The sequence below is a fragment of the Dama dama genome, chromosome 27 (assembly GCF_033118175.1).
Source record: "Dama dama isolate Ldn47 chromosome 27, ASM3311817v1, whole genome shotgun sequence".
NCBI classification, from domain to species: Eukaryota; Metazoa; Chordata; class Mammalia; order Artiodactyla; family Cervidae; genus Dama; species Dama dama.
In genome coordinates, this window is record NC_083707.1 from 16,464,131 (window position 1) to 16,608,309 (window position 144,179).

The following is a 144,179-nucleotide window of genomic DNA, read 5'->3' on the forward strand; positions in this document are numbered from 1 at the left end:
TGAAGTTGGGTGTTAGTGGGGTCAAGAGAGAAAGGTAGACAAGGGGGAAATGCTGGGCTAGATTGTGAAATTTTTCTATCTTCTTCCAACCTTTTTTCCTTACCTAAAGAGCAAACTATTTTCTCCAAAGAAAGTCAGTCCCTAGCAGACTCACTCCCTTTAGAGTTTTCATCAGCTGCCTGTGACCCAGTTAACCACCGATTTCCAACTGAGGCAACTTGAGAGCAAGTCCTGCAGGCCCTCTCAGAGGGAAGCTCGCGTTGGGTTTGTGGTGTCTGAAGAGATGCCGGCAGGTGCCGGGTTCTGGCGTCTGGCTCAGCATGGCTAATTTATGAGGCCCCAGCAAGTCAGCGGGAGGAGGAGAGATCCGGGCAGGGGACCCTGCTAATTGGCCCTTCAGTTCCTGGCAGGCACTACTGGTGAGAAGCTCCCTGGGCTCAGACTTCTTATGTCCTTTTCAAAAGGCAGAAGAGACAGCTTAGGTGTCGACAATTTAAAAAAGAAAACAAGCGGGAAAAGCCCCCAGCTCAGGGGAGGGGCTGTCCCTGACTTCACCCAGCTGTGTGGCCATCTCCTGACTCTGAGAAGCCGTGCCCCTTGCTAGAGGCTTTTGTTCCCTGCAAGCAGAAAGGGCGCAGGTTTCTGGCTGTAGGTAGAGTCAGCCAATTGATTGAGACCCACATGTATCTGATTCCTGACTTCAAGAGCTGTTTGAACCTCAAGCACAGCCTGGAGAAGCCCAGAGTGTAGTCACCAGGCCACAACTCAAGTCTGGTCTACAGTTTGGGGGTCACCAGGAAGAGCTAGATCCAAGAATGCTCAGGTCACCACAGGAAACTTCACAAGGAGTTGGCCAGAACTGAAAGAGGATTGATAAGACGTTGTGGTTCTACCTCCTGCCCACACCAGCCTCTTGGAGTAAAATAATGGGAATAGCCTTAACCCTCCTTGCACTGTTAATTTCTTCTTTCTTTCCCGTCTTCTTAACATACCCCAGTACCTACTTATTATTATTTTTTTAACCTAGTTTTACCAGTATAAAAATGATGTCAGATGGGGCTGGTGGAGTGTGAGTGAATGTGCTATGGAGTGATTCAAGCTGCTTGCTCCTGGAAAAGGCCTTTGGCTTAAGGGACTATCAAAGGAGTGGTTAGTTTTGGTGGAAATCAAAGATTTATTGGACTAATACTCTCTTTCAGCATTTGAATTAGAGAGTTTAGAAGGAAATGTCAAGAGATCAAGATGCTTGAATTTCCTTTAAAGCTTCTACACCTACATTGGCTGGTAAGGATAAGGAAAGATATTGAATATTTGTATTACCAATTGATTGGAGTTATGAGACATACACAGATTAACCACTGGGCTGGTCCAGAAAGTAAGTCTCTTTACAGAAAAGGTCAGTTGTTTCTTTCTAATAGCATTATGATCAATTGTTGGTTAAGTGTTGGTGAAGAGAGCAATTACATCTGAATATAATTCTGAATATAAAGTCTTAACTTTGCCTGAAATTATTATCATGTATTAGTTTTAAAAATTCTTTTTGTATTTCTCATTTAATGCCTTCTTCACAACAAAGCTGAGAAAAAAGTAACATTACTGACTATAATGTGTGTGTGTGCTTAGTTGCTAAGTGGTGTCTGACTCTTTGTGACCCCATGGATTATAGCCTGCCAGGCTCCTCTGTCCATGGAATTTTCCAGTCAAGAATACTGGAGTGGGTTGACATTTCATCTCCCAGCAGATCTTTTCAAATCCTAATCTCCTGTGTGTTCTGCATGGGCAGGTGGACTCATTACCACTGAATCAGCTGGGAAGCCACACTAACTATATTATCTAGTATTTATTAGGTACCACAGTGTGCCAAGAACAGTGCTAACAAATTACCAGTAAAAGCCCTGAGACTATTAATTCAATTTAAAGTTGACATGCCTTTTGAAGAAAAGTTTACAAATGTGTTTGAAGAGACTTGAATTATCTGTTCAAACCTTTCATAACTTATCCAGCTATGTGACTGGCCTAGCCACTTACTATTTCTCAACCTCACTTTCTTCCTTATAGACAAAAACTCATATTCCCATGACTCATCAGAGTATATGATAAACTTTCACATATTCTATTTCACTTTCTCACCCCAACTGTGTGAGGAAAATAAGTCCTAGAGAGGATTTAAAAAAAAACAACTGTTTAAGATCACAGTAAGTCTGTATGCCTGGACCTGAACTCCAGATTTCTGATGCCAGAAGCTATGGAATTTCCCCATTATTATCATCTCAAATGCTAATGTGTTAGGATTTCACCTACATGGTACTTAATGTCCTGAGGAATAATTTACCATTTTGGCAGGACCAGAAATAGTGAGGCAGTTTGCTTTTGAGAGCATCGGCTTTGGAGTACTCCACTGGGTGAAGAACTCCAGCTCCTGTGTTGGCAAAGTCCACTCTCCTGGACTCTCCAAGTATCTTCATCTGTAGTGATAGTTGTAGCAGTCTTGACTCAATGTCTAGCATTTTAGAGCAGCTGGTCAATATTAGCTATGAGTTTTGTGATACAGAGAAGGATCCTAGCTGCTTATCCAAGTGGAATCTGCCTATTTTGGGGATGTGACCTAACACTTCTGGTCAGGGAAAAGAGCTAAATGAACTACAAGGACCACCCATAGATAGAAAAGTTCATCCTTTTCCTCTGGATTCTATTTTGTTTTTACCCTTAACTTGAATGCCCTTGCTTTGGAACACTTACTCCATGAACCAGCTGATGGGCTGTGAGCAGAAGATTGAGATCTTGGCCATGCTAAATTAAATTATGCTAGTGTAGTATCAAAAAGAAGAAAAAAAGAAAAAAAAAAAAGAAATCTCTCCAAAGACATCAATTTTATAAGGTACTCTGACTGTGGGCTTATGAAATATCTACATATTGATAATTTTCTCCTAAATTATTGCCTGCATGTCTCTGGCACATTGTAAAATGTCTATTGATGTGCAGTAGCACAGTGGGGGTCATTCTTTAAATCTGCTTAAGCACTAAGCACATTCCTGTCTTTATGTATCCAGAGATATAACTTTAACAACAGTAAAAAGGGAAAAAAAACAAAAAAACAGACAGTCCTAGATCAAGATTCTCTTCTATTGCAATCTCTTTTGGAATTTCTCAAAGTCCAAACTGCAATTAATCACTCCTGTGAAGAAATTTGGAATCGACCAACATATTTCATCATTGCTTTAATTATCCTTGATGCTGTTTGAGGACCAAAGTTTCCTGCTTTTGGAAAATAAATGAATAAACAAAGTCTTCATTATGATCCCACTCACTCTCCCTTTCATCCAAGATACAGCTATGGGCAAGTTTCTTCCATCTCCCCCCTCACTCTCTCTTCTTCTTTACTCTTTTCTTCTTTCCTTCTTCTTTATGTTCTTTCTTTTCTTCCATCCTTCCACTCATCCTCTCTCTCTGTCTGTCTCTCATTCTTTTCCTAATAAGAAAATTGGAAGATGGTTTCATTAAGACTCCCTAACTAGCAAGTGAAGGAGCTGACAGGGCACTGATCACATAGGTTAATTCTTGATTTCAATGAATGAGTACAAAATGAAGGATAGAGGAAGATGGTGTTGGTGATGAAGAATTTGATTAAGCCCCAGAATTCACCAAACTTATCATTCAGTGCATTCATGGGGTGGGGGGTGGCGTTTCAAGACAAAGACATCAAGCAGACCACACTGGGCAGGTGACATAATAGTGTACACTGAAATTTTAAAGTGTTGACCTGCTACTTATAGACGAAGACTTTTGCTTCCATCTTTTATTGTAAAGTAGAATAAATTCATCAACCTACATTCAAACAAAATGCATGACTTATTTATTGTAAGGCAATACTCCCGACCCCCCAAAGGGTCAAGAAATGGAGCTTTTCCATGTAGCCCAGAAGATCCTCTATGGACTCAATCACAATTCACCCCCTCCCCACCTCCAAAAGTGACAGTTTTTATGACTTACTTAGTTATCACTTTTATTCATTGCTTTATGACTTTATTACCTAGGTGTTCATCTCTAGATTAGTTTAGTTCAGTTAGTTTTGCTTGCCTTTGATTTGGAAAAACAAAAGCAATATAACCCTTTTGGTATACAAATTCTCCCTTCATCTCTTTTTTGTCTTTATAATTTATTAATTAAAAGTCTGGTATATTTAACTTGTAGCATTCCCCACTGTCTTCATGCTGCTGAGGGCACACTCATGGTGCAGTTCAACATGTTCTTCTGTCCTTAGAATTCCCTACAAATTGATAACTAGATCCAGAGAATGGATCTAACTTGAATTTGAGCCCCCTGAGCCAAGCTCCTGCATATACTAACAATTGAAGTAAGCACATATAAACTACATGACTTGACTTTACAGTTTTTATTTATTTTAAGTTACGTTGGTACGGAAAGTGATGTTTTCTGTGTTCTCCCTCGATTCACGTCCCATTAAAATTAAAAACAAAACAAAACTAAACTAAATAACTCACTCCTTTACTAACTAACAGATATTTATTTATTAAACCCCTATTAGACGCTGTTCATATCCCCCAAATAATACTAATACAAATAATACTAATCCCATGTTCTCATGGGATTTAGTCTCATGGGTTTTATTCTCAGTTGGGAGAAACAGACAACAAACAAATAAATGTATGAGTCAAAGTCAGATGAAGATAAACAGATTAAAAAACAAAAAACAAATCAGAGTCAGGGAGATTCTTGAAGATTTGAGAAACAGCCTAGAGGGCTGCAGCAACTAGAAATGAATATGGGAGTGACTAGAAAGAGATAAGATCAGAAACTAGTAAATGGACAGATCATGGAACATTTGTCTTCTGTTCATTTAACAAAACTTCCTTTACTGTATACATGTCTGGAGCCTAATTCTCTGCATAGTTAAAGAGAGAGGGTTAGAGTGAAAAAAGTATGATTTGGGCTAAGAAGAAAGTATTCAGCATTCAAGGGTGTTTGAAGACACACAAGCGTTGTATATTCCTAACTTACATACAAGTAACCGCAATTCAAGGCAGCATACAATCGATGTCACGTCATTAAAGGTCCTTTAGAATTCACCAGAATTTTTTCTGATTGTGACAATAAAAGAAAAGCTTCCAAAAGGAGATAGCACTTCAGTGAGGTACTGAGAAGAGGTAGGATTTAGAAGTTGAGAGGACTTAAGTAGAGGAAATGCCATAAGCAAAAATTCAAAAGCAGGAACACAGGACATGTTTTGAGAATGGCCAGTGGACTCATTTGACAGTACATGTCAAAGGAGTTGTGTACTAAAAAGGCAAGTGGAAGTTAGATTGTGGATAAGCTTGAATGCTATGAAAAACAGGTTTATGCTTTAGAAAGCAGAAACTTAAGAAAAACATTTGAATTAGCAAATGGATATAATTAAAATGGATGCATGAGACAAGTGCTCGGGGCTGGTGCACCGGGAAGATCCAGAGGGATGGGGTGGGGAGGGAGGTGGGAAGGGGGGTTGGGATGGAGAATACATGTAAATCCATGGCTGATTCATGTATGGCACAATGATTCAATGTATGGCAAAAATCACTACAATATTGTAAAGTAATTAGCCTCCAACTAATAAAAATAAATGGGAAAAAAATAAAATGAAGTATAAGGGATTGAAGAAAACAAAATAAAGTCAGTGTTTGAAAGAGGAATTCATCAGTCTATCTAATAGATCAATCCAGAGCTGAGGGACAGAAGAGAAGAGCCACTAAGTTTCAACTGGGACTTCAGTTAATGAAGAATAAGAGGACTGAACATGTACTATAACCACATTTCTGAGAGTTAAGCTACTGCACATGAAAGCATAAATCACAATGTAGACTGTATATGCATATACATCATGAAGCATATTATTTACATATGTAATATACAGTTGACCCTCCATTTCTGCAGATTCCACATCTGCAGATTCAACCAACCACAAATTAAAAATACTCAAAAAAAAAAAAAAAATGTAGAAAGTTCCAGAAAGCAAGACTTGAATTTGCCGTGAACAAGCAACTATTTAAATAGCATTTACATTATATTAAATATTGTAAGAAATCTAAAAATGGTTATTAAAGTGTCTAGGAGAATGCATAGTTTATATGCATATATTAAGTTTGTGCAAAAGTAATAACGGTTTTGAACTCTGAATTTTAAATCATTATAACTAGGCTCACACACATCTTCATTAATCAAAATAAGAGTCATTAAAATCAACACATTTTTGCCAATGAGAAGTAAGTTTGCTTATTCCTATACCATAAAAATCCATGTGTTGGGATTCAATGAACTCTTGGAAAAAATTTTTCTGTGTCCTACTGGTTGTGGAAGCATGTTCCCTGCAAAGAATTATTGAGATGCTTGAAGAAGTGGTAGTTGGTTAGTGAGAGGTCAGATGATAATGGCAGATGATGTAAAACTTTCTAGCCCAATTCATTAAACTTTTGAAGTGTTGATTGTGTGATGTACAGTCAGGCATTGTGGAGAAGAATTAGTCCCTTCCTGCTGACCCATGCTGGCTTCAGTCATTTCAGTTTTCAGTGCATCTCATCGATTTGTTTAGCATACTTCTCAGAGGTAATAGTTTCACCAGGATTCAGAAAGCTGTAGTGGATCAGATGGGCAGCAGACCACCAAACAGTGACAATGACCACCCCCCCCCCTTTTTTTGGTGCAATTTTTGCTTTGGGAAGTGCTTTGGAACTCCTTCTCAGTCCAGCCACTGAGCTAGTCATTGCTGGTTGTCATATAAAATCCACTTTCAATATCACATCACAATCTGATTGAGAAATGGTTCACTGTTGTTGCATAGAATAAGAGAAGACAATACTTCAAAATGACGATTTTTTTATTTGTAGTCAGCTCATGAGGCACCCACTTATCAAGCTTTTTCACTTTTCTAATTTGCTTCAAATGCCAAATGAACATAGAATGGTCAGCGGTGAGTTCTTGGGCAACTTCTCATGTGATTGTAAGAGGATCAGCTTCAGTGATACTTTCAGTTCGTCATTGTCAACTTCCAGTGACTGCCCGCTATGCTCCTCATCTTTAAGGCTCTCGTCTCCTTTGCAAAACTTCTGAGAGAGCCACCACTGCACTGTATGTTCATTAGCAGTTCCTGGGCCAAATGAGTTGTTGATGTTGAGAGTTATCTCTGCTGCTTTATGACCCATTTTGAATTTGAATAAAAAAAAAAAACCTCAAATTTACTTTATGTCTTGCATCATTCCCATAGTCTAATATACATATAAAATAAACATCAAGTAACAATTCATTAGCAAAAACATAAAACAAGAACTGTACAGTAAAATGATAATATAGCCACATTTATTTAAGAACGTATTCCAATATCAAATGGCTAAATGCAGCAATACAAAACTGCAATTACTTTTGCACCAACCTAATACTATGCCATTTTGGTGTCCAGAGGGGTTCCTGGGGCCAATTCATGGGGATACTGTGGGACAAATGTGCCTATATATGTGTGTGTTTATATATTGCATGTGTTTGCCAATCACTTACTCTTTCTTTTACTTTTCTTGTTTTCTTTCTCTTCTGAATCCCAGTGCCTTCTTTTTGTCCCAAGAGTCCTGAAGCTTCTTACCAGTATAATTTCACCTCAATCTGGCCTTCCAGATGAGACCTTATAGGGTCTGGATTTTTGTAGCATGCTGTGAAAGTGCTGCACTCAATATGCCATCAAATTTGGAAAACTCAGCAGTGACCACAGGACTGGAAAAGGTTAGCTTTCATTCCAATCCCTAAGAAAGGCAATCGCAAAGAATGCTCAAACTACTGCACAATTTCACTCATCTCACACGCTAGTAAGGTAATGCTCAAAATTCTCCAAGCCAGGCTTCAGCAATACGTGAACTGAGAACTTTCAGATGTTGAAGATGGTTTTAGAAAAGGCAGAGGAATCAGAGACCAAATTGCCAACATCCCCTGGATCATCAAGAAAGCAAGAGACTTCCAGAAAAACATCTATTTCTGCTTTATTGACTATGCCAAAGCCTTCGACTGTGTGGATCACAAGAAACTGTGGAAAGTTCTGAAAGAGATGGGAATACCAGACCACCTGACCTGCCTCTAGAGAAACCTGTATGCAGATCAGGAAGCAACAGTTAGAGCTGGATATGGAACAACAGACTGGTTCCAAATAGGAAAAGAAGTACGTCAAGGCTGTATATTGTCACCCTGCTTATTTGACTTATATGCAGAGTACATCATGAGAAACGCTGGGCTGGAAGAAGCACAAGCTGGAATCAAGATTGATGGGAGAAATATCAATAACCTCAGATATGCCGATGACACCATCCTTATGGCAGAAAGTGAAGAGGAACTAAAGAGCCTCTTGATGAAAGTGAAAAAGGAGAGTGAAAAAGTTGGGTTAAAGCTTAACATTCAGAAAACTAAGATCATGGCATCTGGTCCCATCACCTCATGGGAAATAGATGGGGAGACAGTGGAAACAGTGTCAGACTTCATTTTTTTGGGCTCCAAAATCACTGCAGATGGTGACTACAGCCATGAAATTAAAAGACACTTATTCCTTAGAAGGAAAGTTACGACCAACCTAGATAGCATATTAAAAAGCAGAGACATTATTTTGCCAACAAAGGCCCGTCTAGTGAAGGCTATGATTTTTCCAGTGGTCATGTATGGATGTGAGAGTTGGAATGTGAAGAAAGCTGAGCTCTGAAGAATTGATGCTTTTGAACTATGGTGTTTGAGAAGACTCTTGAGAGTCCCTTGGACTGCAAGGAGATCCAACGAGTACATCCTAAAGGAGATCAGTCCTGGGTGTTCATTGGAAGGACTGATGCTGAAGCTGAAACTCCAAAGCTTTGGCCACCTCATGCGAAGAGTTGACTCATTGGAAAAGACCCTGATGCTGGGAGGGATTGGGGGCAGAGGAGAAGGGGATGACAGAGGATGAGATGGCTGGATGGCATCACCGACTCGATGGGCATGAGTTTTAGTAAACTCCGGGAGTTGGTGAGGGACAGGGAGGCCTGGCATGGTGTGATTCATGGGGTCGCAATGAGTCGGACATGACTGAGCAACTGAACTGAACCAAACTGCACATAATCATATCCCAATCCCACTTAAAATCAATCTAATTTTTTAAACACATTTCAAAAGTTAACCTGTCCTGAGTGCATTTCCTATAGAGCTCTGCTTTCCAAAGTGACAATTATTTGTAATGAACTGTGTAGTGGTGATAAGTTTAAATGGTACTTCTTTAAGTAACACATTTTCCCTTTACATATGTAAAGTCCATGGTACACTAATTTTCAGGCAACAAAATGAATTGGTGGTTAAGAAAGCAGGCCCTGGAACCATATTGTTCAGACTGCAATTGTACTTCTGTCCTTGCTGTGATATTGGACAGAAATCTGAGTATCAGTTTTCTCATTCTGTAAGGAGAAACAATTATGTAATTATATCACTTTTGTATGAAGGATTACATACAGTTAAAATTTAAAAGCACTTAGAACTGATACTGGCAGATACAAGCATTCCATAAATGTTAGCAGCTTTTGTTCAACAAGTAATCCTTTCATGAAGTCTCAACATCATCAGAAACGAGTGTTTTATACCCAACGCAAGCTAGGATGCTTGTGACTAGCAACTTTCTAGGTGTGGCCCTTGGTATCCTAAAGCAAATAATTCACTATAGTAAATATACAAAATTAACTTCCACCAATCTACTCCAGTCACTGGAAATCCATCAGTGTTTCACCTAAGGGCTGTTGTGGAAGCAAGATGAACATATTTCTCCCAAGTTCTGGTTCCACCATCAAAAAACAACACAATTGTGGACAAAACATTTCACACCCCTGGGCTTCAGGCTTCTTATCAGTAAAATGAGAGAGTTGGATGAGATACTCTCTAGGATTCCTTTCAGATCAGCCTCTCTGTGTTTTAACTGTCTTTGTCTTTAGACAAATTTTAGGGAATGTAGGGAAAGTTGTAGCAAATACTTGCAAATGCTTTCTTCAACAAAAGTATACATACACAAACACACACACCCGCATATCATGGACCTTATTCTCTTTGTTTATTTTTGTTTCCGAAAGCTGAAGTTGTTCCTGTTCTTTCTGTTGTCAGTGTCAGATGGCACTGATTGTATTAATACACGTTTTGGTACATAGGCTTTATGATCTCTTTGGCTTTTCATTTTTAATAAATGCAGGTTGACATGAGAGCAGGTTGCATTCATCATATTTCTTTGTTTATACATTCCTGATCTGGAGGAACAATGGTAGGGCATGAAAAATGCAGAATATATTTCTCTCCCTCAGAAACAATGCTAACAGAGTCCTGAGCTAGGACATGCACATTATTTTCTCGATAGTATAAGCAGGCATGAAACCTAAAAGCAATACTAGGTACAAGCAAACTGAGAATGTATGCCAGATATTATCTAAATAACTGCAGAGGGGGAACAAATGTCACCCCTTCTGACCCTGATATAACAGAGACACATATGCTACAGGTAACTGAGTCCTCCTAGCATTTATTAACAGCTCCACAGTTGAGACTCATTCAGACCTAAAGTTTGGCAAATACCATCTTTACCTAACAGTGTGATAAGTCACATCAGTGGGGGTGTCTTCCTTTGGAGCTATGTGTTTAAGAATCTTGACATTAAACTAAAACTATAGAAGAGTCATTCACCTTCAGATAAAGAGGGAGTGATTGCCCCAGGTAATTTTATGAACCACTCCCGTCCTTATGTATGAGTATACTATGTCCCTCCTGGTCTTTCAAACTTTACTTCTGACTCCCAGTATTCTCAAGCATCTCATACCACCCATAAATTCAGAACTACTCTTTAAAGGGTGTTTCTTCATTTTTGGCTGAACTACATCACCATGTCACAATCATGGATCATGATTTCACATACTAGAGCTCCAAAAAACAAGTAAAATGTCTCACCCATATAATAAGATCTCATATATTTGACATAGACTGACTTGGGACTCTTGACTTTTCTTGACTTTAACTTTGAAAAGACTCAGCAGGTAGGTTAAAGACAGCCTCTGTTATGTGGAGGCAGGTTAGGAATTAGAGAGGGAACCATCTCCAAACCAGGCTGGACACAAACATTAATAGACCATATCTTGTAAAAGAAACAACTTAATTCATGAAAATATCTCTGTGTGTTTGCTATTTGTTATTATAGATCCTTTGCACTTATCAAATAATTTACCCTTTTATCAGTTTTGGTATAGAATACTGAAGGAAAGCCATGTAACATTTTAGGGGATAGAACATCACAAAGAGAAGAGCAAACACTAGAAGACAATGATTTTGCCGTAACTCACTGATGCCCCTGGAAAAAAAAGGAAGATTGCAAGGTAGGTTGCAGGAGGGGCAGACCATGCATCTTGTCACTACAAGCTGACTTCCTGTACAAGCGTCTTAGTTTATAACTTTTTATAACATTTATAACTTTTTCTCTGCACACTTAGAAAGCATTTTCTTCAAAAAGTAGTCTGATGGAAGAATGCAGTCTTTGGAGCTAAAAATCTTCACATACCCAAAAAGAATAAGAATACTTCATTTTTAAAACTTCTAAGAAGTCACTATGACACGATTATCAGGTAGGGATGTCCAAAATGTACCCACACACACAAACACACATACATGCACACACACACACACAAAGAGAGAATGGAGAAATGAGAGAATTTTTGACATCATTTAGGGTCCAGTCTGCCCATTAGAAGGCTAAGTTCATATACATTATCACTCTCCTCTAAGTGAAAAAATCTCCTTTACATTTTCTTGCCTAGTATTATTCCATCATCAGGGGTAGCCCAATAAGCTTGAGCAGACAAATTTGAGGGGGCTTGGCAAGATGAATGCTGAATGATATTTACAAATATTGCCTTTGGAAGGGTCAAGAGCCAGTCTTGCATATTACAAAGAATTTGTCTCCCATGCTTTATATTAGCAAATCTGTCCCCATTTTTCTCTCTCATTGTATTATATTCTTCACTTCCCAATTAAAACTTGATTCATAATAACAAGGTCATATTTACAAGGGTATATAACTCTGAGAAATGTAAATTGGTCTAAATTGTTTGTTTTTCTTCTAGCATCTCATTGAAAGAAGAAGAATAGATGGTAAAAGAGAAAAATCAGATATTCCTGCAAGAAAAGCTAGAGTGCACAGTAAGGGTATCAGGGTGAGTGATGGCAGATCCTAGGAATGTGGTCAAGAGGGTATCTCAGTATGCTCAGGTGAAGGTGCTTGCTCTGACTCACACGGAGTGTGTGAATCATGGAATGAGAAATGAATGCATTTTCAATAGGTTTCCCATATTTTTCTACATTTGCTTCTTTTTGTCCCCCTTCTCTACAAGAACGGTGTTTAAAAAAAAATTAACATGCATTTAAATTTCTTATAAGTTTGGGAAGCGAGAAATGTAAATTGGTATAAATGATTTGTTTTTCTTCGAGCATCTCATTGAAAGAAGAAAAATAAATGGTAAAAGAGAAAAATCAGATATTCTTGAAAGAAAAGCTACAGTGCCACAGTAAGGGTATCAGGGTAGGTGATGGCAGATCCCAGGAATGTGCTCATCCCAAGGAAAAGGGCAGAATGAAATCCCTGCCATAGTTCCCTGTTTACTGCCTTCTACCAGCCAGAGAGCACAAAGCATCCAGGACTCCTGCAGGTTACTGAAAAGAAGAGCTGATCTTCAAGCATTTTACTTAAGAACATACATTTCCCTCTGTTTACATCTACATTTATCTTCTGCCTGATGTGGCAGCTTAAATGCTTTATTTACTTTTTAAAGCTCTACAATTGGCTTTTAAGTTGTGGTTACAGCTCCTGTCCTTTTCCAGATGCCATCCAATTGTACACAAACACATAAACAATTAAAATGGCCAGATGAGGTGGGGAAAGGGACAATAAAAATGGTCATAGTCAATTAAGCCAGTTAAATAAAAAAAAAATTAAACTGTGAAATGGTGTACACAATAACCCATATTTTATTATTTCCCCCTTACAACATTGTAAAAAATACATAAGCCCTTGATGTATGTATGTTTCCTTGAGAAAGGTGCTCTATGGCTCAGAGGCGGATTGGCGGCATGTGATGTGGGCAGCTGTAAGGTAACAACATGTTTTTCCATAAAAAGCAGAGGAAATAGGCACATAAATTCCATATAAACTGTCAGTATGTCAGCTATGCTAACACTGGGGGAGCCAGTGCCCTGGAGCTACGCTAACTTATGCACCTTCATTTTTCAAACACACACACTTCTTGAATTCACAAAGCTAAGCTGCAGTCAGGCTACTTTTTTCCTTTTCTTCTTTTCCTATCTTGGAGTTGACTCCACCCCCACTCTTTCAGATCTGTTACTTTAAGGAAGCAAATGCAGAGGACACCAACAAGAGGGGGAAGAGGATATCAAGAAGTGATTCTTACATTCAGTCACCATTTTGGGCAACCATATAACTTTCTGGGGCTTCCCTTGCAGCTCAGCTGGGAAAGAACCTGCCTGTAATGTGGAAGAGCTGGGTTCAATTCCTGGATTGGGAAAATCCCCTGGAGAAGGTAAAGGCTACCCACTCCAGTATTCTGGCCTGGAGAATTCCATGGGCTGTATAGTCCTTGGGGTCTCAAACAGTCAGACTGACTGAGCAAGAGTTTCACATTCACTTTCATAGCACTTTCTTGGTCCTTTTTATTAATAGCCACACCCCATTGAAATGAATCTAAAGAGCATCCTGGTGCTAAGTCTGTGGCTATAAGGACAGGAGTACAGAGAGGGGGCTGGGAGAAGTTGTTTTCACTCCCTCTTCTTCCTCTCCCTCCCCCTGTTTTCTTTCCCTCATTCTTCTTTTTTGTTTTGCATTTCTTGATCATTTGGGGATGGCTTCTAGGATAAAAACTAACACTTATTGGAAAATGATGCTAAAAATCCAATAAAAACATTTTTTTGCTTGCTAGTAATTCTATGTATAAGGTTTCAATTCAGTTGCTCTATTGTGTCCAACTCTTTGCAACACCATGGACTGCAGCATGCCAGGCTTCCCTGTCCATCACCAACTCCCGGAGCTTGCTCAAACTCATGTCCAACGAGTTGGTGATGCCATCCAACTACCTCATCCTCTGTCGTCCCCTTCTCCTCCTGCCTTAAATCTTTCCCAGCATCAGGGTCTTTTCAAATGAGTTGGTTCTTCACATCAGATGGCCAAAGTATTGGAGCTTCAGCATCAGTCCTTCCAATAAGTATTCAGGACTGATTTCCTTTAGGATGGACTGGTTGGATCTCCTTGCAGTCCAAGGGACTCTCAAGAGTCTTCTCCAACACCACATTAAAAGGCATCAATTTCTCAGTGCTCAGCCTTCTTTATAGCCCAACTCTTGCATCCATACATGACTACGGCAAAAACCATAGCTTTGACTAGACGGACCTTTGTTAGCAAAGTAATTTCTGCTTTTTAACATGCTGTCTGGGTTTGTCATAGCTTTTCTTCCAAGGAGCAAGTGTCTTTTAATTTCATGGCTGAAGTCACCATCTGCCGTGATTTTGGAGCCCAAGAAAATAAAGTCTGTCACTGTTTCCATTGTTTTCCCTTCTACTTGCCATGAAGTGATGGGACCAGATGTCATGATTTTAGTTTTTTTAATGTTGAGTTTTAAGCCAGCATTTTTACTCTCCTTTTTCACTTTCATCAAGAGGCTCTTTAGTTCCTCTTCATTTTCTGCCATATGTGTGGTGCTATTTGCATATTTGAGGTTATTGTTATTTATCCCAGCAACCTTGATTCCAGCTTGTGCTTCATCCAACCAGGCATTTCACATGATGTACTCTGCATATAAGTTAAACAAGCAGGGTAACAATATACAGCCTTGATGTACTCCTTTCTCAATTTTCAACCAGTCCATTGTTTCATGTCCAGTTCTAACTATTGTTTCTTGACCTGGATACAGTTTTCTCAGGAGACAGGTAAGATGATCTGGTATTCTTATCTCTTTAAGAATTTTTCACACTTTGCTGTGATCCACACGGTTGAAGAATTTATTGTAGTCAATGAAGCAGAAGTAAATGTCTTTCTGGAATTTTCTTGCTTTTTCTATGATCCAGTGGATGTTGACAATTTGATCTCTTGTTCCTCTACCTTTTCTAAATCCAGCTTAAACACCTGGAAGTTATTGGTTCACAAGCTGTTGAAGCCTAGCTTGGAGAATTTTCAGCATTTCTCTGCTGGCATGTGAGATGAGTGCAACTGTGAGTTAGTTTGAACATTCTTTGGCAATGCCTTTCTTTGGGATTCAAATGAAAACCACCTTTCCAGTCCTGTGGCCACTGATGTGATTTCCACGTTTGCCAGCCTATGAGTGCAGCACTTAAACAGTATCATCTTTTAGGATTTGAAATATCTCAGCTATATGTATAAACTTACTGAAAGTTAACATCACAGATCTGAATTCAGGATCATTTGTTAAAGTGGGCTTCCCTGGTGGCACCGACAGTAAAGACTCTGCCTTCAATGCAGAAGACCTGGGTCAGGAAGATCTCCTGGAGAAGAGAATGGCTACCCACTCCAGTCTTCTTGCCTGGAAAATTCCATGGACAGAGGAGCCTGTTGGGCTACAGTCCACGGAGTGGCAAGAGTCAGACATGACTGAGCGCCTAAGCACACATGCATGGTTAAAGTGAAACAGAGTTTCTTCCTGTCTCCTTCCTGGTATGGTCCAGGTTTGCTGATGTGCATGTGCTGGGGGAGGGGGTTGTTTATTTGTTCAGTCTCTCAGTCCTGTCTGACTCTTTGTGACCCCATGGACTGCAGCATGCCAGGCCTCCCTGTCCCCTGTTATCTCCGAGAATTTGCCCAAGTTCATATCCTTGGAGCCACGATGCTATCAAACCATCTCACCCTCTGCCACCCTCTTCTCCTTTTGCCTTTAATCTTTCCCAGCATCAGGGTCTTTTCCAATGAGTTGTCTGTTTGCACTGGGGGATGGGCTCAGGGGAGTACTAAATCTGGGGTCCAAATTTTTGATGCCTGTTTTTAAATTTCTCCATTTGAACATTTTGGTAGGTATTTCTGTGAAACTATAACTGTACTCAAACTGCAAATTTCCCTTGTATAATGACAGCTATGTATTTAATTCAACTATACAGGGGTTCATTGTCCAAGACCCTGATTTTCTTTGTGAAAAAGTTTCTGAAGAACCTGAGCTTGTTCCAGGGGCTCAGCATGTTTATGCTACAGAATCATAAGGCTGCTGTGATTACTAAGTGCAATATTAAATGTGAATAATATATAAGAAAAAAGTGGGTTTTTTTTTTTTGTGTGTGTGATCTTTAGGCATGAGTAAGTATTGAGTCTTTGACAGATTTTGAACTCAGGAATTAGAAAGTGTACTTAAACTAATTTCAATCTAAATATACTTGTTGCTTTCTCCTTAAATACAGAATTCTAGGATCCTACAATTTCAAATGTGTCTGACACAGCAGCCTGTCTCTCACTCAGGATTTTGACAAGGTTAAAATGAAAGAGAGAAAAAAAAAAAAAAAAAAAACCAAACTATGAATAAAACTCACTTTAAAAGACTAACTAGAATAAAACAAATTGGATGATCCCATGGTCATTATTCTTGCACATCAGCAATGCAATAAGTTTTAATTGTGTTTTTCTACATTTAAATGTAAACATCCACAATCATATTCTGTGTACTGTCTCTGCCCCGGTTCATTTCTGCTATGGTGTGGCCATTAATGAAATCCTATAATTCTTTATATATATACTTATATATATATAATGTCATATATATGCATACATCTTCTGCAGAACACATATCTAAGACTGCCAACAAAATCATTTATATGAAATAAGACCTAATCACTTGCTAATTGATCACTCTGCATCACAAGATCATGATTAACATTTGTATCACTATCATGCATATTGAGAAACTGAGACACAAAGATGGTGTTGGACTCTTCATGAATGTCTGGAAGAAGTAACTGCATCAGGGTTTAAACTTTCATTTCAAAATATGGGTAATTCTATCTACACATCATCTTGGCATGAACCTCCAGGGTCTTTTATATGTTTAAGTTGTTTGTTCATATATTTAAAACAGATTAAGAAGAAGATGTGATGTGTACCACCATAAATAATTAAAATGATGATTATAACCTTTGAAGTTGAAGAAAAAGCAGGGAAGAGGATGATTAATGAATCCCAGTGATTTGCCTTTCTTCTTAGCACTGCTCCACTCTCTGTCTCAACCTACTTGTGTAACTGAGAAGCTAACTTCTTACTCTCAGAGTCAGCTTTGCATATGGGCCTCTCATGTTCCCAGCAGGCATAGCTTGCCCTCCTGTCGGACCAAAATGGTTTAAGTTTAATTATCTAGATACATTGCTCTCTGCAGTAACCTCACTATTGTTCTCACTGTACTCTACCACATTATTAATGCCAGATTTTTCCTATTAGCTTTTAAACTGTTCTTTTACACTGAATAGTTTGCCACCAAATTGTTGCCAATAAAAATCCCCAAATGCCTAAAGGTTATTTTAAACACAGTGTGCGCAATGCAGGTTTCATTTCACCATTTATTTTGTTGAGTCATTATCGGTATGCATTGTGTGAACTTATTGTATGCATTTTTTATACAGCTGTAATGGCAGTATATTTTTAACGAGCCTATTTTAATACAACTGTCCTTAAAAAAAAAAAATCATTAAACCCAGGGTCTAACAAGGACTGTGCAAACTTCACCTATCATCTCTTTTTGTGTCAAACACTGTTGAGTGATAACTTTGGGAACCTAATATATTTGGAAATCTTGGCTTACATTTCTTTTAGAGCTATAATGAGTACTAAAGGATGCTATAAAAGAACATTTCCCTTGTGGTAAGTGTTCTCTGCATCATATTCTCTAGCAGTCTGATAATCAAAGAGCTAAGGCATTGAATAACCTTCTTTATAAATATCAAAAAAATTTAGGTACATAGTACACATTTTATTTATTTTTTTTTTCTTTTTTTTTTTATTATTATTATTTTTTTTTTCCAGTGGGTTTTGTCATACATTGATATGAATCAGCCATGGATTTACATGTATTCCCAATCCCGATCCCCCCTCCCACCTCCCTCTCCACCCGATTCCTCTGGGTCTTCCCAGTGCACCAGGCCGGAGCACTTGTCTCGTGCATCCCACCTGGGCTGGTGATCTGTTTCACCATAGATAGTATACATGCTGTTCTTTTGAAATATCCCACCCTCACATTCTCCCACAAAGTTCAAAAGTCTGTTCTGTATTTCTGTGTCTCTTTTTCTGTTCTGCATATAGGGTTATCGTTATCACCTTTCTAAATTCCATATACATGTGTCAGTATGCTGTAATGTTCTTTATCTTTCTGGCTTACTTCACTCTGTATAATGGGCTCCAGCTTCATCCATCTCATTAGGACTGGTTCAAATGAATTCTTTTTAATGGCTGAGTAATATTCCATGGTGTATATGTACCACAGCTTCCTTATCCATTCATCTGCTGATGGGCATCTAGGTTGCTTCCATGTCCTGGCTATTATAAACAGTGTCCTGGCGATGAACATTGGGGTGCACGTGTCTCTTTCAGATCTGGTTTCTTCAGTGTGTATGCCCAGAAGTGGGATTGCTGGGTCATATGGCAGTTCTATTTCCAGTTTTTTAAGGAATCTCCACACTGTTTTCCATAGCGGCTGTACTAGTTTGCATTCCCACCAACAGTGTAAGAGGGTTCCCTTTTCTCCACACCCTCTCCAGCATTTATTGCTTGTAGACTTTTGGATAGCAGCCATCCTGACTGGCGTGTAATGGTACCTCATTGTGGTTTTGATTTGCATTTCTCTAATAATGAGTGATGTTGAGCATCTTTTCATGTGTTTGTTAGCCATCTGTATATCTTCTCTGGAGAAATGTCTGTTTATATCTTTGGCCCATTTTTTGATTGGGTCATTTATTTTTCTGGAATTGAGCTGCAGGAGTTGCTTGTATATTTTTGAGATTAATCCTTTGTCTGTTTCTTCATTTGCTATTATTTTCTCCCAATCTGAGGGCTGTCTTTTCACCTTACTTATAGTTTCCTTTGTAGTGCAAAAGCTTTTAAGTTTCATTAGGTCCCATTTGTTTAGTTTTGCTTTTATTTCCAATATTCTGGGAGGTGGGTCATAGAGGATCTTGCTTTGATTTATGTCGGAGAGTGTTTTGCCTATGTTCTCCTCTAGGAGTTTTATAGTTTCTGGTCTTACATTTAGATCTTTAATCCATTTTGAGTTTATTTTTGTGTATGGTGTTAGAAAGTGTTCTAGTTTCATTCTTTTACAAGTGGTTGACCAGTTTTCCCAGCACCACTTGTTAAAGAGGTTGTCTTTTTTCCATTGTATATCCTTGCCTCCTTTGTCAAAGATAAGGTGTCCATAGGTTCGTGGATTTATCTCTGGGCTTTCTATTCTGTTCCATTGATCTATATTTCTGTCTTTGTGCCAGTACCATACTGTCTTGATGACTGTGGCTTTGTAGTAGAGTCTGAAGTCAGGCAGGTTGATTCCTCCAGCTCCATTCTTCTTTCTCAAGATTACTTTGGCTATTCGAGGTTTTTTGTATTTCCATACAAATTGTGAAATTCTTTGGTCTAGTTCTGTGAAAAATACCGTTGGTAGCTTGATAGGGATTGCATTGAATCTTTAGACTGCTTTGGGTAGAATAGCCATTTTGACAATATTAATTCTCCCAATCCATGAACACGGTATGTTTCTCCATCTGTTTGTGTCCTCTTTGATTTCTTTCATCAGTGTTTTATAGTTTTCTATGTATAGGTCCTTTGTTTCTTTAGGTAGATACACTCCTAAGTATTTTATTCTTTTTGTTGCAATGGTGAATGGTATTGTTTCCTTAATTTCTCTTTCTGTTTTTTCATTGTTAGTATATAGGAATGCAAGGGATTTCTGTGTGTTAATTTTATATCCTGCAACTTTACTATATTCATTGATTAGCTCTAGTAATTTTCTGGTAGAGTCAAAAATCTTCCAGCAAACAAAAGCCCAGGACCAGATGGCTTCACAGCTGAATTCTACCAAAAATTTAGAAAAGAGCTAACACCTATCTTACTCAAACTCTTCCAGAAAATTGCAGAAGAAGGTAAGCTTCCAAACTCATTCTATGAGGCCACCATCACCCTAATTCCAAAACCAGACAAAGATGCCATAAAAAAAGAAAACTACAGGCCAATATCACTGATGAACATAGATGCAAAAATCCTTAACAAAATTCTAGCAAACAGAATCCAACAACATATTAAAAAAATCATACACCATGACCAAGTGGGCTTTATCCCAGGAATGCAAGGATTCTTTAATATCCGCAAATCAATCAATGTAACACACCACATTAACAAATTGAAAGATAAAAACCATATGATTATCTCAATAGATGCAGAGAAAGCCTTTGACAAAATTCAACACTCATTTATGATTAAAACTCTCCAAAAAGCAGGAATAGAAGGAACATACCTCAACATAATAAAAGCTATATATGACAAACCCGCAGCAAGCATCACCCTCAATGGTGAAAAATTGAAGGCATTTCCCCTGAAATCAGGAACAAGACAAGGGTGCCCACTCTCACCACTACTATTCAACATAGTGTTGGAAGTTCTGGCCACAGCAATCAGAGCAGAAAAAGAAGTAAAAGGAATCCAGATAGGAAAAGAAGAAGTAAAACTCTCACTGTTTGCAGATGACATGATCCTCTACATAGAAAACCATAGTACACATTTTAAGAAAACTTTTGAGTCATTGAAAATTTGATTTGAAACATATCTTAAAGACCAATCATATTCTTACTAATATTGTTTCCTATGGATACACTGTCTGGCCTATGGCCATACCACTTCTAGCTAAAAACTCATCAGATTTTGTAAACTAAACACAATTGAACAGGGTCAGTGTGTATGAGGACGTCTACTGGAAACAAAATGAGGCAATTAGAACTGGTATAAGAGGGGACTTCCACGGAGGTCCAGTGGTTAAGACACCATACTTCCAATGCAGGGGGTGTGAGCTCAATTCCTGGTCTGATAAGCATCTTGTGTCTCATATGCTTCAAGGCAAGGCTAAAAGAAAATCTGGAATAGGAAAATGTGTGGTTTAATGTCACCTAGGTAAATCATAGTGTTACACATAAATTCAATTTCTTAGAAGATAAAGGTGAGTTATAGAAGACTTTGATACTTAACCTAGGTTGACTAAAACAATTTATAAATATTTTATCCAGGGATTCTAGAAAACAGACTAGCTTGATGTGGTGTAACAGACCCTATGTCTAAGAAGCCATGTAAAATTATTATTATCTTCAGAACAAGGCATGTGCAATGGGTAGAAAAGAACAGGATAGTCCAGTCAACAGGCATATCACTCACCCATTCCTTCATCCTTTCAACATCCCACCATTGATTCAAATTAATAAAATATTTATTGAACACTTACTATATGCCATGTTGTATAAGTAGTTTCCAATTATAGCAATAAACAATGGAGATGGACTCTAACCACAAGAAAGGTAGTTTTGTAAAATAAAATTTCTTCACTTCATGAGTAGTGTGTTCTCAGTCGCTTCGGTCGTGTCTGACTCTTTGTGACCTATGGACTATAGCCTGCCAGGATACTCTGTCCATGGGATTCTCCACATAAGAATGTTAGAGTGGTTGGCCATGCCCTCCTCCAGGGGATCTTCCCTACGCAGAGACTGAACCTGTGTCTCATCTCCTGCACCAGCATGTGGATTATTTACCACTAGCGCTATCTGGGAAGCCCCATGAGTAGTATCAGTGAAAGTCACTCAGTCACGTCCAACTCTTTGCGACCCCATGGACTGTATGGAATTCTCCAGGCCAGAATACTGGAGTGGTAGCCTTTTCCTTTTCCAGGGGATTTTCACAACCCAGGAGTAGAAACCAGGTCTCCCACATTGCAGGTGGATTCTTTACCAGCTGAGCCACAAGGGAAGCCCAAGAATACTGGAGTTGATAGCCTATCCCTTCTCCAGAGGATCTTCCTGACCCAGGAATCGAACTGGGGTCTCCTGCATTGCAGGCAGATTCTTTACCAACTGAGCTATCAGGGAAGCCTGATATGAGTAGTATAATCAGGTATAAATGTGTTGAGGTTATGAGAGTTCTTCCAGTTATGATGTGATCACACTCTACAGCTAGAGCTGTGAGAATTAGTATCTCTTAGAATTTGATTCTCAAATTCTGATATGTCATAGGAAAACTGCAACCCAATTCAGGCCTTGAGTCAGAATCAGAAGGATTAGGGATGGGCAGTAGAGCAGAAAGAAGCAATTTTCCCTGGTGATTCTGGTGAATGTGATGAGGCCTGCTCTATTTGAAGCTAGTGATAGCTGGTCAGAAATGTTTATCCTAGCTACAAAAGCTAAATTTCCTTGAGTGGCTTCAACAGGAGAGGAAGAGAAGTAAATTGGGATTCAAGGAAGACATGCCATAGGTGCTTGCGTAACCAGGGAATAGAGGAGAAAAGAATATAGCTGTAAATTCTTCCAAAAAAGCTATGCTTAAATGTAGGAAGAAGTTATTGAGCTTCACCTTCTGACAGAACTTGCTGATAGGTCCTCTTTCCTGACAATGGATTAGAAACAGAAGTGATTTGGGTCTATCTAAAGTGCTTCATTTCGACATAGTTCATGTGAAAAACAAAAATTGGAAGAATGAGGTTTCAGCAGACCACTCAAGACTTCTGCATGTTCACCATTTCAGAGATGACTCTCAAGTCTGTCTAGAGAGTCTGAAACAATGCAATGGTAAGAAAGTTGTTTATTTATTTATTATTTTTTCCCAGTGTTTTATGTTTTATTTATTTATTTTTTTCATTAATTTTAGAGGGGAGTTATAGCCCGATGCCAAGTGCTGGCTTTAAGGTCACAGATTTGGTTTGAATTCCTGTTCAAACACTGTGTAGCCATGTGGCTTTGGTGAAAGTTACTTAATCTTGTTATGTCCTGGTCTGTTCATTAAAAGCAAAAACAAAAACAAAAAACCTAGGAACTGGGAAAATAAAATATTTTTCCTAAAGTGCTTGGAACAAAGTAAATGATAACTATCCTTAAGCCTCTCTCCCTTCCATTAACAATAAATTGTATTCTTTAGGTCACTGTTATGCAAAAATTAGTTCAGTAAATTACTGGTGAATTGAATGATTACACTAACCCCTTTGTTTTTACATAATTTTACCAGTGTATACAAATATAGTCACACTTCTTGTTGGCTGACAGGTAATAGAGACATATAATTCAAGCACCTTGAAAGTGGCTGTATTTTGATGATAGCTGAGCAGTGTCCTTTGGCAGAGTAGGTACCATAGTTTGTAAATCATCAAAGAAAGGAGCAGGGTGAAATATTTGATGAGATTTCCATGGCATTATCATATAGATTACAACATAAAGAAGAGTTTGAATATATCTGAAGAAGTGTTTCAGGATTTACATAATGAATTAAAATAAAAAGGCAGACTTAGGTCTGAATACTTTAACCAACATTCATCCATCACAAAGTCAATGGTGTTCAGTGAATTCCATTTGCACTAAAGGGACCTGATATGTTTTGTTAATAGTGTTAATGGTGGAAGAATATCTGAAATTGAAAAATAACAGAATGTTCTTAACTTTTAGAAGGATAGATAAATGGAATGGGCTCAGTTACCCAACTGTCTTTAAATGCCATCTCAGGTATCTTAGGTAAATTGTGTAGACAAGCCATTGGCCAGATTGTGGAAAATAATAAATTGAGTCATTATAGTACAGGCTTCCCTGGTGGCTCAGATTGTAAAGAATCTGCCTGCAATGCAGAAGACCCAGGTTCGATCCTTGTGTTGGGAAGATCCCGTGGAGAAGGGAATGGCTACCCATTTCCAGTATTCTTGCCTGGAGAATCCCCTGGACAGAAGAGCCTGTGGGGCTATAGTCCATGGGGTTGCAAAGAGATGGACAAGACTGAGTGACTAACATTTTCACTTTCACAGTAGTATTACACACTCTTTTTTAAATTTGCCTCCTTTCCCAAATATTCATAGGTGTATTTTATGAACCTCTCCTGAAACTCATTGTAGATCTCGCAAGCTATTTTTATCCCAGCTACCTCTATTTTAATTCTCCAGTTTTGCTAAAATTTATCTAGTTTATAGGATAAATCTAACCATGGGTTTTACGTCAACCAAAAACTGAGGTTGTAGATATATGTGGATGTCCATACTATAGTATGGACATAATATTTGCCTTATGCAGGGCTGACAGGTGTAGAAACATCTAACTGCAGGGAGTTATACTTTTACAGATCAACTGGGGATGTGGGTATGTTTCAAATGCCCCTGATAATATACAACCGCATTCTCATCTGATGTGTAGAGTTAGACCTAGATTTGAGATAAGACATGAATAGAATAACCTTTCTGTTATTGTTATTTTTTAATGGAATAGGTAGCCATGTTCTTCCTTTGGTAAACAAATTGCTCTATCATGAGAATAGGGATGGTCTTCTTACCTGGATGGAGGACAAGCTGGCTTATAGGGCCACACATAACACTTGAGATTGAGATCCAGGAAGGGGTGATATCAATCAAAATGGTTTCACTGAACCTGAAGGGAAAAACAGAGGCATAAATTAACATTATTCAAAGTCCATTTATGACTATCTAATAGGCCCAAATACAAGTAGAAGGTCTGTCAATAAATGAAAAAGAAAAAATATTGGCTTTGAAAAAATTTGGAGATTGGGAGAGAAGACAACAGTTGGGAGCTTTCTTAGAAGAGGTCATGGAGTTGGTTTCATTGAGTAAGTTTGTTCTTGATTTAGGGTGTGATTATCAAGTCACAGGGTAGAATTAGGCCATCTCTTTTACTCTTCTGTGAGTCATTTTCTTTGTGATCTGAAGGTTTCAGTCAGTGCCTAAAAAGAGGCATGCTCTTTACTTGGAGTTCACCCAGCAGGTATATAATTTATTTTCAGATTGGGTTTCATGCAATTGTAATATTTTGATAAGAAATAGTAATAGTCTAAGCATTCAGTTCACAAATAAACTCACTCAGCATATATGTTTAACATTTTCACATTTAAAACAGGTGTAGATACATTTTTCTTTAATTTGGAAAATAATTTGCTATAGGGATTGAATTATTTAATATTATAAGTGATTAATTGCTATATACACATGTATTTTCTTTTTTTTAAACTAGTGAACTATTTCTCTACTTTTTTAAATTAATTGTTGTTGTTAAGTACCTCAGTTGTGTTTGACTCTTTGTGACAGAAAGGACTGAAGCCCAGCAGGCTTCCCTGTCCTTCACAATCCACGAGAGTCCACTCAAACTCATGTCCATTGAGTTGGTGATACCATCCAACCATCTCATCCTCCGTCCTCCCCTTCTCCTTCTGCCTTCAATCTTTCCCAGTTTTAGGATCTTTTCTAATAAGTCAGTTCTTTACATCAGGTAGCCAAAGTATTGGAGCATCAGCTTCACCATCAACCCGTCCAACGAATATTCAGGTTTGATTTCCTTTAGGATTGACTGGTTTGATCTCCTTGCAGTCCAAGGGACTCTTAAGAATGTTCTCCAGCTCCACAGTTCAAAGACATCAATTCTTCAGTGCTCAGCCTTTTCTTTTTTTTTTTATTGCCCAGCTCTATTTTTAACTAATAGAGCTTCCAAATTATTAAGTCTAATTCTGTAGGAAGATATTTATTATTTTGAAAGGGAGGTGTTATTTGTAAACTCCTTGGGACCTACAAAGCATCAAAATTAGTTCTTTTTATTCAGAGTCTTTTGTGTTTCCATACAAATTGTGAAATTTTTGCTCTAGTTCTGTGAAAAATATCATTAGTAGTTTGACAGGGGTTTGATAGGGATTGCATTGAATCCATAGATTGTTTTGGGTAGTACAGTCATTTTCACAATATTGATTCTTCCAATCCAGGAGCATGTAATAGCTCTCCATCTGTTTGTGTTGTCTTTGATTTATTTCATCAGTGTCTTATAGTTTTCTGCATATAGGTCTTTTGTCTCTTTAGGTAGGTTTATTCCTCGGTATTTTATTCTTTTTGTGGCAATGGTGAATGGGATTATTTCCTTAATATTCTTTCTGGTTTTTCATTGTTAGTGTATAAGAATATAAGGGATTTCTGTGTATTAATTTTATATCCCGTGACTATGCTATAGTCATTGATTAGCTCTAATACTCTTCTGGTGGCATCTTTAGGGTTTTCTATGTTAAGTATCATTTCATCTCCAAACAGTGAGAGTTTAGTTTCTAAATGTCCATCAACAGATGAATGGGTAAAGTAGTTGTGGTGCATATACACAATGGAATATTATTCAGCCATAAAAGGTATTTATTTGAGACAGTTCTAATCAGGTAGATGAACACAAGCCTATTATACAGAGTGAAGTAAGTCAGAAAGAGAAAGACAAATATCATATATTAATACATATATATGGTATCTAGAAAGATGGTACTAGTGAACCTATCTATCTGCAGGGCAGCAGTGGACACCCAGACATAGAGACCAGCCTTTGGTCACAATGAGGGAAGGAGCAGGAGGGGTGAATTGAGAGAGTACGATTAAAACATATATATAACCATATGTAAAATTAGCCAGTGGAAATTTACTATATGACACATGGAGTTCTGTGTGCTTAAATCTGGTGCTCTGTGACAACATAAAGGGGTGGGATGTGGTGGGAGGTGAGAGAGAGGTTCAAGAGGACAGAACATATATACACCTATGGCTGATTCATGTTGATATATGGCAGAAACCAACATGATGCTGTAAAACAATTGTCCTCCAAATAAAAATAAATAAATTTAAAAACTGGTTCTTTTTATACCATGTATGCATGTATATATTTGCCCTGAATAGCAGTTGTTCAATTGATATGTTTCAAGTAGCCACTACTTAACCTGTTCAATGAGTGTCCAGAAATGACAGAAACTTGGGTTCAAATCTTGCCTTTTGCATTTTAATTAATCAATTAAGTCTTCTCCATGAATAGAAATGATGTAGCCCCTGATATAATTTTATTAGTTCAATAAATAGATTCATAACTAAATTCTATTTGCTTTTTCATAAAAAAAAAAACAAGCAATACCTATTATATTCTTGCTTTATAGAGGACCCTACCTACCAAAAATGAAGATTATAATGAAAATACTTTTTATGATGTCAGTAGCAAAGAGTCAGACACAACTTTGTGATTAAATAGCACCTGCAGCTCTTCATACTCCGTCCCTTCTTGAATGATTCTTTGTAGCTTCTGGAATACAATTTATTCCTCACCTCTTATATTTGAGGATCACCCTTAACTGATGAAAAACAGTATCTTCATATACTCTACAAAGTGTATGTTTAATCTAGTCTTCACTGAGTCCTTAGCTCTCTTTAAACATCCATGTTTACTTCCACTGCCATATCATTGATCACATAGAAGTATTAACAGTATGGTGCACTAAAACAGACTTTAAAGCAAGATGAATCAGTTCCAAGGTGTGTCACATGTTTTATAAACTAGGTTGATGAATATTGACTTTCAGGGCTGTGGAGAAGATCAGAGATAAAATACAATGTGTCTAGCATAAGATGTAGACAAAACAACCTGATAAATGCAAATCTATTTATGAGAATAGAAGGTAGGAAATAAGGTCACATGCAGATGATTTAGGTGTGTGGCTACCTAAACTAAAAAACATTGCACTCACAGCCACCCCTTCCTTTTTTTTAATCACACAAACTTCTTCCCAACTCAGCTCAAACCTCAAATCTTCTGGACCCAAAGGTTTACCCAAAATTGTGGTGCTGGAGAAGACTCTTGAGAATCCCTTGGGCTGCAAGGAGATAAAACCAGTCAGTCCTAAAGGAAATCAACCCTGAATATTCATTGGAAGGACTGCTGATAAAGCTAAAGCTCTAATACTTGGCCACTTGATGCAGAGTCACCTTTCCTGATTCTGGGAAAGACTGAAGGCAGAAGGAGAAGGTGGAGACAGAGGATGAGAGTCTTAGATAGCATCACAGACTCAGAGGATGCAAATTTGAGCAAACTCTGGAAGATAGAGCAGGACAAGGGAGTTTGGCATTCTGCAGTCCATGGGGTTGCTGAGTTGGACACAACTTAGCAACTGAACAACTACTACTAAAGTTAAATAAGAGCTCAAAAATGCTGATAGGTTCAGTGTAAAGTTGTTTTAAAGTATTTACAAGAACAATGATCCAAAAGGAACACTTGATTATCCCAAGAATCTAATTAACATACTTTTTATAAAAATGAAAAAAAAAAAATCATAAACTTGTATAAACCAGAAAAACAAAAAGAAAAAAGGGAAAAGAAAAGTTTCATTTTGAGACCTTGATAAACTTCATTCCATTTATCTAGTGTTTGTCAGATTTTCATTTCCTGTTGCTTAGTTTCAGACCTTCACTTTCTTGAATAAAATAAGATCGTGGTCTGATCGTAGCAGAGCAGAAAGGAGTCCTGAGGTAATTTTCAGGCAAGCTGAAGCAAGAAACACAAAGCAAAACTCTCTAAAGTATATAACTCTCTAAATAAAGCATTTTTAGGGTCTAAAGCCTCTAGGTGATGCCCCCAATTCCCAACTAGACTGTAAGTAGAGACCTGTCCTGAGCACAGGAATTCTAAAGAAGAAAATGAGACTGCCTATCTCCTGACCTCTGCCTCACCCTCTTCCCTTTTATAGGTGGGGCTGAGGCTCCTCAAATAGCCTGTGGCCCAGATGAGAGAGAACAATCGATGTCCCAATGACAAGAGGTTTTTCTGGGGTTAATCTTACTAGCTATTGAAAGCCACCCAGGACAATTGTATTCATTCTTTTCTTAAAGGAGAGAGGACTCCAAATTTTACCATCACCTTGGAAAAAAATTGGTCACTCACAAGTACCTTTTCATTTCCATCTAACTACAGGGAGGTGGTGGGCTACAGAGAGAAGCAAGCAGACAAACAAACAAAGATGTGAGGGGATCAAGGCTCATACTTGGAGCACTCTGTGGCAAAATGATGATAGGTCTTGCCATCTAGATCTCTTTCCTGCCTTACTGTTACCACCCTTTCCCCCCCCTTTTTTATTTATAGTTTTTCAATGTTTAATAAGTAACTGAAAATCTATAAGTTCATCAATTGCTTTAATTTTTCATCTGCAATCCAGATTTTGTATGAATAAACTCTAATTAACAGCCACAACAGGACAACAAATGTTGATGCTTTGCACACTATAGATTTTATTATTTTTTGTTTTAATAGTTCCTTGCATTTGGTGAATCTTGGAACAGATTTTGTAAAGGGAAAGAGAGAGAACCCAAGCAGACATGTCTGTTCAGAGGCATTTAAACTGAGCATAATTCCAGTCCCATCCTTGAGGAGTGGAGAATATTGTGCTACTCATCAACCAGAGCATTTGGCTGTAAAGTTGAAGACAGGAATATTTAATTACTATCTGCAAACGGAAACCCGGTGAAGAGTATTTGTGTCAGTTAGATGCCAATGAAACTAAGCCTTTCTGAGATGGAGAGGATTGATTTAATTTTTTTCCCCTTCTCCAGATTTTTGCTATGACAGAATGACATGCTCTTCATTCAGCCACTCAAGCAAAAGAATGACTGACGAGCCAATGAAGGTCAAATAGTTTTCCAGCCAGCTGACTCTGTTTCAAACCAACTTAACACTTCTCACAAAATGGCTGCACCAAAAGTTTATCTCTGAAGACCGTTAAGGGCTACCTTTCCAGAGACAACCTGCCCTCACTTCCTCTGTCCCCAAAATACACACTTAAAGAGAACTTTGCAGTGGGTGGTTTTACTTCCTCAGAAGGTCCCGCCCTTTCCTTTGTGTGCGGCTGAAACAACTTATGACTTTCATTCTACTTTGCCGGCGCTTTCCTGATCTTGCACCATTGTTGGCTCTGGCTTTATTTCTCATCAATGTCAGTGCACCCCAGGGAATTAGTTTTTCTCTTTCCCTGAATGAACAAATGCTTTCCCTAAATGAAATCTGGAAATATATGGCCTTTCTAACAAAGTCATAAGGGAGGACTCTCCAGGAGGTGGGAACATTTACATAAAACAAAATCTCAAAGAGACTAGCGAGCACTTCAGTTCAGAGCTCTGTTAGCAGGCCAGAAGAGATTCTTGCCTCTGACCTCTGCTTCTTTTAAACTGTACATATTTCAATATAGCTTCACATTCTTAAGAGGTACACTGAAGGGAGAAAGTCAGGGAGGATTTTGCCACATATCATCTGGTGTGCAAAAATCTGACAAAGGCCAGTAGAACTGAGTGTAGAGGATCTTCTCATTTTGGGGTATATAATCCTAGACATTAGCTGAAGTTGGTGGGTTCTTGAAGTTTTATTTTTGTTGTTTTGAAAAGTTTCCTGCCAGCCAGCCTGCCTCAGAACAAATCCCACTTGGCTATTTGGCCCCTAGAATCCTCTCCAGACTCTAATTCCTCTACCAGCCTTTTGAAAGATGTGTCTTCTATTTTTAACTTTTTGTTTCAGAGTTTTTTTCTCTTCCAAAATGTGAAGAATTAATGGATTCTTTTAAAGTGTCTGTCAAGGTAAAGAACAGCAATGTATAACAATGTGTTCTGCATTTAGCTAAAGCACTTTTAAACACATTAACTCATTCACGTCTTTATTCCTTCTTTTATAGATTAGAACATATATTGATATATACTTGGTACATAATTTTTAGAACACCTGAGTAGTTGCATTATTTGTTCAGCTTCACCTTATAAGTCGCTGAATAACCAAAAACGTGGTGGAGTTTATTAACTCCTGGGATGGGATTTATTCTATTATGTGTATATGGTGCCTCTCTGTTTTCAAGTCTAGTTAGGTATTACTGATTGAGGAAGTCACTCTTCAAGCGAGCTGTTATTAACTCAGCTGTTATTATGCCCAACACTAACAGGAGGAATATGGCCCCACTGAAAGGGAAAGAGATTGAAGAAAACAACAGGTGTGCTGGACAAAAGCTGCCAATGGCAGAATTTTTGTAATTTAGTAAATAATAGTTCTACCAATTTAAAACAGCAATGTAGCATTTAGTAACTGAGCTTACCAAATAATCTCAGTTTCTCTGCTAATTTGGAATTGCTTGAATATCAGTATTACAATATACCTTTGAAGTGAAGAAAATGTTAAGTTTAAAAGATGATTGTGCTGGCTGATTTGAGATTTGTGAATGTGAGTAAAGCCTACTGCTTCTGGCCACAGCCACAGAGCCTGGTCAGTGACTTTACGGCCCTTCAGGCAGGCCTGGGATGGAGAGCGCAGACACAGATATGGAGCTTAGTTTTGCTTATGCTGTTTTCTATCAGTGTAACTATGAACATTTGACTTAATTACTCTCAGCTTGCTTTCACATTTATAAAATAAGGAAAGGAAAGCCTGTCTGCAGTGGGAGAATTAAGTAAAATAATTCACATGCTGGAGTTAGCATTTAATACTTACATGGTCATGTTATACTACTCTTTTATTTCCTCTGTGATTTCTTCTTTTCTCCCACAAAGAAGGTGAAGCAGCTAAGAAATATTGACACCGTTAGTGTTTGTGAGCAGCCATTTTCTAGACTTGCCGTTGAATACTGTGATCTTGAATCTTCCACCAACTGACTCTAATCATGGGCTACTCAGTTTGTTAGTTATGCACACTACTGCACCATGATGCAAAACAGCTGAGAATGTGAAGATCCGTACAATTCTAGGTAATGTGAGTGAGGTGGAAATAGGCTTGTTTTAATCTAGGTGAACTGAGTCTAAAATAATTTTTACTTTTAAAAATCACAAAAAACGGGGCCTTGTTTGTCAGAAATTCTAAAGTATATAAGATGCAAGCAAGGGCTAAGAAGAGAAACATGGACTGATTTTAGATACTAAAAATACCTGAGACCCATTTATATATGAGAACTCTGAATTTTGTCTCTGCCCCAAAGCCCCAAATTTCTGCAGCATATATCTATTATATCGTTCTGCTTTTTTTCCTTTTCTTTTACAAACTGCCACACTCCACTCTAGCAGTCACTTGACTGCCATTGGAACTGCCAAGTGAGTATAAATACTGTATGGCTCCAGGTGACATCTCTCACGTTGCCTGTGTGTAGTTTACAATGTAAATGGTATGCCATATAAATATGTAAGCAGTGGCCCTGGTACAACATGAACCTGCCCTTTGCCACAATTGTTTGACTCAAGAATTTATGTATGATTCAAGAATTAAAAGCTACCATAAGAAAAGGCCTGTTATCCTCAACTACTAAAACCCATTAATGCAACATAGTTCTTCCTTTCCTAAGGTTTGAATATGCAATACCTGCCTTGGCACTCTGATAAATCCTAATATTTTTCTAGTAGCTTCTCTGTTGTTGCATGAGGTAACAAGATTCAACTTTCCTCAATCTGAGTAAACAATGAAGAACCTTAACTGATAAAACCATTCCATTCTAACCTCACATGAACATCCTCACACAGACACGTGGAGCAGATGCAATGCCTGTCCATTTTTCAAGACACAAATCACTGTGACTGAGGATGTAGGCACTGGCTTCAAAATTTCTTTACCTAAATCCTGATACCATCATTTACACTAATGGAATTGTGCAAAACAATTTAAGTGCCTCAATTTCTTTATCTGTAACAGAGGAATAGTAGTGTTCTTGCCTTGAGAATCTCACGGACAGAAGAACCTGGTGGACTACAGTTCATAGGGTTGCAAAGAGTCAGACACAACAGAAGTGACTTAGCACACATGTACGGTAGTACCTGTTAGGGTTATTGAGAGCGTGAAAAATTTATACATAGCTTAGTTTGCTCTTTATCAACTCAGTTGTTATTACTCAGACCCTAGGAAGTCATCTGAAATTCTCCCATAAATTCTCTAAATCTCCATTGGATATAATTACATGGGGTGTGTGTGTGTGTGTGTGTGTGTGTGTGCTGCCACTTTCTCCTCCGCCAGATGTCTTAATACATTGTTTTACAATTATGATTATTTATTCATCAATCTCCTTTTCCTAGCTGTGGTATCTGTGAGGGGCAAGCCCATGTCTATTTCACTTTTACCCAGAATGCCCAGCTAGAAAAATGTCTGTTAAATACAGTGCTTAATAAATAAATTTGATAAAAATCAATCAGCAAAATTACTGAAAACTGCTATACAAGGCCACATTCTGTTTTTTGTTATTATGTTTTTCTTCTCTCTCATTGTCGATGCAAAAATTTCTTTTCATTCTCCCACTTATTCATGCATTTATTTGGAAGAGACGCAGGACAAAATCTACAGTGTGGGCTGTTCTGTGGAAATATAAAATGAATAACAATCTCTATCCTCTAAAGCAGTTTGCAGTCCAAGAGGGGATAAAGCAGGTACCCAAATTGCTGTAGTATAAAGTAGAAGGTGATGGGTTTTATAATAGAGGCACTAGGAAATTGCTATAAGATCTAGGAGATGTAGAGATCATTTTAGGCTGCAAAGCTTGAAAAAGACTTCAAGGAGGAAGTGTATATGAGGTTGTTCTTAGAGAAATGAGTATGCTTTCAATAGACTGACAAAATATTTCCTCAAATGGGAAAGGTCTGTAGATTAATGAATATCTGCTAAATATGACTGTTACTGACAATTCCTGTCTGTCAAAGGGACTTTGAAGAATGCAGCCACAGTCTTTGGCTTGAATTTGATAAGGGTAGAGGTCAGGTGGAGAGATCTGTGTTTGCTTTGGCTTCTACTTCCCTAATAAGCCACATTAACACTACCTAAATCTCCCTGCTGATTGGACAAATCCTTGTTTTAGTTTCACTCTGAACAGAAATCAATATTGCAAAGACAATTTTGATATCCATTATGAACAATGATGATGCAACTGACATTTTCTTTGAGTTGTTTCCTCAGCATAGTTCTTTGCAGGAAAAAATATCACTGTCTGTAATTCTTCCTAAGATTATTCCTAGCAAGCAGTTATTATTTTATATATATATATATTACTGAGTGCCTACTATGTATCAGACATGCCCCTCATTTGATTATTCTGGTCAAGAATATTTGATTGATGTATAATCTATATTGAATGAAATGTACATTTTTAAAGAGTATGGTTTCACAGATTTTAACAAATGTCTTCACCTATGTCTCCCATGCCTCTATCAATATATAAGAGATTTTATCACCCTAGAAAGTTTTCCTCCCCTGTAAATCACTATCCTTCCTTGAAAACAACTATTTATCAGTTTTCTCTTATCACAGATTCATTTTTCCTCGTCTGATATTTCTTGGAAACAGAATCATGGTGTACTCTTATGTGTCTTATTCTTTCACTCAGCACTTTTGAGATTCATCTTGTTGCTTCATGTATCAGTAGTTCCTTTTTTTGCTACAGATTAATATTATTCTTTTGTGTGAATAAAAAATATATTTTTAATCTGTTTTTCTACTGTGGGGTATATGAATTGTTTTAGCTTTTAGCTATCATAACTGAAGTTGCTATGCATATTCTTGACAGATTTTTACTGGGCAAGACATTTCTTTTGCATCAATGCCTAAGAATGCAATTGTTAGATCATGGGCTACATGCATATTTAACTTTATGAGAAGTTATCATATCTATTTCCAAAATGTTTCAACAATTTTATACTTCTACTAGCTAAGTTTGAGAGCTCCAGTTGCTCTTATTTTTCCAACTTACATCTGATATTGTCAGTATTTTTTAAAGCTTTATTTTATATTGGAGTTTAGTTGATTAATAATGGAGTGTTAGTTTCAGGTGTATCTAATTAAACTCAAAGCTTTTGCACAGCAAAGGAAACCATGGACAAAATGAAAGCAAAGCACAGAATTGAAGAAATATTTGCAAATGATGCAGCAATCAGTATTTTTAATTTTAGCCATTTTTGTGACTGTATAATAGTGTATGATTGAGATTTCATTTTACGTTTTCCTGATAAGAAGCAATGTTAAGTGCATTTGCATGATCTTGGTATAGATTTCTATATCTTCATTTATGAACTGCCTATTAAAGTTTTTCACACAATTAGAAAAATGTGTTTTTTTCCTTTGATTTTTCTAACTTTTCATTCTGGACAAATCTTTTATCACACACATTTATTACTAATTTTTCTCAATATGCAGTTTGCTTTTTCATTTTCTTAACAGTATTTTTTAATGAATAAACTTTTAAATTTTAATAAAGCAAAATTTCTAATGGTTCAAATTGGGAAAGGAGGACATCAAGACTGTATATTGTCACCCTGCTTATTTAGCTTGTATGCAGATTACATAATGAGAAATGCTGGGCTGGATAAAGCACAAGCTGGGATCAAGATTACCAGGAGAAATACCAATAACCTGAGACATGCAGATGACATCACCCTTATGGCATAAAGCGAAGAAGAACTAAAGATGAAGTGAAAGAGGAGAGTGAAAAAGTTGGCTTAAAACTCAACATTCAGAAAACTAAGATCATGGCATCTGGTCCCATCACTTCATGGGAAATAGATGGGGAAATGATGGAAACTGAGTGACTTTATTTTTTGGGGCTCCAGAATCACTGCAGATGGTGACTGCAGCCTTGAAATTAAAAGACATATGCTTCTTGGAAGAAAATCTGTGACCAACCTAGACGGCATACTAAAAAGCAGAGACATTACTTTGCCAACAAAAGTCCGTCTAGTCAAAGGTATGGTTTTCCCAGTAGTCAGGTATGGATGTGAGAGTTGGGCCATAAAGAAGGCTGAGTGCCAAAGAATTGATGCCTTTGAACTGTGGTGTTGGAAAAGACCCTTGAGAATGCCTTGGACTGCAAGGAAATCAAACCAGTCAATCCTAAAGGAAATCAATCCTGAATATTCATTGGAAGGACTGATGCTGAAGCTGAAGCTCTAGTTCTATGGTCACCTGATGTGAAGAGCCAACTTATTGGAAAAAACCCTGATGCTGGGAAAGATTGAAGGCAGGAGGAAAAGGGCATGACAGAGGGTGAGATGGTTGGATGGCATCACTGACTCAATGCACATGCGTTTGAGCAAGCTCCAGGATTGTTGAATGACAGGGAAGTCTGGCACGCTGCAGTCCATGGGGTCGCAAATATTGGACATGACTGAGTCACTGAACAAAGTTTATCAGTTTTTAATTATAGCTATGCTTGCTGTATTCTAAGAAATTGTTGCCCTCCTCATGATGTTCTATGTTTTCATCTACACAGTAATCTTATGTCTTACAACTTTGCTAAATTCATTTATTAATTCTAATACTGCTTTGATAGATTATTTTCTACATAAATTATTGTCTATGAGTAAAACACTTTCATATTCCTTCAAATTTGTATAGCCTTTATTTGTTCCTTTTTATTGAATATATTTAAATGTCTAGTACAATGGTAAATAGAAGTTGTGAAAAGTAAACTCCTATTTTTGTTCTTGATAATAAATATGAAGTTAGTTATAGGTTTTGCAAGGGCTTCCCAGGTGGCCTCAGAGGTAAAGAAGCCCTTTAACAATGCAGATGTGAGAGACATGAGTTTGATTCCTGGGTTAGGAAGATCCAGGAGGGCATGGAAACCCACTCCACTATTCTTGACTAGCGAATCCCATGGACAGAGGAACCTGGTGGGCTATAGCCCACAGGGTTGCAAGGAGTCAGACACAATGGAAGCAACTTAGTATGTATGTAGGTTTTGCAAAGTTGCCATTTATATCAGGTCCAATAAATTTCCTTCGATTATAGCTTGCTGATAGTTTGTTTGGTTTTTTCCATCATAAAAGGATATCACATTTTTTTTCCGAATGTTTTTCTGCATCTATTGAGATGGCATGTAATTTTTCTCTTATTTCTGTTAATGTAGTATATATCATTGTCATGGTTTTTACCTGCTAATGAAACCATGCAATTCTATTTATTTAATTTGTATGAATGGGTTTTTTAAAGGGAACTGTTAAGAAGCAGGGACAAATAAAATATGTCTTATGTTAACTGGAAATAGGTCATCAAACACAACTGACTTTGTGCTAGCTCATCAAATTTCATACCAATATGTAATACTTTGATTCAATGACACTGTGTATTTTCCTTTTTTTTTAAAGTTGATTTATATATTTTAATTGGGGGATAATTTACAATATTGTCATGTTTTTGTCACAGGTCAACATAAATTGGCCACAGGTATGTGTGTGTCCCCCCATCCTGAGTCCCCATCCCATCTCCCTCCCCACCCTATCTCTCTGGCAAACCATGTTTTTCTAGAATCTACTTCACTTGGTCTGTATACATTATCCCTTACAGGTATTGCTGGGTTTAATTGATAATATATTGTTAATGATTTTTATAGGTTCATGAGTGAATTTGCTTGTAATTTTGTTTTCTATTAACAATCTTGTCCAGAGTTAGTATCAAGGTTGTGTTGATACTAAGTATTAAACATAAAATGAGTTGGGAAGTATTTCCTTTCCTTCTAGTTTCTGAAGTTTGAATCATTTCTATTACCTTGTCTTCAAGTTCACTGACCTTTTTCTTATCTGAGTGCTAATTCACTTCACTCATGTATGACTCTTTGTGACCCTTGGACCATATAGATCACCAGACTCCTTTGTCCATGGGATTCTCCAGGAAAAAATGCTGGAGTGGATTGCCATTTTCTCCTCCAGGGGATCTTTGACCCAGGGATCAAACCTGTGACTCTTATATCTCCTGCATTGGCAGGTGGGTTCTTTACCACTAGCACTGCCTGGGAAGACTTTTCTTCTGCTCTTTTCTGTGCTTAGTCGCTCAATCATGTCTGACTCTTTGCGACCCATGGACTGTAAACAGGATCCTCTGACCATGGGGATTCTCCAGGCAAAAATACTGGAGTGGGTTCCATTAAATTTTTAGTACCTATTTAGGTGTGGTTATAGATATAGATGATGGATACATATATAATTTCAGATATTATATTTTTCAATTCTAGAATTGCACCTGAATTTATATAGATATAGATATTTCATTTTCCCCCAGAATATTCATTTTTTTTTCATTTACATTCTTGAACACAATTGTAATGACTCTTTTTAAAGCCTTAGTCTGCCAATTCCATTATCCCATGATCTATTTCTCCTGGCTTTTAATTTCCTTCACATATCTAATAAGTTTTGTGTGTCATTATGATCTCTATACTGTTGAATATCTATTAAAAAAAAAATCTTTGAATAGTATCAAGTTTCATTCAGGCAGGAATTTATAGATGGATCAGTTTGCTTCTTTAAAGATTTATTTTTATTTTGTTATTGAAGTACAGTGGATTTACAATACTGTTTTAGTTTCAGGTGTGTGTGTGTGTGTGTCTGTTTGTGTGTACTCAGTTGTGGCCAATTCTTTGTGACCCTATGGACTATACCTGCCAGGTTCCTCTGTCCATGGGATTCTCCAGGCAAGAATAGTGGAGTGGCTTGCCATTTCCTACTCCAGGGGGATCTTCCCAACCCAGGGTTTGAACCCATGTCTCCTGCATTAGCAGGCAGGTTCTTTACCACTATGTCACCTGGGAGGCCCTAGTTTCAGGAATATAGCATAATAATTCAGTATTTTTGCAGATTATATTCCATTTTAGGTTATAACAAGATAATGGGTATAATTCCCTCTGCTATACAGCATATCCTTGTTGCTTATCTATTTTATATATGGTAGTTTGTATCTGTTAACCCCATACCCCTAATTTGTCCCTCCCCTCTTCCCACTTCTCTTTGGCAAACTTGAATTTGTTTCCAATATCTGTGAGTCTGAGAATATTATGCTTGTGAAATAAGTCAAACAGATAAGGAAAATTACATGATATCACTTGTCTAGACTGGTCTTTACTCTAGCATCAGATAAGCTCTGTTCTAAAACTTTGGCTTTTCTGGGATCTCTAATGAACATGCTAGCTATTCAACAATCTCTATTTACTCTGACTGTCAAAGCTCAAAATCTCCCAGTCCTATTTAGCCCCAGGAATTGTTTTGGTAACAGTTCCCACATAATTATTCTTTCCATGGCAGTACTTTGTAGAATTTCATCCTGCACATGCTCTAATTAGCATTTATTTAAAGATTCAAAGGGAACTTCTATAAGTTTCTGGAGCTTTTCCTTTCTGAAGCCATGCTCTATAGATTTCAGCCACCTTTACATCCCCAAATTCTGATCTTTGCCTTTTGTTTCATGATGTTTCTCTGTTTTAATTTCTCATGTACTGTGGTCTAGAAAGTATGTCTAGGGAGAAATACTGGGCAATTCTGGAGCTTGTCTCCTTCAGCAATTCTGTAATCTTCTTTTGGGTTTATAGTCATGTACTACTTATTCTCTTTCTGGAGACAGTAAGTTTCATGTCTGTTGTCCAATTGTATAATTGAGAAAGCTAGTCTGATACCAATTATTCCATTATCAGTTCAGTTCAGCTCAGTCACTCAGTTCTGTCCGACTCTGCGACACCATGTACTGCAGCATGCAGTCCATGTCCATCACCAATCCCTTGAGCTTACTCAAACTCATGTCCATTGAGTTGGTGATGCCATAAAACCACTTCATCCTCTGTTGTCCTCTTCTGTCACCTTCAATATTTCCCAGCATCAGGGTCTTTTCAAATGAGTCAGTTCTTCACATTAGGTGGCCAAAGTATTGGAGTTTCAGCTTCAGCATCAGTCCTTCCAATGAATATTCAGGACTGATTTCCTTTAGGATGGACTGGTTGGACCTTCTTGAAGTCCAGGGGACTCTCAACAGTCTTCATCAGCACCACAGTTTGAAAACGTCATGTCTGGGGTGCTCAATCTTCTTTATGATTCAACGTTCACATCCACACATGGCTACTGGAAAAACCATAGCTTTGACTAGATGGACCTTTATTTGGCAAAGTAATGTCTCTGTATTTTAATATGCTGTCTAGGTTGATAATAGATTTTCTTCCAAGGAGCAAGCTTCTTTAAATTTCATGGCTGCAGTCACAATCTGCAGTGATTTTGGAGCCCAAAAATATAAAGTCACTCACTGTTTCCATTGTTTCCCCATCTGTATGCCATGAAGTGATGGAACCAGATGCCATGATCTTAGTTTTCTGAATATTGAGTCTTTTTTTTTTTTTTTTAAATTTTTTTTTATTATTATTATTATTTTTTTTTTCCAGTGGGTTTTGTCATACATTGATATGAATCAGCCATGGATTTACATGTATTCCCAATCCCGATCCCCCCTCCCACCTCCCTCTCCACCCGATTCCTCTGGGTCTTCCCAGTGCACCAGGCCGGAGCACTTGTCTCGTGCATCCCTCCTGGGCTGGTGATCTGTTTCACCATAGATAGTATACATGCTGTTCTTTTGAAATATCCCACCCTCACATTCCCCCACAAAGTTCAAAAGTCTGTTCTGTATTTCTGTGTCTCTTTTTCTGTTCTGCATATAGGGTTATCGTTATCACCTTTCTAAATTCCATATACATGTGTCAGTATGCTGTAATGTTCTTTATCTTTCTGGCTTACTTCACTCTGTATAATGGGCTCCAGCTTCATCCATCTCATTAGGACTGGTTCAAATGAATTCTTTTTAATGGCTGAGTAATATTCCATGGTGTATATGTACCACAGCTTCCTTATCCATTCATCTGCTGATGGGCATCTAGGTTGCTTCCATGTCCTGGCTATTATAAACAGTGCTATTGAGTCTTAAGCCAAGTCTTTTGCTCTCCTCTTTCACTTTCATCAAGAAGCTCTTTAGTTCTTCTTCACTTTCTGCCATAAGGGTGATGCTGCCTGCATATCTGAGGTTATTGATATTTCTCCTGGCAATCTTGATTCCAGCTTGTGCTTCCTCCAGCACAACGTTTCTCATGATGTACTCTGCATATAAGCTAAATAAGCAGGGTGACAATATACAGCCTTGATGTACTCCTTTCCCTATTTGGAACCAGTCTGTTGTTCCATTTCCACTTCCAACTGTTGTTTCTTGACCTGTGTATAGATTTCTCAGGAGGCAAGTCAAGTGGTCTGATATTCCCATCTCTTTAAGAATTTTCCACAATTTGTTTTGATCCACAGAGTCAAGGGTTTGGTATAGTCAATAAAACAGAAATAGATGTTTTTCTGGAATTATCTTGCTTTTTCTATGATCCAACAGATGTTGGCAATTTGATCTCTGGTTCCTTGGGCTTTTCTAAAACCAGCTTGAATGAATTCTTTTTAATGGCTGAGTAATATTCCATGGTGTATATGTACCACAGCTTCCTTATCCATTCATCTGCTGATGGGCATCTAGGTTGCTTCCATGTCCTGGCTATTATAAACAGTGCTGCAATGAACATTGGGGTGCACGTGTCTCTTTCAGATCTGGTTTCCTCAGTGTGTATGCCCAGAAGTGGGATTGCTGGGTCATATGGCAGTTCTATTTCCAGTTTTTTAAGAAATCTCCACACTGTTTTCCATAGCGGCTGTACTAGTTTGCATTCCCACCAACAGTGTAAGAGGGTTCCCTTTTCTCCACACCCTCTCCAGCATTTATTGCTTGTAGACTTTTGGATAGCAGCCATCCTGACTGGTGTGTAATGGTACCTCATTGTGGAAGCTGTGGTACATATACACCATGGAATATTACTCAGCCATTAAAAAGAATTCATTTGAACCAGTCCTAATGAGATGGATGAAGCTGGAGCCCATTATACAGAGTGAAGTAAGCCAGAAAGATAAAGAACATTACAGCATACTGACACATGTATATGGAATTTAGAAAGGTGATAACGATAACCCTATATGCAGAACAGAAAAAGAGACACAGAAGTACAGAACAGACTTTTGAACTTTGTGGGAGAATGTGAGGGTGGGATATTTCAAAAGAACAGCATGTATACTATCTATGGTGAAACAGATCACCAGCCCAGGTGGGATGCATGAGACAAGTGCTCCGGCCTGGTGCACTGGGAAGACCCAGAGGAATCGGGTGGAGAGGGAGGTGGGAGGGGGGATCGGGATTGGGAATACATGTAAATCCATGGCTGATTCATATCAATGTATGACAAAACCCACTGGAAAAAAATAATAATAATAAAAAAAAAAAAAAAAAAAACCAGCTTGAACATCTGGAAGTTCACATTTCACGTACTGTTTAAGCCTGCCTTGGAGACTTTGGAGCATTAGTTTGCTAGTGTGTGAGATGAGTGCAATAGTGTGGTAGTTTCAGCCTTCTTTGGCATTACCTTTCTTTGGGATTGGAATGAAAACTGACCTTTTCCAGTCCTGTGGCCACTGCTGAGTTTTCCAAATTTGCTGACATATTCAGGTGGTTCAGCGCTTTCACAGCATAATCTTTTAGGATTTGAAATAGCTCAACTGGAATTCCATCACCTCTACTAGCTTTATTCGTAGTGATGCTTCCTAAGGCCCACTTGACTTCACATTCCAGGAAGTCTGGCTCTAGGTGAGTGATCACACCATCGAGATCATCTGGATCGTGAAGATCTTTTTTGTATAGGACCTTTGTATATTCTTGCCACCTCTTCTTAATATCTTCTGCTTCTGTTAGGTCCGTACCATTTCTGTCCTTTATTGAACCCATCTTTGCATGAAATGTTCCCTTGATATCTCTAATTCTCTTGAAGAGATCTCTAGTCTTTCACATTCTGTTGTTTTCCTTTATTTCTTTGCACTAATCGCTGAGGAAGGCTTTCCTATCTCTCCTTGCTATTCTTTGGAACTTTGCATTCAAATGGGAATATCTTTCCTTTTCTCCTTTGCTTTTCACTTCTCTTCATTTCACAGCTATTTGTAAGACCTAAGGGATTTGATTTAAGTCATACCTGAATGGTCTAGTGGTTTTCCCTACTTTCTCAATTTAATTGTGGATTTTGCAATAAGGAGTTCATGATATGAGCCATAGTCAGCTCCCAGTCTTGTTTTTGCTCACTGTATAGAGCTTCTCCATCTTTGGAGAAGCTGCAAAGAATATAATCAATGTGATTTTGGTATTGGTCATCTGGTGATGTCTATGTGTAGAGTCTTGTGTTGTTGGAAGAGGGTGTTTGCTTTGACTGTGCATTCTCCTGGCAAAACTCTATTAGCCTTTTCCCTGCTTCATTTTGAACTCCAAGGCCAAATTTTCCTGTTATTCCATTATAGTTATATTCAGAATCTCCATTGGGTTTTATAAAATGTCTTATGAAGAGTAGTGATGTGGTCTAGAGATAGACAATTATGGCAAATACAATAAGAAGAGGTAGAATATTTCCTGCTGCATCAGTAAACAAAAGATGTCATTTGTGTTGTTTTTCAGTAGCTAAATTGTGTCCAGCTCTTTGAAGCCCCGTGGATTATAGCATACCAGGCTCCTCGGGACAGTATGTAAAGCACGTCGTAGTCATCAGCAATTGCAGCCAGGATGGAGAAAAATTGGTGAGACTTGAGGCAACTCAGGAAGGAAAGAATATCTGCCATCTAGCAGCTGTCAAACTAAAATCACTTCCTGCGGTGAACCAGGAGGAAGCTCAGTGAAAAACACAGGGAACCAGCCTCAGATAGCTGAGGTGCATTGTAAGGAAATGATTTCATCTAGACTCTTTCATCTTTCTTTTTTTAAATTTATTTATTTATTTTAATTGGAGGCTAATTACTTTACAATACTGTAGTAGTTTTGTCATACACTGACATGAATCAGCCATGGGTATACATGTGTTCCCCATCTTGAACCCCCCTCCCACCCCCCTCCCCATCCCATCCCTCTGGGTCATCCCAGTGCACCAGCCCTGAGTGCCCTGTCTCATGTATCTAACCTGGACTGGTGAACTGTTTCACTTATGAAAATATACATGTTTCAATGTTATTCTCTCAAATCATTCCACCCTCACCCTCTCCCACAGAGTCCAAAAGACTGTTCTATACATCTGTGTCTCTTCTGCTGTCTCACATGTAGGGTTATTGTTACCATTTTTCTAAATTCCATATATATGCTTTAGTATACTGTATTGATGTTTTTCCTTTTGGCTTACTTCACTCTGAATAATGGGCTTCAGTTTCATCCACCTCATTAGAACTGATCCAAATGCATTCTTTTTAATGGCTGAGTAATATTCCTTTGCGCATATGTACCACAGCTTCCTTATCCATTTGTCTGCTGATGGACATCTAGGTTGCTTCCATATCCTGGCTATTATAAACAGTGCTGTGATGAACATTGGGGTACACATATCTCTTTCAATTCTGGTTTCCTTGGTGTGTATGCCCAGCAGTGGGATTGCTGGGTCATATGGCAGTTCTATTTCCAGTTTTTTAAGGAATCTCCACACTGTTCTCCATAGTGGCTGTACTAGTTTGCATTCCCACCAACAGTGTAAGAGGGTTCCCTTTTTCTCCACACCCTCTCCAGCATTTATCATTGGTAGACTTTTGGATAGCAGCCATTCTGACCAGTGTGAGATGGTACCTCATTGTGGTTTTAATTTTCATTTCTCTGATAATGAGTGATACTGAGCATCTTTTCATGTGTTAGTTAGCCATCTGTATGTCTTCTCTGGAGAAATGTCTGTTTCATTCTTTGGCCCATTTTTTGTTTGGTTCGTTTATTTGTCTGGAATTGAGCTATAGGAGTTGCTTGTGTATTTTTGAGATTAATTTTTTGTCAGTTGCTTCATTTGCTATTATTTTCTCCCATTCTGAAGGCTGTCTTTTCACCTTGCTTATAGTTTCCTTCATTGTGCAAAAACTTTTAATTTTAATTAGGTCCCATTTGTTTATTTCCATTATTCTGGGAGGTGGATCATAGAGGATCCTGTTATTCCTTAACTTTGGATATCTGGTTTTCTTTAATTAAAAGCAAAAAACAGAGAGAACAGCATTGAAACAAGTATACTATCAAGGATGAAACAGATAACCAGCCCAGGTTGGATGCATGAGATGGGTGCTCAGGGCTGGTGCACTGGGAAGACCCAGAGGGATGGAATGGAGAGGGAGGCGGGAGGGGGGATCGGGATGGGGAACACATGTAAATCCATGGCTGATTCATGTCAATGTATGGCAAAAACCACTACAATATTGTAAAGTAATGAGCCTCCAATGAATAAAAATAAATGGAAAAAAAAGAAAAAGCAAAAAACAAAGAAACATAAAAACTCTTTGTGTTCTAACTACCTGCCCTTTGCTGCAAACCTTCTATATAACCTGGCTCCTCCCCTGCCTCCCTGGAGTAGTTCTTTCAGAGTTACTTGAGATGCTGCCTCTTGGGCCTAAGTCCTAAACATTTCTGACAAATAAAATATGACTCTCAACTTTTAGGTAGTGTGTATTTTTCCAACAACAGTAACCAAACAGAAATAATGGTAGTCTCAAAAGTGAACTTGCAATGATTAGTTTGATGGAGAATATGGTCACTGGAAACACTACCACAAAAGGATCATAAAGATCATGTGCTATTGGATTTTTTTTTTTTTTTTTTTTTTTAGCCATGGAAAAGTTATATTAAGGTCTGAAAGAGAGCAAATACTTGTGCATTTCATATGTGCTTTTTAGATGACTCTTCCCTCTGAAATCTGCAAGGCAGCTAAGTCTATTGTATAGTTTGTCATATCAAAATTTAACATCAGATTTTATCATAGCATGTCTGTTTAATTTTGCTTTCCATAACGAGGCCAAAATTAGACCTGACCCAGATGTTGTTTAGATAAATGAAAGCTGAACACTCTGGTATTAGGAATATTTATTTCTTCTAGATAAAATCAGTGGTCCTATTTACATGAGTTTAATTCAGTGTACTGCTTCCAAGCTTTATACCTCAGAAATACCCTCTTCTAATTTATTCCTCTACAAGTGAAAAGGGTTAAATAGTGCTATTTGTAATGATATTTTCTTGCAAACAGATTTGACGGGGGGAAAGCTTATTTCTCAACATAGGACTATTATATATGAATCTTTGGATTCTGCATATAATGTAGATTTTCAGAGTGTCATGATTTTCAAATATGTTGTGCAAAATAGAATAAAGAATGAAGAGGTTTGGTGTTAAATAGATCTGGATTCTAGTCTTGGCATGTGAATTACAAGTTTTGTTGCAGGGGAAATTTATTTTTCCTGTCTCAGACTTGGTGTCTACATCTATAAAACTGAAGTCATGAAAATACCTATCTTGATAGTCTTGAGAAATAATTTAGGTCACATATGTACAACACTTGGTAGAGTGTCAAGTATTGCTAAACATTAAACAGATGTTTACTGTACTTTCAGTGCATTAATAGAAGTAAAGACAATGATAAAACAAGTGATAAAACTAAGAAATTATATTTATATGTGTATGTGTACATATATTTTCAAGAGCATCAATACCATGTGTCTTATTTAATTTTATGCATCAACTAGACTGAACCACAGGGTCAAACATCATTTTGAGTGGTGTATGAAGGCATTTTTCAATGAAATTATCATTTGGATTCGCAGACTGAGTAAAGCAGATTGCCTGCTCTAATGTGGGTGGGCCTCATCTAACCAGCCAAAGACCTAAATAGAAAAAAAAGGATGGAAAATAGGGAACTCCTCTTTTCTGACTTCATACACTGGGATGTCAGTCATTTCTTGCCTTCAGATTTGAATAGGAAAATCTTTTCTTCTTGGGTCTTCAGCTTCCTGGTTTTCAAAATGGTATTACATCATTGGCTATCTTGGGTCTCCAGCTTGCTGACTGCAGATCTTGGGATTTCTCAGCCTCCTAATTGTATAAGCCAATTCCTTTTACTGATTCTCTGTCTCTGTCTGCTTCCTATTGGCTTTGTTTCTGAGAATCCTAACTAATATACTAAGTCTGTAACTTTGGTTGTTCAGCCCAGTTCTCATAGATTATGGGAAAAGAGAGATTTTCTGTATTTCCAGGGACCAATGACCTACAACATTTTAGGGTTATGTCCTATTGTTTGGTGCAATTATTACCTTGCTGCTATTACTCTGAAAATGAGAAGGATAATGACATATTTATTTACATGTACTGAGAAGTCATGATGTAAATAGCTGGAGGAAGGGGAATAAAACTGCACCAAGAAACAGTTATTTTTCTATCCCAGAGACCCACAAGATGAATATATAATATAAACAGTAGGGGGCCAGCCCATCTCTGGCTGGAAATGCTTTTGCCTTGCATACTTACTCATCTCTTTATGATACCAAGCTGTCTTAGTCACCTTTAAAATAAAGCAAAGATCATTTTAAAGGCATTAAGGTGAAAGGCCAGGTACACCTATTCCTCAGATTCATTTAAACTGCCCCATCGACAGGCAGTTAGCAGAGTGGCACAAGTTCCCAGAGAAACAGTGCTACACTAAATCTGATGCTGAGAAATAGGACTTGAGAGCAAGCATGAAATGCCACAATAATAAATGATAGCTTCTTTTTTTAAAAGAAATTTTTTTGAGTTACACTATTTTGATGAAGTAAAAGACAAATGTATGCTGTCTGATATATTTCTCATATCAATTAAGTGACTGGGCTCTGTATCTGAGCCCTGAATATTGAAATTAGGTATTGTCGTTTAGTGTCTAAGTCGTGTCTGACTCTTTTGTGACTTCATGGACTATAGCCCAGCAGACTCCTCTGTCCATGGGATTTACCAGGTAAGAATACTGGAGTGGGTTGCCTATCATTTCCTTATCCAGGAGATCTTCCCAACCCAGAGATCGAACCTGCATCTCCTGCATTGGCAGGCAGGTTCTTTACCACTGGACATCAGGGGAGCCTGAAATTAGGTATACCATGCCCTAACTTAGCCTTCTTTTAAAGGTTATCTCATGTGCTTCCTCCTTACCTTAAAAGCAACAAATAGTAATTGAGGTCCATCTATTTCCAAAGCATTCTTTTAAGCAACTTAAGGATGTAAATGTGACTAAGATATAATTCCCTTTCTCAAGTGTGCTAGTTTTTCAGTAGTGTGACTCTTTGCAACCCCATAGACTGTAGCCCACCAGGTCCCTCTGTCCACTGAATTTTCCAAGCAAGAATACTGGAATGGGCTGACATTCCCTTGTCTAGGGGATCTTCCCAACCAAATCTGGGTCTCCTGCATTACAGGCAGATTCTTTACTGTCTGAGCCACCTTTCTCAAAGCAGCTTAAAATTTACTGGAACATTTTAACAAGCATTTATTATTGATCACTCTTATATGCCAGGTTGTGGCATATCCCCCAGGTAAAGGGGACACACAGAAATATATAACTCATTTCTTGTTCTTATTAAATACCTACTAAAAGAGAGAGAGAGAGACATAAAAGGAATAATTTGTACAAAATAAAAGTGTAAATGAGGAGCCCAGAGTGAGGAGTGAGTGATTTAGTCTGGAAGAGGAGATAAATATGGCTACAAATGAAATATTAAGATCAGAGAGTGAGGAGATGTGTATTCATGAATCCAGTACCTTTCTAGAATTCACATTTTAAAAAAGAAAAGCATATGGTATGCAGGAACAAAAGTTATTTTACTTTAATTTAATCTCAACAAGCAGAATATTGGCAGTCCTCCATGGGCCTAGCATGACACTTTTAATTCCAGATTTGGGAGAGGTTATCCTCTAAGTCCTTAAGTGTGGATGGCCTTTTGCATACAATTTACCTCTTACAAACCACTGTTGCTTAACAGGTGTTAATTTTAAGATTCTATACCCTTGCTCAGAATTTGAGGGCAGAGGCCATGATCAACATTGCTTCTGCAATCACCACAATATTTTGTACAAATGAGCAGGATAGATACCAGTTGATTGATAAAGATGTATTTTCCTCCACAATGTAGACATTCAAAGCCCACCTTCCTCAAAGGTAATGAAAAGACCCCTTGGAGCAGTGCAGGGCCTTCTCTCACATCTGTGCTATGAAAATCCCTCAGAGCATCATCTATTTTCATCCAGGGCTTCTGCTGTCCATTGTGACCAGCTGTGTGACAAATGGAAACATAAAGGTCCTATTTAAGAAATAATTCACCATTTGGTAGCAAAGGAAAGAACATTTTCTCAGAACACAAAAGAAATGTAGGATGACTTCTAATTGGAGAGCACACAATGATTTTTGAGTACCCATTATGCTTCAACAGAATTTTAAAAATGAAATGTAGATGTGCATGATAGGGATAGACTGGATATCTTTGTGGTCTGAATGATTACTGTGAGTTACAAGAGTTCTTGGAGCTAAGTTTGCTTCCAATAAAATAGAGTGGGTATATGAAAAATTATTCACCAAAATAAGACTTTTATTTTCTGGTTTCCACTTACATAAGATTTACATAAATTTAAAATAAATTTTTAAAAAACATATAAATATAGCTGAGAACTGTAAGATAAGAGATAATGTAAAAAGTCTACTTATTTTTGCCATACAGAATGACTAAATATTCAAAAATGGTTTAAAAGTGAAAGTGCCTGCTTTGGGGGCTTCCCAGGTGGCGCTAGTGGTGAAGAACTTGCCTGCCAATGCAGGAGACAATAAGAGACTGTGGTTTGATCCCTGGGTCAGAAGATCCCTTGGAGATGGGCATGGGAATCCACTCCAGTATTCTTGCCTGGAGAATTCCATGGACAGAGGAGCCTGGTGGGCTACAGTCCATAAGGTCACAAAGAGTTGGACACAACTGAAATGACTTGGCACTTGGGATGCGTGTGCATACATGCTTTGCTGCAAATCAGACTTATTCAATTATTGACTCATTACACTATCAAGAAAGACGCCACATAGAACCATGTGGGTGCAAAAATAAACTGGAACACTCATTTTCCTGACAATGCAACCAATCGATAATTTTTAAAAATTCAGCACCTCATACTGAGAAAGCGCTATCCTAATTGTCACAAGGCGATTCAAATAGGCATGAGATGTGCCCTCAGAAATCTTGTAACCCAGCTGAGTAGAAAAAACGAGACACACACATACACACTTTGAGATAGATCGGAATCAGTCCTCCCCTATAAAGTATACACTCTCAGTGAGAACTGACATAGTCAGCACTACAGATTTATAAGAGAATAAAAACTTCAATTAATGGGTTTGTCTGGGGTGCCATCTGTATACAAGGCAGGTGGACTGCAGGTGGATCTTGAGGGAGCATGTCATGGAAAGAAAGCTCAGAGTGGTCTTGGGGGTGAGGCAGTGAATGTCTGCCAAGGTCTGAAAAGGTCTAAATTCAGGGGTTCCCAACCCCGGACCTGAGGACTGCTACTGGTCCATGGTCTATAGGGCCACATAGCAGGAGGCGAGCAGGTGGCCAGTAAGCAAGGCTTCATCTGCTGTACCCCATCGCTCCCCACTGCTCACATTGCTACCTGAACCACCCCCTACCACCCATACATGGGAAAATTATCTTCTACAAAACCAATCCTTGGTGTCAAAAGCTTGGGAATCACTGCCTAAATGGGGTTATTGGGAGAGGGACATAGGAGCAGGCCTTCAAAGACCTTGATAGTAGGGATGAGAAATATGAATTTTAACCTATGATTGATGAGAACTTTAAATGATTTTGAGCAAGAAGTTATTTATTGAAGGAGCACTTTGAATTTTGGGTCTTGGTGAACTATGCAAAGTGATTTTCAGTGACTAGATAGCAAGGAATCAGGACTGTGAGAGCCAACCCACATTTGAAGCTACTAAGGTCAGAATTGAAGGCTCCAAAGCAGAGCGCATGGACTTGCCTAGATCCTGGAGCTAATCTGAAACATGAAAATGTCTCTTCCATGCTACTCACGTTCTATGTACTACAACATTTTTTTCTCATAAGCTCATAAATTTGATTATAAAAATCTACATCTTTGCTGGGCACAGAATTTGGGGCATACATTTTTTCTGATCTTTTCATATTAATACTAACAGTTTCATACCAATTCCCCTAGACAAAGATTTGCTTAGATCTCCAGCTTTGCCAACTGAGCTATGGATTGTCTATTCCCAGGATACATCTGAAACTTGCACATCTAAGGATTGGGGTCTAGTTGACAGTGGAATTTAAGAAGTTTCTTGTGTTCATTCTCCCATCTCTGGTTAGCCAAGGTCCTGTTTCCTGGGAGTAAGGTTGTATTTGTCTGGAAAGAATCCAAGACTGTTGAGCATTCAGAAAGAAATAGTAAGAATCTTGCCACACACTGTATTTAATTCTCACTTTAAAAAGAATGGTCCTTTCCTGGCGACTGAGATGTTAAAGAATCTGCCTGCAATGCAGAAAACCCAGGTTCGATCCCTGGGTCAGGAAGATTCCCTGGAGAAGGAAGTAGCAACTCACTCCAGTATTCTTGCCTGAAAAATTCCAAGGACAGAGGAGCCTGGCAGGCTTGGTGGGCTCCAGTCATCAGGTCTCAAAGAGTTGGACACAACTGTGCAACTAACACTTTCACTCTTTTTAAAAAGAATGGGTTTAACAGAAACCCAAATGGTCCCTTAACTTCACATTTATTAGTCTGGTGCTATAGTTTATAAACAAACAATAGGAAAATGGCAGGAGTGAGGAAGTTTGAAACAGCAATCCTGGGCCCAGGGTGAATCAGAATTTTTCAGGTGTCTACAGTCCAGGCAGGAAGCCCCTAAAGAAGGACAATTGGATGAGCTGCCACATCTTCTTCTGGTCAAAAAAGAACCCTTCCCCTCTTCCTTCCTGTTTCCCTCCTTTTTCTCTTTTCCTCCTTCCTCTATACCTCTCTCTAACATCACTTGTTACTCTCCTGTTCTCCCTCCATCATTCCCTTTTTTCTTTGTGTCTTTCTGATGAGGAAAAAATTTCTTTTTTTTTTTTTTTTGGTTTGACTGAACAAAAGGTTGAGTGCCTATTTCTAGTTACTGCCAGTTTTCATATCCTTTAGCAAAAAAGACCTTTCCCTTTAGAGGCCCAAAGGTGGAGCTGTTGCAAAAGGAGACAGCCAGGCAGGCCAGTAAAGCTGGCGAGGCCAGCAACAAACAATGCATACACATGCAGGCGAGGAGGCGCAGATCAGGGAGGCTTTGCTTCCAAAACATAAACATTGCCTTTTTTTTTTTTCCCAAGGAGAAATAAAAATTCTGATTACAGCAGATGCATTACTGCCAAATTGTACAAAATAGAACAAGTATTAAGTGTCTGCTTAACCCCTTTTAATTGTTAATTTCATGCACTTCAGTAGATGCCAGTATTATCAAAATAACTAGAGGCAGAAAGGATCAAATTCATCTGGGTCATTAATACCACCGTTTATCAGCTATGGGTAATGATGGGAGGGTCATTCTATTTTCTCCATTTCAACTCTTCTCTATATAGTGCACCAAAATGCTATTGGGATGGTTTCATCTCTTTGGTGGGAAGGCCTAAACAAATGCTCAATTTGGAAGCTGAAAAGAGGTTTCCACTTCTGCATTTGGTGACTTCTCACAATAGTTTCAGAAACAGAATTTAGCTGTCAGGGTGCTAACATGATGTTTTGCTTTCATCATCCTGAGAAGAAGCAGAAAAATTTGAAAACCTACTTTATGGAAAGAAACAGGCACAGAGCTTGTTGAATTGTTCTAGTTCCTCCCAGAGATGGGAAGAGTTATTATTGTCTGTTTTCATAGACATTTATCTCTCAGCTTTGTCTAAGAGTTCTGACTGTTTTCCTCTCTTGAATCGTTTACCTCTTTCTTTGTCTCTATCCCTAGAGCAAAGGCCTTCAGATTGTCTCAAAAGCTATTGAAGCAAACAACTAATTTCAGAAATGTCCTTATTTACTCTCAAAATATGGTTTCACCCTCATCAATTGAATGTTTACTTTCAACCCTGAGTTACTGTAATAAACAGGGACAAGGTAACCTGAGATGCTTTATGCCATAGAGACAAAAAGGTATTGACCCTTTTTGTCTCTGGTAAAAGAGGTTTCTGATAATTTCTAGATATGTTGTAGATTGCATTGCTATCTTTAATTAAAATATGACACAGGACAAAAGCCAATTACTTACCCATTTAAGCCATAGGGCCTCCTTTGTTCTAATGGACTCTGATGCCACATTTGCAAATTGGCAAGTTTGTTTTCAGTACCACTGTGATTGTGTGAATGTGTGTGTGTGTATGTGTGGGTGTGCCTGCTTGTGTTACTTGTGCTTGGATGCAAGCATGCTTGTGAATTTATTCTTGGCTTTCTTATCGGTGACATTTAAATGTGCGATTATGTGAGTAGTTAAAAATATATAAAAGGCTGAGTTATACCAACATTGCCTATCTGTATGCTCCCAAGATGACTGAGGAGGGAGTTTCCAAAGTGGTTTTATTCAGGCCGTTTTGGTGCACTCTGAAACAGGAAGTAGGGGCTAAAGCAAAGTGGAGTAGAAAGAAATGCCTTGAAAGAGAACCGATTTCAGAGACAGAAATAAAGCCACCCTATCCAGCTACAAGAATACTTAAACTAGTTCAGTTCCTTCCATATTTCTTATTCTCTCCCAGCTGTTTCCAAAGGCGCATCTCATCACATGTCTCTGGGGCTTTCCCTCTGATCCAGACCTGGCCTGTGATCTGTTCTTTCCTTTCAGACAGTGCAGGTTTCCACGACATCTACTCGGCAGCTTTTGCCATCTGGAGCTGTCTGTCTTCAACTCTGCCGTGCAGACTCAGGTTCCTTGAAAACTGTCACCTCGAAACATATTTATTACTTCCTCATGCCCGGGCTTCTTGGTGCCATGTTCCTTCTGCAATTTGATTAGACTGGGCAGAGTCAGTACTGTTTTAATATCTGAATTAGAGCTAAGAGGTGCTGTTAGTGAGAAGAACACGACCTCCAAAGGAAAAGTAGGCATAGCACGAGGCTGCCTCCAGACAGCTCAGGCGCCTATGCTAGGCAGTATTCCAGACAGCTCTGAGGCTTCAAACAGAACAACCTTCTTCTCACTTTGTTGCTACTGTCTATGTTGCAAAATATAACTGATGTGAAATCAATCTAACGTGACTGCTTCTCCCTCTCACTAGCCTGGTAATGTACCCAGATACTTCAGGTGGCAATGCTTTTTAGGTCATTGCCCTTATGGGCTCCGTCCTATGGAAGAGCAGACACACTCACAAAGCAAATGAATAGCTGTTTTAGAGACCAGAGAACATGGCCATTCTGGAAAGTCTTTACCCAACAAAATGGCAGACTACAGGCAAGATTGATCTAATTCACCATGAACAGAGAAATCCATTTGCACATTTGTATTTGCAAAACCATCCTTGAGGTCCATGCCTTGTGACCTAGTTACAGTTGACCCCGTGGTACTGAAAGGCTGTCTATACTTCTAGTATTAAAATCACATTTCAGGGACCCAGGATAGATACACTGAACCACAAATCAGAGTGCATCCTATAACGCAAGAATCACATCTCACAGGCATGGGGCAGTGATGGAACTGGACTTTATTTTACTTTTTTTTTTTTAAGTTAAATTTAATTTGGCTCAGTATCTTCATTTATACCATCGCTTCTTTGATTATGGTTGCCCCTTAATTGATAACATTAAATGAATGAGGAGGAAAGTGGCTGCCAAATGTGTCCTGCTGCGATTTTTGACAGATGCTCTGATGTGAGCGGCTGTCATAATGTACACGAAGGACAGAGCTCCGGAAGGACTTCAGAGTTTAGCTTTGGTTGAAGAGCTATCATTAGTCACATGTGAGAAATATTAACATTTTCCATTAATTCCAAAGAATTTCCCACATGTATGCAGATTTCCACGGCTAATATTATGGTGGAAATGCAGTGAAGCCTAAGAAAGGCAAAGAATCTAAAGTCTTTGAGAGTCTACTAAATGTGGGGACAATTATACATCTTGATCTATTACACAATCAAATCTCATGAGATCCCCTCAGCAACCACATAAGCGAGTATCGTTATCTTGATTTTACAAGAAACTGAGACTTACAGGCTTTCTGATTGAAAAACAAAAACCAACAAACAACTTATTCCTGGGGTGTTAGTCTATCAGGAAAGCAGCTCTGCAAGTCTATCTTTTCAGAGATCCTGACAAACAAGTCACGACCACAGAATTAAAATCCCACAAGTGCAAAGAATAGCAACAGTGAAGGACAATGAGGCCAGGTATATTTGGTGAATTCTTCTCAGTCCTGGGGCTGCAGGGATGGACTCTGGATGTATTTACTAGCTCATACCTCCCTCCCAAGGACCAAGCTGAGGACCAGGGCAGCCTGGAGGAAAGTTCTCCCAGAGCACTCTCAGGGGCCATTTCTGAAATGGAGTTAAACTCTTTTGCCTGGTTCTTGGTTAATCTCCCCTTAGAAAAGAAAGAATTCATATTGGATGGAGAAATAAAAGGGTAAGTTGCTAACACCCTCCTGGACATGAAAAATATAGAATCAGGTTTCAAATGCTATTACATTTTCCCCTAAGACTAAGATGAACTGAAGGGCCTAATGTTTGAATTATTATTACTTTTTAATCTCTATTCTTATTCTTTATGCTCATAAGAAAGAGGTGGGTCAATATCCTCAAAAGTAAATAGAAAAAAAGTGAAATGAAGCAATCAGACAAATAAATAAAATACAGGGGAAATATAAATGGTGCTTTTCGAGCAATGGGAAATCCAAAGGGCCCTTGTTGTCCTGAGATTTATAAGCCTGTGTATCACAGATACCCTGTTACTTTATTCATACTGTTGAGCGAGAAAGGCAGCCTCTAACCATCAGCCCCTATCATTAAATCATTACAGAAGCACTATTGTTAAAAAGACAAGGCTTTAAAAAAGACACATGCACACACCATTGTACAGTTTTATTTTACCAGAACTCAGTGTTTAGATACTCTATGCCTGGGCAAGACATAGAGCTTTCAAAGCTACTATTTTAGAGGAATAAATACACTCAAATAAAAAACTTTTATTTGTTTCCTTTTCCAATCTGATCATTGTTTGGAAATCTGGAACAAAGGCAGGTTTAAAATGGGTGAAGGGGGATACATGGCATAGAATGAGATGCATTTATTTTATATCAATGCTATATTTAAGAATGCTAAACTGATCACTGTGTATGTGCTTATTGATTAGACCAGTTTTAAGGAGACCGCTATATGTGTGCCTATTGACTACACCATAAAAAGAATTCTGGTCAGGAACGCTCCCATCTTCCTCAAGCCTTAACACCAGGACTGAGATTCTTCTCTGCTAATTGCATTAGCATACCACACGTACTACTTGAAAGTTGCCTGGGAGGGCTATTGTGTTCAGCACCAATTTCCACTAAACTTTCTATCTTGTGTCCTAAGTCAGAGCAAGGAGAAGTGGTAAAAGTATAATCAAATTATGCTGCCCTCAAGTTAAACTTTTCAGAGAATTGCTTCACCTTAAAGAAGTGGTGTCTGTAAGTCAGAATTGTAAAGTAAATACTACACTCCTGTTGATAAATATATGGTGACATATAAAAATCTTGGGTCCCTTGGCTCTTTTATTAATCAACATTCCCTAGTCATTAAGAATTAAGGTCACCTATCTTTACAAATAGTAGCCCATTTGGCGCTAGTGGTAAAGAGCCTGCCTGCCAATGCAGGAGACTTAAGAGGCAGTGGTTCAGTCCCTGGGTTGGGAAGATCCCCTGGAGGAGGAAATGGCAACCCACTCCAGTGTTCTTGCCTGGAGAATTCCATGGACAGAGGAGCCTGGTGGGCAATAGCCCATTGGGTTGCAGAGAGTCAGATACGACTGAGTCAGATACGACTCGGCACACACATCTTTACAAATGGTTGTGTGTAAATTACCACGGCTCAAGGGGACTTTTTATATGTTAAGCAAAGGGTAGCTCAAACTTCACTTCTTGGGAATTCCGGACCCTTCAGTCCCCCCATGACTTCTGCATCTTCACTTGAATTCTTATAGATGTCATTATGTCTACTGTCTGGACCTTGGCATAGGCTTAGACTTAATTTAACTGGACACAGTATTCAAATCTCAGCTAAATGTTAAACTCCTCAATGATGAAGTGTTTGCTCAGTCACTCAGCTGTGTCTGACCCTTTTCTATACCTTGGACTGTAGCCTACCAGGCTCCTCTGTCCATGGAATTTTCCAGGCAAAAGTAATGGAGTGGCTTGCCCTTTCCTACTTCAGGGGATCTTCCTGACCCAGGCATAGAACCTGAGTCTCTTGTGTCTCCAGCGTTGGCATGCATATTCCTTTCCATTGAGCCACATGGGAAGACTTTGTCTTAAATTTTCTTTCAGTTAACTCAGGCTCCCAATGAATCTGTAGCACAGTGTCTCATGATCTCATTTAATCATCATTCTTTCATTTGATTATTTGTTCATCAAATATCATTGAGTAGCTTATCCTCACGCTTATTGAAAGTGGAGTAACAACAACCACATAAATGAGATATTTAAAGCAATATAATCCATATGAAATTAAAAGAGTATATTTAAAATATTGAGTCCAAGTATCCCCTAATCAGGATAGGAAAAAAAAAATCTTTGATAAACAACTTTGTAGCAAAGAGCAAAGTCCTTCAAACACTATAGGAAATTCCACATGAAATTTATAACTGACAAGACAGAAGACAGTCTTGCTTGCATATATATTCCATTTGTCTGAGATTTGCAGAAATCCCAGGTCACTGACATTGTTTACTTAATGCATCTCTTTCATTCATTGATAATTCCACAATTTTACAGAATTAAAAGAAAATTCAAAGTCCTTAAGGATTTCTTTTTTCTATTCAATGTCCTAGAGGGGAGACAGTTTAGTAAACAATTAAAAGTTAAATTAGGTGGCTTTGACCAAAAGAAGAAATGAGTAGAAAAAAAATAAATAAAAATAAAAAAAAAAATGAGTAGAAAGGAGTTATATGAATTTTGTATCATTTCACCTAATTCAGAGCTACCTGTGATGAGGATGGGAGGGTGGTTGAAGGTGGAAGTTCAGTCTAAGAAGCTAGTCATTGTCTGATGAATGACAAGCATATTTCTGAGAAGGGACCTTAGGTGCCAGACGGCCATGCTGCATAACCTGGGGGGCGCACCTCGTATCAGAGTCTATGTGAACAGGGCTGGGTAACACACAGCCTCCATGACCAGTCTCTGATCTTAGGGTGGATATCTGGGTGTCACCACCAGGCCATTTTGAGGTGCCATATGTGAAAGTTTTCATCCAGGTCAGTGCCAAAATTTTAGAGAAAATCTTTCTGTAGAAAAATCTGTTCATCTATCACTGTTCCAGAAAATTATGTTCCTCCCTTGAAAAATGTTACTGTTCATGTGCATATTCTTTGCTTTTCTATCCCTTGGGTGCCACATAGTAGATGTGAGGTTTTTTTTTCCTTGACTTTTTGGCAATTAGAGTGTAAAGGTGCCATGAGAGCTGAGGGCTTGGCAGAATTTTACTAGTGAACACAGGGGTGCCTACTGCTGGCAGACAGAACCACAACTTATTTTGAAAACATTCATTTAGGCTAAAAATGATAAATCTGTATTTATCTTCTTAAAATGCTCCCAAAGGGGGTGGGGGAGGGAGCTTAGATTTGGAAAGCATAGAGACCAGAGAAAAGAAGAAGGCAAATCTGCCTTTTCCAATAATTTATCTTCTTTGATACTTCCCAGTGGGCATTGGATACATTTCCAGCCTGTATTTTGAAAGATAAAATGAATATTTCATTTAACCAGCTGTATTCCAGAATCTGCAACTATCCCAACCTCATTATGAAGAGCCAGAAAAGGTGCTTTACCTCATTGTACATAGGTTTCCCCAGCTATCTAAAAGCAGAGCATGTCTATGAAACCTTTTTTAAATCGAAAGGGCATAAAGCACAAAAGCAGTTACCTTAGGACATATCTGGCTAGTGAATGCACAAAATAAATCAGGGCAAAGCACAGATGCTCACAGACACAGCTCAAAGCTCTGAGGATGCTGAGTGTAGTTCCAGGGGAAGAGCTTTAGCGGTGCCTCTCTCATTGCTTAGGGTGGGCACTGCCTCTATAACAAACTGCAAAACAAATGCTGAATGCTATTTTTGTTTTTCCTTTTTCTTTGTGAAAACAAAAATCTTTGGATTTCTTTTGATTAGCAAAAATCGGTATTAATGTAGGTCTTTCATACAAGTAGGTTGGCATAAAATGAACTTTTGGAAAGTGGAAGATACCGATGTAAGACAGAAAAAAGTGTTTTCCAAATAAGAAATGTTAGACACCTTCCCTCATTGTCCTAGCTGGCACTTTTGACAGCTTCACAGTGCTTTCCAAGTCTTTCTGGTTAAGTTAGTCATGGTTTTTAAGATGCCATATTTATCATGTAGAATCATTTTCCCCCAATGTTTAAATATTTTGTATGAAAGGAGTAATTAAATGTTTTGAAAGATAAATTGAAATGAATGAAGAAGTCTTGCATGTTCATGGTAAGATAATTGACAGTTCAATTTCCCCCCAAGTGGAAAAGTCCAGTATTGAAAATTAGTCCAAATATAATATGATCATATTATAACTGCCCATTAATGAGTATGCAAATAAATATTTTTTCTATATAATATAAATAAAATGCTATGGTATTTTGTTCTTCTTGTTTTTTTTTTCTTAAAGACCAGTAATTTTCTTGTTTTTTCATATGTAGCTTATCCAACTTTAATGTGCATATGAATCAACTAGTGCTGAGTGAGAGCTAAGTCCCTTCAGTCATGTCCGACTCGACTCTTTACGACCCTATGGATTATAGCTCACCAGGCTCCTCGCTCCATGGGATTCTTCAGGCAAGAATAGTGGAGCGGGTTGCCATGCCCTCCTCCCAGGGGATCTTCCCAACCCATGGATTGAACCTGTGTCTCTTAGGTCGGCTGCATTGGCAGGAGGGTTCTTCACCATTCGTGCCACCTGGGAGGCCCAAGTCAACTTGAGATCTTGTCACATATGCACAGTCTGATTTGGGTGGGTTGTCGTTTCTGCATTTCTAATGTTCCCAGGAGGTGCCAATGCTCTTAGTCCACAGCTTGCACTTGTAGCAAGGCTCCCTACCTCACTACCTAGAATATTGTTTGGCACATAATAAGTGTTCAATAATAAACATGTGCTAATAAGTGAATGGATAAATAAATGAATCTCAGACATATCCTCATTTTTAAAATTCCCTTTAACATTGTCTCCTAGTTATTACTGAGTTTAGGTAACAAAAATGTTGTAGGTATTAATACTAGATCCTCGAGTCCTGAAATGTTGTTTTCCAAGTGAAAAATAATACTTTCCTTTTTACAGGGAAAATATGATTACAACATATATTCAATTATAGAACTTTACTCAAAGATTAGGAATGGAGAGTCAGGAAGTATGGTCCAAGAAGCACATTATTCAGTTGAAGATAAAAGTCAGGTGAAGAGAGTGGATATGTCAGACAGACCTGGGGTCAAACCTTCCTTACCTAGTCTGCTCTGCAGGTATCTCACCTCACTAAGCCTTAGGACCCTCCTCCAAAACATGAGGATGCTTCCTATGTAAAATTATGAGGAAAGACTGATTTAAATTATGTAGATGTTAGCTTTCTATTTCTCTTCCCTCATCCTTGCTCAAAATGACATCAAAAGAAAGTGTCGCAGCAAGTGGGCAATTTCGGATCTCTTAGTTGTCAACCCTCTGCTCACAGAAGAAAAAGCAGATTTCTGTGGACATGCTCCTCAAGCTTTGGAGGTCAGATGAAGGCAGGTGGTAAATATTTCTCCAGGATTTACTATCTATTAGTTTTAACATGAGAAATGGTCATTCGCTTTATGTAATCTGAGTCTAACTTCCTCCATTCTTGCTATTTCAGAAGGCTTTTTCCAAGTTGAAAACAGAACTTTACCCTAAAATGCCAGATCTTTTCTTACATTTTCTTTTGTTTATAGAAATTTCTGTAACTTTCCTCACTAGCAAATTATTGGTTTGTTGACCTGATGGCAAGAATGTCTCATGTGCAATTTGGTGATTTAAATCTATTTCCTTTTCTTTTTGGGGGCACTCTCCATCCCTCTTCTGATATCTATGTCAGAAGCTTTCTCTGTCTCTTTTATGCTTTAATACAGCTCTGCTACACACACAAGCCTTCTCTCACATGTCTGATGGGGGCTTCCCTGATAGCTCAGTTGGTAGAGAACCTGCCTGCAATGCAGGAGACCCAGGTTTGATTCCTGGGTAGGGAAGGTCCCCTGGAAAATGGAAAGTCTACCCACTCCAGTATTCTGGCCTAAAGAATTCCATGGACTACAGTCCATTGGGTTGCAAAGAGTAGGACAAGACTGAGTGACTTTCACCTCACTTCACTTTCTCTTTTTAGATGGAAATAGATGCTAGTAAGCCACTCCTTCCTTAAAGAGAAGAGAAAACGATGTGATATTTAATATTCTATTTACCTTGTATTTTTTCATTAAATTCTCTCAACAGTTCTGAGATGAGTGCTCTTAAATTTATCTTATAGATTATGAAACCAGTTTTAAAACAATGAAATATCTTTCCTAAGGGTGTAGCTAGTGAAAGAAAGTGAAGATTTAACTCAAGGTATCACTTGTTTGAAAAGACATAGTATGGTCAGTTTGATGATCTCAACACTGGATATAATGGGGGCAGGATCAAGGAGACTTTTTCTCTCTTGAATATTATAGAATCAAGAAGTGGACCAACAAGCACCCATTTTGGCTCAGCGAGGTAAATATTCTTGTGAGGAACCTCCTTGCCCTGAGCTGTGCAATGAGAGCTCTTGACCAGGAAGCCACAAGCTGTTTTTAACTCAAAGGACCCATTTTCCCCACAGTGCGTCACTTCTAAATGTTGATAGTAAAATGAATTGTTATGATATACTGGAATATATGAATTCAGTCCTATCTACCCCATGGTTCAGGCTTACACAAACAGTAACACAAATACTTTGAATCTTTAGTCAGGCCCTTGAGTCTAGGGCTTTATTTTTTCTGCCCTTTCCCTCAATGAATAAATGTTTTCAATAAATTCAGGAGAAGGGGAGACAGGAAGACCATTACTAGGAGTCAAACATTGTATTTTTTGGTAGATAATGAGTTGAATATCAGTTCTTGACTATGGAATCTCTCTCCAATAAGACACTCAGAGTTGGAGTGCCCCATCAACCCTAGGGGAAATTACTATTTCTGTTTTTAGAAAAAAGTCTGACTTAGTCCATGGTTGTTACAATCTATAGAGCTTTCTCCTGAATTTCAAGGAATTTGCCCTCTGTGCCACGTAATTGTTCAGTCTTTGAGTCTGTTCTCTGATATTTCTCCCACTGTTGAAAGGCCTGGTAGATTTGTCTTCTCAGTAAGTTTATAAATTATGTGAAATTGAATGTTGTGACTTCTTTCTCCTTCTCTTCCTCTTTTTCTCCTCTTCTAGTCTTACTCTTATTTTTGTGAAAATAAATGAAAACGAACATATAAGCAAAGAAAAGTCTATTTGGGCTGCTGTAGCATGGGAGTCAGCCATTTCACCCAAATTTGGGCAGAGACTCGAAGGAGACAGAGGAGTGGGGGAACTGCCTGGTGGAGAAAGTGGGTGACCTCAGGTACCCCAAGCCAGCAGGCTCCAACTGGCTTGGGCAAGCTGTGTTTAGGCAACCTAGAAGTGGAACATCTATGTGATTAGCTAAGAGTGTCCATTTAATTTGTCTAGTTGGTTCTAAGTTGGAAGCAGGTACAAAAATTAAGAAAGCTGTAAGTTAATAGTCAAGTCATGGTCATTTTGGGTCAATTATCCCAGAAGTTAATGTTTAGTTTCCTGAATTGTCAGTAGAGATCAATTTCCTGCAAATTAGACTTAGAGCAGCCCAACTACCTAGCTTGTTTGTTGTAGATAACGGGGTTGCTTTCTTACGCAGATTGCAGATCAAAATTCTATTTTAAAACACAATCTGATCATTGCCCATTTGTACATCCAATCTCTTACCCTCTTCCTCTCCTCTCCTCTACTTTCTTTTCTTCCAACACTGACATATGAGTATAAATATGATTTATTGAATACTTGCTTTTCTTTTAGAGACTTTAAAATTATGAAATATGTGCATATCTGTTAAAAAATGCCAATCAATGAAGAGTGCATAAAGGACAAGGGAAAGGTCACTCCTTCCTCATCATTGCAAAATAGCCATTAATTAGCAGCATGATGTATATTTTAAAATATTTCAGACATATATAATTGTTTATTTAAACACCAAAATTATACTGTATTTTTCAACTTGTTTATTATCACTTATCACAATAAATAGCTGTCTTTTTAAGTCAGTACTCACAAATCTTTGACTCTGAGGTTATTAGAATATAAACTTCATGAAAGTAGTGATTGTAATTCTATTGTTAACTGCTGCCTTCACAGCCTTTAAAAGTACCTAGCAGACTGCAGTTAATCAATGATGTATGCTGGATAAATGATTTTAGGTTGCATCCTGTTTTTTATTACCATTATTATTTCAAATAATAAAGAAACATATAGTCTTGATTGTCAGTGTCTGCACATGTACTTCTGTAGGGTAGATTGCTAGAAGTAGAATTGTGTCAAAATGCATAAACATTCTAAATCTTGATATAGGTATCAAATTTTGCTCCAAAATAAATTACTATTTTTTTTTTATTTTGTTACTATTTGCATTAACAAAAATATGTATAAAGTTAGGTATCATTGGCTAGCTCCCCAGAATCTATTCCTTCCCCTAAGTCTCACCAATCACCTCTCTTGAAAACAGAGCAGATTTCACTTTGGGATGCCTACTCCTACTCTTGCAACCCTGTTCTTTAAAGAACTGTTGCCTCCAACTTGGCCCCTGTTCAGAGACCTGGTTAGCATAAACCAATCGGCACATTCTATTCTCCTGGCCACATTCATTAAGCCTCTGCTTTAAGCAACCTAATCAGAATTAATTTCAGGAATCGTACTAGGAATACTGAGGGGAAAAAGGAAAAGTCCTTTCCACTTCTTTGAGAATGGTGGTAAGTATGAAGAGGCGAAGCCTGAACCTAGAGCAGTAAATTTGTCCTCGCTGGGGAGTCTAGTCATAGCACGAGGCTGGCACTATGAAAGCGAGTAGTAAGGTAGAAATGAGCCAGGTCCGAACCAATCTAACCCTGAGGGCTGGTCCTCTGCAGAGCTTCCACTCACTGAGCCCACCGAATGATGCTTTCTGACATGCAGCTCTACAATTCTTAATTATTTTATTCTGATGTTTTAACAATTTATCTTGGACACAAAGATTCTCAGGAAGAAATTATCTTCTAATAAATTCACCTTCCCAAATAGCTTTATGAGAATCTGGTCAGCCTGAAGAGCTTCTCCTTTGCCTTACATCTTATCTTCCATTATACGCAGTTTTCTATTAAAGTGCTTATTAGTTGCTCAGGTGTGGGGGACACTGTGCCAAATCCCATTTTAGTTCTCTTTTCCTTGATCCCCTTGGAGGAGAGCCATTCCCTCTCTTGCTGTTGGCCTCTACACGCTATGATCTTGGTCACAGCCTCATTCAAGACCCAATTCTAAGCCTAAGCCATGTGAAAAACTCCGGTGTACCCAGGTAACTCAGAAGTTGTTGATATTAAAATTGTGTCTGAAAATAGTGCTTAGTTTCTCAGGCATCAGCATCACAGAGCCTGACTCTTCTCTTACGAGATTTGTCCAGTCAGTATTAACAGATTAATTATTAAGATCCAGGCTACAGAGAGATGCTTCAGATGCAGAGGGACTGAAAAAAACTCTGAGAAAGTGGCGTCTCAGTTTCTTGACGTGGGTGTGGCTCCGGCTGGCTTCTGCTGGGGCAGAACCGGCACATCTCACAAGCGCTAGTGAGGGCGCAGCACAGGCAAGATGGAGCTGGATGGACTCGGCCTGGGAAGCACCGGTGGTCTGGCAGGGGCTGCCCTGAACGCTCACCTTGGTGTAGGCCTGAAGTGGGTGTGCCTACCATTGCTCTCCTCCTCCTCCTGCCACTTTCCCTATGCAAGGTGTATTCAGACACGACCCATGGGCACCATTCAACTAAAGGAACTTTTAGATGGATATGGGATCATAATGCGGTGCAGTCTTGTAATACCAAACATTTCCACTTGTTTGAAAACCAGACATAGTATTTTTCGTCTCTGCAAAGAATATCCCCAAATATTTCTTGAATCTATTGGTCCCCCTCAGTGCGTGTGTGTGTAACCCTTTACCTTTTAGTTATAGCAGCCAAACTCCATAATGTCCCCAATAATCCTCCTCTCCCAGTGTTTTCACATTTGCATCGTGCACTCCTGCTGTGTATGAGGGTGGATGGTGATGACTGTTGATGGCTGACTTTTGATTTCTCTAGTTGTGGGAAGCTAATGACAAGAGCACAGAGTCATAACCAAGAACGTAAGGTCAGAGCTACTGGAGATGAAATGGTGATGAAGAGGAGTGTTTGTTTTTTTTTTTTTAATGACCCCAAGTGGAAAGAGCATTTCTAGTCCTGTCTGAGTAAATCTGTGGCAGAGTCCTAGAAAGCTGGGGCAGGCATGGTGGAGACAACATTAATTACATCACAAAATTTTACATTTCAGCTCAACAAAAGGAATAAAATGTGAGAGAAAAGAAGAGTGGCTCTTGTGATTGAGGTCAATCGGTTTCAGTTAGTTTGTATATGCATGAAATCTATTCACATAATGGGTGATAAATAAATGGCAGAGCCCTTATATAGATTTAACTTCTTCAAATAGCTTTGTGGAAGGAAGGAATGCTTTTTCATTATTTCATGACACTTCCAGTAGGGCAAGAAAAGGTGATATGTGCTATATAGCAAAATTCCATTGCTCAAATTATCTGTGGAGATTATTATAATAGAAAGGCTGTTTCTTGTACTATAGAAGGATACATCACTAGATATTGATTTTAGTGCTTATTTTGCCAATTGTGGAAAAGTGTTTTTCGGTATACCTTTACATCTACTTGAGACTCAGTTTTTACAAAATAAAATGGGACTCTGAAAAAGTGCTTTGCAAGTTCTTGACTAGTTCTGGCATTCTGAGTTCTATCTCTATCATGCCAGGTATCCTTCAGTTCTAGAATCTCTGTATACAATTGCAAGAGAAATACCCACCTCTATCTTTGCCCATTAGTTCCTGAGCACATTGAGTCTAATAGGGTGAAAACAGCCTGGTACAAAAAAAGTTCCAGGGTGATCAAAAGGAACAGAAAACAGAATATTTTCCCTTAAGTCAGTAGAACAAGTTCGTGTCAAGAGTTCCTGGGTTACTAAGGACAGTCTGAAATTTTCAGTGACTTACACTTAAAAGCATACATGGTTGTTTCATCGAAATAAGTGAAGTAGATCCAAAGATGAAAGTTTCATTTTTTAATACTGTCACAAATCCAAATTAAGGAGAGGTGTCTGCAAAAGCCTTTGATTATAGATCATAAAATCTACAGCTTATATCAGACACTGTAAAATTGCTCAGTGACAAATGAAATGCCTTCGCACTAAATATATCTTTTAAGCACCTTGCAGTTTGGGTACATTTATCTCTGAGATACAATAGTACTTCTGCAGGTCACAGGTACAAGGTCAGAAATGCTGGTTCTGCTGGTTTGGAATGTAACACTTAATGGCCCATTATTTGAGGACATGGAGCAGAGGATTCAAGCAAATACCAGGCGATATTTCATGTGGAAACTTCAGAAGCCAAGAGACCAGCCATATTTAGAAATAATGATAGACCGACTAGACTCAGCATGTGCATGTATGGCTCAAACACCACAGAACCCGCCAGGATTCAGCTTTGTAACAATAGCTTGCATCTGTGCAGTGTTTTGTAGTGTTTCAAAGAATTTTCACATACGGTATCTCATTTGATCTTCACAGCAATATTGTGAAGTTGGCAAGGCAGGAATTATTATCATCATTTTACAAAATAGGAAACTGGACTCAGAGAGGTTAAGTGACTTGGCCAAGGTCACCCAGATGGCATGCAACAGAACCACAGGATTTGAATACACACCTCTGACTTCAAGTTCAATATTTGTTCCATCACAACAAGCAAACAGAAGCTGACGGTGTCTATTTAGCTACTTTGTTGGCCATTTCTTGTTCTAAAAGTCTACACTACAGAGTCAAGCAGGAAAATATCATAGGCCTTTGACAAAGGTGTTTTTATCTTCCCTTGACATTTCCAAATGTCTAGAAGTGAAACAGGTATATTTTGACAATGACAGTAGCAAAATATCTCAGCAGGATGACCAATGTGAGAGATTTCTTCAAGAGTAGATTTGCATATACAAGAAGAAGAGAACCACTGGATACTGTAATATAAGAATGTCGGCAAAAACAAAAAAAAGAAAAAGAAAGTTGATAGTAAATGGGAATTGAAATCCTGAGAGTATAATGTATAATGATTTTACATTCTACTCCAATGAACACCTGCCTCACCCTCCTCTCATCTTTTCTCCAGTCATTTATCATTTAGTGATGCTTTTGTGTACCTTCTTGCTATTTCTTGTTGTTGTGGAACCTAAAGATCTATTTCTCTCTCTTCAGGTTAAATTTCACCTCACCACCCTCTGTTTTAAGCTACCAGTCCTGAATCTCACTCCCTCAAAGCTCTCCTCTGCCCACTGCTAAACAAATGAGCCAATTCACATTATATAAGACATACAAAGCCTAGTCTTCAAGGTTTGTGCTGGCATCCTGAGAAGAAATGCCAAATCTAACCCGAACCGTGTCTAATCACTATCCTGGACACTAATCAGCCGTATTCTCACTTTTACAACATGTATCACCAATAGAAAGCAGAATTTCTTTTCCCTATTAACTCCGTTACCGTACCAGATTCGTTCTCTGTCCGGTGTTTTAGATAGCTGCCAATAATTAATCAGAAGAGAAAAGGGAGATGGGAACTATTTGACATCCTTGTTCATTCAAATATCTTGTGGGTGGGACAGGAAGGGGCTTTTCCATAACCTTTTCCCACCCAAATCAAACCACATATTTGAACTAGAAGGCAGCAGCTGTTGTAAGCTTACTCTGCTTTTCTTAGTCTCATTCTAATCCATTTCAGATAAGTATATTCAGAAGCACTAAAAGAATACCTTACAACACATGAGTGAGTTAGAAATCCTGAATGTAAAAAAAATTAAGAATCTGTGACTCAAAAGAACATTTTGTTTTTAATAATATCTGTCCTGTGATTCTAACTCATGTGACCAAAATGAAAATGCTAAGTCATGGAGAAGGAGGGCTAACTGTGTCAGTGACACAAACCTTAATATTTCCCTTTTTTTTTCTGAATCTTTCAGAGATTGAGAGATAAATTCTTCCCTCAGATTTTGTTTGTTGAAAACGGAAGAGAGGTTGTAGATGAGTGTGTGCTAATTCCTTGTTTCTCTGTGCAGTGAAAGGCATGCAGATGCTTCTGTGACCACACAGTGAACCTCTGGTTCCACCCCTCTTTTTACCAAGGAAGCTCAGAGACTCACATCTAAGGAAGTTTGGTTGAGATGATCAACAGTGAACTCCTAATTTCACCTTGCATCCAAAAATGGCAATTTGTAAAAGCATTCTCAGAGAGTGTTGGAAATACAATTAAATCTCCTTACAGGAAGGAGGCACGCCAGTTCTCCTGCCAGGATTGTGTGCATTACATCTCCAAAGGGATTTTGCTAGTGAGACGCTTGCTCCTCTAAGGTGCTTTATATTAAGGCACGAGCTGGCACCCAGAGAGGCAAGGAACAGAAATACAGAAGGGAATGCATTGAATAAAAAAGTGAATAAATTCAACTGGAAAAGAATCTTACAAAAACTCTGTGTTCAGTTTTGTAGGTGACTTGCAGTGAGCAGTGGAAAGAAAGGTTTTATAAGGCTGTGCATTGAAGACAAGGTTTCAACATAGACTGTGAATAAGCAAGAGAGGGCAGTGTTGGCACATTTAAAGCGTATCGTGGAGGTTTACAGGCTGAACTATGAGCGACATTTTTTTGTTCAAAATTTATGAATTCTTATTGTTGTTTGTCTCATCCTCCCAAACTGTACCCCCTCACACACATTTCTCTTGGAAGTTTTGCCTGACCCCCATCAAATAAGAAACCCTAAAGTAACATCTAACTGGAACCTTAGCCAAGATTTAACTGTGAGAGAATGGAAAAGAAACTAAACTTGGGAAGGGAAAGAAAAACAAGATAAATTACTTGTAACTAAATGGAATCATTTCAATCAAAAGCATTTTTTTTTTTTTAAATGAATGAACTTGCTTCTTTGCTTGATTCTAGCTTGAGCAAGAAGATCAAAGAGATTTATGACCTGGGTCTCTTTAAGCCTGATGCCAGAAATGAACATGTTCTCATTAATAGTCATTTTCTTGTCAAAAGAAGCCTTTTATGCAGACAGTATGCATTGCTTTTATAGCTTGCTTGCTGGCCAAATTTTTTATTAGAAGTTGAATGGCTTGTCTTAAGGGATAATGTGTTGTATGTTGTTTGTGTGTATTTGGAGGGCATTTGATTCCTTTTACATTTCAAGTGTTCCAAACTATCGTGGCCCATGTATATCCATGTATGTTTCAGCTTTCAGATACCTGCCTGTTCTGTTGAGGTGGGAAATTCACTGACATAGTAAGAAATTCAATAGACAAAGGTAAATCTCTACACTTGGATGTTTTAAGTCTGATGTTATGAGACTAGAAATTCTTTGGGAGTTTTTTGTATAGCCAGCTTCATACTGAGATTCCACAGAGTTACTCTTGTGAAGCCTTAAACAATTATCTGATGAATTTCAGCAATAAACTCTAAAAAGCCTAATAATGAAAAAATGAAATAAATAAATACAAGTCTTTCTTCTGCTTTCAGGAACAGGATGTTTTGTTACTCTTCAATGAATAGTTTCTGTTTGCTTGTTTGCTGAGTGTATTGGCTCCAGTCTGTGGCTTGAGTATATATTTAGGCACACAAAGATATTATCAAGTAGAAATGACTGAAAAGTTCAATTAAACAGCCAGTGTGAATTTTTGTCACAAAATTAACTAACAGACCAATTGTGTGGGACACTATATAACCACACATAAGGTAATGACATATGTTTGGGGAAATTTTTCAGTTGGAAACTAAGATTGCTGCAAATGCATAATATCATCTATGGGCTTCACGTCACTGCAGGCTAGCTTCTGCCTCCACCCCTGAACCAGGAGTGGCCTGTGCCCATTAGACTTTTTAACTTTGTCTTACTGTATAGAACATTCTCTGAAACTGACTCCTTTCTTTCTCAAAACATTTCATATTTTGGATTTTCTGATGCTACATATGCCTAATTATCCATTTCTCTGGCCATTTTTGCTCTGCCTCTTTCAGTTCTTGCTTCTTTTCCTGCATCTAAATATTGAAGCCCTTCAGTATTAGTCCTGGGCACTTCAGTTCTGCAATTTATTCCTTAGGTGAGCTCATCCTTTTGCCATGCTATTAAATGGTATAGATGAATTCAGGACATGCTACCCCAAAGTGTGGAACCTTGGCATACTTAATATTTTAAGCTAAAGGAATTTGAGAAACCGCAGGTACAAGAAGGACTCTTTGACAGCTCCCACCTACCCAGAAGGAGGTCGTAAGACCCTGATCTGAGAGGGCCCTCCCCATACCTGGAGGAAAGGAGCATCTTTGTATCAGAAGATGGAGAGATGTCAAGAGGCACTGGAACAAGCAGATCTTGCAAATTTTCTTCAAGATTAATACTAGTCTTAGTTCATAACCTTTTTTTTCTGTATATAGGAGAATACAACTTGTTTGTTTATTCGCTGAGCTCTCTCCCAGTATCCAGCAGTGCCTGCTACATATTAGTACCTCAGTAGATATGTGCCAAGGTAAGAAATCTAAAAAAGAAGAAGCCATGGATAAACTTTCATAACTAGTACAATGGCTACTTTTGAAGGTAAACTTGAAAAGTGTAAATTTTCTTGATGAACTTGGGGCTCTTTGGGCTCTTTTGGTCATGCATATAGCTTATTTAAAGAACAGCATTTCTTTGGGGATTTGTAGGTGCTTTATACACGTGCTCTTTCTTTGTCAAGCCAGGGACATCTGCTTGGGATATGAAGAAAACAAAGGTTACTTGGAAATACTATCTGCCCCAAGATCATAGCACTTTTCCCCTAATGAGTGTGAAATTTTCTGCTGAAAAACATTTGATGCATTTAATGTTAACATTTAACATTTAATGCACACTTTCAGTGAAAATATTATATTTAGTTGACTCTGAAATGAAGATGTTAATTCAAAACCACCTTTCTATATGACAGGGACAATCTTAATACAGAACTTATCTGGCTTAGCACAAATCTGGGGATGGGGGGTGGGGTCAGTAATTGCTTCCTTGAGAATGAAACTGTACCTGCAATTCAGGGTAGTTGCTCCTAGTGGGATATATCTTGTTCATTTATACAGCCAAGACATTTCTAAGTGCCTAACTCCTCTAATTGGATAGCAAGAAATTATAAGGTCCAGATAAACCTAAAATGTGAAAATAAAAAGCAACAAAGAATAAAACTTAGATTTGATTCAAACAGAGAAGACTTTAGAATGAATCAGAAAATTTCAAAAAGTAAACAAGGCAGAAAGATGTTCTACATATATGTATCTACATATATCTACATATATGATGCCACTCATTTTGGTCACCAGTGCTTTTCATCTTTCTTTGGGTTGCACTGCAGATTTTTTTAGCAACTGTATGACCTGACTTTTCTATTTTGTTATGGTGGGAAAGGTGAGCTTACGTTAGGTATTCTTAATGTAAATGTGAAAGTACTAAATAAAATTTAACTAGAAAAAGAATGCAAAAGAGAACAAAATGAAAGGAATTATGATGCTGAAATTGCTAATAAAGTCAATTAAAATTTATTGATTATTTCAGCATTTTATATATATATATATAAATTAAATATTTACTACATTGAGCAAACTTGTCCATGTTTAAATCACCTTTTTTTTTTTTTTTTTTGTATCAGAACAATATGGGATGCTGAAATAAAAAGGCATGAGGACAATATTTTTATTCTGAAAAAATTATGCCAATTTTTTAAACAATAGAATGTTTAATTATCAAACACATTCAAAGCCAGTGTTAATATATGATTAATGGATGAGTTTTGACTGGAATCTAGGCCAGACCTTGTTCTCTGAATGGGGGTTGGTAACCGTGTATAGTGTCAAAGATGTGGAAGAAGGGCAGAAAGCACAAAACCAGTGTGTGCACCGCCAGACAGAACATTTCACATCCTCAGTAGAACTGAGTTTAAGAACAAATGCCTGACTGTCTTCTATGTTAAATGCATTACATTCTAGGGCTGGCTGTCCCTGAGTGGAATCCTCAGGGTCTTCCAATCCTATTTCTCACCACAACTTTTTACAAATCATGTTTTCCCACCAGTTCCTGAAACTGTACCTTTTCTGATCTCGCTTTTCTTCCAGTCTTGAACATCCCCGCCCCCAACCCCAACTATTTATCTGAAGCAAATTCATCTTCTGTGGCCCAGAGGGTAGCTCACATCCTTTTCTTAAAACTACTCTGGCCATTTCATTTAGAGGTAAAATCTTTCTCTTTTGAATATCCATAAAATAATTGTATGTACACTGCAATTGATATTTAATCACATACTGCCTTTTGACAGGTCTTCTTTTGCTATCTTGAATTCATATTTGCATTTTGAACTATTATTTTCATTCATTTTTTACAAAATCAGAATCTAAGTCTTGATGCCAATGTCCATGACTGATATTTACTTTGTAATTTTCACAAAATTCAGTACAGTATTTTGTGACTATCCATTTACAACTGCTAGTTTTCTTTTCTTTCTTTTTTTTTTTTTGATCCTCCTGTTAAATTTCCTGCATAAAAATCCGATAGAAAAGATTTTGCTTCAAACTCTCCAAACTCTTTAGTGATAGTTAGAGACACATCTGAATTTTACTTTTTAATTTTGAAATTCTGTTTTGTTTTTAATTTCATTTTAATGTCCCTTCACATCCAGTCAAATTCTAGCACTATAGATTTTACTCCTGGGTGAAAACCAGTTGTGGAGCTACAAGGAGAGGAAAGGACTCTAGTGATGAGAATGGACTAATTCCTTGGCGAGCGGTGGAGACTGCTTAGCAATTTTCAACTTTCTTTTTTCCTGGTTGTCTTTATTTGCTTGTGTCACAGAGCTTGGAATCTGATTGGCAGGAGCAGATTTTAGTTTTGCTCCTGTCGGGCACAGTGGACTCCTAGACACAGCAGTGTGTTGAATGCTGACTCTTCAGACAGGTGTGTCTTTTTGTCTCACTTAGCAGATGAGAACTTGGGACTTAGGCTGTTAGGTAGGATGTCAGAAGTAAAACTGCAGTATTGGTGTTTTGTTTTAAAATAATATGAAATTTGTTACATCCTGAGCAAAAATAAACCCCTCCCTCTAAATAGGGATGTAGAGGGCTCCTTTATCTCATTCCAGGTTCCCCCAAGTCTTCCCACCCTAACTTCAGTGAAAACATCATTTCAACCATCCTGCTGTTTCAGGAATATACACATAAGAAGAACAAAAGGTGGAAGTTGGCAAGGCTGTGCATTACATAAGAGACATCCTTGGGACGAGCTAGGGCAATAGTAATTCTGAAGCTAAGTGCCCTGGCCATATTTTCTCTTTTTTGATTTTTAAGTCCTCCTACCACTGTTAGGCTCCTTTGATTAGGATTTGCATGAGCAGGTGAACTTGACAAGTGTTGATCATCTGGGTTACAGAAAGGGAGCACGTGAAAGGGTTTGCTGTAATGACAAGAAATTACGGAGCAGCAATATTCAGTGAGATGCAGCACAAAATCCTCTCTGGGAGAGCTGAAACCGTGTGTCAAGCCAAGCAGTGTCAGTCTGTGCAAAGCGGTCACCGGCTACTTTAGTGATAACGTTGCTAGGATATGAAACTCCAAACGTACTCTTAGTGTGAAAGTGAGATTTCATATTTTGGGGGAAAAAGGAAAAAAGGAAGAAAGAAAGAAAAGAAAAGTCAGGAAAACAGTCAGTCCCTGGTGCTTTTCCCGGGCATTGGAGGCACAGAGATGACATCACCAGCAGCCTATCAGAGCTCTCCAGCTTTGTTCAGGTTCCGAAGCCATGTCATCATCACCGATGTAGCCCAGAAAAGAAAATAGCACCATCTCTAAATATACAACAATGAGAGTCAAGCATTGCTTTTAAAAGGATAAGAGAACCAAGAAAAACTCCTTAAATCAGAGTCTTCCTTTCATGAAGTACACATAAACCTAGAATTTGGTTCCTGGAGCCACTAACCTTGGTATTGAATTTAGTCTGCTTGAGACTTTACAAATTGGCAGTCAGAGCTAATTAATATACAACTGAGACCACAGCCCAGTCTCTCCAGCTTGCTCTTAAATGTAGGACAGCGGCAGACTGACTCTTCCCTAAAAGGCAGGAGTGGGTGATGACTACAACAATGTCAAGGGGAGAGTCTGCCTGGTTGGGGACCAACATGGGGATTTGGGGCTCCTCAGCAAGGTGGGTAAGTGGCTGTCATTGTCAATACATTTCACTTAGCTAAAAGCACGGTTTACAGTTGTTGAAGTTTGATTGATTTGTTGATAAACACTAATGTTTTCCAGTTGACAATTTCTCCATGTTAATTTCTTTAATGCTGGCAGACCTGCCTGGCAAGACTCTATAAATAGCATCAGTGTCATCATCCTTTTTAAGTTATTAATGAGCCATCGTGTTTCAAGGGGCTGGGATTTGGGGACAGGTTGTGCTTGACTGCAGTTTCTAACATTGATACCTGAGCATTTGCAACTTGCTTGAGATGAAAACATGTTTCTTAAAAAAAAAAAAAAAAATGCAGCACTGGCCAAATACATCCATAATAAAGGAGAGTAGTTGATAATTAGTGACTAATTAAACTTTGGAGAGAGAACTAAACTCCAAGGCCCTACAGGCAGCATGCCTTTGATTTGGGGGCATTAGTACTGTCCCCACCTCAACTGCAGCTGCCCTTTGCTTTCCTTGCTACTTCTCTCTACACATGCCCTGTTATCACTGAGATAAATGAATGCCTGACTCTGGAAATCAGCTTCGGCCCAGACTGTTCTGTCTGCCAACTGGCAACAGGGGACCAGAGCAGACTTCTCCAATTAGCAGAGTCCCCCATCAGGCAGCTGGACGCACTGTGTTTATGCTTGTGGACAGCACGCTGCAGCAGCTGAGCCTCTGGCTGAGGTCTCCTGGGCTCAGAAATGTGATTCTAAAAGCAAGACAGACAAATAGACAAGGTAGTGTGATATCTTCTGAGGACATTCTCTCGATCCAATTCTTCTCACTCCTTTGAGGTGACTGAAATGAACACCAAAAGCATCACACAGTAATGATGGCAGGACTGATTTGCTACATGGTGGTAGGACCACTGTGTAGACGCTTTGCTTCCTAATGGACATACATATGAATGGGACATGTGACCAAGCTGGGTTGTTATTGTAACAACTCAAGTATTTCTCTAGTCTTAAATTCTTTCATTGCACAGAAATGACCCTAAGACCCTTTTCTGGGCCAAGATTTTCTATTTAAATGTTTGTCTCTAAATCCTCCTTGTAAGTATTCAATTATTTCCTTCACTTTGAAACACTAACTTATAATGACATTCATCTATTTTAATCAGATTTTATTTTGGATTACTAACTCATGAGTAAATACATTACCATTCTTGTTTCAAAAGTTCCTCTATGTCAGGGGTCCCCAACCCCTGGGCTATGGACCAGTACTGGTCTTTAGCCTGTCAGGAACCAGGCCACACAGCAGGAGATGAGCAAAGTTTTACCTGCTGCTCACCATTGCTCTCATTACCTCCTGAGCCACCCCCCAACTGTGGAAACATCCCACCACCCCTATTGTGTAAAATCTGTCTTTCACAAAAGTGGTCTTTGGTGCCGAAAGGTTGGGGACCGCTGTTCTATGTGTTTTCAAAATAATTTAATGATTTTTTTTTTTTTTTTTTGTTTTCCTACCAAACATACTAGTTTCAGAAGATCTTTCTTAGGTATCTTAATAGCAAGAAATGCAGGGGCTGAGCCTCTGGTGTCTCAATTTCAATATATGTGACCTGACAGCCTGGGAACATTGAAATATAGAGAAGACTGTACGCAGTTGTCCACTAAGGAGACTTAGCTCAACTGAACTAAAATGACAAGCTTCCAGTTTCTCTGCTGAGTCTACCTACCTCTCATTCTTTAGCAAGAGAACTCTGCAAAAATAACTTAGAAACAAAAGCAAAACTGATAAAAACAGTTTTTATAATAATCTATTTATCTGCCATCTAAAGGATATTATAGAAAATTTGGGTTGGTAACTTTCTGTAAAACAGCAATTTCCAGTATAATTATTAGCCATAAACTAGTGCCAAAGGAACAAATGTCTGCGTTTACCAATCTTGACTATATCTAGAAGCATTGTAATATTTCTGAAAATAAAAGTTACTAATCTGTTCACAGTTAGAAAAGGTTTCATAATACTGAAATTTACTTATATAGAGGGAGGTAATTTGACATATATAAGGAATAAATTTAAATTAATGAAAATTAATAGATCTCAAGATCATATAACAGGAGGTTTAAATTGAGATATGGTTATAAAACAATAGTAATTAAAAGGAAGAGAATAAGTAGAGAACAATTGTATTCATTTTTTTCTTCAGTGGATTCTGAGATGAGGGTCAAGGTAACTCCACAGTAAGAATTGCCAGAAGGTCTAAGCAGTGAGAGCCTTACTGGGCCAGCTCTCTGTCCTCACTAGAAAACTAATATGAAAAAGACATACACTCTACTAAGGTTGTTTAAAGGAAAAAATAGAAATATTCTCCGATAGTCACTGTCCATTCCTTCAGTTATTACTACCAGAAAATTGTCCAAAGCAATCTTTGGCAGCTGAAAGGCAAAGGTGGTGACAGAAGAAATTGTAGAAAAATAAAGATGAGTGAAATGGTTATATTCACTTGATCCAGAAAAGCTGCCTAACAACATGGTTGCTATATAGGAATTCCATAAAATCACAGAAAAGGTGAGAAAAGAAATGGCATGTTGCCATAAATCACAATAAGAAAGAGCAACACAAATATTAGACAAAGTTTGTGACTACAAATCCAGGTAACTTGCAAAAGTCTAATTTTCTGTACTTTCTTTTTGCTCATCTTTAAAATAAGTGTATATAGATGATCTGTATTAGGAGTGATGGTTTTGATATTGTATCATTTTGTGTTTACCTATATGAGTTTTATGTGTGTGTGTGTATACATCTGTATGTATAGGTATATATAATTATGTATATAACCACCAATATTATGCCATATGTATACATATATATACAAATATGTAATTTATGCACATATATTCATGTGTGCACATATTTATAAAGAAATACACAACCAATCTGGTAGAAAGTTCACTCTCTTAAATCAAAATACAGCTAATCAGTCATAGCAATCATCTTCCTCTTTATAGCAGTAGTTTTAATATGTCTTATGGCCATCTCCAAAGAAAGTCAGTATTTTTACGTTCCAGAATACATTTCTCTGCCTCCAAATTCTTTTGAGATTTGACTAAAATATCTTTTCTCAATGTAGAACAATTTGGTTGAGCCAATTGGTGCAAGCAAGAGAAAACCTATTTAAGGGTGCGATATTCTATCACCTCAGGTTTTGTGACTCAAGGTAACAGGGTGCCACAGGTTTTATGAAGGATTTTAGGGGGAGAGGATAAGGTATACTCTCAGTAGCAATCTCTCTCGTCCTTAATCTAAGGCCCCCTTAGGCTCAACAGGACCACAGATTGTGTTTTTGGAGGCCCAATGTTTTCCTTTCTCCTCACTGAAGCACTCCCCAGCAACTTTAAATCAACAGTAATCATGCTCCTGATACTATAGAAAGAAACCTGAATTACATTTTTTTTTTCCTAAAATAGTTCAATTTTAGGTTAAGAAGGGAATATCATTAGGGATTTAAATTTATTTGTTAAAAATACACTCTAGCTGTAGGCTCTGTTCATTACTTGTTTAACTAGTATCTACACTAGATTTTGGAAAGAAATGTCATATGAAGTTAAAAGACACTTACTCCTTGGAAGGAAAGTTATGACCAACCTAGGCAGCATATTAAAAAGCAGAGACATTAATTTGCCAGCAAAGGTCCATCTAGTCAAAGCTATGGTTTTTTCCAGTAGTCATGTATGGATGTGAGAGTTAGACTATAAAGAAGGCTGAGTGCCAAAGAATTGATGCTGTTGAACTGTGGTGTTGGAGAAGAGTCTTGAGAGTCCTTTGGACAGCAAGGAGATCCAACCAGTCTATCGTAGAGGAAATCAGTCTTGAATATTCATTGGAAGGACTGATGTTGAAGCTGAAACTCCAATACTTTGGTCACCTGATGTGAAGAACTGACTCATTTGACAAGTCCCTGATTCTGGGAAAGATCGAAGGAAAAAGGAGAAGGGGTTGACAGAGAATGAGATGGTTGGATGGCATCACCAACTCAATGGACATGCACTTGAGTAGACTCTGGGAGTTGGTGATGGACAGGGAGGACTGGCCTGCTGTACTCCACGGGGTCTCAAAGAGTCGGATATGACTGAGCGACTGAACTGAACTGAACTGTATGATAACAAGCGCATGTGTGTTGACTGTTACCCACATTGGGTCTGCTATCACAGTGTCCTCCTCTCACCAAGTACAATAACTTTCCATTTGCTATGTTTCTGGGAGAGCTGGACAGTGGACCCTAACCTAGGCTTCCCTGTCCCTGAAAGCAGGCATGCGCCCTGTCCCCTCCTTGCAGTGGGTGCACCATTCGCAGATCCCTCCTTAGCTGGTAGAGGCAGTGCATTTTCATCTTAACCCCTCTCGCATAAGACCCTTCTCACACATGAGCATTTCTTTTCAGACGGTACACAGAGTGGGTAACAATGACTGACTGTAGATTTGACATACAGAATGAATGAATGGTTGTACCATCATCAAAGAATGACATAGTTAGGGTCACCTAACTCCCCTGACTCAAACAGAAATAAGGCCTAACAGATTGCTTAGAGTAGTTTATATCTCATGTATGTGTATGTATATATATATGAGAGAGACAGAGAGAAACAGAGAGAGACAGAGACAGAGAGAGAGACAGAGAGAGAGTTAACTGTTTGAAGAGGGTCCATACTTTCCAGTGAAAAACTAAAAGAGAATTTCAGTTTAAACTTTACTCTTCAGAAATTTGGTAAATATCATTTAATTCAAGTTTTATAATATCTGCTATTTAATTTCAATCTAAGTTAATTTGCCTACATTATCATCATTATAAATAAATACTTAAGTATCTATCAGCTTAGCATTTAGGACTTTATAAATTTTGACAAGACATGCTCTATTTTCAGTTTTGGTGATATTCTATTATGAAACAAAGAAAAAGTCTCCAGAAATGTTACCTAAATCTAGGAAAAGATTCATGATGAGTTTAGAATAATCAGTTAATTCCAATTGATTGTTTTAGCTTTTAAGCCATTCACACAGTCTGTGTCATCTCACTGAGAATACTTCCTATACCATTTTTTACTGTTAAACATTTGTTTCATGTATATTGGTCTTGTTCAATGTGATTGTTAGTGCCTCTTGGATAGGAACTTTCTTCTTACTACTCATCACCAAAAAACTAAGATTAATGGCATCTGGTCCAATCACTTCATGGCAAATAGAATGGGAAAAAGTGGAAGCGGTGACAGATTTTCTTTTCTTGGGCTCTAAAATCACTGTGGTCAGTGACTGCAGTCATGAAATTAAGAAACTATTCATTCTTGGAAGGAAAGCTATGGCAAACTTAGACAGCATATTAAAAAGCAAAGATATCACTTTGCCAACAAAAGTCTGCATAGCCAAAGCTATGGTTTTTTCAGTAATCATGTATGAATGTGAGAATTGTACCATAAAGTGGCAATGCTTTCAAATTGTGGTTGCCGGAGAAGACTCTTGACAGTCCCTTGGACAGAAAGGAGATTAAACCAGTCAATCCTAAAGGAAATCAATCCTGAATATTCATTGGAAGGATTGATGATGAAGCAGAAGCTCCGATACTTTGGTCACCTGATGCAAAGAGCCAACTCATTGGATAAGACCCTGATCTGGGAAAGACTGAAGGAAAAAGGAGAAGGGGGTGACAGAGGCTGAGATGGCATCATCCACTCAATGGACATGAATTTGAGCAAACTCTGGGAGATAGCGAAAGACAGAAGCCTGGCATGCTCCAGTTCATGGGGTTGCAAAGAGTCCGACATGACTTAGCAACGGAACAACAACGACAAAATCTTATACTACCCTTTCCAATTCATGACTGTCATGATTAATCTCTCTTCTGAACTGTAAGACTTATTGCTTTAAGTGCTCTCTAATTAATCACATACTACTTGCATTGTTCATGCTGTATTTCTTGTATTATTATCTAACTTTTCATGTCTACCTATCATCTTCCCACCTAAGAAAGGTGTAGAGAAAGTAATTTTACAAGGTCAATTCACTTTAGTGCATTGAAGTCTTTACAATGCTTGTGTTGGTGATATACTGTTTGGTTGAGCCAATGTAGCAGCATCACCCATAAATAGAATTGCTTATAATTCTTCATAATTGTAAGTATCTTTAATTAAGATAGCCTTGCAATTTGATTTTTAAATGTGGAAAATGCTGAGATTGATGGAGAAAAGACAGAGTGATGTTTATCTAATAAAGAATTTCAAAATTATGAATGATAATTTACGAATATACATAAAGGAGAAGATCCAGCCAGGACTTAGTATTTTGAAGAAAGCTGGGGTCAAGAATGAATGAGGCCTAAGTAACTGGGCAATTCTCAATGTGGTTTTCTAGGGCATTGTAGAGCTACCACAATCCTTAAAAGGAATTTGTTTGCCAATCTTTCAATGTAGAACATTTTTAAAAAGGGAGCAAAACAAGTTATAGTCTGGGAAAAAGCTAAGGTTTCTGACTCAATACATCAATTGTCATCTATTTATGAAGACTACAGCATATAGGTAAGAATTGGTAAGAGGAGTAAACACAGCAAGAAAACACCGTGCGGTAACAGAGAAGTATGAGGCAGTTTGGGACAAGTCCCAGGAATATGATTTCTGATTGACAAGTAAGGCCTAATGGGAGAATTATTACAGACAAAACATGCAGATAAATCAAGGCTTTGAATTATTTAATCATTATTAATTTTTTTTCCTGCATAGGACACATGTATGAATCAACTGGTAAATTATTTAGAAAAGTACAATAATGTGCTTTAATATTTATAATGATTATTCGCCCTATGATATGTGCTGTTCCTTGAGCCCACATTATAAACGTGCTTTGCTTCAGTCCTTAATGATTGCTCTAAGCCTTCATTCTCACACCAGGGCCACACACTGGGCATCACATGAAAGGAGCTCTCTGGCTCTCTCTTGCTGTTCACAGACTTAGTTCTGAACCATTGGTCTTGACCCAATTTTGTGTGTGTGTGTGTGCTGTATTCCAGCCTGCCTTTGATCACCTCAGCTCTCACTGCTCATTCTCTCCTTTCAAGCCTCACCTTGCCTCACCCTTTATACTTGATGTGTTGCACTAGCATTCCCAGTTGCACTAGCACCCCAGTGACGCTAACTCCACTGCTGTGAGTAAATGCTCCTCCTGTTATGATTAGATCCTGGAACCCCTTGGATCAGTACTGTTCCCTTCAGTTTCCTCTAACTTCTCCTGCTCCCTTCAGGTAGCACACCTCCTCGGTTCATCTCAGCTTAAAAATAGGCACTAGAAATGTTGTTAAATCATGTATATCTCTCCATTTCCCTGTGATGAAGGGCCACATCCTATTCGTACTTATATCTACTATAGTACATATCAAAAGGCTGAAGAGCCTGAGACATGTTTCATAAATTATTCTCTAATGAAACAAACCTCAATAACACAGGGGCAAATAGGGTTGTAGAAATGGAAATTCAGTGAAAAAGTAAACATGATTTTTCAGTTTTGCATCACTGTAGGCTGTTTATTAATTGTTTGTAAGCTGGCTTTTAGATGTGAGAATGAATTGGTCACAGTAAGCAATGAAATAAACAGATGAAGTAACCAGATGAACTATACAAAATAGATCTTAATAAACCAGATAACCACAATGGTGTGATCACTCACCTAGCGTCAAACATCCTAGAGTGTGAAGTCAAGTGGGCCTTAGGAAGCATCACTATGAACAAAGCTAGTGAAGGTGATGGAATTCCAGCTGAGTGATTTCAAATCCTAAAATATGATGCTATTAAAATGCTACCCTCAATATGCCAGCAAATTTGGAAAACTCAGCAGTGGCCACAGGACTGGAAAAAGTCAGTTTTCATTCCAATCCCCAAAAAAAGCAATGCCAAAGAATATTCAAACTATTGGACAATTGCACTCACATGCAAGCAAAGTAATGCTCAAAATTTTCCAAGCTAGGTTTCAGCAGAACAGAGAATTTCCAGATGTTCAAGTTGGATTTAGAAAGTCAGAGCAACCAGAGGTCAAATTGCCAACATCCTTTGGATCATAGGAAAATCAAGAAAATTCCAGAAAAACATCTATTCTGCTTCATTGACTGCTCTAAAATCTTTGACTGTGTGGACCACAACAAACTGTGGGAAATTCTCAAGGAGATGAGAATATCAGATCAACATACAGATTGCTCAGGAGGCAATCTGTATGCAGATCAAGAAGCAACAGTTAGAACTGGACATGGAACAATAGACTGATTCCAAATTGGGAAAGGAGTACATAAAGGCTCTATATTGTTGCCTTGCTTATTTAACTTATATGCAGAGTACATCATGAGAAAGGCTGGACTGGATAAAGAAAAAGCTGGAATCAAAATTGCAGGGAGAAATACAAAAAACATCAGATATGCAGATGGCACCACCCTTATGGCAGAAAGTGATGAGGAACTAAAGAACCTCTTGATGAATTAAAAAAGCTAAGATCATGGTGTCCAGTCCCATCACTTCACAGCAAATAGATGAAGAAACAACAGAAACAGTGACAGACTTTATTTTCTTGGGCTCCAAAATCATTGCAGATTGTGATTGAAGCCATGAAATTAAAAGATGCTTGCTCTTTGGGAGAAAACCTTTGACAAACCTAGACAACATATTAAAAGGCAGAAACATTGCTTTACTGACAAAGGTCTATACAGTCAAAGTTATGGTTTTTCCAGTAGTCATCTATGGATGTGCCAGATGGACCATAAAGAAAGTTAAGCACCAAATTGATGCTTTTGAACTGTAGTGTTGGAGAAGACTCTTGAGAGTCCTTTGGACTGCAAGGAGATCAAACCAGTCAATCCTAAATGAAATCAGTCTTGAAAATTCATTGGAAGGACTGATGCTGAATCTGAAACTCCAATCCTTTGGCCACCTGATGTGAAGAACTTACTCATTGAAAAAGACCCTGATGCTGGGAAAGATTGGAGGCAGGAGGAGAAAGGGACAACAGAGGATGAGATGATTAGATGGCATCACCGACTCAATGGACATGAGTTTGAGATGGACAGGGAAGCCTCGTGTGCTACAGTCCATGGGGTCACAAAGAAATGTGCATGATTGAGTGACTGTACTGAAATGAACTGAAACAGTGAAGTGGAGAAGCTCTCCCAGGTTGCCTTAAGTTCAACATGTTCTGAGGTAGGCTTGGCAGTGGTCTTGCTCTGACTCTCTGAGGTAGGTCTTCGATGATGGACTTTCCTCCCCTCACCTGCAGTGATGGAGCCACGTTCAGGCATCACCGCCTCTTTGCTCAGTTCAACCCTTGCCTCACTGATCTATTGAGTTAAAGAGCCAATACAGGTGACACCCTCTTAGCTTCTCATCACTAGTCTTTTAAGTTTAGTTTCTTTCTTTCTTTTTAGATGATAGGTAAGATAAGAAATTATCAGTTACTCTTCAATCATATTATTATTTTTTCTCAACCTAGATAGGATTGCAACTCCTACAGCTTTCTTCATAGTCAACCTCTTCAACATGCTTCATATTTAAGCCAATAAGGTGAAAAGAGAAAGTCAGAAAGCTTCTTTACAATATGGAAGTTTGGGCAGGGGAAAATGAGAGATCCAGACAGAGTGACATGAGTACCCCGCTGTCAAGAGCAACATTAAAATTTGCCAGCTGTAAAGAAATAAATTAAAATGCCAGCTGTAGAGATTTAAAGTGCTAAAAGTGTTAATCTCTCCATCGTGTCTGACTCTTTGCGACCCCACAGACTGTAGCCTACCAGACTCCTCTGTCCATGATATTCTCTAGGCAAGAATACTGGAGTGGGTAACCAGCCCCTTCTCTAGGGGATCTTCCCAAGTCAGGGATCAAACGCACATCTCCCGAATTGCAGTAAAATTCTTTACTATCTGAGCCACAGAGAAACTGTAGAGAGATACTCAAATAATTGGTATGATCTTAATCCACAAACTCAGCGGTATGAAAATAATACTTTTTTGCCCCCTAAAATTCAACCTGTGAGAATTCCAAGCCACCATTTTGTCATGCTTGTAGTTATTTAACCTCAGTCACCCTAGGAGTGTGTTGCCCTTCCAGACCATTACACATTCATGTTAGAAAGATCATGTTAGAAGTATGATCAAGATCTTTCACTACCACTCCACTCAAGTTCTTATGTCAGCCCTAGTGAAAGTGAAGTGAAAGTGAAGTCACTCAGTCGTGTCCGACTCTTTGCGACCCCATGGACTGTAGCCTACCAGGTTCCTCTGTCCATGGGATTTTCCAGGCAAGAATACTGGAGTGGGTTGCCATTTCCTTCTCCAGGAGATCTTCCCGATCCAGGGATTGAACCCAGGTCTCCCGCATTGTAGGCAGACACTTTATCATCTGAGCCACCAGGGAAGCTCATCTCAGCCCTAATGTCACATTAAATCAGAAAAGGACATCAAGAAGTAAAGTAACTTAAGATGAAGAGGGATATGCCTTCAGATCCTTTACAGTTATTTTAGCAGCACTGTATTCAAATATATCTTAACTTTGTAAGTATGCCTTAGTGTGCTCCTACCTATTCCAAAAGGTGTAAAGACTTTAAGAAAATACTTAGAGTCAGAAATAGAGCTAATGACAGTTTCAGATTCCTGTGATTTGGTTTTCTTTAGTAAAGAGGATAACATTGTCATTAATCAAGATGCTCCAACTATTGAGGTTGTGGTTATAAATCACTTTAGTATATGCATTTCTATATATAAAATTTCAGGTATTTGCTGAAATTGAGTTTAGGACACTGATATTCTTAGAAGTAATTTTGACTCCTTTGTACTGATCTCCTTTAGGATGGACAGGTTGGATCTCCTTGCAGTCCAAGGGACTCTCAAGAGTCTTCTCCAACACCAACCACAGTTCAAAGCATCAATTATTCAGCACTCAGCTTTCTTTCTTTCTTTTTTTTTTTTTCATTTATTTTTATTAGTTGGAGGCTAATTACTTTAAAATATTGTAGTGGGTTTTGTCATACATTGACATGAATCAGCCATGGATTTACATGTATTCCCCATCCCGATCCCCCCTCCCACCTCCCTCTCCACCTGATCCCTCTGGGTCTTCCCAGTGCACCAGGCCTGAGCACTCAGCTTTCTTTATAGTCCAACCCTCACATCCACACATGACCACTGGAAAAACCATAGCCTTGACTAGATGGACCTTTGTTGACAAAGTAATGTCTCTGCTTTTTAATATGCTGTCTAGGTTGGTAATAGCTTTCCTTCCAAGGAGTAAGCATCTGTTAATTTTATGGCTTCAGTCACCATCTGCAGTTATTTTGGAGCTCAAAAAAATAAAGTCTGCCACTGTTTCCACTGTTTGCCCATCTGTTTGCAATGAAGTAATGGGACAGGATGCCATGATCTTAGTTTTCTGAATATTGAGCTTTAAGCCAACTGTTTCACTCTCCTCTTTCACTTTCATTAAGAGGCTCTTTAATTCTTCTTCACTTTCTGCCATAAGGGTGGTGTCATCTGCATATCTCAGGTTATTGATATTTCTCCTGGCAATCTTGATTCCAGCTTGTGCTTCATCCAGCCCAGTGTTTCTCATGATGTACTCTGCATATAAGTTAAATAAGCAGGGTGACAAGATACAGCCTTGACGTACTCCGTTTCCTACTTGGAACCAGTCTGTTGTTCCATGTCCAGTTCTAACTGTTGCTTCCTGACCTGCATACAGGTTTCTCAAGGGGCAGGTCAGGTGGTCTGGTATTCCCATCTCTTTCAGAATTTTCCACAGTTTATTGTGATCCACACAGTCAAAGGCTTTGGCATAGTCAATAAAGCAGAAATAGATGTTTTTTCTGAAGCTCTCTTGCTTTTTCAATGATCCAGCGGATATTGGCAATTTGATCTCTGGTTCCTCTACCTTTTCTAAAACCAGCTTGCACATCTGGAAGTTCATGGTTCATGTATTGCTGAAGCCTGGCTTGGAGAAATGTAAGCATTACTTTACTAGCATGTGAGATGAGTGCAGTTGTGTGGTAGTTCGAGCATTCTTTGGCATTGCCTTTCTTTGGGGTTGGAATGAAAACTAATCTTTTCCAGTGACCACTGCTGAGTTTTCCAATTTTGCTGACATATTGAGTGTAGCACTTTCACAGCCTCATCTTTTAGATTTGAAATAGCTCAACTAGAATTCCATCACCTCCACTAGCTTTCTTTGTAGTGATGCTTCCTAGGGCCCACTTGACTTCACATCCCAGGATGTCTGGCTCTATGTGAGTGATCACACCATCATGATTATCTAGGTCATGAAGTTCTTTTTTGTACAGTTCATAGTAAAGGGTAAGTAAATACTTAAGAAATAAATTGGGATAAAAAACATTATTTATATGGAATGTATTTCAGTCAGTTTGATCATTTTGTCAAAATTCATATTGAACTTGCATATATTCACCCTAATCCAAATAAATTCAGTGAGAACACATGTGTAACCCAATAATATTATCTCACCATAGATATTTTATTTAATCTTCTTCCTAAGTGTAAACTTGCCCATATTTTAAATAACTCCATAGCTTCAGATGTGTAAAAATATCTATTGGGGGAAAATGGCTGCAAATACCGCAAAACATAAGGTGCCCATATGGGTCCTAGAGTTCATGCCAGGATCTTCTGGTGAGAGGTAAATAGGGCCAGAGGATGCAAATAGGAATAGTTCTTGAACTGTAACTCATAGGTTAAAGCAAATATTCATCCTCCCAGAGGTTGTCTTTTCTCTAAAACTTATCATTGTTTCCCATAGGATTTGATAAAAGCATCTCTAGATCATAGTTGTTCATCACAGCAGAGAGCTCCTGGAGAACTTGGAATGCTTAGGCTAAGGGCTTAGCCCTTAGCCTATTGATCCCCTATGGAAACTGTGCCCATTTGATCACTGGACCCAGAATGGCACAGTCTACTGGAATGTTCCCCTGTGTCCTTGATATTGTCAAAGTCAGTCTTTTGTGACACCTAAAGTCCTCAGACATGGTAACAGGTGAGATTCTGAGTGTGTGTGTGTGCGCTTAGTCACTCAGTCATGTCCGACTCTGCGCAACCCCCTGGCCTGAAGCCTGCCAGGCTTTTCTGTCCGTGGGATTTCCCAGGCCAAAATACTGGAGTGAATGGCCATTTCCTACTAGAAGGGATCTCCCTGATCCAGGGATTGAACTCTTATCTCTTGCATCTCCTGCATTGGCAGGTGGGTTCTTTATCACTGTGGCACCTGGGACTGAGGTCAAATGAGGACTGACTGTGAATCAGGGCAAGTGCACCTCCAATTGAAGTTTAACAGGGTGCATTTTGCAAACTTTACTTTGCTTCTACTTCCACGTTTTATAGTCTAAAGCTGTGTTCCACATTCGCTGATCCTCAAAGGAGCAGTTCAGGTGTTTAAAAGCCTTGTGGAAGAGCCTTCCTGAGAACTGGGATTTGCCCCTCTAAGAGAAAGAGGAGATGGAACTATATTAGCATAATGTCTCCTCTTCCTCCCCCACCTTACACCCATGGAAAATCAATGCTTGTCTAGAGGGAAGCCAAATAAAGGATGAACATCTGAAGTGGGAGAAAAGGGCAACTTTGTACTGCATTAGCTCAGGTGAATGGGAGCAGAATGAGAGCTGTAGTCTAGGGGAAAGTCAGAAATGAGGTTTTCTTTTCCTAAAACAGAAAGGGATGACAATTACTGTGGACCTGGTTGGCAGACTTGCTTTGAGATTCTAATTCACACCGAGCTTCACTCCTTACCCTGAAGGGTTGGTGGGGAAACAGGATTGTTGCTAGAGGGGAAATCAGAGTCCTATTTCCTTAATCCTCCCCAGGGCCACTCCCTGTGGAACTTTTTAATTCTGGATTTGCTTGAGGCATTTCACCCCACCAGTACATAGCCTGGGGCACAGCTCTACTGATAAGCTTTGGGCAGTGGACTGGAGTGGGAGGAAGATTCCCCACAGGAATGAGGGGAGGCAGCAAATAAGAACTTTTCTGCCTTCTAGGGCACTATGGAAATCCATTTTAAGAGACCTGGATGGGCCTTTTCTGATACAGCAGCCTAAATTCACTAAGAAATAAGGGTAGAATTTGGAAGAAAATCTTCCCAATCTACTTTGCACCCTGTTTACCCCCTACCCTCCTACGCCAAGATTGACTTTACCTCTATCCTGCCAAGTTCAGTATGGAGGTTCCTAATTTTCCATGAGGCCATAGACTCTTTTGAGAGTATGTGTAAAACTGTGAATTCTTGTGAGTGGGAAGGCAAAGGATAAGAGAATCAAAAGCACAGAAAATTTTATACAGCTGTTGTTGTTGTTCTTCAGTTTTTCAGTAGTGTCTGACTCTTTGCGACCCCATGGACTGCAGCATGCCACACTTCCCTGTCTTTCACCATCACCCAGACTCATGCCCATTGAGTCAGTGATGCCCTCCAACCATCTCATCCTCTGTCGTCCCCTTCTGCTTCTGTCTTCAATCTTCCCCAGCATCAGGATCTTTTCCAGTGAGTCAGCCCTTTGCATCAGGTGGCCAAAATATTGGAGCTTCAGCTTCAGCATCAGTCCTTCCAATGAATATTCAGAGTTGATTTCATTTAGGATTGACTGGTTTGATCTCCATGCAGTCCAAGAAACTCTCAAGTGTCTTCTCCAACACCACAGTTCAAAAGCATCAATTATTCAGCATTCAGCCTTCTTTGCTATCCTTCTTTTGTATAGTATTCAGCTTTAAGATCTTTGAAACCATTCTTCAGTACCCTAGAGATTCTTGAGTGTGAGGTTATAACCCTGCCCTAGACATACACAGCTTCCCTAGTGGCTCAGATGGTGAAGAGTCTGTATGCAATTGGAGACCCAAGTTCAATCCCTGGGTTGGGAAGATCCCTTGGAGAAGAAAATAGCCATCCACTCCAGTATTCTTGCCTGGAAAATTCCATGGATGGAGAAGCCTGGTGGGCAGCATTTAATGGGGTCAAAAATAATTGGACACGACTGAGCAACTAACACACAACTAACACACGGACATACACAAGCCAGTTGATTGTGTGTAAATATTTAAAATAGACTCATTCAACCTGAGTCTCAGGTTGAAAAAAAGGAGAAAAGATTATTCTGTTACATGGTACTGACCTCAAAGAATTTGTGGGGTAGTGAGGGAGGCAATGCCAATGGACAAATTAGATAATAAAATAAAACAATATAAGTGACTTAAGTACCGAGGGTAGCACAACACATATGTGCAGATAAAGGACAGCTCAGCTAGGCAAGGATGACAGAGACTTCAGCATTGCCCTAGGGGCAGGTAGGGTTTTAAAAGAACAGACAGAGAGCATGAAAATTAGGTTGGGGGGAGGGAGGGATGTGAAAAAATGTAAAGTCAGAATAAAGCAGCCTGTAGAATAATCCTAACTGAATTAATTAGTAGACACTGTAGGATAGTGGCAAATAATTTTACAAAGGAGAGAGATTTCTGAGAAATTCTTATTGTTTTGTTGAACTGATTGTATAGAACTCTGAAAGCTACCCTTTGAATCTTGAACTGTGTCTAAAGGATAGGGGATAACTATTTCAGGTTTCCTAAAAGGACCCTCCCATAGTTTAATCTACTGTATAACTCATTACCAGTGGATGATCACAAATCTAGGTCAAGGGAAATTAAAAAAATAAAAATGAAATAAAATAAAAAATTTAAAAAGCCTATCAATCAGGAATAAAACCATGTCTCATTTAAGTCAGGAGCCATAGATATTTGAAAAGCTCAAACAAGGGTATTCAACATATTGCTTGTGCTTAAAATGATTAATTGGTAATGATATTAATAAGTAAGGTTGTCAGTCTAAAAGCATCCATGGAGAACTCCCACTGGAATGAAAGCTACATTCTGTAGCCTCACAATTGGGATGAAAATTGGACTCAATAATAGCAGAGGAAAGGAGAAATTAAATGTTATAAGCCTGATAGAAATGAGAGGGCATAGGCAATGAGAGTTGAAGAGCAAAAGGAAATTTAATAAGGGTAATGTAATAAGCTCTCTTGTCTGGCAGACACTGAAGGAGATGACTCTCCCACCCAAAGGAGAAAGGATGACAGGGATGTCTAGAGAGACTGATTATTCAGGGGAAGTTGAGAATATGTCCTGGATGAGCTAGCTACAATAGCAAAAGTTGCCAGGGCTAGGATACTGATGACTCTCACTGATCCAACTTGCCCAGCATCCAGCCCACCTGGACTGTATCTGTACCTCTTGCAAAACTTATTTTTATTATGAACTCTGATGAGCAGCCTGGTCCTTATCTGTGTTCTACCCACAACACTGCTCAATAAAATAATCACCTTATCTCCTTGCAAATGTCTATTATTACATACTTTGTGTGTGTGTGTGAGGTCACTGTTGTGTTCCACTCTTTTGCAACACATGGACGGTAGCCCTCCAGGTTCTTCTGTCCATGACATTTTCCAGGCAAGGATACTGGAGTGGGTTGACATTTCCTTCTCCAGGGGATCTTCCCAACCCAGGTATCAGACCCATATCTCCTTCTTGGCAGGTGGATTCTTTAACACTGAGCCACCTGGGAAGCCTAATACAATACAGTTGCATACTTTAGGGAAAAATATTTTTATTCTAGCCTTTTGCTCTTTACAGTAGCTCTGTGAGTGAAAGTCACTCAGTTGAGTCTGAGTCTTTGCAACCCCATGGCCTATACAGTCCATGGAATTCTCCAGGCCAGAATACTGGGGTGGGTAGACTTTCCTTTCTGCAGGGGATCTTCCCAACCCAGGGATCAAATCCAGGTTTCCCACATTGCAGGTGGATTCTTTACCAGCTGAGCCACAAGGGAAGCCCAATAACTCTAGGACGTTGTTAAATGAGGAATTATTATCTACATTACATTGTTGTGGAAATTGAAATACAATACATTAAGTGGATTTTCCAAGGTTAATTATGATGCTGGAACTTGAGGATCCTGGTTCAGAGTTCTGCTTACATACCTGTTTCTTCTGAGTTTCAAGGACAGCAGTAAAAATTCTTTCTCTTCATGTTCTCAATGCAGGTCAGAGAGCAGGACTCTGTGCTGGTAGCGATATAGAATGAAGTGCTGTCATTGTAAAATCTGATTCTGGCATACAGAGAGACAGAGTTTTACAGAGAGTTTTACAGTTTTACAGAGAGACATTTTGCATAACAAAGTCATTCTCATATCCCAGGGGGAATCGTCTACATAATAGCATTTTGTTGATCTGGTCACAACAAATAATCTACAATTAATAATATAATGCTTTCTCTCTTGACTGTTCATAAAACATGCTGTCACTAAAATAAAATACTTGTTGGCTTATTGCTTAATTATTGTTTAGTTATTGCTTTTTAAAACAAGCAATCAATGGAAGTGTGTATTTTGTTAGAACTGTAGGTGAGAAAGGAAGATCTCCAGCTCCATACCAGCCCAGTTCTTCCAAATTTAGCTTCTGTTCTCAGGCATTGCTGGTCAACTTTCCAAAATCTTTTCCAGGTTTCACCCATCACGACTCAACTACCACTCTGCCAGAAAAATAAAATGCTATATAAACACTTGTTATAACAAACAAATGATCTCAGAAGTGGAAAGTACACATGGAATTAACTATGTCAAATGATATCTTTTCATTTTTAAAGTCACTAGATAACAGGAATACTCCATAAATGTTTGATAGGTTGTGTTTAGTTTTGTTAACTCATGTCAAGAGTGAATATAGTTTACAAACTAAAAAAAAAAAAAAAAAAAAAAAGTCATTATGAGAAAATAATGAGTCATTATTAAACTAAATAATTTGAATTTTTTACATTATTTTCTATATAATGAAGTATGATCAGTATCTCTTTCCCTGGTACTCAGATTTGAAAAATATTTACTAAGAATTAGAAAACATGCAGTTAAATCTATCCTCTTGCATATCTAGGAAAACTTTTAGAACAATGCTTATTAATTTTCCTTTTTAATCTTCTTTCTCCAAAGTGCTTTACTTCTTTGACCTCTGTCTTGTACAACCATATATGTAATATGTAAATGTATGAATATTATATGCATATATTTGGTTGGCAAAAGTATTCCTTCTGTTTTTAAGTAAAAATAAAAGAACTTTATTAGCAATATATTCACAATTTTGTTCCACTACCTTCTGCCGTTTTTCATGCAACTTCATAATCCCATCTTCCCCAAATTTTTATCCATTTGAGCAAAGAACTGTTCTAGGTACCTTTTATAGTCTTCCAGGGAATGGAATTTTTTTCCATTAAGAGAATAAATGAGACTCTGAAGGTGCAATGTCTGGTGAATACAGAGTATGAATCAGAACTTCTCAGTCAATCTGTAGTAGCTTTTGCTTAGTCATCAAAGAAACACAAGGTCTTATGTTATCCTAATGGAAGATTATGCATTTCTGTTGACTACTTCCGGACACTTTTCATTGAGTGCTGCTTTCAGCTTGTCTTATTGGGAACAGTACTTGTTGGAATTAATCGTTTTGTTTTCCAGAAGGACTCGTAATAGAGGGCTCCCTTCCAACCCCACCATATATTCAACATCACTTTCTTTGGATGGAGACTAGCCTTTGGTGTGGTTGGTGGTGGTTCATTTCACTTCTCCACAACCTCTTTCATTCCACATTATTGTACAGTATCCACTTTCCATCACCCATTACAATTATTTTTAAAAATGGAATATTTTCATTATGTTTGAGTAGAGAAACACAGGTGGAAATAGTCAAGAAGGGTTTCTGCTACTTATTTGGAACCCAACCATCAAGGCAATTAATATAACCAAGCTGGTTCAAATGATTTTCAGTGCTTGATTTGGATATTTTCAGTATGTCAGCTATCTCTTGTAGGGTATGGTGTTGACTGTTCTCAATTTGATCACTATCAACTTCAAATGATTTACCCTACCATGCAGCATTGTCCAGTGAGAAATCGCTAGCATGAAACTTTACGAACTGATTTTGACATGTTCGATTCATCACAGTACCTTCACTATACACTGCATAAATCATTTTTTGTGTGTGTTTCAGTTATTTTTACCATTCTTGAACTAATAAAGTATAATGCATCAAAAATTTTTTTTCTTTCATCTTCAATATTAAAATGACTATACAAAAATTCACCAATTCTGTTTTTTTTCTTTTTAATGCACACTGATATGACAGCTATCACAGTACAACCTTACAAAATTGTTTTGAATGAAGTTAAAGACAGTTAAGTGCTTACATGTCAGTAAGGTTATGCTCAAAATCCTTCAAGATATGCTTCAGCAGTATGTGTACTGAAAACTTCCAGAACTACCAGCTGGACTTAGGAAAGGCAGAGGACTCAGCCACCGGCAGCTGTGCAGCACTGGCGTGGTTGCTGCACGGTGCTGGGGCAACTTTGAGGAGACACCCCACATCCAAGATGTTAGGAAGGGGCAAAATCGCATTTGGAATCAAATCCCACACCCACCAGAGATGCTCAGAGGGCGCAAACATACCTTGTGTGCTCCAGGACCCAAAGACCCCACAGAGACTGAGGCAGAACTGTGTCTGAGCATCCCCTGTGGAGGTACAGGTCAGCAGGTGACTGATGCAGTGGCAGGAGCTCTGGGTTCAGTAGACCTGGGGATGGAATAAACCCTCATAGAAGAGATTGCTATTCACCCCATCATAGAGCCACCAGAACATACACAGGACTGGGGAAACAGACTCTTGGAGGGCATAAACAGAACCTTGTGTACACCAGGACCCAGGAGAAAGGAGCAGTGACCCTACAGGAGACTGACCCAGACTTCCCCATGAGAGTCCAGGAGTCCATGATGGAGGTGTGGGTCGGCAGTGGCCTGCTGCAGGGTTAGGGGGACTGAGTATACCAGCGCCTGCATGGGACCTTTGAAGGAGGTCGCCATTATCTTCATTACCTCCACCATAGTTTGGTCTCAGGTCAAATAACAGGGAGTTTGCTCAAACTCAGGTCCATTGAGTCAGTGATGACAACCAATCATCTCATCCTTTGTGCTCTCCTTCTTCATCTTGATCCAACTCCAGGAGACAGTGAAGGGCACCCTTCAAAAGAAAATTGGATTAAAGATTTACTGAGCATGGCCCCTCCTATCAGAACAAGACCCAGTTTCCCCCTCAGTCAGTCTCTCCCATCAGGAACCTTCCATAAGCCTCTTATCCTTCTCCATCAGGCTGAAAAACACAATCACAGAAAACTAACCAATGTGATCACATGTACCACAGCCTTGTCAATGAAATTAAGAGTCATGCTGGGAAGGGCCATCCAAAACGGACATGTCATGGGGAGAGTAATGACAAAATGTGGTCCACTGGAGAAGGGAATGGGAAACCACTTCTTGCCTTGAGAACCAGATGAACAGTATGAAAAGGCAAAAAGATAGGACACAGAAAGATGAACTCCCCAGGTCAGTAGGTGCCCAATATGCTACTGGAGATCAGTGGCGAAATAACTGCAGATAGATTGAAGAGACAGAGCCAAAGGAAAAATAATACCCAGTTGTGCATGTGACTGGTGATGGAAGTAAAGTTCGATGCTGTAAAGAGCAATGTTGCATAGGAACCTGGAATGTTAGGTCCATAAATCAAGGCAAATTGGAAGAGGCCAAATAGGAGATGGCAAGAGTGAACATTGACATTTTAGGAATGAGAAGACTAAAATGGACTGGAATAGATGAATTTAACTCAGGTGACCATTATATCTACTATTATGGGCAAGAATCCCTGAGAAGAGATTTTCTAACAAAGGTGCAATAGTCAATGCTATGATTTTTCCAGTATTCATGTACAGATGTGAGAGTTGGACTGTAAAGAAGGCTAAGTGTCAAAGAATTGATACTTTTGAATTGTAGTGTTGGAGAAGACGTCTGAGAGTCCCTCGGATTGCAAGGAGATCAAACCAATCAATCCTAAAGGAAATCAACCCTGGGTATTCATTGGAAGGGCTGATGCTAGAGCTCTAATACTTTGGCTACCTAGTATGAAGACAGGACTTATTGGAAAAGACCCTGATGCTGACAAAGATTGAAGGGAAAAGGAGAAGGGGGTGGCAAAGGATAAGATGGTTATATAGCATAACCAACTCAATGGACATGTTGTTCAGTTGCTGAGTCATGTTTGACTCTTTGTGACCTCGTGAAGTACAGCACGCCAGGCTTCTTTGTCTTTCACTGTCTCCTGGAGTTTGCTCAAACTCAGGTCCATTGAGTCAGTGATGACATCCAATCATCTCATCCTTTGCGCTCTCCTTCTTCATCTTGATCCAACTCTAGGAGACAGTGAAGGACAGAGGAGTCTGGCATGCTGCAGTCCATGAGGTCGCAAAGACATGATTTGGTGTCTGAACAACAAGAATAACAATAAAACACTACTAGAACAATCTTAAAGAAAATACAGAACAAATTTTTGACCAACCCAATACATACACACACAAATTTATATGCATATTTATACACATATGTGTATGCATTTTAAATATATAATTTATTTATTTTAATTGGAGGCTAATTACTTAATAATATTGCAGTGGTTTTGCCATCTATTGACATGGATCTGCCATGGGTGTACATGTGTTCCCCATGCTGAACCCCCATCTCACCTCCCTCCCCATCCCATCCCTCTGGGTTATCCCAGTGCACCAGCTCCGAGCATCCTGTATCATGCATCCAACCTGGACTGGTGATCTGTTTCACATATGATAATATACATGTCTCAATGCCATTCTCCCAAATCATCCCACCCTCACCCTCTCCCACAGAGTCCAAAAGACTGTTCTATACATCTGTATCTCTTTTGCTGTCTCACATATAGGGTTATCATTACCAGCTTTCTAGATTCCATATATATGCATTAGTATACTGTATTGGTGTTTTTCTTTATGGCTTACTTCACTCTGTATAATAGGCTCCAGTTTCATCCACCTCATTAGAATTGATTCAAATATATTCTTTTTAATGGCTGAGTAATATTCCATGGTGTATATGTACCACAGCTTCCTTATCCATTCATCTGCTGATGGGCATCTAGGTTGCTTCCATGTCCTGTGTGTACGCATTTTTAATTATGTATTTGGATTGAAATAATGACCAAAAGCATTGGATGAGAGAAAGCAGATTATAAAATGCAGTCACTTTTCATTCCATGAGAAAGTTGTAAACTGGTCATGATTTGACTTTAAAAACAGCATTTTTATAGTCTTCATATAGAAATGGAAATTCCAAACTCAGGATTAGAACAATTGTTATACTGAAGGTTATACTCACCAAGAGTGTTAACTCTGCCAAATTCTGAGCTAAATGACTTCTGTGTATTACCTTATTAACTCTTTTTAACATTCCTATGTAGTTGGTATTGTTATTTCATTGTGTTGATTTAAAGAAAATATAGGCCAAGAGAGGTCAATTACATTGTATAAGATATTTAATATATTACTAGGACTTAGTGAAACTGGGAATTAATCCAGGTTTCCTCTTCAGTCTCTGTTTTTAAACACAGAAAAGCTTACAAGAGATGGGTTAAGGACACCCAAACTGCTGCATCGTGGAGGGCATTTTCCAACTTATTATAGCCCTTTTTTGAATAAAGTATTAGAGCAATGTTTCTAAATCTCTATTTAATTATCTCCCTACCCACCCTTTTAAGGAAAATTCTTCCCACTTGTGTCCCCATGAAATATTCACTTAACAATATTCTATATTTCTGAATATGTACTGAACATATTATATTTCTGAACTTTATATAAAATAGTAGATTATTGTTCATTCCCAAGAACCAATTTAAATTGCTGTTGATAATGCTTTAGAGTAAGTAATCTAGGTAGTGATAGAAAATAATCTTGTAATTTATATTTATATAGCCCAGAGTAATAAAAATATTTAATCTTTATTTTATCATTCTCTTTTTAACTGTAACTGAAGATTTTTCTGGTGTTTATAAACTGTAAACAAAATAATCCATATACAGACTTTAGCTTAATTAATTTTAAACAAATTTATTGAATATTTGTTACTTTGATTCATTATAACCATGTTAAAAAATAAATACTATTAAATTGACTTAGGTAGATGTTACTGTTCAACTCTGAAAATTACCTAAAGTGAAGGCATACTTTTATTAGCAGATTTTCATGTATTAGCAGAAAAGAAAATAAAAGTAAAAATAAAAATCATATAAAACAATCATTACTAGCTAAGCAAAGTTTATTTTAAAAAATAAAGCACATGCATACATTCAAGTTTTGCTATATGAAAGCAGATTTTTTTTTTAATATTGGCTTGCTTGACATTCATGTATTTTCTTTCCATGTATTTACTGCTATTGATTTGCTGGATTTGGCCCCTAAAAGTTTACATTACTTTCTCTTTTATTACTCTCTTTAATTCATCCCTCAATTGCATTATCATCACTTCACTTTAATACTCCTAAGTGAAACTGAAGTCTCTCAGTCGTGTCCGACTCTTTGCAACCCCATGGACTGTAGCCTACCACGCTCCTCCGTCCATGGGATTTTCCAGGCAAGAGTACTGGAGTGGGCTGCCATTTCCTTCTCCAGAGGATCTTCCCGACCCAGCGATCAAACCTGGGTCTCCCGCATTGTAGGCAGACTCTTTACCGTCTGAGCCACCAGGGAAGTCCGAATACTCTTAAGAGCCTCAGAAATCATTATCATTTTTAGCCTCAGAATTTAAACTATTTAAAATTCAGGTGTAGCTCCTGAATGTAGGGAATGGATAGTAGATGGGAAATCCCAATAGCTGATGCTCAGACATGAGTTTGAGACAACTCATAGCTTTTGAGGTTAAACTGCTTTATCCCTTCCTAGTCTGATGATTCTAAAAAGTCTATTTAACCTCTCTCCACCTCAGATTTATATTGTGATAAACATGTTTACCTACTACTACTGTCACTAATAGTAATGATTAATAATAATAGTGGCTAACTTTCATGAGACAGTCACACACTGTTAACTACCAGATGCTGTATATTCATTTAATCAAACCAGGAATTCCTGAGATATGCAATGTGAGTATCTTATTTTACAGATGAGGCCAAAGCAAAGAAAATATCATCATTTTGAAAGGAATGGCAGAGTTCTAAAATAACAGGTCGAGACCGAACACAGTCTTGAGTTAAGAGCCCATGATTTTAACTGCTAAACCTCTTATACTTGACTATTTTGGGTATTGTTCAGCCTCTAAATCATGTCTGACTCTTTATGACTCCATGGACTGTAGCACTCCAGGCTCCTCTGTTCTCCACTATCCCCCAGAGTTTGTTCAAATTCATGTCATTGAGTCAGTGATGCTATTTAACCATCTTATCCTCTGCCACCCTATTCTCCTTTTGCCTTCTATCTTTCCCAGAACCAGGGTCTTTTCCAGTGAGTTGGCTCTTCACATCAGGTGGCCAAAGTATTGGAGTTTCAACTTCAGCATCTGTCCTTCCAGTGAATAATCAGGGTTGATTTCCTTTAGGACTGCCTGGCTTGATCTCCTAGCAGTCCAAGAGATGCTCAAGTGTCTTCTCCAGTATCACAGTTCAAAAGCATCAGATGTTCAGCACTCAGCCTTCTTTATGGTCCAACTCTCACATGTGTGCCTGACTACTGGAAAAACCAAAGCATGGTCTATGTGGACCTTTATCAGCAAAGTGATGTCTCTGCTTTTTAATATGCTGTCTAGGTTTGTCATAGCTTTCCTTCCAAGTAGCAAGCATCTTAATTTCATAGCTGTGGTCACCATCTACAGTGATTTTGGAGCATCCCCCCAAAATAATCTTGTCACTGCTTCCACTTTTTCCCTTTCTATTTGCCATGAAGTGATGGGACCAGATGCCATGATGATAGCTTTTTGTTGTTGTTGTTGTTGTTTTTGTGTGTGCGTGAGTTTCAAGCCAACTTTTTCGCTCTCTTCTTTCACCGTCATCAAGAGGGTCTTTAGTTCCTCTTTACTTTCTGCTAGGAGAGAGGTAAGGTGGTCTGGTATTCCCATGTCTTTAAGAATTTCCCACAGTTTGTTGTTATCCACATAGTCAAAGACTTTCACGTAGTCAATGAAACAGAAGTAGTTGTTTTTCTGGAATTTCCTTGCTTTCTCCATGATTCAATGAATCTTGGCAATTTGATCCTTGGTTCCTCTGCCTCTTCAAAACCCAGTTTGTACATTTGGAAGTTCTTGGTTCAGGTATTGCTGAAGCCTAGCTTGAAGGATTTTGAGCATAACCCTGATAGTATATGAAATGAACACAATTGTATAGTAGGTTGAATATTCTTTTGCTGTGCGCTTCTTTATGATTGGAATGAAAACACACTTTGTCCAGTCCTGTGACTACTGTTGAGTTTTCCAAATTTTCCGGCATATTGAGTGCAGCCTTTTAACAGCGTTTTCTTTTAGGATTTGAAATAGCTCCACCTCCTACAGCCCACTTGACTTCACACTTGAGAATGACTGACTCTAGGTGAGTGATCACACCACTGTGGTTACCCCAGTCATTAAGACCTTTTTTGGACAGTTCTGCGATGCTTGCATCTCTTTTTAATCTTTTCTGCTTCTGTTAGTTCTTTACATTTTCTGTCCTTTGTTGGGCCCACTCTTGCACGAAATATTCCCTCAGTATCTCTAATTTTCTTGAAGAGATATCTAATCCTTCTATTGTTTCTATTGTTTTCTATTGTTTTCCTTTATTTCTTTGCATTATTCATTTAAAAAGGTGTTCTTATCCCTCTATCCTATTCTCTGGGACTCTGCATTCAGTTGGGTATATTTTTTCCTTTCTCCCTTGCCTTTCTCTTTTCTTCTTTTCTCAGCTATATGTATAGCCTCCTCAGGCAACCAATGTTCCTTCTTTCATTTCTTTTGCTTTGGGATGGTTTTGATCATGCCTCCTGTGCAATGTTATGAACCCCCACCCATAGTTCCTCAGGCACTCTGTCTACTGAATCTAATCCCTTGAATCTATTCATCACCTCCACTGTATAATCAGAAGGGATTTGATTTAGATCATATCTGAGTGGCCTAGTTTTGTGTGTGTGTGTGTGTGTGTGTTTTCCTACTTTGTTCAATTTAGGGCTAAATTTTGTAATAAGGAGCTCATGATCTGAGCCACAGTCAGCTCCAAGTCTTTCTTTCTTCTTTTTTTTTTTTTTTTCTGATTGAATAGTACTCCTCCATCTTTGCCTTCAAAGAAAATAATCAATTTGATTTCAGTATTGATGGACATCTTGTGATGTCCATGTGTAAAGCCATCTCTTGGGTCGTTGGAAAAGGGTATTTGCTATGACCAGTGTGTTCTCTTGACAAAACTCTGTTAGCCTTTCCCTGCTTCATTTTGTCCTCCACGTCCAAATTTACTTATTATTCTGAGTATTTCTTGACTCCTTCCCCTATGATAAAAAGGTCATCTTTTTATGGTGTTAGTTCTAGAAGGTCTGGTAGGTCTTCACAGAACTGGTCAACTTTAGCTTCTTCAGCATCAGGATTTAAGGCATAGACTTGGATTCCTGAGCTGTTGATTGGTTTTCTTTGGAAACGACACAAGATCATTTTGTCATTTTTGAGATTGTTCCCAAGAACTGCATTTTGTCTTTTTTTTTTTTTTTTTGACAGTGAGGACTGCTCCATTTCTTCTATGGGATTTTTGTCCGTGTTAGTAGATAATGGTCACTTGAATTAAACCTGTTCATTCCCATCCATTTTTACTGATTCCCAAGATGTCAGTGTTCAATCTTGCCATCTCTTGCTTGACTATGTCCAATTAACCTTGATTCATGGACTTAACATTCCAGGTTCCTATGCAGTGTTGTTCTTTATAGCACCATTCTTTATTATCACCACCAGACACATCCATAGATGATTGCTGTTTCTGCTTTGACCCAGACACTTCATTTTTACTGGAGCTATTTAATAATTTCCTTCTGCTCTTCCCCCGTAGCATATTGGACACATTCTGACCTGGGGAGGGAGTGGTGGTGGGACTCAACTTCAGGTGTCATATCTCTTTCACATTTCACACTTTTCATCTTTTCACTTTTCAGCCAGTGGGGTTTTCCAGGCAAGAATACTGGAGAGGGTTGCTACTTCCTTCTCCAGTGGACCATGTTTTGTCAGAACTATTCACTATGACTCATCTTGGGTGGTCCTGCACATCATGGCTCATAGCTTCACTGAGTTATATAAGCCCCCTCACCACAACAAGGCTGTGACACAGAAAGGGGAAATTTACATTGGATTTGATGTTCCCTAAAGTTCCCCAAACTCATCTACTTTCTGGTCCTTTGATTTTTCATTATGCTATCCAGACTTTTTTGGGCACAACAGAGTATCTTCATGTATTTAATAATGACAAAAGCTAAGGCTTTCTTTCAGTGAGTACATGGAGTTTAAGGTCAACAAAATCACTGCAGATGGTGATTTCAGCCATGACATTAAAAGACACTTACTTCTTGGAAGGAAAGTTATGATCAACCTAGACAGCATGTTAAAAAGCAGAGACATTACTCTGTCAACAAAGTCCTTCTAGTCAAGGCAATGGTTTTTCCAGTGGTCATGTATGGATGTGAGAGTTGGACTGTGAAGAAAGCTGAGCACAGAAGAATTGATGCTTTTCAACTGTGGTGTTCGAGAAGACTCTTGAGAGTCCTTTGGACTGCAAGGAGATCCAGTTGGTCCATCTTAAAGGAGATCAGTCCTGGGTGTTCATTGGAAGGACTGATGCTGAAGCTGAAACTCCAATACTTTGACCACCTCATGCGAAGAGTTGACTCATTGGAAAAGACCCTGATGCTGGGAGGGATTGGGGGCAGGAAGAGAAGGGGATGACAGAGGATGAGATAGCTGGATGGCACCACCGCCTCGATGGGCATAAGTTTGAGTAAACTCCAGGAGCTGGTGATGGACAGGGAGGCCTGGTGTGCTGCGGTTCATGGGGTCGCAAAGAGTCGGACACGACTGAGCAACTGAACTGACTGAACTGACTGCCAGGACCACGGGGAGGTCACACAGTGGCTACTTTTAAAAAGTCCTTTTTAGCGCCGTCTACTTTCCTACATATGTTTCTCATGTCATTGATCCAACAATAGTTAGTCATTAGCTAACACCAAAAATTCAAATGGAGATAGAGATAAATATAGCCACCAAGACAGCATAAATGCGCAGAGAAAGATAGAGAGAAAGATACAAACAAACAAATAAAAAAACCTACTGTAAAGAAAAGAACCCATTACAAGGGGTACAGAAATAGGAAACAGCCATTGCATTTCTGCAGATAAGAACTTACAAGGATATTCATTTTGGACAGATATTCCAAATGTTGGAATGAACAGAATATTGGATATTCATTAAAAGTCTTGTTGTAATTGGTTACTTCTAAGTATGTATATTCCTCATCATATCTTATTCATGGCTGAAAAGTTAATCTAATCATTTAAAGAGCCCACTGGCTTCCAACACTTTATATAAATAGATTTGTGTCTTTTTCTGAAGTAACTTGAATCTACTACTTGATTTGATAACAGGAAGACTCCATGGTCTCTGCCTTCTCAGAATTCCTGGTCTAAAATATATTCCTTTGATATAAGAGAATCATAAACAGGCATAAAGCATCTTTTCTGTGTCTATAAAAGAAGCTGAGCATTACTGGATTAATAAAGTAGATTTATTGAGTGGCTACCATATTCTCTGCTCTCTGCAGAATGAAATATCAAGAGTTTTCTGGGGGAATGCTATAAAGCATTCTTTGCCTTTAGAGGAATCCTGCTCTTTCTGGCTAAGTTTACTCTTTGCATATGGCATATACTTCAAAAGTGTGGGCTGAACCTTTTGTACTAAGCTGAGACAAAGCCAGAACACAATGCATTTGGGTTTGTGTGAACTTCTTTGATCCTGCCTCTTCACTGAGAAGTTTCACTGGAATGAGCTACTCTAATTCCTAGTCCTTCAAACTAACCACAGAAGATAACCACTCACAACAGATACTGACTTCCCATGCATAAGGATTCATTTTATGTGCAAAACATTTCATTGCATTCCAGTCACAGCTCACTGGTTGTTATTCTGGAAAGCATCTGTTTGAACACTAATCGGAGTTTCTTTAACAAGATGCATTAGGTATCTTTTCTTGGGTTTTGCAAGTTTCTTAGAGAAGAGAATACAAAATTTGAAATATTTGTGTATCATTATCAATGATATCATCAGGTATGCAAGACAGTAAGGTCTATGGTAGGGGTCTATTTTCCTCTGAGATTAATAGACATTTTATGGAGGGGTATAAATTTCTCAGAAGGTATTCTTTTGAATACCTAGAGAAGGATCTTTGGTTAGACAAGTTTGGGAAATAATACACACTGCATATCTCTCTAGAAATTTTCAAACATGACAGCATATTAAAGGTTTTAAAGAATTCTGTTTTAAGACAATTTCTTAGCTAATTTTAATACTTATTCTTTTTTTTTTTTTCTTTCTTGTGACATGTCATACCAGCTAAAAGAATTAGTGCTTCACAGAACTCTGGGACATGAGGACATCATGGGAACAAGTGGGACTGGGGATTATGAGAACACCTTCTCCTCTAAAGTCAACTCTGGGGCCTCAGGCTCAGTTTTACCTCTTAGACTTTGTTTACTTATCTGCAAATTCGGCAAAAGTATTTACCATTTCAGATGATATGGAATTTTCAGAAAGAGCAATTGTTAAACAGCTGTGAAAGCACATTAAAGTTTAAGAGCAATGTATACATGTCAATTACTTTTATGGCTCCTGATCTTGGCTTCAGCACACTTCTAAATGTATCATTGAAGTTTCTCCTGTTGTTTGTAACCTTCATCCTCACAGCAAAACATTTACAAGAACAATGGTTTACAGCTGAGTAGGTCCTGCAGACTCTATTTATGTAAGTTAGTCAGGATCTTTTCTGCTTTTGCAAAACTTAGATTGGTACTGATGTAAATAAATCCAGAAGTATATATTGAAGGAACAGTTCAGATAAACATGATTTACCCCCAGGTGGTGATGATTGAGTTCAGTGCAGCTATTTTATTATGCTGATCTTGGTGAAATAATTTACTTCCTTTAATTATGTAGCCATCTTGTATGTGACTTTTACAATATACACTTCTGATAGCTGGAGGAAGAGAACAAGTTCTAGCCATATCAAGAGTTAAGATATTCAGGCAGTATATTTCTCCATCTATTTGTGTCCTCTTTGATTTATTTCACCAGTGTTTGCTAGTGTTTTATATATAGGTCTTTTGTTTCTTTAGGTAGATATATTCCTAAGTATTTTATTCTTTTCATTGCAATGGTGAATTGAATTGTTTCCTTAATTTCTCTTTCTGTTTTCTCATTGTTAGTGTATAGGAATGCAAGGGATTTCTGTGTGTTGATTTTATATCCTGCAACTTTACTATATTCATTGATTAGCTCTAGTGTTTTCTGGTGGAGTCGTTAGGGTTTTCTATGTAGAGGATCATGTCATCTGCAAACAGTGACAGTTTTACTTCTTCTTTTCCAATCTGAGTTCCTTTTATTTCTTTTTCTGCTCTTATTGCTTTGGCCAAAACTCTCAATACTGTGTTGAATAGTAGTAGTGAGAGTGGGCACACTTGTCTTGTTCCTGACTTTAGGGGAAATGCTCTCAATTTTTCACCATTGAGGATAATGTTTGCTGGGGGTTCTGGAAATAGAATTCCCATATGACCCAGCAATCCCACCCCTGGGCATACACACCGAGGAAACCAGAATTGAAAGAGACACGTGTACTCCAATGTTCATCGCAGCACTGTTTGTAATAGCCAGGACATGGAAGCAACCTAGATGTCAATCAGCAGACAAATGGATAAGAAAGCTGTGGTACATATACACAATGGAGTCTTACTCAGCCATTATAAAGAATACATTTGAATCAGTTCTAATGAGGTGGATGAAACTGGAGCCTATTATACAGAGTGAAGTAAGTCAGAAAGAAAAATACCAATACAGTATACTAACGCATATATATGGAATTTAGAAAGATGGTAACGACAACCCTACATGTGAGACAGAAAAAGAGACACACAGTCTTTTGGACTCTGTGGGAGAGGGTGAGGGTGGGATGATTTGGGAGAATGACATTGGAACATGTATATTATCGTATGTGAAATGAATCGCCAGTCCAGGTTTGATGGCGACAGGGTGCTCGGGGCTGGTGCACTGGGATGACCCAGAGGGATAGGATGGAGAGGGTGGTGGGAGGGGGGGTTCAGGATGGGGAACACATGTACACCCATGGCGGATCCATGTCAATGTATGGCAAAACCTCTACAATATTGTAAATTAATTAGCATCCAATTAAAATAAATAAATTTATATTAAAAAATATTTTCAGGCAACTATATTGAGTCAATTGACACATAGGACTGTAAAAAGAAAAATAGTAGCACATTGACTTGTTTTCTTAAGAGATTTCCTTAAATGTGCATAATGATTCATGTTACCTGATAGGTTGGTATTGTAAGGCCCACATTTCAAATTGCTATGCCTGTTATTGGGTAAAGTTATCAACAGATGGATAGTGGTGACTGATTACTATAAGATAACTTGGATTCCCACAGGTCAATCAACTCATAGAGATAATAATAAACATTTTTAGTTAGCTAATCTTTCCTTCAATCAAAACAGCAGTAATAAACATAGCTTTGGCTAAAAAGCATGAACATTTGCTAGATAATGTGTTAATGCAAATAATAAAACATCTAAATCATTGTATGTATGTGTGTATATTCTATTCCCTCACTAGTCATGAACAATTCTCAAATACTACTTTGACTGATTAAATTGTCTCCCTTAAAATTTGTAAAATTTGGGTTTATGCTACCCAGGCCTCTGGAAAGCCCAATTTAGAAATCTCTCTCTCTCTCTTTTATTTTATTTTATTTTTTCAGATAAAACAACAACAACAACAACGTCTCTGAAAGTGACCTAGATCTTTTGGAGACCAGGTCTTTTAAAACGGCTGGTTTGAGAAATTTTTGGCCCTGAACACTTTTTCTTTTGGAGGTCTTACCACTTATCCTACTAAACATCCACATCAAACACCACATTTATTCCAGTCCAGATGTATTAATTGCTGATGGGTGGAAGTTATGCTATGTTTTATAGATGTCATGAAACATTTATAATACCAATTTTTGTGCTTTCATTTTGGATTTATATTTATTGTTTTAGTTCTCAAGGGCCATTTTTATAGGCTCTTAGAAACCTCATAGATTTTAGACATTGTACGCAGAGAACCTGAAGCATAAGATCCTTTGTTTCACACAGCTATTCACATTTACCTAAATAATGAATCCATGCCGCCCAGCCATCCTTCCCTCTGCCCTCCTTTCCCACCCTTAGCCACTTTGTTTAGCAAAATACATCTCTGCATAGGGCCAAACTTAAGCCCCATTCATAATGGCACTCTTAATGATTTTCTTCCATTTCTGTAATTCACATCTGAGGATGTGCAACTGAATTGTAATCCAGTATCATACTTGTCCTTAGTTGTGTTCTAGGTGATGTTCTTGTTTTCACCATTATTCTATCAAGGAAATTTTAATTTCATTTTATTTTTTCTTCCTGCATAGATGGACACATGCTCCAGTGTTGGTGAATAGTTTAGAGTACTATTTTGGATTGAAAAATCTCATCTGATGTGTCCTGCAGGAACAGTCACTGCAGTGTATGTCCCAGGAATGCATGGGGCCATGCTGGTCACCACTGTACCTAGGTGCCTTCCTTCTTGCCACACAACCTAGGGGACAAGTGTTCAGGGGAATTCTGTACAAGGCTCCATGTCTCACTTAGTTGTCCATAATCTTCCCTCTCCTAATCTAGGGGGTGTAAGAACTAGGACACAACAGCTTACTACACAGCTGAGTAAAGGGAGATTACGGACCACTTGAGGAGTATGCTTGCTTCCCATTTGACTGGCATCACAACAGCTGTTGTCGTGGTAAATACTAGTCTCCTCTCTCCAGCTTCCAGTGGCCCAAGGTTGACCTGGAGCTGTTTCTCTTCCATACAGGCCTGAGAGCCCACATCTGCCAATGGTCTCAACTCCCTCTGCAGTATTTTAGCAAAGCTGACGGCAATGCCAAGCCTGGACAGCACAGAACCCATTTTACTCTTCCTAGAGCATTCTGTTTTGACCCATGCTAAACTATTAGAAAGCAAAAGTCTTAGGTTCATTTTAAAGCTAGCAATTTCTGGATTTTGCAAACAGCCATCTCTGGGACTTCCCCAGGAATTGGAATGAAATTGAACAATATTCCAGATAATAATTCCTGACTATAAGCCTTTATGTATCTCTTCACATCATACTTTCTCTTGGACTCCTACACACATGCATGAACATGTGTATGTGCACACATGCATATTACATATTCACACAGTATACCAAAAACATATGTACATGCCACATGTTCCATATAAGCACATGCCACACAGACTACACAAGCCAGCATATGAGAAGCACATGCACTCCCCACATATACAATAACACAGCTTCTGCTTCAGTACTAGATCTGGAATATGAAGAATGTTACTGTAAGGGCTGCTTATATGTAGAGGGTAACCAACATGCAAGAGTTATAACATGAATTCTAGGTATATTTAAAAAAACAAACAAACAGCCCCAAATCCCATATATTTGTGTTGGTATATTACCTTAGAGATTGTAAAGTCATGTATACAGTATCATGTAAAACTTGAAAACTACTCTGTAAGATATTTTCAATTTATAGACAAGAAAAGAAAATTCATGCATGGTTAGTGACTTGTCCCAGCTCTGAGTGAAATCTATTAGATATCCAGATTGCCAAACCACATCTCCTGCACCTATTTCAGTTCTATTTCCATTTTGCCTTTGGTAATAATATGAAGTTGGCAAATACAGAGCCTTGGTACTCCTACTCTGCCTTGACTTTACTGTCCTCTCTTGCCTTCCACAGAGATTCTTTTCTCAGGTTGCATTCAAGATCTCTCACTCTGAAAGCCAGGGGAAGTGGGTAAACTCATCATGTGGAAGGACAAGGAAATGATAACCTGCAGTGTGTTTCTGGTCCCAAGAGCTCCAACCATGTAGGCTCTTATGCAGTTTCCCTAAAATGCTGAAAGACTGTAAACTTTTCCCAGTGCTCTTTCTTTTATTCTCATGTTTCCCCTGCAGGTTTACTCTTTTTTTGGGGGGACTCAGCTCAAAGTGCACTTCTCAAATGAGTTTTCTTTCACCCTACAACCCAGTTCAGATATGTCAGTTACTCCCTACTCTAGGAATTTTCTTCTTAGTTCAAAGTATTCTTCAGCATTCTGCATTAACTTGTTTTCTGAATGTTTGGTACAACTGGTATGCATTCTCCAGAAGAATAAGGACCACAGCTGGTTTTAGTGGTGGTTGTTATAGCAACTCCCAGCAAAATGCCAGATCAATTGTAAGATTTCAAAGAATATTTTTGAATAAGTGAATTAGTGGATCAATAATGTAGCTCCTGACTTTTTCACTGGCTCCAGTTCTTTTATCTATTTTTCCAATAGCCTGTGCTTAGAAGAGACATTCTTTCATGGGTTTCAGTGAATTAAATGATGAATCTGGCCCACAGCTTCATGAAAAAAATTTTAATCACTTTTATGGGTTAAACATGGCTATGAACAACAATGGAAATTCCATGTGGCCAATGTGTCAGGGATTTATTTTAGGAGAGGGAAAGATTACACATGCTGGTGACTCAGGAGAGACAATGAAGGAGATAGCAGAAGATGGATATCTCAATATTTGAGGTCATCCACCACACTCCCTTTTTCTTGGAGAAGGTGTTTTTCTATAAATTTAATTGTGTGATTCTGACAGGATTTAAATCTCAATGGCCCTGGCATTCACTTCTGCCCAATGATTTATGCCTGACCATTCATGCTGTCTTACTCAGTTATCAGAGTGAGCTTTTCAGTGCCCTTTTATGGACATTTTCAAAGTTTAGAACTGGAAGATCAGAGGCCTTACTTTGACAGTCAAAGAGTTGAAAGGAGGTGAAGCTGGAAGTCCTAGACTCTGTGGACTAAAAAATGCTTTCTGTAATAAGAGATAATTCCTATACACTAACAATGAGAAAACAGAAAGAGAAATTAAGGAAACAATACCATTCACAATTGCAACAAAAAGAATAAAATACTTAGGAGTATATCTACCTAAAGAAACAAAAGACCTATACATAGAAAACTATAAAACACTGATGAAAGAAATCAAAGAGGACACAAACAGATGGAGAAACATACCGTGTTCATGGATTGGAAGAATCAATATTGTCAAAATGGCTATTCTACCCAAAGCAATCTATAGATTCAATGCAATCCCTATCAAGCTACCAACGGTATTCTTCACAGAACTAGACCAAAGAATTTCACAATTTGTATGGAAATACAAAAAACCTCGAATAGCCAAAGCAATCTTAAGAAAGAAGAATGGAACTGGAGGAATCAACCTGCCTGACTTCAGGCTCTACTACAAAGCCACAATCATCAAGGCAGTATGGTACTGGCACAAAGACAGAAATATAGATCAATGGAACAGAATAGAAAGCCCAGAGATAAATCCACACACCTATGGACACCTTATCTTCAACAAAGGAGGCAAGAATATACAATGGAAAAAAGACATCCTCTTTAACCAGTGGTGCTGGGAAAACTGGTCAACCGCTTGTAAAAGAATGAAACTAGAACACTTTCTAACACCATACACAAAAATAAACTCAAAATGGATTAAAGATCTAAATGTAAGGCCAGAAACTATAGAACTCCTAGAGGAGAACGTAGGCAAAACACTCTGCAATATAAATCACAACAAGGTCTTCTATGACCCACCTCCCAGAATATTGGAAATAAAAGCAAAAATAAACAAATGGGACCTAATTAAACTTAAAGCTTTTGCACAACAAAGAAAACTATAAGCAAGGTGCAAAGACAGCCTTCAGAATGGGAGAAAATAATAGCAAATGAAGAAACAGACAAAGGATTAATCTCAAAAATATATAAGTAACTCCTGCAGCTCAATTCCAGGAAAATAAATGACCCAATCAAAAAATGCACCATAGATCTAAACAGAAATTTCTCCAAAGAAGACATACAGATGACTAACAAACACATGAAAAGATGCTCAACATCACTCATTATCAGAGAAATGCAAATCAAAACCTCAATGAGGTACCATTACACGCCAGTCAGAATGGCTGCTATCCAAAAGTCTACAAGCAATAAATGCTGGAGAGGGTGTGGAGAAAAGGAAACCCTCTTACACTGTTGGTGAGAATGAAAACTAGTACAGCCGCTATGGAGAACAGTGTGGAGATTCCTTAAAAAACTGGAAATAGAACTGCCATATGACCCAACAATCCAACTCCTAGGCATACACACCAAGGAAACCAGATCTGAAAGAGACACATGCACCCCAATGTTCATCGCAGCACTATTTATAATAGCCAGGACATGGAACCAACCGAGATGTCCATCAGCAGATGAATGGATAAGAAAGCTGTGGTACCTATACACAATGGAATATTACTCAGCCATTAAAAAGAATACATTTGAACCAGTTCTAATAAGATGGATAAAGCTGGAGCCCATTATACACAGTGAAGTAAGCCGGAAAGAGATAGACACCAATACAGTATACTAACACATATATATGGAATTTAGAAAGATGGTAATGATAACCCTATATGCAAGACAGAAAAAGAGACACAGATGTATAGAACAGACTTTTGGACTCTATGAGAGAAGGCGAGGGTGGGATGATCTGAGAGAACAGCATTGAAATATGTATATTATCAAGTGTGAAACAGATCGCCAGTCCAGGTTGGGTGCATGAGACAAGTGCTCGGGGCTGGTGCACTGGGATGACCCAGAGGGATGGGATGGGGAGGGACGTGGGAGGGGGGTTCAGGGTGGGGAACACATGTAAACCCATGACTGCTTCAAGTCAATGTATGGCAAAAACCACTACAATATTGTAAAGTAATTAGCCTCCAACTAATAAAAATTATTGGGGAAAAAAAAATTAACCTAGGTTAGACATAAGGTGGGTGAGGGGTGGATCAGAGAAAGAAAGAATGATCATGGGAGTAATGGAATGTGATGGTACAATCTGAGTTGGTGGATCCAGGGAGCCTGAGACTAATTTAATCTGCTCTTCAGACATAACTAAAAGTCCTTTGCTGTTTGTTTGCCTTCACCGAAGCTTGTTGCAGTAGTGTATCTGTTACTTTATCAGTTCAGTCACTCAGTCATGTCCAGCTCTTTGTGACCCCATGGACTGTAGCACTCTAGGCTTCCCAGTCCTTCACTATCTCCCTGAGTTTGCTCAAACTCATGTGCATTGGATCAGTGATGCCATACAACCTTTTCAACCTCTGTCCCCCACTTCTCTTCCTGCCTTCAATCATTATCAGCATCAGGATCTTTTCCAATGAGTTGGTCATTTGCATCAACCAAATGATGGCCAAAATATGGGAGCTTCAACTTCAGTATCAGTTCTTCCAATGAATGCTCAGGACTGATTCCCTTCAGGATTGAATGGTTGGATCTCTTTGCTGTCCAAGGGACTCTCAAGAGTCTTTTCCAATACCACAGTTCAAAAGCATCAATTCTTTCATGCTCAGCTTTCTTTATAGTCCAGCTCTCACACCCATACATGACTCCTGGAAAAATCATAGGTTTGACTAGATGGACCTTTGGTGGTAAAGTAATGTCTCTGCTTTTTAATATGTTGTCCAGGTTGATCATAGCTTTTCTTCCAAGGAGCAAGCACCTTTTAATTTCATGGCTGCAGTCACCATCTACAGTATCTTGGAACCCCTCAAAATAAAGTCTCTCATTGTTTTCATTTTTTCCCCATCTATTTGACATGAAGTGATGGAACCAGATGCCATGATCTTTGTTTTCTGAATGTTGTGTTTTAAGCAAATTTTTTCACTCTCCTCTTTAACTTTCATCAAAAGGCTCTTTAGTTATTCTTCGATTTCTGCCATAAGGGTGGTGTCATTTGGGTATTTAAGGTTATTGATATTTCTTCCAGCAATCTTGATTCAAGCTTGTGCTTCATCCAGTACAGCATTTCACATGATGTACTCTGCATATAAGTTAAAGAAGCAGGGTGACAATATACAGTCTTGATGTACTCCTTTCATGATTTGGAACCAGTCTGTTGTTCCACGTCCAGTTTTAACTATTGCCTCCTGACCTGCATACAGATTTCTCAGGAGGCAGCTCAGGTGGTCTGGTATTCCCATCTCTTTAAGAATTTTCCACAGTTTGTTTTGATCCACACAGTCAAAGGCTTTGGTGTAATCAATAAAGTAAAGGTAGATGTTTTTCTGTAACTCTCTTGCATTTTTGAAAATCCAGCAGATGTCGGTAATTTGGTCTCTGGTTCCTCTGCCTTTTCTAAATCCAGCTTGAACATCTGGATGTTCAAGACCATCCCCAAGAAAAAGAAATATGAAAAGGCAAAGTGGTTGTCTCATGACTTCTTATAAATAGCTGAGAAAAGGAGTGAATGGCAAAGGAGAAAAGGAAAGATATACCCATTTGAATGCAGAGTTCCAAAGAATAGCAAGGAGAGATAAGAAAGCCTTTCTCAGTGAAGAATGCAAAGAAATAGAGGAAAATAATAGAATGTGAAGGACTAGAGATCTCTTCAAGAAAATCAGACATACCAAGGGAATATTTCATGCAAAGATGAGCACTATAAAGGACAGAAATGGTATGGACCTAAGAGAAGCAGAAGATATTAAGAAGAGATGGCAAGAATACACAGAAGAACTATACCAAAAAGATCTTCATGACCCAGATAATCACAATGGTGTGATCACTCAGCTAGAGCCAGACATTCTGAAATGTGAAGTCAAGCATCACTACAAACAAAGCTATTGGAGGTAATGGAATTCCAGTTGAGTTATTTCAAATCCTAAAAGATGATGCTGTGCAAGTGCTGCTCAATAGGCTGGAGATCTGGAAAACTCAGCCATGGCCACAGGACTGGAAAAGGTCAGTTTTCATTTCAATCCCAAAGAAAGGCAATGCCAAAGAATGCTCAAACAACCACACAATTGCCCTCATCTCACACACTGGTAAAGTAATGCTCAAAATTCTCCAAGCCAGGCTTCAACAGTATGTGAACCATGAACTTTCAGATGTTCAAGCTGGATTTAGAAAAGACAGAGGAATCAGAGATATGTTTCTTTTTTTATTTTTTATTTTTTTTTTCTGTTTTATTTATTTATTTTTTTATTATTATTATTTTTTTTTTCCAGTGGGTTTTGTCGTACATTGATATGAATCAGCCATGGATTTACATGTATTCCCAATCCCGATCCCCCCTCCCACCTCCCTCTCCACCCGATTCCTCTGGGTCTTCCCAGTGCACCAGGCCGGAGCACTTGTCTCATGCATCCCACCTGGGCAGATATGTTTCTTATAACTGAATAATAAAACTGTTGAGGTATTTATCAATTGAATCATTAGGTGAAAGTTTTATAGGCAGGATAAAAGAAACAAAGACATTGAAGCTAAACAAAACAAAAACATGGTGTGTTTAGGAAACAGAATCGAGTTCAAGATCACAGTCCCCAAGGAGTAATTCTACTTATCTCATCACTTAATTGTAATTATTATCCTGCAAGTGTATGTCTTCCACTTGGGTCTCAGTAGCTCTTGGAATGATGTTTTGAGTATATGAGGAACTTAATATACGACTGCTGAATGGATGGATTCTGGAAATAAGTAAAGCAATAATTAGGTAAATGTTGGTTTATAAGACTATTTTTTCCCATTCTGGTTTATGAGAGCTAGAATGGAAAAAGTAACAGCAAAAAATATAAAGTATTTATAATCAAACAGATATGAATTTATATACCTCCCCCTTAATTCACTAGTTTTTTTAAACTTGGACAGTTTCATTTGTCTCTTCTATAAAATGAGCACAATAAAATCTGGACTCAAAGGGTTGAGTCTAGTGTGTGTTTTATGAGATAATCTATATAAAATGCTTCTAGAAATGTCTGGCTTGAAATAGATATTCAAGAAAAGTCAGTTGCCATTCTAGAATTCATGAGAAGTCGTCTTCCTACTCCATTTGACAAATCTGTTAGATGATTACCATGCCTCTGCTTAAACATACTGAGCCCTGGGTTGACCCCTGCTTCCTGTTTCATATTTGAGGTGCCTTGTCCTATCTTCATTAAAATAATTTTTCATCCTTTTAACATTTTCCCATTGTTTCTACTTCTTCTGTAAATAACTGGAACGAACATTTTTGATGATAGTTCTATGTTTCATTTTTTCATAAAACCAAAACATTACAAATATGTTAAATGTTTTATTTTAATCTGGATACAGTGTATAAGTTTTTGCTATAAATAAAAAGGAAAAAAAAAATCAGTTAGCTCCATCACTCCTCTGCAAACTCATTTTTTTTTTTTTTCCTTCAAAGTTTCATTTTATATTTTGGACTTATATACTGAAATTCAGCAACTTTTCTGAAAAAATTCAAAGTTCTTACAATGGGTTATGAAAGAGCTCCATGATCTGAGCTCCCTGTTGCCTCTCTCTCTCACCACACTCTCCCTCACTCACCCCACTTTAATCCCACTGGCCTCTTGTTCCTTCTCTTGTTTAATCTCAGCTTTCCACTTAGGGTTCTCCTGACAATCCTTTAATGTGTAACCCGCAGCCTTTTCTCTTCCTTCTTGCTCACTTTTGCCATTTGTTTTCCACTGAATGGTTCAACTCCACATGCTATATAGATCCTGCAGTAAATTTATTTTAACAATCTGTTTCCTTTTGCTAGAATATCAGCTCTTCATGGTGGGACACTAGATCTTTTCTGTTCACTGATGTATCCTAAGAATCTAAGATAGTGCCTGCTTGTAAGAGGCTCTTAATAAGTGCTCACTGAATGAACAAATGAATGAAAGCATACACATATGAAAAGAGAAAGAAGAAAGAGATAATCAATGTTCCATCCCAGGAGCAGTTCATTGCCCAACTGGCAAGCCCATAGAACCATAAAAAGGAGAGAACAGAATGGGATACTTCAGAAAGCAGGAGACTTGAGCAGTTGAAGAATCAGGCTTGAACTTGATAGGCAGGAGGAGAAGCATAGTCAGCAGGAAAGAATGCACTATTTATGAGGTTTTCCCCATGAAAGTGTCAACAATGCCTCCACTCCCAAACCTGGTCACTACTGGTTAGAACCATCAGTCACAGGAATTGACGGAGGTGCCTCCTTTTCTATTTCATAATTGACACATTTTGACCAGATGTTTGTCTGGATTGGTAGTTTTAGAGATGTCCAAGGAAAATAACTAGAGATATTTGTTGGAAAGACAAACGATTCCAGACTTTGCAGTCTGACTACTCCACTTATTTGTCCCACATTCTTCATTACTGCATAGCACTTGCTTTGATCTCATGTGTGTGACTCGAGTTGCTCCAATAAGATTTTTATTCTGAAAGTTGCTGAGGATTATTTTATTATTCTCTCTTCTCCACTAAAGATCCTAGAATGTTGTTAAGGAATAGAAGCAGCTTCAAGGATAGAGCTGCCCAGATAGCAATAATAGATAATTTGTAAAAGCAAGATTTATTTATCATATTTATTACATGGTGTGTCACAGAGTGTTTATTTGAAAAGTCATCTAATATAAGAACACTTTATAGAAATAAATATTTCTAGGGCACAGATGGGCAAAAAATCCCCAATGAACATTCCACAAAAGGAGCAGTTTATGTATCTTACCCTCCTCTGTATAAAGGAGGCACATGGCGCAGACTGGGAACTCCCAGCCTGTAAACCAAGCCAGCCTCCCTGTTGTCTGACAGCAACTGATCTCTGTTGGGCACCGAGGACAAGTCCTTTCAGCTGCTCTTTCTGTTTCTCTTAATTGCTCTGATCTTTAAAAGAAAAAAATAATAAGCCTTAAGAGACCTGTACCTTGGGTTCAGTACTGAATGAAACTTAGAAGGGCGATGGCAGCAGTCAGATTAATTGACTATTGTTGGCCAAAAAGTGTTTTAGAAAAATATCTGCCATTCTTGTCAGTTTTATCCTCAACCAACTTGGAAGCCTCAACCATCTACTTAAAAAAAAAAAAAAAATGCTGGGTACCTTAATAAGAACGTAAATGCAGGAAGTGAATGTATCACTTACCATTTCTCATGCCTAATTATCCAGAAACTTCTAGGACCGTAACTCCTGTTTGCTTCAGGAAGTCACGGTGTGGTTTCAGGCTTCCCAGCTCAGAGGCTGACTGAGCAGGAAAGCGCCCTTGTTCTCTGCTGCTTCTTTTCTCGGGTTTTCTCTCTTCTTTTTCAGTTTCATTTTCTCTTTTATGTATTATGCCTTTTTACCACTCAGTCCTCATTTTTTTCCCCAAGATACGTGTGTGTGTGTGTGCACGTGTGCACGCATGCCTGTCTGGATTCTGTAGTAACTGAGCAATTTAAGTTTAATAGAATTTCAAACTTGCCTTTGGAGATAGGAGCAGTTTTCCTGGGCAAAGCGGAAGAAATATAGCCTTAATGAAGCAGAGAGATAGTGCCAGTGAGGAATAAGTTGGTTCAATTTACAAATTTCCTATATATATGTGTGTGTATACACACACACACACACACACACACATATATATCCAAATTTGTCCCCAAGATGGTTTTCATAAAGGTCATATAACCTCATCACTGACAAAACAAAAGCAGAACAGAACAAAATTTCTCAAAATAACAAAATCATTGAAATATTTCTCAGGTTGAGTTTCATTTTATTCATAGGAAGCGTTCATGTGGATTTTCAACAGAGGGAAATGGGCTCTGATATTAGTCCGTTTTTACAACTCACTTTATAAGAGTTTCAATTTAACAGCTGCTTAAATAAACCAGTGTTTGATGCAATAACAAAGGTGAGATTGTTGTGGGAGAGAGAAAAGGGGGAAACGCAAAAATCCATGAGAAATTATAAAGGCCCTCGTGAAAATGAGCTGCAATGTTTAGAAATATTATAATGGATGCTTGGCCCCAATATATAGCAGAGACTTAGTGATATTTGTTGATTGAATCAAAGGAAGGGAAGAGGAAAGAAAGGAATAAAGGAAGGAAATAGGGAGAGAGGGAGGGAGGGTGAAAAGGTAGAGGAGGAAAGAAGGGAGAGGAAGGGAGGGAAAAAAATCTGCTTTCAGTCCTGTGAGCTGTTTCCATATATGAAGTAAATTATTATGTTGCTTCTGAGAAAAAGCAAAAAAGCACAGCCTTCAAGAGTAGTTTTTAAGTAAGAGACTCCTGAAACTCCAGACTACTGTAATCTTCCAGAGTTCTTTATCACAAAACAAACACCTCAGCATCAGACCCACTAGTTGTAAAATTAGGCCCCAGCTGGAGACTAAGCAAGGGGTCAAAAATGAGGCTCATTACATTACAGAAGGATCTGGAATAAGACAATGCACATTTCTTTCCCAATGGAGGACCCCATGGTCCTGAGGGCAGGGAAGAGTACCCTGGAAGGACACTGACTCTGGAGTTCACTGAGTCTGAATTCAAAATCTGTTAGTGACATACTTCACACCCTTGATTTCAAATGTCCATGTTCTGTGAGAGTGACTTTGCTGTCCTCTCCCCAACATATCATTCCACGTTCTCAAAGGGACGTGTGTGTCATTTATGTGTCTGATGGACACCAGCCTCCCCTGAGTGCACTCACCTCAGGGGGTTCTCTGTTGTTTTCAGGTCCACTTGCCCCTGGAAGGAGGGTGTGCCCCACTCTGCTCTCAAGCATAAGCTGGGAAGGGGGGCTATAGGCATCCACCTGTGCCAGCAACTGTGCAGGGCAAACCAGCGTTTTGTTAGTCGAGTCCAGCCCATTTTGACTGCAAATCCAGAAGATAATCTCCAATCCCAATTTTATGGTCTTCACTGTGATTTATTGCTAAGGTCTTGGTTGAATGACTCATTTCTTCTAAAAGAAAAAGAAGGTATTTTAAATGATAAGAGGTTGTTGTGAAGAAAAAAAAAATGACAATGGTTATAAAATGCCTAATTCAGTGTCAGACACATCACATATCCTTTATAAGTGGCAGCTGATCCTTCTTTGCAGTTCCAACCATGAATCTTTTGTAGTAAGTATCCAATAAATGTGTGTTAATTCACTAGTGTCAAGTATGGAGCTCAAGAATAAATCAGGTAGAAAAGCAAGATTTTTAAAAGTGTCCTTCTAATATTAATTACTTTTTTATATTACTTACTCCCCACTAACCCCACAAACCTGAAGCAATATAAAAAAAGCAAAGTGTTAATTTAGACAGTTTTTGGTGACATTGATTAATGCAGAAAGATATTACTCACTAATTACAGACAGAACCCCCTCATTTGAACTCAATAACAGTTTTAATTAAAATTCTTAGTCTCCCAAAGCATAGCTCCCTTAACCTGGTTTAATTATTTTGTAGGTCTTGCCTATGACCTTGCATTAATTTTCATGGTGCTAAACATGTTTCTTTATTTGCCTGGCTATGTGCTATTATAGGGGAAATTCATATTTTACCTAAAATCAACATTAACCAAAGATGCTAGCTGATTAATTGGGCTTAGAGATGTATCACACATGCACTTAAAATGCAAATAAATGGTGGACTTTAATGGAGCATATTTTATAATAATGTGGAAGACTTCAGCTCGTTCATAATTTTCATTAAATGTGAATTTGTTAACTACTTACCATTTAATTATTCATTATCAGAAGGTAGTCTTCTTTTAAGGAGTTTGCAGCTTGTGTTGTTTCAAGATGGTATGCAAATCAAATATTGTGTCTATATCAAAATTTAAAATGAGTACACCTCATTTTAAAATTTAAAATGAATTGCAAACACATAAGTAACTCTAGGAATTTACTCTGCAGATTCATAAATATATGTACAAGAAGGTTTCACACAGAATTATTTGTGACAAAGAAACCTGAAAATTACCTGAAAGTCTATCAGTAGTACCAGAGAAACATACACGTACATTCATGAAATTATGTTCATAGTACTCTGTGCAGCATTGCGAAGGGGTCACAGAGCTGAGAAAAGAAATAGTCCATGCTGTAGGATGTATCTATTTACCCATGGATGTAGGACTTTAGGCAAGTGATGCAGTGGCCTAGGAAGGAGCAGGCACAGGCTGCCTTGGTACAGTTTGTCCCTTGTTCTGGGTTCCTTAAAAAGAAAGCCATTCTGAAGATGGTGAAGAAGCCACATTCTTGCTTTGCCACTGATTTTGTATACCCTATCTTCTGTTCTCATTCATATAGATTCATAATCTATATTTTCTATTTAGGGTAATATTTACAACATTGTTGAATTATTCAGCCATGTCTAACTCTTTGCAGCCCCATGGACATTGGGCCCCATTGTTATTTACATAAACACTAGCAAGATCACCTCCCCATCAACAAACGGAAATAGGACTGGAGCACAGATGTTCTTTATCAATATCTAACTCTCTGGGGTCCCCAAAGGCTTTTCTATGTTAAAATTATTTTTAAAATAAGAATAAATAGAGAAAACATAAGCAAATGATGAAACAGTATTGATAGGATAAACTCATTAGTCTTGCGTTCATTGCAGAAGAGTGGAAGAAAATATATAAAAACACAAGCGACATCAGACTTTGGAATGTGAATTCATACTGTTAGGTTTCCTTTCCTGAATTTTTCTGTATACTCCAAGTGTTGTGTTTGTTTTTTAAATTACCACACATATATATCTTATTAAGGGAATCCTGCTTTAGTTAAAGTTAACACAGTTGGCCAGAATCAATCTAATCCTCAACAAGTTTTCATGCAATACAGTCAAAAATACTAAAACTGAGATGAAGAAAGGTGGGAGAAAGAGGTTTTTGGGTGGGATAGGGAGCAATCAGGAGTTAGATTTTGAGTATGTTAAGTTTGAGATACCTAGTAAACATCAAAATGGAAATATGCAAAAATGTCATTTCCATTCTTCAACTGTTTATACCAAAAGAGATCAGTGTTGACCTTCTCTTAAATACTACATACAATCCACTAACAAATCCTATTGGCCCTTTCTTTAAAATGTATCCTGAGTAGGCAAAAAACTAGTGGATACCAGTGGGGAGGAAGGGGAGGGATAATATAGGTGTGGAGTGGTGGGAGGCACAAACTATTGAGTGTAAGACAGACTCAAAGATATATTGTCCAAACATATATATACATATGTATATATATGTGGGATATGTATATATATATGGGAATACAGTCAATGTTCTGTAATAATTGTTTGTGGAAACAATTAAAACCTTTAAAAATTGGACATACTAAAAAATAAATTTGCACAATGTTTGAAAAAAGGTATTGGATTGACCAAAAGTTTGTTGGTTTCAAGTGAAAATAAGAGGCATATGTTTCATATTTATCAAGAATTTTATTGAACAATGCATACTGAATGTTTTGGCAAACCCAATTAAAAAACAAAAACAAAAACTATGTAACAAGAAGTGGTTGTGTCAGAACATTGCTTGTTTACATTTATGATGGTGGTCCTTATTTTAATTTTTTATTGGTTCTTTGTTATACATATGTATCCATACCCACAATTGTTGTTGTTGTTCAGTCTCTCAGTCATGTTCGACTCTTTGCAACCCCATGGACTGTAGCATACCAGCCTTCCCTGTTCTTCACTATCTCCCTGAATTTGCTCAAATCCATGTCCATTGAGTTGGTGATGCTATGTGACCATTTCATCCTATCCCATGCCATTCTCCTTTGCCTTCTATCTTTCCCAGAACCAGGCCCTTTTCCAATGAGTCAGCTCTTCATATCAGGTGGTCAAAGTATTGGAGCTTCAGCTTCAGCATCAGTTCTTCCAACAAATATTCAGGGTTGATTTCCTTTAGGATTGACCAGTTTGATCTTCTTGCTGTCCAATGGACTCTTAAGGGTCTTCTCCAACAACTCAGTTTGAAAGATCAATTCTTTGGTGCTCAGCCATCTTTATGGTCCAACTTTTACATCTGTACATGACTACTGGAAAGACCATAGATTTGACTAAACAGATCTTTGTTGACAAAGTGATGTCTCTGCTTTTTAATATGCATAAAGATGGTTTAATTTTTACAAAGAATATCAAAATCATGGCTTCCTGTGAAAAAAAGTTAAAAATAAAAAGAACAAAGCAATTAATATGTTAGTAGCCATTCCCCTCTCCAAGGGATCTTCCCAACCCAGGAATCGAACCCAGGTCTCCCATATTGCAGGTGGACTCTTTACCAGCTGAGCCATGAGGGAAGCCCCAGAATACTGGAGTGGGTAGCCTATCCCTTCTTCAGCAGATCTTCCTGACTCAGGAATTGAACTAGGGTCTCCTGAATTGCAGGCAGATTCTTTAGCAACTGAGCTACCAGGGAAGCCCAATTAACGTTATTCACCTAAATAATTAATAGTTACTTGATTGTTTTAAAGATAAGCCAGCTGATTCAAATGAATTCTTTTTAATGGCTGAGTAATATTCCATTGTGTATATGTATCATAACTTACTTATCCATTCACCTGCTGATGGGCATCTAGGAGGGTGGGATGTTCTGAGAGAACAGCATTGAAACAAGTATACTATCAAGGATGAAACAGATCACCAGCCCAGGTTGGATGCATGAGACAAGTGCTCAGGGCTGGTGCACTGGGAAGACCCAGAGGGATGGGATGGGGAGGGAGGCGGGAGGGGGGATCAGGATGGGGAACACATGTAGATTCATGGCTGATTCATGTCAGTGTATGGCAAAAACCACTACAATATTGTAAAGTAATTAGCCTCCAACTAATAAAAATAAATGGAAAAAAAATTTTTAAAAAATTAAAAATTAAAGATAAGCCAGCTGAAATTGAGCAAAGAAACTGAATGTTACCCATATACCTTTTTCAAACTCACTAGCTCTTCTGTATGCATCTACCCATACAATTTATGTATACTCACAATAGAAGGAGAACATATATATGCAGTAAATTTATATCAAAAAAAAATTAAAATTAGACTTTTTCCTAACTGTGAAAAGGTATATGTAGATTTCAGACTTTTTTATACTTTTTTAAGACAAACTCCTGTCACAATGAAGATATGATTTAATTCCCTATGATCTATCTAAAGGCCTTCCCTGGTGGTTCAGTGGTAAAGAACCCGCCTGCCAGTGCAGGAGTTGTGGGTTTAATCCCTGGGTTGGGAAATTCTGCTGATGAATATTCTGGAAAATACTGGAAAAACTCCAGTATTCTTGCCTGGAAAATCCCTTAAATAGATCCTGGTGGGCTACAGTCCATGGGGTCACAGAAGAGTTGGACACGAGTTAGCAACTGAAACAAGGAAAACAATCTATCTGCTGCTGCTGCTAAGTCGCGTCAGTCGTGTCCGACCCTGTGCCACCCCAAAGACAGCAGCCCACCAGGCTCCCCCGTCCCTGGGATTCTCCAGGCAATAACACTGGAGTGGGTTGCCCTTTCCTTCTCCAATGCATGAAAGTAAAAAGTGAAAGTGAAGTTACTCAGTCGTGTCTGACCCTTAGTGACCCCGTGGACTGCAGCCCACCAGGCTCCTTTGTCCATGGGATTTTTTCCAGGCAAGAGTACTGGAGTGGGGTGCCATTGCCTTCTCCTAAACTATCTAAACACATACTATTAAGAAAACATTCTCAAAAACAATGCACTGAATGCTTTCAAATATCATTTGCCCTTTGAACAAGCATAACACATTTTAGGGAAAAGTAAATGAGAAATGATTTAAAATATCCTAAAGAAGACACAACGATGGCCTATTTTATGGCACATCTGCCCCACTCACTGCTCAAGCTTTACAATTATTCTAAAATCTGGAGTTCACCTGTGAGATATATCAGAAAAACAACAACAGCAACAACTTCTATTAGCATTGCTTTTAAACTTGTACTTAAACTAAACTATGGGCTTCCCTGGTGGTTCATGTAGTAAAGAATCCACTTGCAATGAAAGAGACCTGAGTTCGATCCCTGGGTTGGGATAATCCCCTGGAGGAGGGCATGGCAACCCACTCCAGTGTTCTTGCCTGGAGAATCCCCACGGTCACAGGAGCCTGGCGGGCTACAATCATGAGGCTGCAAAGAGTCAGACATGACTGAGCGACTGACCATAGCACAGCATTTAGAACAAGGACATTGCACATTATTGAACTTATGAATTAAAGATAAGTTTAGTTTTGTCATTTTATGTACAGATGGAAAACAGGTGACACTTTTTTTTTTAAAAAATGAAATTCATTGGAATATGAACATTTAATTCATCATTTTAAAAAAGAAAATAAAACAGCTATGAATCTGGTTTGCTCTGATGTGTACTTCCATGATTTACCTTTAACTCAGTCTTCTCCAATAAAGTCATAAATCCTATCACAAAGGCCTTCTTGAAGAATGTAATGTCTTCACAGAGAACTCGAAGTTTCTTATAATTAATTTTTTTTCCAAAGTCTTTTTACACCATGTTTTAATAATTTCTCATATACATACAGTTATTTCAGAACTATCAATGAGCAGAATGAAAGATAATAAACTATGAAAATTTTTATTTAATGGAATATTTTCCCATTTCTTTTACTATCCTTACTAATTCTCTGTGATGTCCTCCTCAATTACTAACATTGATTGCTTACAGATTCCTTTGTTTCCCTGTGATGTAATTCACTTGGTCTTATAACTTTGTTCTGAGGTTTCAGTTTTCTCTTAATCAAGTTTATCCTAATCTTTTAAGTGTTAAGATCATTCTTTCCATTGCCAATAATGGAAGCAAAATAGAGGTTGTTTAGCTCTGTCTTCTCTGCACAAAAAATTCTCATAGCGCTAGGTCATCCAAAGGTTGTAAAAGCTCATCATCATGAGTTAAAAACATCCAATTCTTAATCCTAAGCTTGTGATTTAATTAATTAGGCATTAATTCAGGAGTCTCTGCTGTCAATAGCTACAGTGTATTCACAAACTTGTGACTTGGAACCAAAATACTTAATAAGAATCAGGAAAACTCAGACCTTAGAGGGTACTATTGAAAACCTTTATAGAACAAATATAGAATCAAGGTAGCTCAGAGGTCAATTTACTGAAGTAGGAGCAGATGGAGTAAAATTTTCATCCTTTCTGTGCTGAAAACAAATCATATCATCTAGTGAGCCTGGGGTTCTTAATTCATGAATCAATGTAGTGGACATTGTAGGTTGACTGACTCAACATTGCTCCTGATTTCTTTCTCCTTTGCTTATTGAGCAAGAGAGAGTTCAATATTTGCTTTCCTGTCTTCCACTTACTGATTCCATATCACTGTGCTGACCAAAGGACCTAAGTGCAATGCTACTGGCAAGGGTCTTGGGTTAGCTTTCCTGAGAAAAGGGAACAGACTCCATGCTTTATTCTTTTTTTCCCTGTCTTTACTGAGTACTCCATGTCTGGATTGAGGTAGCCATATTATGATAACATGTGAGTAAAAGTATATGAGGCAAAAACCTTAGTGTAGGATGTGGGGGTGGTGTGGAAGGGTTGCTTGTACCTGGGTCCCTGAGGGCACTTCTATACTACAGGATCAATGTCAGTGGCCAATGACTTCTAGACTCCTTGAATAAGAAAAATAGTTGCTTTAAGGATTGAGATATTGTCAATTAGCTATTCCACTGCTTGCAACCAAATGTATTCTTCAATTACTATTTCTCAAATTGGACTGCTCACAGAATAATTGTTCAACACACAATTTTCTGGGCCTTCATTTTAGAAATTTCATTGTAGCAGTTTGGAATGAGAACCAGAATTTGTATTTTAAACAAATAATCCAGATGATCCTTAGGTCAGTGTTCTTTAAGTTTACATGATTAAATATGTTTGGTAACTGAAACATTGTCAGTTATCTAGAAACTTGGTTTTTTTTTTTTTTTCTACATGTAATGTTTGTCAGTGAAGCCATAATGTTTCCAGTAAAAATACAGAGCTAAGACTTTCTCACAGGTGCTTCTCATTGCCTTCCCTCCTCTGATGCCTGGGTCCCTGCCACCTTGACTCACTTGCTCCCACCACCATCCACCAATGTTTCTGTTTTTCCCCTGCAGTCTCTCCTCTGGCCTGCTGGAATTCTCTCATGTGTCACTTTCTCACTTTACAACTCTCCTTCAATCCTTCTGTTCCTCTTTATTCTATGATTGACTCTCCCTGAGAAACCATTTGCGATCCCCTATTATGAAGAATTCCCTATAAAAATAAATTATATTGTGCTGTGTTTAGGAGATAAGCTTGATGGGGTAAACAGCTGTACACAGCAGCTCTATGCAAACAAGTTTAAAGCAAAATCCAACCAGCTGCTCAGCATGAACCCTCTGAGAGCTGAGATCAGCTGTTGTACTACCCAACCATTGCCCTACAGAAAGCCAGGCTTGCTGGGACAGAAATGAAAAAAGTGTCCCTAGGTGATTGAAGCAGGGGTTACAAGTGAAATGTGTACCATCCACAAAATGATGCTATCTTTCACACTGGTATAGTTCATCAGGAGCAAACCATATTGACTTTAGGAATATTTTGTTTAAAAAAGACATCGATATCAGCATTGCTGAGCTATTATGCATACATATCTTTGGTTTTAGTATAAAACATTAAAGGTTGATGATAAAAATTAAAATCACTTTCCTCTTGGGAGATCATAGACATAAGTTTTTGATAAAACCTTTTCACATCATGTTGGAGATTTCTGAGATTTCACTTTCTTCCTGAAAATTTTTGTTTTGAAGATGAAAATTAACCTATATTTGATGAAGAAATGACAATTAGCAAAGATTGGTTTGGATTTTAGTGATTTTTTGAAGCCACATTTTCAGCCATTTTTTCAGCACTTTTCAATATTCAAACTCCATTCACCATATACTCAGTGACCACTAGGGAAAGAAAAATCCTGCCTCCAGATAAAACCCGTCTAATAAGAGTATCTTTGACAGGGTTCCTTGTGTGGAGCTAAATCAATTTTTTTTAAAAAGGTCCATCAGGCGTCAGGTGATCAAACAGAGTAAGAGAACCATTGTCAGTTATTTGAAGGAAACTGATATTCACACTATAATACACTCAGTATTCCTTTTTCCAAGCTATTCTTCATCAATTCCTTCACTTGGATATTCTGTCATTTCAATTCCTAACAGCATCCACCATTTGAACAAGTTCCACCTTATTCCTCTTAAAATTTAGGGCTCAGAATTATGTGAAGCATACAAATTGAAGTCTGAGAAGTAAAGAATAAGATGGGATTATTTAATGTTATACTGATAGTAATCTCAACTTTTACTAATTTATGATTTTGGAGATGTTACATTGTTGACTCCAATTTAGAGTTTTAATCATTCTTAAAAAATATTTTTATTTTTCCTCAATATTTCATATTATTCCACCATATATTTAACTATACTTAGATTCTTATAGCTGGTTACTGGCTCAAACTTTTAGGTTTAATATTAGACCTGTTAAATTTTGTATCATTATATTCGGCTCATATATTCAGGTTCCATGGATCCCAGTTCTGCCATCCAATATAATTTCTGTACTTCCACATTCAAATCATCAAAAAAATTGCAGAGTCATTATTTTCTATCAATTCCTGAAGTAAATTTTAACCCTTTTATTAAAGTATGTTACCATCATAAAAATGCATATCAAAAATCACTTTGTCCCCCCTTGCCTTACCCCACACACCCCACACAAGGATTTTCCAAAGTTACTGTGTAAAGATGTAATTTAACCACATCTCTTTGGCCTTCACTGGCAAGGATAGATCTACATTTTCAACCCTCACTAACTGTACATTTTGTAATATCAAGAACTTGCCTGTGTTTTTACTTCTGTATTCTCAATACCCCCAAATAGTTTCTGGCAGATAATGGGTGCTCAATAAATACATGCTGAATGAAGTAATAAATTAGAGTTTTGACTTTACCAAAAAACTTTGTGATGCTTACTCAAAATATATAACATTTACATATTGCCTGCTTTCTCTATACAGCAGAAAAAAAGCAAGAATGTGCAATTATACAGTTATGATGATGAATGTACAGAGTCAAATAAAACAGCTCAGTTAAAAATGATGTTAGTGCTTTCAACATCACTGTGTAGTCTGGTTAATATATTTGAATAATGTTTTACAGCTTTCAAAATTCTTTCCCATTCATCAACTCATTTGAATCTAACATTAACATGGTAAAATAGCCAGAATAATATTATCATCCTGATTTTTCAGATGAAAAATAAACAAAAAATGAAGCAATAAATGGAAAAGCTAATTTACTTGCCAAGGGTACCCTGTTGTCAAGACCAGCATTTTGTGTACTTATTCTCAGAAAATCCAGACATCTCCATCTTAAATGTGATCAAAATGTTAAGCTAGTTATGTGACCTGAGAAAGTCAACAGTGTTGATTGAACTTCAATTAAATTATTTATGAAAATTGATATTAAAAGGCCATCCTCACCAAATTTCTTAAGATTATGAGCTCATTTGTCATATAAGAAAAGTAATGTGAAATCTCTTAAATTAAAAAAATTACTATATAATCACATAATTTCAGAGGTAGAAGAAACCTCACCAATGCATGTATGCGGCTTCTTATTATTCATAAAGAGGAACTGAGGTTCAGTATGGTTAAATTAATTGGCACGGGATACTGTGTCACTCTGGAGAGAAGGTAGGGCCAGTTCTGGACACGGAATTCTTGGGAATGGACTTTTCTCACCACATCACCTTGATCTTGACTCAATCAGATATCTAAGGTCACATTAACATGGTAGTCACATTCCTTTTACTTCCCGAATGAGTATCCCTTATAATAATATTTTAACATTATAAACATAAATAAATATTATGTGAGAATGGTGGACTCAAAATTGACTGTCACAATATTGGTAGTCCTACTTCATATTTCCTCTATAGAGCAAGTTCAATATTCCCCAAATTAAGAACTACTGATCATTTTTGTATAGTTTGAGGGAAATTTGGACACACCAAAAAGCCAACATCAAATAAAATTAAGCTACACTCATGCTGAAGAATTAAAATTGTAACAAGATAGCAGTGATATACATGATAAAAAGTCAGGAACTAACACAAAAAAAACCTCACTTTGAAATGTCACATACTGAGGGGGATGTATCCTTAGGTAATGAGGTAGTGGCCTCTCAAACCACAGCATTTGAGTCAACTATTTGGCTTCCACTGAAATGGAAATGTCTCTAACTGGGTTAAAGCAAAAACTCAGATGTGCTTATTGACTGGTTTAACCTATCCAGTATTCTTACCTGGAAGATTCCATTGACAGAGGAGCCTGGCAGGCTAGAGTCTATGGGGTCACTCAGACATGACAGTGCATATGCACAAACAGAATAAGTTAGATATAACCTCCTCCAGTTCCCAGACAAGAATCCCTCTTTTGCCTCAATATTCAGCCCAACTCCTAAAACATAAATGTCAAATCTTTGTTTTCCATTAGATTTCCCCCTCATGGCCATGTGGGCTTAATTTTTCATGAAAGTGAAAGCGAAGTCGCTCAGTCATTTCTGACTCTTTGCAACCCCATAGACTATAGCCTACCAGGCTCCTGCATCCATGAGATTTTCCAGGCAAGAATACTTGAGTGGGTTGCCATTTCCTTCTCCAGGAGATCTTCCCAACCCATGGATTGAACCCAGGTCTCCTGCATTGTAGGCAGATGCTTTACCATCTGAGTGTTTGCTAAAATACAAAGTAGTGTATTCGCAACAAAAACAGTTTATAATATATATGTGCTAGCAGAGATGCACTGTGTTTATGGTGGTTTCAGACTTATTACTTTTTTTTTCTGATTTATTATTCTTTTCTTGCCATTAGCCAAAATCCACCAATGATTTCTGTAGTTAGTCCTTGAGATGTAGAAAAGAAAGGCAATTCAGAGGCTACTGGTCCAATGAGATGGTGACCTCCCAAAAGACTGTATTTGAATCAACAGTTTGGTTCCCACAGAAATGGAAGTGTCTCACAAATGTGTGATCATGGCATCTGGTCCCATCACTTCATGACAAATAGATGGAGAAACAATGGAAACAGTGAGAGACTTTACTTTCTTTGACTCCAAAATCACTGTGGATGGTGGCTGCAGTCATGAAATTAAAAGACACTTGCTCCTTGGTAGAAAAGCTATGACAAACCTAGACAGCATATTAAAAAGCAGAGACATTAATATACTGACAAAGGTCCATATAGTCAAAGCTATGCTTATTTCAGTAGCCATGTAAGGATGTGAGAGTTGGACCATAAAGAAATTTGAGCACCAAAGAATTGATGCTTTTGAACTGTGGTGTTGGAGAACACTTTTGAGAGTCCCTTGGACAACGAGATCAAACCAGTCAATCCGAAAGGAAATCAGTCCTGAATATTCACTGGAAGGACTGACACTGAAGCTAAAGCTCCAACAATTGGCCACTTGATGCAAATGACTAACTCATTGGAAAAGATCCTGATGCTGGTAATGACTGAAGGCAGGAAGAGAAGAGGGGGACAGAGGTTAAGAAGTTTGAATGGCATCACTGATACAATACACATGAGTTTGAGCAAACTCAGGGAGATAGTGAAGGATAGGGAAGCTTAAAGTGCTACAGTCCATGGGATCCCAAAGAGTTGGACATGACAGCAACAGAACAACACAAATGTGTGATGTAGGTGAATATTCAACAGATGAATAGCAAAGGGAGGTGGGGCATAGTGAGATCAATGTTAACTGCAAAAGGTCTCTTACCTAAGATTGTCCTCAGAAAGCTTGGAATGAAAGTAGCTAAGATGAAAAAATAATAAAGGGAATTTGGGAAAGAATAGATCTCTGTTTCATTCTACTTTTAAGTTGCTTCCTTAGCAACATTTTAGATGATTTTCCTGATTACAAGAACAGGATAGATTTTAAATTTGTGGCATTTAGAAGAGAAAAGTTCGAGATACTGTATGTGTAAGAATATTTTTAAAAAATTTCATATGAAAAACGTATATGTATGTCTTTCAGTGGTACCCCAAATCCTCAAGAATGAACAACTGTAGCTTTGCTCAAACATGATATGAACCAACTTGGGAAATAGACAGTGAGGTCTTGCATAGAGGAGGGGCTTTGGGGTTTGCTTCTCAATGAACTTGTTCAGTCACTTGGTCGTGTCCAACTCTTTCCAACCCCATGGACTGCAGCATGGCAGGCTTCCCTGTCTTTCACCATCTCCCAGAGCTTATTCAAACTCATGTCCATTGAGGCAGTGATGCCATCCAACCATCTCATCCTCTGTTGTTCCCTTTTCCTCCTGTCTTCAATCTTTCCCAGCATCAGGGTCTTTTCTAATGAGTCAGTTCTTCACATCAGGTGGCCAAAGTATGGGAGCTTCAGCTTCAGTGTCAGTCCTTCCAATGAGTATTCAGGGTTGATTTCTTTTGGGATTGACTGGCTGATTTTCCTTGCAGTCCAAGGGACTCTCAAGAGTCTTCTCCAACACCACAGTTCAAAAGCATCAATTATTTAGTGCTCAGGCTTTTGTGTGGCCCTACTCTCACATCCATACATGACCACTGGAAAAACCATAGCTTTGACTAGATGGACCTTTGTTGGCAAAGTATTGTCTCTGCTTTCTGATGTTTTGTCTAGGTGGGTCATAGCTTTTCTTCCAAGGAGCAAGCATCTTTCAGTCTCATGGCTGCAGTCACCATCTGCAGTGATTCTGGAGCCCAAGAAAATAAAGTCTCACTGTTTCCATTGTTTCCCTAACTGTTTGCCATGAAGAGATGGGGCTGGATGCCATGATCTTAGTTTTCTGAATGTTGAATTTTAAACCAGCTTTTTCTCTCTCCTCTTTCACTTTCATCAAGAGGCTCTTTAGTTCCTCTTAGCTTTCTGCTATAAGGTGGGTGTCATCTGTGTATCTGAGGTTATTGGTATTTCTCCTGGTAATCTTGATTCCAGCTTGTGCTTCATCAAGCCCAGCATTTCATATGATGCACTCTGAATATAAATTAAATAAGCAGGATGAAAATATACAGCCTTGATGTACTCCTTTCCCAATTTTGAACCAATCTGCTGTTCCATGTCCAGTTCTAACTGTCACTTCTTGACCTACATACAGGTTTCTCAGGAGGCATATAAGTGATCTGGTATTCCCATCTCTTTCATAATTTTCCAAAATGAACTTAGAAGCTCTATTTGAACACTCTCTAATTCAGACACTAGTCGCCCAAATATTCTTGGAAAGGGAAAAAAAAAAAAAAAAGAGTGGTAATACTGACTTCTGCTGCTGCTAAGTCGCTTCAGTAGTGTCCAACTCTGTGCGACCTCATAGACGGCAGCCCACCAGGCTCCTCTGTCCCTGGGATTCTTCAGGGAAGAATACTGGAGTGGGCTGCCACCTCCTTCCCCAATGCATGAATGCATGCTAAGTCCCTTCAGTTGTGTCTGACTCTGTGCGACCCTATGGACAGCAGCCCCCCAGGCTCCTCTGTACACAGGATTCTCCAGGCAAGAATACTGGAGTGGGCTGCCACCTCCTTCTCCCAGTAATCCTGACAGAAAGACTAAATAAAGGTTAAGCTTGTAAAAGAGCAATATGTGAGAAAGGCAATGTGTTTTTTTATCAGAGGGAAAAAGAGGTGAATGTTTGATATGCAAAAACAAGTGACAGTGGTCCTTTAGGGAGTAGTATAGGAGAGAACTGAAGGCCCCAGAGACTATTTGCTAAGAGGTGAGAATCACTATGTAGGCAAACCTGGAGGAGCAGGTGATGTAGGAAGACAATTTTTGACTAGGGACAAAAGTGAAAGATTATCTTAAGGTAAGAATGCAAGGATGATGGTAGCAGAGAAAGCTGACATGTTTGGTCCTCTTGAAGTATTAAACCCAGTCTGACCCCATGGGTACTCCTCTCAGGAAATCAATGATCCATGCACTGCTAAGGTCACCCCACAGTTGTGACATCCCAGAGAGAGAAATCTTGCTCTGTCTACCCCATCGGCTGCTCTGGAGGCTCTGAAAAGGTGTTTAAAAAGAGGAAAATTTTGAACTCTAGAATTTGAGAACTATGAATAATAGTTCCAATAATTGAAGGGTCAGTTAACAAGGTGGATGCAAAGAAATAAATGAAAACAATAGAATGGAAAAGACTAGAGATCTCTTCAAGAAAATTGGATACACACAAGGAATATTTAATTCAAAGGTGAGCACAATAAAATACAAAAACAGCAAGGACCTAACAGAAGCAAAAGGGATTAAGAAGAGGTGGCAAAAATACACAGAAGAACTACACAAAAAGGGACTTAATGACCAGGATAATCAAGATAGTGTGGTCTCTCACCCAGAGCAAGACATTCTAGAGTGCAAAGTCAAGTGGGCCTTAGGAAGCATTACTATAAACAAATCTAGTGCTGGTGATGGAATTCCAGCTGAACTATTGAAAATCCTAAAAGATGATGCTGTTAAAGTGTGACACTCCATATGCTAGCAAATTTGGAAAACTCAGGAGTGACCACAGGACTGCAAAAAGTCAGTGTTCATTCCAATCTCAAAAAAAGGTAATGCCAAAGAATATTCAAATTACTTGGCAATTGTGCTCCTTTCATGTGCTAGCAATATTATGCACAGAATCCTTCAAGCTAGACTTTGGCAGTATGTGAACAGTGAACTGTGAACTCAAAACTTACAGAGGAACACGCTGGATTTAGAAAAGACAGAGGAACCAGAGAGCAAATTGCTAACATCTGCAGGATCATAGAAAAAGCAAGGGAATTAAAACAAAACAAAACAACCAACCTACAAAACAGTATTTCTGCTTTATTGACTACACTAAAGTCTTTCATTTTGTGAATCACAACAAACTGTGGAAAATTCTTGAAGAGATGGGGATACAAGACCATTTTACCTCTCCTGAGAAACCTATATTCAGATCAAGAAGCAATAGTTAGAACTGGACATGAAACAACAGACTGGTTCAAAATTGGGAAAGGAGTACATCACGGCTATATATTGGTACCCTGCTTCTTTAACTTATACGCAGAGTACACCCTGAAAAATGCCAGGCTGGATGATTCACAAACTGGAATCAAGATATCTGGAAAAATACCAACAACCTAAGATATGCACATGGTACCACTTTAAATGGCTGAAAAGGAAGAAGAACTAAAGAACCTCTTCACTTCAGTTGCTCAGTCCTGTCAGACTCTTTGCAACGCCATGGACTGCAGCATGCCAGGTTTGCCTGTCCATCACCAACTCTTGGAGCTTCTCAAACTCATGTCCATCGAGTCAGTAATGCCAACCACCATCTCACCCTCTGTTGTCCCCTTCTTCTCCTGCCTTCGATCTTTCCCAGCATCAGGGTCTCTTCCAGTGAGTCAGTTCTTCGCACAAGGTGGCCAAAGTATTGGAGTTTCAGCTTCAGCATCAGTCCTTCCAATGAATATTCAGTACTGATTTCCTTCAGGATTGACTGGTTTGAGCTTTCTGTCCAGGGGTCTCTCAAGATTCTTCTCCGATGCCACAGTTCAAAAGCATCAATTCTTCAGCACTCAGCTTTCTTTATAATCCAACTCTCACATCCACACATGACTACTGGAAAAACCATGGCTTTGACTGGATGTTCCTTTGTTTGCAAAGTAATGTCTCTGCTTTTTAATATGTTGTCTACTCTGGTCATATCTGTTCTTGCAAGGAGCAAGTGTCTTTTATTTTCATGGCTGTAGTCACCATCTGCAGTGATTTTGGAGCCCCCAAAAATAAAGTCTCACTATTTCCATTGTTTTCCCATCTATTTGCCAAGAAGTGATGGGACCAGTTGCCATAATCTTAGTTTTCTGAATGTTGAGTTTTAAGAAAACTTTTTCATTCTCTTCTTTCACTTTCATCAAGAGGTTATTTAGTTCCTCTTCAGTTTCTACCATTAGGGTGGTGTCATCTGGATATCTGAGGTTATTGATATTTCTTTCAGCAATCTTGATTCTGCTTGTGCTTCATCCAACCTGGCATTTCATATGATGTATTCTGCATATAAGTTAAAGAAGCAGGGTGACAATATACAGCTTTGATGTATTCATTTCCTGATTTGGAACCAATCTGTTGTTCCATGCCCAGTTCTAACTGTTGTTTCTTGACCTGTATACAGATTTCTCAGGAGGCAGGTCAGGTGGTCTGGTATTCCCATCTCTTTCAGAATTTTCCAGTTTGTTGTGATTCACACAGACAAAGGCTTTGGCATAGTCAATAAAAGCAGAAGTATATGTTTTTCTGGAACTCTCTTGAGTTTTTGATGACCCAACAGATGTTGGCAATTTGATCTCTGGTTCCTCTGCCTTTTCTAAATCCAGCTTGAACATCTGAAAGTTTACAGTTCATGTACTGCTGATGCCTAACTTGGAGAATTTTCACCATTGCTTTGCTACTGCTACCATGTGAAATGAGTGCAATTGTGCAGTAGTTTGAACAGTCTTTGGCATTTTCTTTCTTTGATATCTAAATGAAAACTGACCTTTTCCAGTCCTGTGGCCACTGCTGAGTTTCCAAATTTGCTGGCATATTGAGTGCAGCACTTTTATAGCATCATCTTTTAGGATCTGAAATAGAGCCTCTTAATGAAGGTGAAAGAGGAGAGTGAAAATTCTGGCTTAAATCTGAACATTCATAAAATGAAGACTATGGCATCTGGTCCCATCATTTCATGGCAAATATGTGGGGGAAAATTGGAAATAGTGATAGATTTTGTTTTATTGGGCTCCAAAATCATTGCAGATGGTGACTGTAGCCATGAAATTAAAAGATGCTTGCTCCTTGGAAGAAAAGCTATGACCAACCTAGATGGAATATTAAAAAGCAGAGTCATCACATTGCTGAAAAAGGTCTGTATAGTCAAAGCTATATTTTATCAGTAATTATGTATGGATGTGAATGTTGGACAATAAAGAAGCCTGAACACCAAAGAATTGATGCTTTGAAGCTGTAGTGCTGGAGAATACTCTTAACAGTCCCTTGGGCAGCAAGGATATTACAGAAGTCAATCCTAAAGAAATCAACCCTGAATATTCTTTGGAAGGACTGAAGCTGATGCTGAACCTAAAGCTCCAATACTTAAGCCACCTGTGAGAAGGGCCGGCTCATTGGGAAAGACCCTGATTCAGGGAACAATTAAGGACAAGTGGAGCAGGAGGCAACAGAAGATGAGACGATTAGATGACAACACTGACTCAGTGTATATGAGTTTGAGGAAACTCAGGGAGATATTGAAGGACAGGTCAGCCTAGAGTGCTGCAGTTTATGGAGGTGCAAAGAGTCAAATATGACTTAATGACTGAACAGCAAAATCTAGGATCCATAGGCACACTCTTTTCTAGAGATGCACATTTTACTTCCCCAAAGTTATTTTGGCAGTACTGTTTGCTTGAGGCATTTGATTTCAAACATATTTTCCCTGTGGCTCAGACAGTAAAGAATCCATCTGCAATGCAGGAGATCTGGGTTTGATTCCTGCATTGTGAAGATCCCTTGGAGTAGGAAATGCAATCCACTCCAGTATTCTTGCTTGGAGAATCTCCATGGACAGAGGAGCCTGGTGGGCTACAGTCCATGGGGTCACAAAGGGTTAGACATGACTGAGTGACTAATCACAGCACAGTATAAAATGTGGATCCACTTGTATTTTTACTTTTGCCCAAAGAATGATGGTGCTTTGGTACAGCCCAAAGGGATATGGTGGGAAGGGAGGTCGGAGGGGGTTCAGGATGGGAGGGGCACATGTGTACCTATGGCTGGTTCATGTTGATACATGACAAAACCATCACAATATTATAATTATTCTCCAATTAAAATTAATTAATTAAAATACTTAGGAAATTCTTAGGGGAAACATAAGTTTTAAGAATATGCAAAATCCTGTCATTTTGAAATATAATATTTTACTGCCCCAGAGAGCATAAGTAGGATATAGAGATCAAATTTACAGGTAGGTAGATTTCATCTCAATTGGAAGTTTTGAATGATTTGTAATATTCTGAAGTGCAGAAGGCTACTTCAAAGATAATGAGCTTCCTATCATAGGAAGTATTTAAACAGAGGCTAGTTGACCATCTGGCAAATATATAAAGGGTGATGGGAAGTTATAATAGATGACTCTTAGATAGACAGATAGTGGAATTATTGTCTTGACTAAATATTTCTCAGAGAAACTGCTTTTTACCCACAATTTTAGCTGAGTGGTCAAAAAGTCCCATTATTGCCTAAAAGTCCCATTATTGCTTTGACTACCACCTAAAGACACAGTTAAGTCTCAGGTGATTGAGTAGAGGTACCTAAAAAGTACCAATCAGATTCTACTTTAAAAAAATTAACTAATAGACTATTATCAAATGATGGTCCATTTTTGAACAGAAAGTCCCTATGATATCAGAACTACATAGAAACATGGTACCAAATTTTACCGAAGTCAGGGAACGTTAGAGGACAGAGAAACCATATATAAACTGGAAAAAAAGAAAAGACAAAAAACACACTCCAGATATAAACAGTGAATGACACAACCATACAATGGAATTTCAAACAGCCTCATGAGAGACTTGGAGAAGTTTTAGTTCCTAATGTCTTGGATTTCTATCGCATACAATTCATTTTTTAAAGATCTGGCTTATTAGAGAAGAAAGCTTAAATTAGAAGTTAGTGCAGAGTAAATTGAAAACTAAAGAGGCGATGGTCATAATACTCAGATATACGGTTACATCTTCTTTTACATCTTTTACATCTTCTATTCCTCACCCTTAAGCCTAAAGCATAAGGAAGGATAAGGAGGGAATGAAAATAAGAGAAAGGGAAAAACATACATGCATAATCCTTTGTGTTGGGAAGAAATGGAGACTACTCTATTTGCAAGACCACAGGAAGGTCCTTTCCAGGTTGATGGTAGGCTTTCCAATTAGATCTGTTTTATTTGGGTTGGCCTAACCACTGCTTTTATCCTCTTCTTTGGGTCTAGTTTTGCCCCTGGCATTAATAATTGGGACCGTGGTCCTGTCATCTCAGTGCTCATGAGCACTTCCTTCCTGCCCTCTTAGCATTTTGATCTACAGTATTGACATATAGTTCTTATTTATTTCTACAGACCATTGCCTCTCGTGTACAAAGCTCATATTGTAATAAAATAATAACCAAAATATTGTTAAGCAAAATTTTTCTGTGGTTAGGGGCATGGGAAGTAGTCATCAAATATCAAAATAAAGAAATTTTTCTTATTCAGACACTCCTATACTTGATTTTTCTACTTTCATTGCTTATGCGATCCACTTACATTTAATTTCCCATTTTTGCATGTCTATGAGCGTAAATCTTAGGTCTTCTAAAATATATTAATACATATTATTAAAAAGCTTGGGTTGGTATATGAAAGTTTCATTCCTTACCAAAAAATTCCCATAACTGAACAATCTCAGCATTCAGAAATTTTAACCTGGAAACTTTCAGCCTTGGAAAAGGAATTTGATGTTTAAAAATGCCTGAACAATGATAGCTTATATTCACATGGTATATTAAATGTTAAGCAATAAATTCTTTGAAACTACTTGTCATTATTCACAAGCACAAATAGAAGCTACCTTTATAAATAAAGTCCTATGATTTTGGACTATAAGCAATCATAGAATACTAACAGCCTAGAAGTTCAAGCCCATTATTTAGAGTTGAAGAAGCTGACATATCAAAATATGAACATATAAGTAAAATGTTGAAATGGTGAATGCTGAATTTTTATTAAAATATTTCAAAAAACTGAGATGAAATGATTTTTACTTTAGTCCATATTACTTTTTAAATTTATTTCTTTTTAATTGATATATATTTGCTTTATAATAGGGTGTTTGTTTCTGCTGTGCATCAACATGAATCAGTCATAGGTGTACATTATCCCCTTCTTCTTGGACTTCCCTCAGACCTCCCGCCCCACACCATCCCTGTCGGTTGTCACAGAGCATTGGTTTGAGCTCCCTGTGTCATATAGCAAATTTCCACTGGCTCTCTATTTTACATATGGTAATGTGCGTGTTTCCATGCTACTCTATTCATTCACCCCACCCTCTCCATCCCCCCACCCCAAACCACAAGTCTTTTCTCTATCTGCATTTTCATTACTGCCTTGCAAAAGATTTATCACTACCATCTTTCTAGATTCCATATATATGTGTTAAAATGCAGTATTTATTTTTCTCTTTCTGACTTACTTCACTCTGTATAATAGGCTCTAGGTTCATATTACCTCATTAGAACTGATTCAAATGTATTTCTTTTTATGGCACAATAGTCCATTGTATATATGTACCACAGCTTCTTTAACCATTCATCTGTCAATGGACATCTAAGCGGTGATTCTATGTTCCAGCTACTGTAAATAGCGCTGCAATGAACATTGAATTACCTTTCTGTTTTTCAGAAATTATGGTTTTCTCAGGGTATATGTCCAGTAGCGGGATTTCTGGGTCATGTGGTAGATTTATTCCTAGTTTTTTTTTAAAGGAATCTCTGTATGGTTCTCTGTAGTGGCTGTATTAATTGCATTCCCACCAACAATGCAAGAGAGTTTCCTTTTCTCCACACCCTGTCCAGTATTTATTGTTTGTAGATTTTTGATGATGGCCATTCTGACTGGTGTGACATTATATCTCATCATAGTTTTGATTTACATTTCTCTAATAATGATCAGTGTTGAACATCTTTAGCTACAGTCATCAAGACAGTATGGTACTGGCACAAAAACAGAAATATAGACCAATGGAATAAGATAGAAAGCCCAGGGATAAATTCACATGCCTATGGTTACCTTATCTTTGACAAAGGAGGGGATAATATACAATGGAGAAAAGACAGTCTCTTCAATAAGTGGGGCTGTGGAAATTAGACAGCTACATGAAAACAAATGAAATTAGAACACTCCCTAACACCATACAAAAAATAATCTCAAAATAGATTAAAGTCTTAAATGTGAAACCAGAAACTATAAAACTCTTAGAGGAAAACATAACCAGAACATTCTATGACATACATCACAGCAAGATCCTCTATGACCCATCTCCTAGAGTAATGGAAATAAAAACAAAAAGAAACAAGTGGGATTTAATTAAACTTAAAAGCTTTTGTCCAGCAAAGGAAACTGTAAATATGGTGGAAAAAACACCACTCAGAATGGGAGAAAATAATAGCAAATGAAACAACTGACAAAGGATTAATTTCCAAAACACACAAGCAACTCATGCAACTCAATAGCAGAGGAAAAAAAAACAATCAAAAAGGGGGCAGGAGACTTAAACAGACATTTCTCCAAAGAAGACATGTAGATGGCTAGTAAACCACATTACTGTTTAATTAAATCATAAGTGGATGTTGTTTCAATAATTTGAGTTACTGCATAAGACTGGTTCATTTGATTGGGGGATATTTTACAGGCAATGAGCATCAAAAGACCTGACCTGCTTTGAAAACCATCCAACATACCTGTTCCTGCCATTCTTTGCCCCAGATGTGAGTCACTGGCCCTAGTGCTCCAATGGTAAGCTATTTCCTTTGATTCTACACAATTGCAGTGTTTATTCACCTCTTTGCTCCCTATCTTGATGAATATTATAGAGCTCGAGACTTCATGCAGTGACTTAATATTATAGAGATTCCAGAAAGTATGCAAAATGGGAGCAATGGTGAAGATGAGAGTAGTGAAGCCCACCATTGCTACTAACACTATCAGTCACTTTGTTGTGCTCAAATGATACCTGGCTTACTTTTGAAATGTAAATTCCATTTTTGTTCAATGGTTTAAAACTATGAGTGGCTGAAAATTGATCTTCAAGTATGTTAAGAATTATCTGGAAGAAATATTCTACCTTTCCTTTGAACAGGAGAATGGTCACACTACAACATGAGGTATTCTAGTCAGTCACATAGCACAAAACCAATCACATGTATTTTTGTTTTTTTCTTCTTCACTGATCTTGCTAATTGTTCTATAATTCCTTTTAGGCTAGGTTCATATTTTCTGATTGATGTCAATGTGTCCAAGCCTGTTTAGTTTTTTGTACCAGTTAAAAATCTCTGAAAAGATAAAAATGTTAGTTAGAAATGAGAGAGGGCTTGAGAGGTATGTAGCCCTAGGGAAGGATGAAAACTTGAGAAAGAGATATAAGCTGAGGTATAACAATAAAGGTATTTCCCAGCATCAGTGAAAGACCTAAGGGAAGTCAACAGAAGCACTGTGGAGCAAAACAGAAATATGAAATCAGTCAAGAAGAAGGAACACTGGTTTTTACATTCATATTATTCATTTAATAGATCTTAGAATCTTTGATGAGTTGGCTATTAGGAGGGTTTATTTATTGTTCCTCTTTTGTATCCCTGTGTTTGAGTGTTAGATATATTTCCAATGAAATTCCAAACACTGAAATTCCAATGTCTTGGATTTCAAGATTTCACTGGGTTACCAAAAGACTACTCAAAATGAGAAAAGCAAACACAGTATAAAACACAATACTTATGTGGTAGATAAATTTAGTTTGCTTTCTTGCAGTATTCTAGCTTAAACCACAGGGATTTATTTCAGAACATCACATTTATAATGTATTTGATTTTTTAAAGTGTATTTTCATTTAGTCCTTGAAGGCAACATAATCCTAGAATTATTTAGATTTTCCTTTACATTTCTTCTTCAATTTAGATGATATCTAATTGAGTAATTTTATCCTCAGTGCTTCAGAACATAAAAGTATAAATTGTATATGGAAGCATATGTGAATACATAAAAGCTAAGGATTTTCAATAAATATTCATAGATTTTTATATGAGATATTCAGTTTGATATTTAAGTATTTTAATTAAGAAATTTTATTTGTGTAGTAGTTAACTAATAGTTTCCATTTTTGTTGCTACATAAATGACTTAGGGTTTAGGCAAGGGAAAGCACTGCCCAAATACCAGGTAGAGTGATAGAGAGGGAAGCTTAGTCTTTATTTAGTTGCCTCATCTAAATATGAAGATTTTTTCCAATTGATCAGTTTTACTTACCATGATGACTTGGAATCTATTCCAAGGATGCTAGATCAGTGAAAAGAAAGATCATAAGCAACATTTTGCCCAAAGATGTGTTGCTTCAGTTGTGCCCAACTCTTTGCAACCCCATGGACTGCAACCCACCAGGGTCCTCTGTTCATGGAATTCTCCAAGCAAGAATACTGGTGTGGGTTGCCACTTCATTCTCTAAGGGATCTTCCCAAGACAGAGATCAAGCCTGTTTCTCTTATGTTGCCCAAAGATACCTACAAAACTAAAGAAAACAAAATATTCTTCTCAATTTCCCTGTCTGTCTTTTGGAAAATTTGACCAGAGAAACTGAGTTATCCATAACCGGTTTCTCTGTTCTTGTTGTTCAGTCAATAAGTCACATCCAGCTTATTGTGACCCTATGGACTGCAGCACACTAGGCCTCCCTGTCCTTCACTATCCCCCAGAGTTTGCTCAAACTCATGTTCATTGAGTCAGTGATGCTATCCAACCATCTCATCCTCTATCTCCCCCTTCTCCTCCTGTCCTCAAACTTTCCCAGCATCAGGGTCTTGTCCAAAGAGTCAGTTCTTCACATCAGGTGGCCACAGTATTGGAGCTTGAGCTTCAGTATCAGTTCTTCTAGAGAATATTATTTTTTTTTTTTCATTTAGGATTTACTCATTTGATCTTGCTGTCCAAGTCACTCTCAAAAGTCTTCTCCAGCACCACGTCTCAAAAGCATCAATTCTTTGGCATTCAGCTTTCTTTATGGTCCAACTCTCACATCCACACATAATTACTGGACAAAACATAGCTTTGACTAGGCAGACCATCATCAACAATGTGATGTCTCTTCTTTTTAATACATGGTCTAGACTTGTTATAGCTGTCCATCCAAGGAGCATGTGTCTTCATTTCATGGATGAATCACCATCGATGATGATTCTGGAGCCCAAGAAAAGAAAATCTGTCACTGCTTCCACTTTTCCCACTCTATTTGCATTGAAGTGATGGGAGTGGATGACAAGATCTTAGGTTTTTGAATGTTGAGTTTCAAGCCAGTTTTTTCACTCTCCTCTTTCACCCTCATCAAGAGGCCCTTTAATGCCTCTTCATTTTCTTCTATGAGAGTAGTATCACCTGTATATTAAAAGTTGTTGATATTTATCCCAGCAATCTTGATTTCAGTTTGTGATTCATCCAGCCCAACATTTTCCATGATGTACTCTGCATATAATTTAAATAAGTAGGGTGACAATATACAGTCTTGTCATACTCCTTTCCCAATTTTGAACTATCCATTGTTTCATGTCCAGAGCTAGCTGTTGCTTCTTGATCTGCATACAAATTACTGAAGATAGGTAAGATGGTCTGGTATGCCCATCTCTTTTAGAATTTTCCAGTTTGTTGTGATATGCACAAAGGCTTTATCAAAATTAATGAAACAGTAGTAGATGCCTTTCTAGAACTCCTTTGCTTTCTCTACGATCCAATGAATGTTGGTAGTTTGATCTCTGGCTCTTCTTCCCTTTCTAAATCCAGCTTCTACATCTGTAAGTTCTTGATTCATATACAATTGAAGCTTAACTTGAAGGATTTTGAGCATTACCTTGCTAGCATGTGAAATGAGTGCAATTGTTTGATAATTTGAACATACTTTGGCATTGCCCTTCTTTAGGACTGGAAAGAATCTGACCTTTTCCAGTCCAGTGGCCACTGCTGAGTTTTGCAAATATGCTGACATATTGAGTGCAGCACTTTAAAACATCATCTTTTAGGATTTTCAATAGCTCAACTGAAATTCCATCACCTCCACTAACTTTGCATGTAGCAGTACTTCCTAAGGCCCACTTCACTTCACACTTCAGAATGTCCACTTCTAGGTGAGTGATCACAACATTGTGGTTAACTTGAGTCATTAAGACCTTTTGTTGTATAGTTCTTCCGTGTATTCTTGCCACCTCTTTTTAATCTCTCTTCTTCTGTTAACCCTTTACTGTTTCTGTCTTTTATTTTGCCCATCCTTGCATAAAATGTTCCTTTGATATTTCCAATTTTCTTGATGAAATCTCTAGTAGTAGTAGTGTTAGTCCCTCAGCCATGTCTGATTCTGCAACCCCACAGACTATAGCTCACCAGACTTCTCTGTCCATGGGATTGTCCAGGTGAGAATACTGGATAGGATTGCTATTCCTTTCTCCAGAGGATCTTCCCAGCCCAGGGACTGAACCCATGTATCCTGCATTGCAGGCAGATTCTTTAGTGTGTGAGCCACAAGGAAGCCCTCCATTCTCTTGTTTTCATTATTTCTTTTTATTGCTAATTTTTAAAGGCCTTTTTATCTCTTCTTGCTGATATCTGGAACTCTGAATTCAATTGGGTGTATCTTTCCCTTTTTCCCTTGCCTTTCACTTCTCTTTTTTCCTCAAATATTTGTTAAACCTCCTCATACAACTACTTCATCTTCTTGCATTTCTTTTTCTTGGATTGATTTTGATAACTGCTTCCAGTTTAATGTTATGAACATCCTTCATAGGTCTTCAT

At 38.2% G+C, this 144,179-nt stretch overlaps 1 non-coding gene and 1 pseudogene across 1 annotated transcript; one reads left to right on the forward strand and one right to left on the reverse strand.

The window, feature by feature from the left end:
- Nucleotides 1-6,208: 6,208 nt before the first annotated feature.
- LOC133047606 (histone-lysine N-methyltransferase SETMAR-like) lies at nucleotides 6,209-118,438 on the reverse strand (annotated as a pseudogene).
- Nucleotides 61,093-61,164, forward strand: TRNAC-GCA (transfer RNA cysteine (anticodon GCA)). The gene has a single exon. It is a non-coding gene; the product is annotated as a tRNA-Cys (tRNA).
- Nucleotides 118,439-144,179: the final 25,741 nt, after the last annotated feature.